The sequence below is a fragment of the Lonchura striata genome, chromosome 15 (genome assembly GCF_046129695.1).
Source record: "Lonchura striata isolate bLonStr1 chromosome 15, bLonStr1.mat, whole genome shotgun sequence".
In the NCBI taxonomy this organism is placed as follows: domain Eukaryota; kingdom Metazoa; phylum Chordata; class Aves; order Passeriformes; family Estrildidae; genus Lonchura; species Lonchura striata.
The window spans coordinates 19,265,452-19,408,414 of NC_134617.1; positions in this window are offsets into that span (position 1 = coordinate 19,265,452).

The window sequence follows — 142,963 nt, forward strand, 5'->3', positions numbered from 1 at the left end:
TGTTCTTGTTTTTGCCATATAGGTTTTAGGGCTTCGTTTTGTCTTCTGTAAATACATTTCAAATATTGTTGTTAGATATGTTCTTAGGTATATACATTCTATAAATTGTTGTTATTACAAATATTCTTACAAAAGTAAATGTGTTCTGTGTTTTCATTGCTGTTCTTATGTAAATAAACAACCTTGGGTTTTCACACCCCAGTTCTCTTTCCATTTGCTTCCAGCACAGGCAGTATTGGCCAAGTTGTGTTTTCCACTTGCTCCCGGTTCCCAGGGCTGGAGGTTCATGGGGGAGCTGGCACAGCCACCCCAGCAGTGGTTGTCCCACTCAGAGGGTCCCGCTGACAGAGGTCACTGTCTCCTTGCTGTCTCTCTGGACACACTGGGGAGCTGCAGGGGCGAATCCCAGCGTGCCCTGTCCCATGGGATCCCATGTTGGGACTCAATGTCCCAGCCCGGGTGAGCACTGGTTGTGGCCCTGGGCTCAGCATGGCAGGCCTGGTGCTCGCAGCAGTGCAGACTTCAAGCTGGCCATGCACAGCTCCGTGTTTCTCCCAAAACTATCACTGCTGCAGCACCTGGGGTTCCCCAGTGCTGGGCTTTTTATCCCCACTGCATGGAGGATCACATGGCAGGGCAAAGGATGGATCCCATGTGGCATCCAACCTGCCCTGATCCAGGCTGGGCACAGCCTGATGAAGGATGAGCACATCTCGCAGGGATATGGAAACCTCCCCTGACAACCCAGTTCAGGCAGAGCCTGAGCTCTTTTGTGGCTCTGGGCAGGAAGATGCTCAGGATCTCCCAGAGAGGCTCAGCGGGCAGTAGGATTGTGCCTGGATCTCGCTCTGGACATGCCAGTGGCTCAAGGGAGAGCTGTGGGAATGATTTATAATGCACCGAGAGGGGCCACAGTCCTGCAAGGCTCTTACATCAGGAGCAAAGAGCAGCCTGCAGGGTGGGGAAGGCTGGAGCTGTAGCACTGTGTGCTCATCCCTCACCTTAATGGGGAGCTGCCCCCAGAGTTGCTATGTATCACTTTGATGGTTCTCCTGTTGGGTGTATTTTGGAGCAGCTGTTATCTGTGGCTTTTTATGGTGATCCTGTGGAAAGCAGCCATTTACCTGCTGTGATGAACTCAAAACTAATACTAACTCTTCATTCCCTTTGGTTTTATTTGGGGTTTTTTTAGTCTCTTTGTTTGATTGGTTTGCATGGGTTTGTTTGTTTCTAGGTTTTGTCTGTTTTGGTTTGAGTCTTTTGTTTGCTTTTTCATAAGACTCAGGTGAAGTTGGCATAGCCAAAGTCAAGAGAATGTACACCAGGCTTGACTTTCCAGAAATTACTTTTGGCTGGGTTTAACTGCATTCTCCAGGCTCAGGATGACCAGTCCATTTGCAGGATTTGCTCTGCAACATCAGCTTGCCCAGACTCTGCTCGGTGATTCACAAATGGAGAAGACAATGGATATTGTGCCAAGCTTCCTTTCAAACAGCCAAAACTGCAACGGCATGAGAGAAAAAAAGAAAAAAACAGAGACTATATTCACCAATTAGAGCAGAAGCAGTGTCCCACCATCTTGCCCTCCACTCTTATTAATTTTGTACATTGAGAGGCAAACCTGGGCCTAAAGCTTCCGTCTCTCAGTTCCTGATGCCATTTGACTCCAGCCTGGACTCCCCGAGATCACACTGCCTGCTTTCCACGTGGGGCTGGGGATGCTCAGCCTGGAAAGAGGAGACCCTGGGGAGGCCTCACTGCAGCTCTGCAGGACTGCAAGGGTGCCACAAGTAAGATTGGGACAGGGTGTTCCACAGGGCCTGTGGCAACAGGACAAGGGGGGACGGCTTTCAGCTGCAGGAGGCTGATTGAAGTTGGATCTGAGGAAGCTGCTCTCTTCCACTGAGGGTGCTGAGGCACTGGCCCAGGCTGTGGATGCTCCATCCTTGGGAACAGGGCTCTGAGCACCATGGTCTGGGGGAACGTTGCTAAGCATGGAACCAAAGGCTCTCTAGCTCAGTGGTCATGTCACAATGCATGTCCCATCTGGAACTGCCAGCAGCCAGCAAGCAGCACAACACGACCGTTGGCCCTGGGCTCAGCACACGCTGCACGCTGCTCCTGCTGCTCCTGTCACCCTTCTTGTTCCTGTCCCCGAGACCTCATCTCATCGGTCTCAAAAGCTGCCTAAGGCCTGGATTGTGTCATCCATCCCTGCAGGATGCTCACATTTGTCCTGAGGAAGGTACGGTGCCATTCCATGGAGGTGGATCCCCCCAGCTGCTTGGGTGTTGACAGGAGTTCTGGGGGCATGGGGTGGGACAGGGACCCCACTCTGAGGTTTTGCTACCTCTGCAGGCTGTTGCAGGTAGAGAAGACAAGATGGAGGTGGACAGACAGACTGATAGAGAGGAGAAGATGGAAGTGGAGGGAGAAAAGAGAGGAGAGGAAGAGATGGAGGTGGACACAATAATGGATACGGAGGAGGAGATGGAGGTGGATGGAGAACAGACTGGAGAGGAAGAGATGGAGGTTGATGAGGATGAGGAGATGGACGTGGAAATGGAAGAGTACACCGAGGAGATGGACATTGATGAGGAAGATGAAGAGGAGGCCATGGTCCTGGGATGAAGAGCAATGCCAGCAGCAGGACAGGCATGTGGTCCCCACAGGCACAGTGGGTTCCCTGCAGCCAGGCTAGGGCGGGATTTGGCTGGTGGTCCCTGCTCAGGCACGTGGTACCCAGTGCCTTGGGTTCTTCTGGCCATGCCCAGCCTGTCCTGTTCTTGCTTTGGGCCACACAAGCCCCATGGCAGTGCCTGGGGCCCAGCCCCCAGACCCAGCCAGCCTCAGCTCTGGCAGCAGGGTCCCAGTGTGCCAGCCTGGGGACACACGGAAGAGCCCTCTGTGCCTGACTGGAGTGACCATGGCACCTGCTTTTCTTCCCGGACTTATGGAGATCCTGGTCTGAAATGGCACCCGTTTTGTACATAGTTTTTAGAGTTTGTTCTTGTTTTTGCCATATAGGTTTTAGGGCTTCGTTTTGTCTTCTGTAAATACATTTCAAATATTGTTGTTAGATATGTTCTTAGGTATATACATTCTATAAATTGTTGTTATTACAAATATTCTTACAAAAGTAAATGTGTTCTGTGTTTTCATTGCTGTTCTTATGTAAATAAACAACCTTGGGTTTTCACACCCCAGTTCTCTTTCCATTTGCTTCCAGCACAGGCAGTATTGGCCAAGTTGTGTTTTCCACTTGCTCCCGGTTCCCAGGGCTGGAGGTTCATGGGGGAGCTGGCACAGCCACCCCAGCAGTGGTTGTCCCACTCAGAGGGTCCCGCTGACAGAGGTCACTGTCTCCTTGCTGTCTCTCTGGACACACTGGGGAGCTGCAGGGGCGAATCCCAGCGTGCCCTGTCCCATGGGATCCCATGTTGGGACTCAATGTCCCAGCCCGGGTGAGCACTGGTTGTGGCCCTGGGCTCAGCATGGCAGGCCTGGTGCTCGCAGCAGTGCAGACTTCAAGCTGGCCATGCACAGCTCCGTGTTTCTCCCAAAACTATCACTGCTGCAGCACCTGGGGTTCCCCAGTGCTGGGCTTTTTATCCCCACTGCATGGAGGATCACATGGCAGGGCAAAGGATGGATCCCATGTGGCATCCAACCTGCCCTGATCCAGGCTGGGCACAGCCTGATGAAGGATGAGCACATCTCGCAGGGATATGGAAACCTCCCCTGACAACCCAGTTCAGGCAGAGCCTGAGCTCTTTTGTGGCTCTGGGCAGGAAGATGCTCAGGATCTCCCAGAGAGGCTCAGCGGGCAGTAGGATTGTGCCTGGATCTCGCTCTGGACATGCCAGTGGCTCAAGGGAGAGCTGTGGGAATGATTTATAATGCACCGAGAGGGGCCACAGTCCTGCAAGGCTCTTACATCAGGAGCAAAGAGCAGCCTGCAGGGTGGGGAAGGCTGGAGCTGTAGCACTCTGTGCTCATCCCTCACCTTAATGGGGAGCTGCCCCCAGAGTTGCTATGTATCACTTTGATGGTTCTCCTGTTGGGTGTATTTTGGAGCAGCTGTTATCTGTGGCTTTTTATGGTGATCCTGTGGAAAGCAGCCATTTACCTGCTGTGATGAACTCAAAACTAATACTAACTCTTCATTCCCTTTGGTTTTATTTGGGGTTTTTTTAGTCTCTTTGTTTGATTGGTTTGCATGGGTTTGTTTGTTTCTAGGTTTTGTCTGTTTTGGTTTGAGTCTTTTGTTTGCTTTTTCATAAGACTCAGGTGAAGTTGGCATAGCCAAAGTCAAGAGAATGTACACCAGGCTTGACTTTCCAGAAATTACTTTTGGCTGGGTTTAACTGCATTCTCCAGGCTCAGGATGACCAGTACATTTGCAGGATTTGCTCTGCAACATCAGCTTGCCCAGACTCTGCTCGGTGATTCACAAATGGAGAAGACAATGGATATTGTGCCAAGCTTCCTTTCAAACAGCCAAAACTGCAACGGCATGAGAGAAAAAAAGAAAAAAACAGAGACTATATTCACCAATTAGAGCAGAAGCAGTGTCCCACCATCTTGCCCTCCACTCTTATTAATTTTGTACATTGAGAGGCAAACCTGGGCCTAATGCTTCCGTCTCTCAGTTCCTGATGCCATTTGACTCCAGCCTGGACTCCCCCAGATCACACTGCCTGCTTTCCACGTGGGGCTGGGGATGCTCAGCCTGGAAAGAGGAGACCCTGGGGAGGCCTCACTGCAGCTCTGCAGGACTGCAAGGGTGCCACAAGTAAGATTGGGACAGGGTGTTCCACAGGGCCTGTGGCAACAGGACAAGGGGGGACGGCTTTCAGCTGCAGGAGGCTGATTGAAGTTGGATCTGAGGAAGCTGCTCTCTTCCACTGAGGGTGCTGAGGCACTGGCCCAGGCTGTGGATGCTCCATCCTTGGGAACAGGGCTCTGAGCACCATGGTCTGGGGGAACGTTGCTAAGCATGGAACCAAAGGCTCTCTAGCTCAGTGGTCATGTCACAATCCATGTCCCATCTGGAACTGCCAGCAGCCAGCAAGCAGCACAACACGACCGTTGGCCCTGGGCTCAGCACACGCTGCACGCTGCTCCTGCTGCTCCTGTCACCCTTCTTGTTCCTGTCCCCGAGACCTCATCTCATCGGTCTCAAAAGCTGCCTAAGGCCTGGATTGTGTCATCCATCCCTGCAGGATGCTCACATTTGTCCTGAGGAAGGTACGGTGCCATTCCATGGAGGTGGATCCCCCCAGCTGCTTGGGTGTGGACAGGAGTTCTGGGGGCATGGGGTGGGACAGGGACCCCACTCTGAGGTTTTGCTACCTCTGCAGGCTGTTGCAGGTAGAGAAGACAAGATGGAGGTGGACAGACAGACTGATAGAGAGGAGAAGATGGAAGTGGAGGGAGAAAAGAGAGGAGAGGAAGAGATGGAGGTGGACACAATAATGGATACGGAGGAGGAGATGGAGGTGGATGGAGAACAGACTGGAGAGGAAGAAATGGAGGTTGATGAGGATGAGGAGATGGACGTGGAAATGGAAGAGTACACCGAGGAGATGGACATTGATGAGGAAGATGAAGAGGAGGCCATGGTCCTGGGATGAAGAGCAATGCCAGCAGCAGGACAGGCATGTGGTCCCCACAGGCACAGTGGGTTCCCTTCAGCCAGGCTGGGGCGGGATTGGGCTGGGTGGTCCCTGCTCAGGCACGTGGTACCCAGTGCCTTGGGTTCTGCTGGCCATGCCCAGCCTGTCCTGTTCTTGCTTTGGGCCACACAAGCCCCATGGCAGTGCCTGGGGCCCAGGCCCCAGACCCAGCCAGCCTCAGCTCTGGCAGCAGAGTCCCAGTGTGCCAGCCTGGGGACACACGGTAGAGCCCTCTGTGCCTGACTGGAGTGACCATGGCACCTGCTTTTCTTCCCGAAATGATGGAGATCCTGGACTGAAATGGCACCCGTTTTGTACATAGTTTTTAGAGTTTGTTCTTGTTTTTGGCATATAGGTTTTAGGGCTTCGTTTTGTCTTCTGTAAATACATTTCAAATATTGTTGTTAGATATGTTCTTAGGTATATACATTCTATAAATTGTTGTTATTACAAATATTCTTACAAAAGTAAATGTGTTCTGTGTTTTCATTGCTGTTCTTATGTAAATAAACAACCTTGGGTTTTCACACCCCAGTTCTCTTTCCATTTGCTTCCAGCACAGGCAGTATTGGCCAAGTTGTGTTTTCCACTTGCTCCCGGTTCCCAGGGCTGGAGGTTCATGGGGGAGCTGGCACAGCCACCCCAGCAGTGGTTGTCCCACTCAGAGGGTCCTGCTGATAGAGGTCACTGTCTCCTTGCTGTCTCTCTGGACACACTGGGGAGCTGCAGGGGAGAATCCCAGCGTGCCCTGTCCCATGGGATCCCATGTTGGGACTCAATGTCCCAGCCCGGGTGAGCACTGGTTGTGGCCCTGGGCTCAGCATGGCAGGCCTGGTGCTCGCAGCAGTGCAGACTTCAAGCTGGCCATGCACAGCTCCGTGTTTCTCCCAAAACTATCACTGCTGCAGCACCTGGGGTTCCCCAGTGCTGGGCTTTTTATCCCCACTGCATGGAGGATCACATTGCAGGGCAAAGGATGGATCCCATGTGGCATCCAACCTGCCCTGATCCAGGCTGGGCACAGCCTGATGAAGGATGAGCACATCTCGCAGGGATATGGAAACCTCCCCTGACAACCCAGTTCAGGCAGAGCCTGAGCTCTTTTGTGGCTCTGGGCAGGAAGATGCTCAGGATCTCCCAGAGAGGCTCAGCGGGCAGTAGGATTGTGCCTGGATCTCGCTCTGGACATGCCAGTGGCTCAAGGGAGAGCTGTGGGAATGATTTATAATGCACCGAGAGGGGCCACAGTCCTGCAAGGCTCTTACATCAGGAGCAAAGAGCAGCCTGCAGGGTGGGGAAGGCTGGAGCTGTAGCACTCTGTGCTCATCCCTCACCTTAATGGGGAGCTGCCCCCAGAGTTGCTATGTATCACTTTGATGGTTCTCCTGTTGGGTGTATTTTGGAGCAGCTGTTATCTGTGGCTTTTTATGGTGATCCTGTGGAAAGCAGCCATTTACCTGCTGTGATGAACTCAAAACTAATACTAACTCTTCATTCCCTTTGGTTTTATTTGGGGTTTTTTTAGTCTCTTTGTTTGATTGGTTTGCATGGGTTTGTTTGTTTCTAGGTTTTGTCTGTTTTGGTTTGAGTCTTTTGTTTGCTTTTTCATAAGACTCAGGTGAAGTTGGCATAGCCAAAGTCAAGAGAATGTACACCAGGCTTGACTTTCCAGAAATTACTTTTGGCTGGGTTTAACTGCATTCTCCAGGCTCAGGATGACCAGTACATTTGCAGGATTTGCTCTGCAACATCAGCTTGCCCAGACTCTGCTCGGTGATTCACAAATGGAGAAGACAATGGATATTGTGCCAAGCTTCCTTTCAAACAGCCAAAACTGCAAGGGCATGAGAGAAAAAAAGAAAAAAACAGAGACTATATTCACCAATTAGAGCAGAAGCAGTGTCCCACCATCTTGCCCTCCACTCTTATTAATTTTGTACATTGAGAGGCAAACCTGGGCCTAAAGCTTCCGTCTCTCATTTCCTGATGCCATTTGACTCCAGCCTGGACTCCCCGAGATCACACTGCCTGCTTTCCACGTGGGGCTGGGGATGCTCAGCCTGGAAAGAGGAGACCCTGGGGAGGCCTCACTGCAGCTCTGCAGGACTGCAAGGGTGCCACAAGTAAGATTGGGACAGGGTGTTCCACAGGGCCTGTGGCAACAGGACAAGGGGGGACGGCTTTCAGCTGCAGGAGGCTGATTGAAGTTGGATCTGAGGAAGCTGCTCTCTTCCACTGAGGGTGCTGAGGCACTGGCCCAGGCTGTGGATGCTCCATCCTTGGGAACAGGGCTCTGAGCACCATGGTCTGGGGGAACGTTGCTAAGCATGGAACCAAAGGCTCTCTAGCTCAGTGGTCATGTCACAATGCATGTCCCATCTGGAACTGCCAGCAGCCAGCAAGCAGCACAACACGACCGTTGGCCCTGGGCTCAGCACACGCTGCACGCTGCTCCTGCTGCTCCTGTCACCCTTCTTGTTCCTGTCCCCGAGACCTCATCTCATCGGTCTCAAAAGCTGCCTAAGGCCTGGATTGTGTCATCCATCCCTGCAGGATGCTCACATTTGTCCTGAGGAAGGTACGGTGCCATTCCATGGAGGTGGATCCCGCCAGCTGCTTGGGTGTGGACAGGAGTTCTGGGGGCATGGGGTGGGACAGGGACCCCACTCTGAGGTTTTGCTACCTCTGCAGGCTGTTGCAGGTAGAGAAGACAAGATGGAGGTGGACAGACAGACTGATAGAGAGGAGAAGATGGAAGTGGAGGGAGAAAAGAGAGGAGAGGAAGAGATGGAGGTGGACACAATAATGGATACGGAGGAGGAGATGGAGGTGGATGGAGAACAGACTGGAGAGGAAGAAATGGAGGTTAATGAGGATGAGGAGATGGACGTGGAAATGGAAGAGTACACCGAGGAGATGGACATTGATGAGGAAGATGAAGAGGAGGCCATGGTCCTGGGATGAAGAGCAATGCCAGCAGCAGGACAGGCATGTGGTCCCCACAGGCACAGTGGGTTCCCTTCAGCCAGGCTGGGGCGGGATTGGGCTGGGTGGTCCCTGCTCAGGCACGTGGTACCCAGTGCCTTGGGTTCTGCTGGCCATGCCCAGCCTGTCCTGTTCTTGCTTTGGGCCACACAAGCCCCATGGCAGTGCCTGGGGCCCAGGCCCCAGAACCAGCCAGCCTCAGCTCTGGCAGCAGAGTCCCAGTGTGCCAGCCTGGGGACACACGGTAGAGCCCTCTGTGCGTGACTGGAGTGACCATGGCACCTGCTTTTCTTCCCGAAATGATGGAGATCCTGGACTGAAATGGCACCCGTTTTGTACATAGTTTTTAGAGTTTGTTCTTGTTTTTGGCATATAGGTTTTAGGGCTTCGTTTTGTCTTCTGTAAATACATTTCAAATATTGTTGTTAGATATGTTCTTAGGTATATACATTCTATAAATTGTTGTTATTACAAATATTCTTACAAAAGTAAATGTGTTCTGTGTTTTCATTGCTGTTCTTATGTAAATAAACAACCTTGGGTTTTCACACCCCAGTTCTCTTTCCATTTGCTTCCAGCACAGGCAGTATTGGCCAAGTTGTGTTTTCCACTTGCTCCCGGTTCCCAGGGCTGGAGGTTCATGGGGGAGCTGGCACAGCCACCCCAGCAGTGGTTGTCCCACTCAGAGGGTCCTGCTGACAGAGGTCACTGTCTCCTTGCTGTCTCTCTGGACACACTGGGGAGCTGCAGGGGAGAATCCCAGCGTGCCCTGTCCCATGGGATCCCACGTTGGGACTCAATGTCCCAGCCCGGGTGAGCACTGGTTGTGGCCCTGGGCTCAGCATGGCAGGCCTGGTGCTCGCAGCAGTGCAGACTTCAAGCTGGCCATGCACAGCTCCGTGTTTCTCCCAAAACTATCACTGCTGCAGCACCTGGGGTTCCCCAGTGCTGGGCTTTTTATCCCCACTGCATGGAGGATCACATTGCAGGGCAAAGGATGGATCCCATGTGGCATCCAACCTGCCCTGATCCAGGCTGGGCACAGCCTGATGAAGGATGAGCACATCTCGCAGGGATATGGAAACCTCCCCTGACAACCCAGTTCAGGCAGAGCCTGAGCTCTTTTGTGGCTCTGGGCAGGAAGATGCTCAGGATCTCCCAGAGAGGCTCAGCGGGCAGTAGGATTGTGCCTGGATCTCGCTCTGGACATGCCAGTGGCTCAAGGGAGAGCTGTGGGAATGATTTATAATGCACCGAGAGGGGCCACAGTCCTGCAAGGCTCTTACATCAGGAGCAAAGAGCAGCCTGCAGGGTGGGGAAGGCTGGAGCTGTAGCACTCTGTGCTCATCCCTCACCTTAATGGGGAGCTGCCCCCAGAGTTGCTATGTATCACTTTGATGGTTCTCCTGTTGGGTGTATTTTGGAGCAGCTGTTATCTGTGGCTTTTTATGGTGATCCTGTGGAAAGCAACCATTTACCTGCTGTGATGAACTCAAAACTAATACTAACTCTTCATTCCCTTTGGTTTTATTTGGGGTTTTTTAGTCTCTTTGTTTGATTGGTTTGCATGGGTTTGTTTGTTTCTAGGTTTTGTCTGTTTTGGTTTGAGTCTTTTGTTTGCTTTTTCATAAGACTCAGGTGAAGTTGGCATAGCCAAAGTCAAGAGAATGTACACCAGGCTTGACTTTCCAGAAATTACTTTTGGCTGGGTTTAACTGCATTCTCCAGCCTCAGGATGACCAGTACATTTGCAGGATTTGCTCTGCAACATCAGCTTGCCCAGACTCTGCTCGGTGATTCACAAATGGAGAAGACAATGGATATTGTGCCAAGCTTCCTTTCAAACAGCCAAAACTGCAACGGCATGAGAGAAAAAAAGAAAAAAACAGAGACTATATTCACCAATTAGAGCAGAAGCAGTGTCCCACCATCTTGCCCTCCACTCTTATTAATTTTGTACATTGAGAGGCAAACCTGGGCCTAAAGCTTCCGTCTCTCAGTTCCTGATGCCATTTGACTCCAGCCTGGACTCCCCGAGATCACACTGCCTGCTTTCCACGTGGGGCTGGGGATGCTCAGCCTGGAAAGAGGAGACCCTGGGGAGGCCTCACTGCAGCTCTGCAGGACTGCAAGGGTGCCACAAGAAAGATTGGGACAGGGTGTTCCACAGGGCCTGTGGCAACAGGACAAGGGGGGATGGCTTTCAGCTGCAGGAGGCTGATTGAAGTTGGATCTGAGGAAGCTGCTCTCTTCCACTGAGGGTGCTGAGGCACTGGCCCAGGCTGTGGATGCTCCATCCTTGGGAACAGGGCTCAGAGCACCATGGTCTGGGGGAACGTTGCTAAGCATGGAACCAAAGGCTCTCTAGCTCAGTGGTCATGTCACAATCCATGTCCCATCTGGAACTGCCAGCAGCCAGCAAGCAGCACAACACGACCGCTGGTCCTGGGCTCAGCACACGCTGCACGCTGCTCCTGCTGCTCCTGTCAGCCTTCTTGTTCCTGCCCCCGAGACCTCATCTCATCGGTCTCAAAAGCTGCCTAAGGCCTGGATTGTGTCATCCATCCCTGCAGGATGCTCACATTTGTCCTGAGGAAGGTACGGTGCCATTCCATGGAGGTGGATCCCGCCAGCTGCTTGGGTGTGGACAGGAGTTCTGGGGGCATGGGGTGGGACAGGGACCCCACTCTGAGGTTTTGCTACCTCTGCAGGCTGTTGCAGGTAGAGAAGACAAGATGGAGGTGGACAGACAGACTGATAGAGAGGAGAAGATGGAAGTGGAGGGAGAAAAGAGAGGAGAGGAAGAGATGGAGGTGGACACAATAATGGATACGGAGGAGGAGATGGAGGTGGATGGAGAACAGACTGGAGAGGAAGAAATGGAGGTTGATGAGGATGAGGAGATGGACGTGGAAATGGAAGAGTACACCGAGGAGATGGACATTGATGAGGAAGATGAAGAGGAGGCCATGGTCCTGGGATGAAGAGCAATGCCAGCAGCAGGACAGGCATGTGGTCCCCACAGGCACAGTGGGTTCCCTTCAGCCAGGCTGGGGCGGGATTGGGCTGGGTGGTCCCTGCTCAGGCACGTGGTACCCAGTGCCTTGGGTTCTGCTGGCCATGCCCAGCCTGTCCTGTTCTTGCTTTGGGCCACACAAGCCCCATGGCAGTGCCTGGGGCCCAGGCCCCAGAACCAGCCAGCCTCAGCTCTGGCAGCAGAGTCCCAGTGTGCCAGCCTGGGGACACACGGTAGAGCCCTCTGTGCCTGACTGGAGTGACCATGGCACCTGCTTTTCTTCCCGAAATGATGGAGATCCTGGACTGAAATGGCACCCGTTTTGTACATAGTTTTTAGAGTTTGTTCTTGTTTTTGGCATATAGGTTTTAGGGCTTCGTTTTGTCTTCTGTAAATACATTTCAAATATTGTTGTTAGATATGTTCTTAGGTATATACATTCTATAAATTGTTGTTATTACAAATATTCTTACAAAAGTAAATGTGTTCTGTGTTTTCATTGCTGTTCTTATGTAAATAAACAACCTTGGGTTTTCACACCCCAGTTCTCTTTCCATTTGCTTCCAGCACAGGCAGTATTGGCCAAGTTGTGTTTTCCACTTGCTCCCGGTTCCCAGGGCTGGAGGTTCATGGGGGAGCTGGCACAGCCACCCCAGCAGTGGTTGTCCCACTCAGAGGGTCCTGCTGACAGAGGTCACTGTCTCCTTGCTGTCTCTCTGGACACACTGGGGAGCTGCAGGGGAGAATCCCAGCGTGCCCTGTCCCATGGGATCCCATGTTGGGACTCAATGTCCCAGCCCGGGTGAGCACTGGTTGTGGCCCTGGGCTCAGCATGGCAGGCCTGGTGCTCGCAGCAGTGCAGACTTCAAGCTGGCCATGCACAGCTCCGTGTTTCTCCCAAAACTATCACTGCTGCAGCACCTGGGGTTCCCCAGTGCTGGGCTTTTTATCCCCACTGCATGGAGGATCACATTGCAGGGCAAAGGATGGATCCCATGTGGCATCCAACCTGCCCTGATCCAGGCTGGGCACAGCCTGATGAAGGATGAGCACATCTCGCAGGGATATGGAAACCTCCCCTGACAACCCAGTTCAGGCAGAGCCTGAGCTCTTTTGTGGCTCTGGGCAGGAAGATGCTCAGGATCTCCCAGAGAGGCTCAGCGGGCAGTAGGATTGTGCCTGGATCTCGCTCTGGACATGCCAGTGGCTCAAGGGAGAGCTGTGGGAATGATTTATAATGCACCGAGAGGGGCCACAGTCCTGCAAGGCTCTTACATCAGGAGCAAAGAGCAGCCTGCAGGGTGGGGAAGGCTGGAGCTGTAGCACTCTGTGCTCATCCCTCACCTTAATGGGGAGCTGCCCCCAGAGTTGCTATGTATCACTTTGATGGTTCTCCTGTTGGGTGTATCTTGGAGCAGCTGTTATCTGTGGCTTTTTATGGTGATCCTGTGGAAAGCAACCATTTACCTGCTGTGATGAACTCAAAACTAATACTAACTCTTCATTCCCTTTGGTTTTATTTGGGGTTTTTTAGTCTCTTTGTTTGATTGGTTTGCATGGGTTTGTTTGTTTCTAGGTTTTGTCTGTTTTGGTTTGAGTCTTTTGTTTGCTTTTTCATAAGACTCAGGTGAAGTTGGCATAGCCAAAGTCAAGAGAATGTACACCAGGCTTGACTTTCCAGAAATTACTTTTGGCTGGGTTTAACTGCATTCTCCAGGCTCAGGATGACCAGTACATTTGCAGGATTTGCTCTGCAACATCAGCTTGCCCAGACTCTGCTCGGTGATTCACAAATGGAGAAGACAATGGATATTGTACCAAGCTTCCTTTCAAACAGCCAAAACTGCAACGGCATGAGAGAAAAAAAGAAAAAAAACAGAGACTATATTCACCAATTAGAGCAGAAGCAGTGTCCCACCATCTTGCCCTCCACTCTTATTAATTTTGTACATTGAGAGGCAAACCTGGGCCTAAAGCTTCCGTCTCTCAGTTCCTGATGCCATTTGACTCCAGCCTGGACTCCCCGAGATCACACTGCCTGCTTTCCACGTGGGGCTGGGGATGCTCAGCCTGGAAAGAGGAGACCCTGGGGAGGCCTCACTGCAGCTCTGCAGGACTGCAAGGGTGCCACAAGAAAGATTGGGACAGGGTGTTCCACAGGGCCTGTGGCAACAGGACAAGGGGGGATGGCTTTCAGCTGCAGGAGGCTGATTGAAGTTGGATCTGAGGAAGCTGCTCTCTTCCACTGAGGGTGCTGAGGCACTGGCCCAGGCTGTGGATGCTCCATCCTTGGGAACAGGGCTCTGAGCACCATGGTCTGGGGGAACGTTGCTAAGCATGGAACCAAAGGCTCTCTAGCTCAGTGGTCATGTCACAATCCATGTCCCATCTGGAACTGCCAGCAGCCAGCAAGCAGCACAACACGACCGTTGGCCCTGGGCTCAGCACACGCTGCAAGCTGCTCCTGCTGCTCCTGTCACCCTTCTTGTTCCTGTCCCCGAGACCTCATCTCATCGGTCTCAAAAGCTGCCTAAGGCCTGGATTGTGTCATCCATCCCCGCAGGATGCTCACATTTGTCCTGAGGAAGGTACGGTGCCATTCCATGGAGGTGGATCCCCCCAGCTGCTTGGGTGTGGACAGGAGTTCTGGGGGCATGGGGTGGGACAGGGACCCCACTCTGAGGTTTTGCTACCTCTGCAGGCTGTTGCAGGTAGAGAAGACAAGATGGAGGTGGACAGACAGACTGATAGAGAGGAGAAGATGGAAGTGGAGGGAGAAAAGAGAGGAGAGGAAGAGATGGAGGTGGACACAATAATGGATACGGAGGAGGAGATGGAGGTGGATGGAGAACAGACTGGAGAGGAAGAAATGGAGGTTGATGAGGATGAGGAGATGGACGTGGAAATGGAAGAGTACACCGAGGAGATGGACATTGATGAGGAAGATGAAGAGGAGGCCATGGTCCTGGGATGAAGAGCAATGCCAGCAGCAGGACAGGCATGTGGTCCCCACAGGCACAGTGGGTTCCCTTCAGCCAGGCTGGGGCGGGATTGGGCTGGGTGGTCCCTGCTCAGGCACGTGGTACCCAGTGCCTTGGGTTCTGCTGGCCATGCCCAGCCTGTCCTGTTCTTGCTTTGGGCCACACAAGCCCCATGGCAGTGCCTGGGGCCCAGGCCCCAGAACCAGCCAGCCTCAGCTCTGGCAGCAGAGTCCCAGTGTGCCAGCCTGGGGACACACGGTAGAGCCCTCTGTGCCTGACTGGAGTGACCATGGCACCTGCTTTTCTTCCCGAAATGATGGAGATCCTGGACTGAAATGGCACCCGTTTTGTACATAGTTTTTAGAGTTTGTTCTTGTTTTTGGCATATAGGTTTTAGGGCTTCGTTTTGTCTTCTGTAAATACATTTCAAATATTGTTGTTAGATATGTTCTTAGGTATATACATTCTATAAATTGTTGTTATTACAAATATTCTTACAAAAGTAAATGTGTTCTGTGTTTTCATTGCTGTTCTTATGTAAATAAACAACCTTGGGTTTTCACACCCCAGTTCTCTTTCCATTTGCTTCCAGCACAGGCAGTATTGGCCAAGTTGTGTTTTCCACTTGCTCCCGGTTCCCAGGGCTGGAGGTTCATGGGGGAGCTGGCACAGCCACCCCAGCAGTGGTTGTCCCACTCAGAGGGTCCTGCTGACAGAGGTCACTGTCTCCTTGCTGTCTCTCTGGACACACTGGGGAGCTGCAGGGGCGAATCCCAGCGTGCCCTGTCCCATGGGATCCCATGTTGGGACTCAATGTCCCAGCCCGGGTGAGCACTGGTTGTGGCCCTGGGCTCAGCATGGCAGGCCTGGTGCTCGCAGCAGTGCACACTTCAAGCTGGCCATGCACAGCTCCGTGTTTCTCCCAAAACTATCACTGCTGCAGCACCTGGGGTTCCCCAGTGCTGGGCTTTTTATCCCCACTGCATGGAGGATCACATTGCAGGGCAAAGGATGGATCCCATGTGGCATCCAACCTGCCCTGATCCAGGCTGGGCACAGCCTGATGAAGGATGAGCACATCTCGCAGGGATATGGAAACCTCCCCTGACAACCCAGTTCAGGCAGAGCCTGAGCTCTTTTGTGGCTCTGGGCAGGAAGATGCTCAGGATCTCCCAGAGAGGCTCAGCGGGCAGTAGGATTGTGCCTGGATCTCGCTCTGGACATGCCAGTGGCTCAAGGGAGAGCTGTGGGAATGATTTATAATGCACCGAGAGGGGCCACAGTCCTGCAAGGCTCTTACATCAGGAGCAAAGAGCAGCCTGCAGGGTGGGGAAGGCTGGAGCTGTAGCACTCTGTGCTCATCCCTCACCTTAATGGGGAGCTGCCCCCAGAGTTGCTATGTATCACTTTGATGGTTCTCCTGTTGGGTGTATTTTGGAGCAGCTGTTATCTGTGGCTTTTTATGGTGATCCTGTGGAAAGCAACCATTTACCTGCTGTGATGAACTCAAAACTAATACTAACTCTTCATTCCCTTTGGTTTTATTTGGGGTTTTTTAGTCTCTTTGTTTGATTGGTTTGCATGGGTTTGTTTGTTTCTAGGTTTTGTCTGTTTTGGTTTGAGTCTTTTGTTTGCTTTTTCATAAGACTCAGGTGAAGTTGGCATAGCCAAAGTCAAGAGAATGTACACCAGGCTTGACTTTCCAGAAATTACTTTTGGCTGGGTTTAACTGCATTCTTCAGGCTCAGGATGACCAGTACATTTGCAGGATTTGCTCTGCAACATCAGCTTGCCCAGACTCTGCTCGGTGATTCACAAATGGAGAAGACAATGGATATTGTGCCAAGCTTCCTTTCAAACAGCCAAAACTGCAAGGGCATGAGAGAAAAAAAGAAAAAAACAGAGACTATATTCACCAATTAGAGCAGAAGCAGTGTCCCACCATCTTGCCCTCCACTCTTATTAATTTTGTACATTGAGAGGCAAACCTGGGCCTAAAGCTTCCGTCTCTCAGTTCCTGATGCCATTTGACTCCAGCCTGGACTCCCCGAGATCACACTGCCTGCTTTCCACGTGGGGCTGGGGATGCTCAGCCTGGAAAGAGGAGACCCTGGGGAGGCCTCACTGCAGCTCTGCAGGACTGCAAGGGTGCCACAAGAAAGATTGGGACAGGGTGTTCCACAGGGCCTGTGGCAACAGGACAAGGGGGGACGGCTTTCAGCTGCAGGAGGCTGATTGAAGTTGGATCTGAGGAAGCTGCTCTCTTCCACTGAGGGTGCTGAGGCACTGGCCCAGGCTGTGGATGCTCCATCCTTGGGAACAGGGCTCAGAGCACCATGGTCTGGGGGAACGTTGCTAAGCATGGAACCAAAGGCTCTCTAGCTCAGTGGTCATGTCACAATGCATGTCCCATCTGGAACTGCCAGCAGCCAGCAAGCAGCACAACACGACCGCTGGTCCTGGGCTCAGCACACGCTGCACGCTGCTCCTGCTGCTCCTGTCAGCCTTCTTGTTCCTGCCCCCGAGACCTCATCTCATCGGTCTCAAAAGCTGCCTAAGGCCTGGATTGTGTCATCCATCCCTGCAGGATGCTCACATTTGTCCTGAGGAAGGTACGGTGCCATTCCATGGAGGTGGATCCCCCCAGCTGCCCGGATGTGGGCTGGAGTTCTGGGTGGATGGGGTGGGACAGGGACCCCACTCTGAGGTTCTGCTACCTCTGCAGGCTGTTGCAGGTAGAGAAGACAAGATGGAGGTGGACAGACAGACTGATAGAGAGGAGAAGATAGAAGTGGAGGGAGAAAAGAGAGGAGAGGAAGAGATGGAGGTGGACACAATAATGGATACGGAGGAGGAGATGGAGGTGGATGGAGAACAGACTGGAGAGGAAGAGATGGAGGTTGATGAGGATGAGGAGATGGACGTGGAAATGGAAGAGTACACCCAGGAGATGGACATTGATGAGGAAGATGAAGAGGAGGCCATGGTCCTGGGATGAAGAGCGATGCCAGCAGCACGACAGGCATGTGGTCCCCACAGGCACAGTGGGTTCCCTGCAGCCAGGCTGGGGCGGGATTGGGCTGGGTGGTCCCTGCTCAGGCACGTGGTACTCAGTGCCTTGGGTTCTGCTGGCCATGTCCAGCCTGTTTGTGCTTGCTTTGGGCCACACAAGCCCCATGGCAGTGCCTGGGGCCCAGCCCCCAGACCCAGCCAGCCTCAGCTCTGGCAGCAGAGTCCCAGTGTGCCAGCCTGGGGACACACGGAAGAGCCCTCTGTGCCTGACTGGAGTGACCATGGCACCTGCTTTTCTTCCCGGACTGATGGAGATCCTGGACTGAAATGGCACCCTTTTGTACATAGTTTTTAGAGTTTGTTCTTGTTTTTGCCATATAGGTTTTAGGGCTTCGTTTCGTCTTCTGTAAATGCATTTCAAATATTGTTGTTAGATATGTTCTTAGGTATATACATTCTATAAATTGTTGTTATTACAAATATTCTTACAAAAGTAAATGTGTTCTGTGTTTTCATTGCTGTTCTTATGTAAATAAACAACCTTGGGTTTTCACACCCCAGTTCTATTTCCATTTGCTTCCGGCACAGGCAGTATTGGCCAAGTTGTGTTTTCCACTTGCTCCCGGTTCCCAGGGCTGGAGGTTCATGGGGGAGCTGGCACAGCCACCCCAGCAGTGGTTGTCCCACTCAGAGGGTCCTGCTGACAGAGGTCACTGTCTCCTTGCTGTCTCTCTGGACACACTGGGGAGCTGCAGGGGCGAATCCCAGCGTGCCCTGTCCCATGGGATCCCATGTTGGGACTCAATGTCCCAGCCCGGGTGAGCACTGGTTGTGGCCCTGGGCTCAGCATGGCAGGCCTGGTGCTCGCAGCAGTGCAGACTTCAAGCTGGCCATGCACAGCTCCGTGTTTCTCCCAAAACTATCACTGCTGCAGCACCTGGGGTTCCCCAGTGCTGGGCTTTTTATCCCCACTGCATGGAGGATCACATGGCAGGGCAAAGGATGGATCCCATGTGGCATCCAACCTGCCCTGATCCAGGCTGGGCACAGCCTGATGAAGGATGAGCACATCTCGCAGGGATATGGAAACCTCCCCTGACAACCCAGTTCAGGCAGAGCCTGAGCTCTTTTGTGGCTCTGGGCAGGAAGATGCTCAGGATCTCCCAGAGAGGCTCAGCGGGCAGTAGGATTGTGCCTGGATCTCGCTCTGGACATGCCAGTGGCTCAAGTGAGAGCTGTGGGAATGATTTATAATGCACCGAGAGGGGCCACAGTCCTGCAAGGCTCTTACATCAGGAGCAAAGAGCAGCCTGCAGGGTGGGGAAGGCTGGAGCTGTAGCACTGTGTGCTCATCCCTCACCTTAATGGGGAGCTGCCCCCAGAGTTGCTATGTATCACTTTGATGGTTCTCCTGTTGGGTGTATTTTGGAGCAGCTGTTATCTGTGGCTTTTTATGGTGATCCTGTGGAAAGCAGCCATTTACCTGCTGTGATGAACTCAAAACTAATACTAACTCTTCATTCCCTTTGGTTTTATTTGGGGTTTTTTTAGTCTCTTTGTTTGATTGGTTTGCATGGGTTTGTTTGTTTCTAGGTTTTGTCTGTTTTGGTTTGAGTCTTTTGTTTGCTTTTTCATAAGACTCAGGTGAAGTTGGCATAGCCAAAGTCAAGAGAATGTACACCAGGCTTGACTTTCCAGAAATTACTTTTGGCTGGGTTTAACTGCATTCTCCAGGCTCAGGATGACCAGTACATTTGCAGGATTTGCTCTGCAACATCAGCTTGCCCTGACTCTGCTCGGTGATTCACAAATGGAGAAGACAATGGATATTGTGCCAAGCTTCCTTTCAAACAGCCAAAACTGCAACGGCATGAGAGAAAAAAAGAAAAAAACAGAGACTATATTCACCAATTAGAGCAGAAGCAGTGTCCCACCATCTTGCCCTCCACTCTTATTAATTTTGTACATTGAGAGGCAAACCTGGGCCTAAAGCTTCCGTCTCTCAGTTCCTGATGCCATTTGACTCCAGCCTGGACTCCCCGAGATCACACTGCCTGCTTTCCACGTGGGGCTGGGGATGCTCAGCCTGGAAAGAGGAGACCCTGGGGAGGCCTCACTGCAGCTCTGCAGGAGTGCAAGGGTGCCACAAGTAAGATTGGGACAGGGTGTTCCACAGGGCCTGTGGCAACAGGACAAGGGGGGACGGCTTTCAGCTGCAGGAGGCTGATTGAAGTTGGATCTGAGGAAGCTGCTCTCTTCCACTGAGGGTGCTGAGGCACTGGCCCAGGCTGTGGATGCTCCATCCTTGGGAACAGGGCTCTGAGCACCATGGTCTGGGGGAACGTTGCTAAGCATGGAACCAAAGGCTCTCTAGCTCAGTGGTCATGTCACAATCCATGTCCCATCTGGAACTGCCAGCAGCCAGCAAGCAGCACAACACGACCGTTGGCCCTGGGCTCAGCACACGCTGCACGCTGCTCCTGCTGCTCCTGTCACCCTTCTTGTTCCTGTCCCCGAGACCTCATCTCATCGGTCTCAAAAGCTGCCTAAGGCCTGGATTGTGTCATCCATCCCTGCAGGATGCTCACATTTGTCCTGAGGAAGGTACGGTGCCATTCCATGGAGGTGGATCCCCCCAGCTGCTTGGGTGTGGACAGGAGTTCTGGGGGCATGGGGTGGGACAGGGACCCCACTCTGAGGTTTTGCTACCTCTGCAGGCTGTTGCAGGTAGAGAAGACAAGATGGAGGTGGACAGACAGACTGATAGAGAGGAGAAGATGGAAGTGGAGGGAGAAAAGAGAGGAGAGGAAGAGATGGAGGTGGACACAATAATGGATACGGAGGAGGAGATGGAGGTGGATGGAGAACAGACTGGAGAGGAAGAAATGGAGGTTGATGAGGATGAGGAGATGGACGTGGAAATGGAAGAGTACACCGAGGAGATGGACATTGATGAGGAAGATGAAGAGGAGGCCATGGTCCTGGGATGAAGAGCAATGCCAGCAGCACAACAGGCATGTGGTCCCCACAGGCACAGTGGGTTCCCTTCAGCCAGGCTGGGGCGGGATTGGGCTGGGTGGTCCCTGCTCAGGCACATGGTACCCAGTGCCTTGGGTTCTGCTGGCCATGCCCAGCCTGTCCTGTTCTTGCTTTGGGCCACACAAGCCCCATGGCAGTGCCTGGGGCCCAGGCCCCAGAACCAGCCAGCCTCAGCTCTGGCAGCAGAGTCCCAGTGTGCCAGCCTGGGGACACACGGTAGAGCCCTCTGTGCGTGACTGGAGTGACCATGGCACCTGCTTTTCTTCCCGGACTGATGGAGATCCTGGACTGAAATGGCACCCGTTTTGTACATAGTTTTTAGAGTTTGTTCTTGTTTTTGGCATATAGGTTTTAGGGCTTCGTTTTGTCTTCTGTAAATACATTTCAAATATTGTTGTTAGATATGTTCTTAGGTATATACATTCTATAAATTGTTGTTATTACAAATATTCTTACAAAAGTAAATGTGTTCTGTGTTTTCATTGCTGTTCTTATGTAAATAAACAACCTTGGGTTTTCACACCCCAGTTCTCTTTCCATTTGCTTCCAGCACAGGCAGTATTGGCCAAGTTGTGTTTTCCACTTGCTCCCGGTTCCCAGGGCTGGAGGTTCATGGGGGAGCTGGCACAGCCACCCCAGCAGTGGTTGTCCCACTCAGAGGGTCCTGCTGACAGAGGTCACTGTCTCCTTGCTGTCTCTCTGGACACACTGGGGAGCTGCAGGGGAGAATCCCAGCGTGCCCTGTCCCATGGAATCCCATGTTGGGACTCAATGTCCCAGCCCGGGTGAGCACTGGTTGTGGCCCTGGGCTCAGCATGGCAGGCCTGGTGCTCGCAGCAGTGCAGACTTCAAGCTGGCCATGCACAGCTCCGTGTTTCTCCCAAAACTATCACTGCTGCAGCACCTGGGGTTCCCCAGTGCTGGGCTTTTTATCCCCACTGCATGGAGGATCACATGGCAGGGCAAAGGATGGATCCCATGTGGCATCCAACCTGCCCTGATCCAGGCTGGGCACAGCCTGATGAAGGATGAGCACATCTCGCAGGGATATGGAAACCTCCCCTGACAACCCAGTTCAGGCAGAGCCTGAGCTCTTTTGTGGCTCTGGGCAGGAAGATGCTCAGGATCTCCCAGAGAGGCTCAGCGGGCAGTAGGATTGTGCCTGGATCTCGCTCTGGACATGCCAGTGGCTCAAGGGAGAGCTGTGGGAATGATTTATAATGCACCGAGAGGGGCCACAGTCCTGCAAGGCTCTTACATCAGGAGCAAAGAGCAGCCTGCAGGGTGGGGAAGGCTGGAGCTGTAGCACTGTGTGCTCATCCCTCACCTTAATGGGGAGCTGCCCCCAGAGTTGCTATGTATCACTTTGATGGTTCTCCTGTTGGGTGTATCTTGGAGCAGCTGTTATCTGTGGCTTTTTATGGTGATCCTATGGAAAGCAACCATTTACCTGCTGTGATGAACTCAAAACTAATACTAACTCTTCATTCCCTTTGGTTTTATTTGGGGTTTTTTAGTCTCTTTGTTTGATTGGTTTGCATGGGTTTGTTTGTTTCTAGGTTTTGTCTGTTTTTGTTTGAGTCTTTTGTTTGCTTTTTCATAAGACTCAGGTGAAGTTGGCATAGCCAAAGTCAAGAGAATGTACACCAGGCTTGACTTTCCAGAAATTACTTTTGGCTGGGTTTAACTGCATTCTCCAGGCTCAGGATGACCAGTACATTTGCAGGATTTGCTCTGCAACATCAGCTTGCCCAGACTCTGCTCAGTGATTCACAAATGGAGAAGACAATGGATATTGTGCCAAGCTTCCTTTCAAACAGCCAAAACTGCAAGGGCATGAGAGAAAAAAAGAAAAAAACAGAGACTATATTCACCAATTAGAGCAGAAGCAGTGTCCCACCATCTTGCCCTCCACTCTTATTAATTTTGTACATTGAGAGGCAAACCTGGGCCTAAAGCTTCCGTCTCTCAGTTCCTGATGCCATTTGACTCCAGCCTGGACTCCCCGAGATCACACTGCCTGCTTTCCACGTGGGGCTGGGGATGCTCAGCCTGGAAAGAGGAGACCCTGGGGAGGCCTCACTGCAGCTCTGCAGGACTGCAAGGGTGCCACAAGAAAGATTGGGACAGGGTGTTCCACAGGGCCTGTGGCAACAGGACAAGGGGGGACGGCTTTCAGCTGCAGGAGGCTGATTGAAATTGGATCTGAGGAAGCTGCTCTCTTCCACTGAGGGTGCTGAGGCACTGGCCCAGGCTGTGGATGCTCCATCCTTGGGAACAGGGCTCAGAGCACCATGGTCTGGGGGAACGTTGCTAAGCATGGAACCAAAGGCTCTCTAGCTCAGTGGTCATGTCACAATGCATGTCCCATCTGGAACTGCCAGCAGCCAGCAAGCAGCACAACACGACCGCTGGTCCTGGGCTCAGCACACGCTGCACGCTGCTCCTGCTGCTCCTGTCAGCCTTCTTGTTCCTGCCCCCGAGACCTCATCTCATCGGTCTCAAAAGCTGCCTAAGGCCTGGATTGTGTCATCCATCCCTGCAGGATGCTCACATTTGTCCTGAGGAAGGTACGGTGCCATTCCATGGAGGTGGATCCCCCCAGCTGCCCGGATGTGGGCTGGAGTTCTGGGTGGATGGGGTGGGACAGGGACCCCACTCTGAGGTTCTGCTACCTCTGCAGGCTGTTGCAGGTAGAGAAGACAAGATGGAGGTGGACAGACAGACTGATAGAGAGGAGAAGATAGAAGTGGAGGGAGAAAAGAGAGGAGAGGAAGAGATGGAGGTGGACACAATAATGGATACGGAGGAGGAGATGGAGGTGGATGGAGAACAGACTGGAGAGGAAGAGATGGAGGTTGATGAGGATGAGGAGATGGACGTGGAAATGGAAGAGTACACCCAGGAGATGGACATTGATGAGGAAGATGAAGAGGAGGCCATGGTCCTGGGATGAAGAGCGATGCCAGCAGCACGACAGGCATGTGGTCCCCACAGGCACAGTGGGTTCCCTGCAGCCAGGCTGGGGCGGGATTGGGCTGGGTGGTCCCTGCTCAGGCACGTGGTACTCAGTGCCTTGGGTTCTGCTGGCCATGTCCAGCCTGTTTGTGCTTGCTTTGGGCCACACAAGCCCCATGGCAGTGCCTGGGGCCCAGCCCCCAGACCCAGCCAGCCTCAGCTCTGGCAGCAGAGTCCCAGTGTGCCAGCCTGGGGACACACGGAAGAGCCCTCTGTGCCTGACTGGAGTGACCATGGCACCTGCTTTTCTTCCCGGACTGATGGAGATCCTGGACTGAAATGGCACCCTTTTGTACATAGTTTTTAGAGTTTGTTCTTGTTTTTGCCATATAGGTTTTAGGGCTTCGTTTCGTCTTCTGTAAATGCATTTCAAATATTGTTGTTAGATATGTTCTTAGGTATATACATTCTATAAATTGTTGTTATTACAAATATTCTTACAAAAGTAAATGTGTTCTGTGTTTTCATTGCTGTTCTTATGTAAATAAACAACCTTGGGTTGTCACACCCCAGTTCTATTTCCATTTGCTTCCGGCACAGGCAGTATTGGCCAAGTTGTGTTTTCCACTTGCTCCCGGTTCCCAGGGCTGGAGGTTCATGGGGGAGCTGGCACAGCCACCCCAGCAGTGGTTGTCCCACTCAGAGGGTCCTGCTGACAGAGGTCACTGTCTCCTTGCTGTCTCTCTGGACACACTGGGGAGCTGCAGGGGCGAATCCCAGCGTGCCCTGTCCCATGGGATCCCATGTTGGGACTCAATGTCCCAGCCCGGGTGAGCACTGGTTGTGGCCCTGGGCTCAGCATGGCAGGCCTGGTGCTCGCAGCAGTGCAGACTTCAAGCTGGCCATGCACAGCTCCGTGTTTCTCCCAAAACTATCACTGCTGCAGCACCTGGGGTTCCCCAGTGCTGGGCTTTTTATCCCCACTGCATGGAGGATCACATGGCAGGGCAAAGGATGGATCCCATGTGGCATCCAACCTGCCCTGATCCAGGCTGGGCACAGCCTGATGAAGGATGAGCACATCTCGCAGGGATATGGAAACCTCCCCTGACAACCCAGTTCAGGCAGAGCCTGAGCTCTTTTGTGGCTCTGGGCAGGAAGATGCTCAGGATCTCCCAGAGAGGCTCAGCGGGCAGTAGGATTGTGCCTGGATCTCGCTCTGGACATGCCAGTGGCTCAAGTGAGAGCTGTGGGAATGATTTATAATGCACCGAGAGGGGCCACAGTCCTGCAAGGCTCTTACATCAGGAGCAAAGAGCAGCCTGCAGGGTGGGGAAGGCTGGAGCTGTAGCACTCTGTGCTCATCCCTCACCTTAATGGGGAGCTGCCCCCAGAGTTGCTATGTATCACTTTGATGGTTCTCCTGTTGGGTGTATTTTGGAGCAGCTGTTATCTGTGGCTTTTTATGGTGATCCTGTGGAAAGCAGCCATTTACCTGCTGTGATGAACTCAAAACTAATACTAACTCTTCATTCCCTTTGGTTTTATTTGGGGTTTTTTTAGTCTCTTTGTTTGATTGGTTTGCATGGGTTTGTTTGTTTCTAGGTTTTGTCTGTTTTGGTTTGAGTCTTTTGTTTGCTTTTTCATAAGACTCAGGTGAAGTTGGCATAGCCAAAGTCAAGAGAATGTACACCAGGCTTGACTTTCCAGAAATTACTTTTGGCTGGGTTTAACTGCATTCTCCAGGCTCAGGATGACCAGTACATTTGCAGGATTTGCTCTGCAACATCAGCTTGCCCAGACTCTGCTCGGTGATTCACAAATGGAGAAGACAATGGATATTGTGCCAAGCTTCCTTTCAAACAGCCAAAACTGCAACGGCATGAGAGAAAAAAAGAAAAAAAACAGAGACTATATTCACCAATTAGAGCAGAAGCAGTGTCCCACCATCTTGCCCTCCACTCTTATTAATTTTGTACATTGAGAGGCAAACCTGGGCCTAAAGCTTCCGTCTCTCAGTTCCTGATGCCATTTGACTCCAGCCTGGACTCCCCGAGATCACACTGCCTGCTTTCCACGTGGGGCTGGGGATGCTCAGCCTGGAAAGAGGAGACCCTGGGGAGGCCTCACTGCAGCTCTGCAGGACTGCAAGGGTGCCACAAGAAAGATTGGGACAGGGTGTTCCACAGGGCCTGTGGCAACAGGACAAGGGGGGACGGCTTTCAGCTGCAGGAGGCTGATTGAAGTTGGATCTGAGGAAGCTGCTCTCTTCCACTGAGGGTGCTGAGGCACTGGCCCAGGCTGTGGATGCTCCATCCTTGGGAACAGGGCTCAGAGCACCATGGTCTGGGGGAACGTTGCTAAGCATGGAACCAAAGGCTCTCTAGCTCAGTGGTCATGTCACAATGCATGTCCCATCTGGAACTGCCAGCAGCCAGCAAGCAGCACAACACGACCGCTGGTCCTGGGCTCAGCACACGCTGCACGCTGCTCCTGCTGCTCCTGTCAGCCTTCTTGTTCCTGCCCCCGAGACCTCATCTCATCGGTCTCAAAAGCTGCCTAAGGCCTGGATTGTGTCATCCATCCCTGCAGGATGCTCACATTTGTCCTGAGGAAGGTACGGTGCCATTCCATGGAGGTGGATCCCCCCAGCTGCCCGGATGTGGGCTGGAGTTCTGGGTGGATGGGGTGGGACAGGGACCCCACTCTGAGGTTCTGCTACCTCTGCAGGCTGTTGCAGGTAGAGAAGACAAGATGGAGGTGGACAGACAGACTGATAGAGAGGAGAAGATAGAAGTGGAGGGAGAAAAGAGAGGAGAGGAAGAGATGGAGGTGGACACAATAATGGATACGGAGGAGGAGATGGAGGTGGATGGAGAACAGACTGGAGAGGAAGAGATGGAGGTTGATGAGGATGAGGAGATGGACGTGGAAATGGAAGAGTACACTGAGGAGATGGACATTGATGAGGAAGATGAAGAGGAGGCCATGGTCCTGGGATGAAGAGCGATGCCAGCAGCACGACAGGCATGTGGTCCCCACAGGCACAGTGGGTTCCCTGCAGCCAGGCTGGGGCGGGATTGGGCTGGGTGGTCCCTGCTCAGGCACGTGGTACTCAGTGCCTTGGGTTCTGCTGGCCATGTCCAGCCTGTTTGTGCTTGCTTTGGGCCACACAAGCCCCATGGCAGTGCCTGGGGCCCAGCCCCCAGACCCAGCCAGCCTCAGCTCTGGCAGCAGAGTCCCAGTGTGCCAGCCTGGGGACACACGGAAGAGCCCTCTGTGCCTGACTGGAGTGACCATGGCACCTGCTTTTCTTCCCGGACTGATGGAGATCCTGGACTGAAATGGCACCCTTTTGTACATAGTTTTTAGAGTTTGTTCTTGTTTTTGCCATATAGGTTTTAGGGCTTCGTTTTGTCTTCTGTAAATGCATTTCAAATATTGTTGTTAGATATGTTCTTAGGTATATACATTCTATAAATTGTTGTTATTACAAATATTCTTACAAAAGTAAATGTGTTCTGTGTTTTCATTGCTGTTCTTATGTAAATAAACAACCTTGGGTTGTCACACCCCAGTTCTATTTCCATTTGCTTCCGGCACAGGCAGTATTGGCCAAGTTGTGTTTTCCACTTGCTCCCGGTTCCCAGGGCTGGAGGTTCATGGGGGAGCTGGCACAGCCACCCCAGCAGTGGTTGTCCCACTCAGAGGGTCCTGCTGACAGAGGTCACTGTCTCCTTGCTGTCTCTCTGGACACACTGGGGAGCTGCAGGGGAGAATCCCAGCGTGCCCTGTCCCATGGAATCCCATGTTGGGACTCAATGTCCCAGCCCGGGTGAGCACTGGTTGTGGCCCTGGGCTCAGCATGGCAGGCCTGGTGCTCGCAGCAGTGCAGACTTCAAGCTGGCCATGCACAGCTCCGTGTTTCTCCCAAAACTATCACTGCTGCAGCACCTGGGGTTCCCCAGTGCTGGGCTTTTTATCCCCACTGCATGGAGGATCACATGGCAGGGCAAAGGATGGATCCCATGTGGCATCCAACCTGCCCTGATCCAGGCTGGGCACAGCCTGATGAAGGATGAGCACATCTCGCAGGGATATGGAAACCTCCCCTGAAAACCCAGTTCAGGCAGAGCCTGAGCTCTTTTGTGGCTCTGGGCAGGAAGATGCTCAGGATCTCCCAGAGAGGCTCAGCGGGCAGTAGGATTGTGCCTGGATCTCGCTCTGGACATGCCAGTGGCTCAAGGGAGAGCTGTGGGAATGATTTATAATGCACCGAGAGGGGCCACAGTCCTGCAAGGCTCTTACATCAGGAGCAAAGAGCAGCCTGCAGGGTGGGGAAGGCTGGAGCTGTAGCACTGTGTGCTCATCCCTCACCTTAATGGGGAGCTGCCCCCAGAGTTGCTATGTATCACTTTGATGGTTCTCCTGTTGGGTGTATCTTGGAGCAGCTGTTATCTGTGGCTTTTTATGGTGATCCTATGGAAAGCAACCATTTACCTGCTGTGATGAACTCAAAACTAATACTAACTCTTCATTCCCTTTGGTTTTATTTGGGGTTTTTTAGTCTCTTTGTTTGATTGGTTTGCATGGGTTTGTTTGTTTCTAGGTTTTGTCTGTTTTTGTTTGAGTCTTTTGTTTGCTTTTTCATAAGACTCAGGTGAAGTTGGCATAGCCAAAGTCAAGAGAATGTACACCAGGCTTGACTTTCCAGAAATTACTTTTGGCTGGGTTTAACTGCATTCTCCAGGCTCAGGATGACCAGTACATTTGCAGGATTTGCTCTGCAACATCAGCTTGCCCAGACTCTGCTCAGTGATTCACAAATGGAGAAGACAATGGATATTGTGCCAAGCTTCCTTTCAAACAGCCAAAACTGCAAGGGCATGAGAGAAAAAAAGAAAAAAACAGAGACTATATTCACCAATTAGAGCAGAAGCAGTGTCCCACCATCTTGCCCTCCACTCTTATTAATTTTGTACATTGAGAGGCAAACCTGGGCCTAAAGCTTCCGTCTCTCAGTTCCTGATGCCATTTGACTCCAGCCTGGACTCCCCGAGATCACACTGCCTGCTTTCCACGTGGGGCTGGGGATGCTCAGCCTGGAAAGAGGAGACCCTGGGGAGGCCTCACTGCAGCTCTGCAGGACTGCAAGGGTGCCACAAGAAAGATTGGGACAGGGTGTTCCACAGGGCCTGTGGCAACAGGACAAGGGGGGACGGCTTTCAGCTGCAGGAGGCTGATTGAAGTTGGATCTGAGGAAGCTGCTCTCTTCCACTGAGGGTGCTGAGGCACTGGCCCAGGCTGTGGATGCTCCATCCTTGGGAACAGGGCTCAGAGCACCATGGTCTGGGGGAACGTTGCTAAGCATGGAACCAAAGGCTCTCTAGCTCAGTGGTCATGTCACAATGCATGTCCCATCTGGAACTGCCAGCAGCCAGCAAGCAGCACAACACGACCGCTGGTCCTGGGCTCAGCACACGCTGCACGCTGCTCCTGCTGCTCCTGTCAGCCTTCTTGTTCCTGCCCCCGAGACCTCATCTCATCGGTCTCAAAAGCTGCCTAAGGCCTGGATTGTGTCATCCATCCCTGCAGGATGCTCACATTTGTCCTGAGGAAGGTACGGTGCCATTCCATGGAGGTGGATCCCCCCAGCTGCCCGGATGTGGGCTGGAGTTCTGGGTGGATGGGGTGGGACAGGGACCCCACTCTGAGGTTCTGCTACCTCTGCAGGCTGTTGCAGGTAGAGAAGACAAGATGGAGGTGGACAGACAGACTGATAGAGAGGAGAAGATAGAAGTGGAGGGAGAAAAGAGAGGAGAGGAAGAGATGGAGGTGGACACAATAATGGATACGGAGGAGGAGATGGAGGTGGATGGAGAACAGACTGGAGAGGAAGAGATGGAGGTTGATGAGGATGAGGAGATGGACGTGGAAATGGAAGAGTACACTGAGGAGATGGACATTGATGAGGAAGATGAAGAGGAGGCCATGGTCCTGGGATGAAGAGCGATGCCAGCAGCACGACAGGCATGTGGTCCCCACAGGCACAGTGGGTTCCCTGCAGCCAGGCTGGGGCGGGATTGGGCTGGGTGGTCCCTGCTCAGGCACGTGGTACTCAGTGCCTTGGGTTCTGCTGGCCATGTCCAGCCTGTTTGTGCTTGCTTTGGGCCACACAAGCCCCATGGCAGTGCCTGGGGCCCAGCCCCCAGACCCAGCCAGCCTCAGCTCTGGCAGCAGAGTCCCAGTGTGCCAGCCTGGGGACACACGGAAGAGCCCTCTGTGCCTGACTGGAGTGACCATGGCACCTGCTTTTCTTCCCGGACTGATGGAGATCCTGGACTGAAATGGCACCCTTTTGTACATAGTTTTTAGAGTTTGTTCTTGTTTTTGCCATATAGGTTTTAGGGCTTCGTTTTGTCTTCTGTAAATGCATTTCAAATATTGTTGTTAGATATGTTCTTAGGTATATACATTCTATAAATTGTTGTTATTACAAATATTCTTACAAAAGTAAATGTGTTCTGTGTTTTCATTGCTGTTCTTATGTAAATAAACAACCTTGGGTTGTCACACCCCAGTTCTATTTCCATTTGCTTCCGGCACAGGCAGTATTGGCCAAGTTGTGTTTTCCACTTGCTCCCGGTTCCCAGGGCTGGAGGTTCATGGGGGAGCTGGCACAGCCACCCCAGCAGTGGTTGTCCCACTCAGAGGGTCCTGCTGACAGAGGTCACTGTCTCCTTGCTGTCTCTCTGGACACACTGGGGAGCTGCAGGGGCGAATCCCAGCGTGCCCTGTCCCATGGGATCCCATGTTGGGACTCAATGTCCCAGCCCGGGTGAGCACTGGTTGTGGCCCTGGGCTCAGCATGGCAGGCCTGGTGCTCGCAGCAGTGCAGACTTCAAGCTGGCCATGCACAGCTCCGTGTTTCTCCCAAAACTATCACTGCTGCAGCACCTGGGGTTCCCCAGTGCTGGACTTTTTATCCCCACTGCATGGAGGATCACATGGCAGGGCAAAGGATGGATCCCATGTGGCATCCAACCTGCCCTGATCCAGGCTGGGCACAGCCTGATGAAGGATGAGCACATCTCGCAGGGATATGGAAACCTCCCCTGACAACCCAGTTCAGGCAGAGCCTGAGCTCTTTTGTGGCTCTGGGCAGGAAGATGCTCAGGATCTCCCAGAGAGGCTCAGCGGGCAGTAGGATTGTGCCTGGATCTCGCTCTGGACATGCCAGTGGCTCAAGTGAGAGCTGTGGGAATGATTTATAATGCACCGAGAGGGGCCACAGTCCTGCAAGGCTCTTACATCAGGAGCAAAGAGCAGCCTGCAGGGTGGGGAAGGCTGGAGCTGTAGCACTCTGTGCTCATCCCTCACCTTAATGGGGAGCTGCCCCCAGAGTTGCTATGTATCACTTTGATGGTTCTCCTGTTGGGTGTATTTTGGAGCAGCTGTTATCTGTGGCTTTTTATGGTGATCCTGTGGAAAGCAGCCATTTACCTGCTGTGATGAACTCAAAACTAATACTAACTCTTCATTCCCTTTGGTTTTATTTGGGGTTTTTTTAGTCTCTTTGTTTGATTGGTTTGCATGGGTTTGTTTGTTTCTAGGTTTTGTCTGTTTTGGTTTGAGTCTTTTGTTTGCTTTTTCATAAGACTCAGGTGAAGTTGGCATAGCCAAAGTCAAGAGAATGTACACCAGGCTTGACTTTCCAGAAATTACTTTTGGCTGGGTTTAACTGCATTCTCCAGGCTCAGGATGACCAGTACATTTGCAGGATTTGCTCTGCAACATCAGCTTGCCCAGACTCTGCTCGGTGATTCACAAATGGAGAAGACAATGGATATTGTGCCAAGCTTCCTTTCAAACAGCCAAAACTGCAACGGCATGAGAGAAAAAAAGAAAAAAAACAGAGACTATATTCACCAATTAGAGCAGAAGCAGTGTCCCACCATCTTGCCCTCCACTCTTATTAATTTTGTACATTGAGAGGCAAACCTGGGCCTAAAGCTTCCGTCTCTCAGTTCCTGATGCCATTTGACTCCAGCCTGGACTCCCCGAGATCACACTGCCTGCTTTCCACGTGGGGCTGGGGATGCTCAGCCTGGAAAGAGGAGACCCTGGGGAGGCCTCACTGCAGCTCTGCAGGACTGCAAGGGTGCCACAAGAAAGATTGGGACAGGGTGTTCCACAGGGCCTGTGGCAACAGGACAAGGGGGGACGGCTTTCAGCTGCAGGAGGCTGATTGAAGTTGGATCTGAGGAAGCTGCTCTCTTCCACTGAGGGTGCTGAGGCACTGGCCCAGGCTGTGGATGCTCCATCCTTGGGAACAGGGCTCAGAGCACCATGGTCTGGGGGAACGTTGCTAAGCATGGAACCAAAGGCTCTCTAGCTCAGTGGTCATGTCACAATGCATGTCCCATCTGGAACTGCCAGCAGCCAGCAAGCAGCACAACACGACCGCTGGTCCTGGGCTCAGCACACGCTGCACGCTGCTCCTGCTGCTCCTGTCAGCCTTCTTGTTCCTGCCCCCGAGACCTCATCTCATCGGTCTCAAAAGCTGCCTAAGGCCTGGATTGTGTCATCCATCCCTGCAGGATGCTCACATTTGTCCTGAGGAAGGTACGGTGCCATTCCATGGAGGTGGATCCCCCCAGCTGCCCGGATGTGGGCTGGAGTTCTGGGTGGATGGGGTGGGACAGGGACCCCACTCTGAGGTTCTGCTACCTCTGCAGGCTGTTGCAGGTAGAGAAGACAAGATGGAGGTGGACAGACAGACTGATAGAGAGGAGAAGATAGAAGTGGAGGGAGAAAAGAGAGGAGAGGAAGAGATGGAGGTGGACACAATAATGGATACGGAGGAGGAGATGGAGGTGGATGGAGAACAGACTGGAGAGGAAGAGATGGAGGTTGATGAGGATGAGGAGATGGACGTGGAAATGGAAGAGTACACTGAGGAGATGGACATTGATGAGGAAGATGAAGAGGAGGCCATGGTCCTGGGATGAAGAGCGATGCCAGCAGCACGACAGGCATGTGGTCCCCACAGGCACAGTGGGTTCCCTGCAGCCAGGCTGGGGCGGGATTGGGCTGGGTGGTCCCTGCTCAGGCACGTGGTACTCAGTGCCTTGGGTTCTGCTGGCCATGTCCAGCCTGTTTGTGCTTGCTTTGGGCCACACAAGCCCCATGGCAGTGCCTGGGGCCCAGCCCCCAGACCCAGCCAGCCTCAGCTCTGGCAGCAGAGTCCCAGTGTGCCAGCCTGGGGACACACGGAAGAGCCCTCTGTGCCTGACTGGAGTGACCATGGCACCTGCTTTTCTTCCCGGACTGATGGAGATCCTGGACTGAAATGGCACCCTTTTGTACATAGTTTTTAGAGTTTGTTCTTGTTTTTGCCATATAGGTTTTAGGGCTTCGTTTCGTCTTCTGTAAATGCATTTCAAATATTGTTGTTAGATATGTTCTTAGGTATATACATTCTATAAATTGTTGTTATTACAAATATTCTTACAAAAGTAAATGTGTTCTGTGTTTTCATTGCTGTTCTTATGTAAATAAACAACCTTGGGTTGTCACACCCCAGTTCTATTTCCATTTGCTTCCGGCACAGGCAGTATTGGCCAAGTTGTGTTTTCCACTTGCTCCCGGTTCCCAGGGCTGGAGGTTCATGGGGGAGCTGGCACAGCCACCCCAGCAGTGGTTGTCCCACTCAGAGGGTCCTGCTGACAGAGGTCACTGTCTCCTTGCTGTCTCTCTGGACACACTGGGGAGCTGCAGGGGCGAATCCCAGCGTGCCCTGTCCCATGGGATCCCATGTTGGGACTCAATGTCCCAGCCCGGGTGAGCACTGGTTGTGGCCCTGGGCTCAGCATGGCAGGCCTGGTGCTCGCAGCAGTGCAGACTTCAAGCTGGCCATGCACAGCTCCGTGTTTCTCCCAAAACTATCACTGCTGCAGCACCTGGGGTTCCCCAGTGCTGGGCTTTTTATCCCCACTGCATGGAGGATCACATGGCAGGGCAAAGGATGGATCCCATGTGGCATCCAACCTGCCCTGATCCAGGCTGGGCACAGCCTGATGAAGGATGAGCACATCTCGCAGGGATATGGAAACCTCCCCTGACAACCCAGTTCAGGCAGAGCCTGAGCTCTTTTGTGGCTCTGGGCAGGAAGATGCTCAGGATCTCCCAGAGAGGCTCAGCGGGCAGTAGGATTGTGCCTGGATCTCGCTCTGGACATGCCAGTGGCTCAAGTGAGAGCTGTGGGAATGATTTATAATGCACCGAGAGGGGCCACAGTCCTGCAAGGCTCTTACATCAGGAGCAAAGAGCAGCCTGCAGGGTGGGGAAGGCTGGAGCTGTAGCACTGTGTGCTCATCCCTCACCTTAATGGGGAGCTGCCCCCAGAGTTGCTATGTATCACTTTGATGGTTCTCCTGTTGGGTGTATTTTGGAGCAGCTGTTATCTGTGGCTTTTTATGGTGATCCTGTGGAAAGCAGCCATTTACCTGCTGTGATGAACTCAAAACTAATACTAACTCTTCATTCCCTTTGGTTTTATTTGGGGTTTTTTTAGTCTCTTTGTTTGATTGGTTTGCATGGGTTTGTTTGTTTCTAGGTTTTGTCTGTTTTGGTTTGAGTCTTTTGTTTGCTTTTTCATAAGACTCAGGTGAAGTTGGCATAGCCAAAGTCAAGAGAATGTACACCAGGCTTGACTTTCCAGAAATTACTTTTGGCTGGGTTTAACTGCATTCTCCAGGCTCAGGATGACCAGTACATTTGCAGGATTTGCTCTGCAACATCAGCTTGCCCAGACTCTGCTCGGTGATTCACAAATGGAGAAGACAATGGATATTGTGCCAAGCTTCCTTTCAAACAGCCAAAACTGCAACGGCATGAGAGAAAAAAAGAAAAAAAACAGAGACTATATTCACCAATTAGAGCAGAAGCAGTGTCCCACCATCTTGCCCTCCACTCTTATTAATTTTGTACATTGAGAGGCAAACCTGGGCCTAAAGCTTCCGTCTCTCATTTCCTGATGCCATTTGACTCCAGCCTGGACTCCCCCAGATCACACTGCCTGCTTTCCACGTGGGGCTGGGGATGCTCAGCCTGGAAAGAGGAGACCCTGGGGAGGCCTCACTGCAGCTCTGCAGGACTGCAAGGGTGCCACAAGAAAGATTGGGACAGGGTGTTCCACAGGGCCTGTGGCAACAGGACAAGGGGGGACGGCTTTCAGCTGCAGGAGGCTGATTGAAGTTGGATCTGAGGAAGCTGCTCTCTTCCACTGAGGGTGCTGAGGCACTGGCCCAGGCTGTGGATGCTCCATCCTTGGGAACAGGGCTCTGAGCACCATGGTCTGGGGGAACGTTGCTAAGCATGGAACCAAAGGCTCTCTAGCTCAGTGGTCATGTCACAATCCATGTCCCATCTGGAACTGCCAGCAGCCAGCAAGCAGCACAACACGACCGTTGGCCCTGGGCTCAGCACACGCTGCACGCTGCTCCTGCTGCTCCTGTCACCCTTCTTGTTCCTGTCCCCGAGACCTCATCTCATCGGTCTCAAAAGCTGCCTAAGGCCTGGATTGTGTCATCCATCCCTGCAGGATGCTCACATTTGTCCGGAGGAAGGTACGGTGCCATTCCATGGAGGTGGATCCCCCAGCTGCCCGGGTGTGGGCTGGAGTTCTGGGGGGATGGGGTGGGACAGGGACCCCACTCTGAGGTTTTGCTACCTCTGCAGGCTGTTGCAGGTAGAGAAGACAAGATGGAGGTGGACAGACAGACTGATAGAGAGGAGAAGATGGAAGTGGAGGGAGAAAAGAGAGGAGAGGAAGAGATGGAGGTGGACACAATCATGGATACGGAGGAGGAGATGGAGGTGGATGGAGAACAGACTGGAGAGGAAGAGATGGAGGTTGATGAGGATGAGGAGATGGACGTGGAAATGGAAGAGTACACCCAGGAGATGGACATTGATGAGGAAGATGAAGAGGAGGCCATGGTCCTGGGATGAAGAGCGATGCCAGCAGCACGACAGGCATGTGGTCCCCACAGGCACAGTGGGTTCCCTGCAGCCAGGCTGGGGCGGGATTGGGCTGGGTGGTCCCTGCTCAGGCACGTGGTACCCAGTGCCTTGGGTTCTGCTGGCCATGCCCAGCCTGTCCTGTTCTTGCTTTGGGCCACACAAGCCCCATGGCAGTGCCTGGGGCCCAGGCCCCAGAACCAGCCAGCCTCAGCTCTGGCAGCAGAGTCCCAGTGTGCCAGCCTGGGGACACACGGAAGAGCCCTCTGTGCCTGACTGGAGTGACCATGGCACCTGCTTTTCTTCCCGGACTGATGGAGATCCTGGACTGAAATGGCACCCTTTTGTACATAGTTTTTAGAGTTTGTTCTTGTTTTTGCCATATAGGTTTTAGGGCTTCGTTTTGTCTTCTGTAAATACATTTCAAATATTGTTGTTAGATATGTTCTTAGGTATATACATTCTATAAATTGTTGTTATTACAAATATTCTTACAAAAGTAAATGTGTTCTGTGTTTTCATTGCTGTTCTTATGTAAATAAACAACCTTGGGTTTTCACACCCCAGTTCTCTTTCCATTTGCTTCCAGCACAGGCAGTATTGGCCAAGTTGTGTTTTCCACTTGCTCCCGGTTCCCAGGGCTGGAGGTTCATGGGGGAGCTGGCACAGCCACCCCAGCAGTGGTTGTCCCACTCAGAGGGTCCTGCTGACAGAGGTCACTGTCTCCTTGCTGTCTCTCTGGACACACTGGGGAGCTGCAGGGGCGAATCCCAGCGTGCCCTGTCCCATGGGATCCCATGTTGGGACTCAATGTCCCAGCCCGGGTGAGCACTGGTTGTGGCCCTGGGCTCAGCATGGCAGGCCTGGTGCTCGCAGCAGTGCAGACTTCAAGCTGGCCATGCACAGCTCCGTGTTTCTCCCAAAACTATCACTGCTGCAGCACCTGGGGTTCCCCAGTGCTGGGCTTTTTATCCCCACTGCATGGAGGATCATATGGCAGGGCAAAGGATGGATCCCATGTGGCATCCAACCTGCCCTGATCCAGGTTGGGCACAGCCTGATGAAGGATGAGCACATCTCGCAGGGATATGGAAACCTCCCCTGAAAACCCAGTTCAGGCAGAGCCTGAGCTCTTTTGTGGCTCTGGGCAGGAAGATGCTCAGGATCTCCCAGAGAGGCTCAGCGGGCAGTAGGATTGTGCCTGGATCTCGCTCTGGACATGCCAGTGGCTCAAGTGAGAGCTGTGGGAATGATTTATAATGCACCGAGAGGGGCCACAGTCCTGCAAGGCTCTTACATCAGGAGCAAAGAGCAGCCTGCAGGGTGGGGAAGGCTGGAGCTGTAGCACTGTGTGCTCATCCCTCACCTTAATGGGGAGCTGCCCCCAGAGTTGCTATGTATCACTTTGATGGTTCTCCTGTTGGGTGTATTTTGGAGCAGCTGTTATCTGTGGCTTTTTATGGTGATCCTGTGGAAAGCAGCCATTTACCTGCTGTGATGAACTCAAAACTAATACTAACTCTTCATTCCCTTTGGTTTTATTTGGGGTTTTTTTAGTCTCTTTGTTTGATTGGTTTGCATGGGTTTGTTTGTTTCTAGGTTTTGTCTGTTTTGGTTTGAGTCTTTTGTTTGCTTTTTCATAAGACTCAGGTGAAGTTGGCATAGCCAAAGTCAAGAGAATGTACACCAGGCTTGACTTTCCAGAAATTACTTTTGGCTGGGTTTAACTGCATTCTCCAGCCTCAGGATGACCAGTACATTTGCAGGATTTGCTCTGCAACATCAGCTTGCCCAGACTCTGCTCGGTGATTCACTAATGGAGAAGACAATGGATATTGTGCCAAGCTTCCTTTCAAACAGCCAAAACTGCAACGGCATGAGAGAAAAAAAGAAAAAAACAGAGACTATATTCACCAATTAGAGCAGAAGCAGTGTCCCACCATCTTGCCCTCCACTCTTATTAATTTTGTACATTGAGAGGCAAACCTGGGCCTAAAGCTTCCGTCTCTCAGTTCCTGATGCCATTTGACTCCAGCCTGGACTCCCCGAGATCACACTGCCTGCTTTCCACGTGGGGCTGGGGATGCTCAGCCTGGAAAGAGGAGACCCTGGGGAGGCCTCACTGCAGCTCTGCAGGACTGCAAGGGTGCCACAAGTAAGATTGGGACAGGGTGTTCCACAGGGCCTGTGGCAACAGTGCAAGGGGGGGGACGGCTTTCAGCTGCAGGAGGCTGATTGAAGTTGGATCTGAGGAAGCTGCTCTCTTCCACTGAGGGTGCTGAGGCACTGGCCCAGGCTGTGGATGCTCCATCCTTGGGAACAGGGCTCTGAGCACCATGGTCTGGGGGAACGTTGCTAAGCATGGAACCAAAGGCTCTCTAGCTCAGTGGTCATGTCACAATCCATGTCCCATCTGGAACTGCCAGCAGCCAGCAAGCAGCACAACACGACCGTTGGCCCTGGGCTCAGCACACGCTGCACGCTGCTCCTGCTGCTCCTGTCACCCTTCTTGTTCCTGTCCCCGAGACCTCATCTCATCGGTCTCAAAAGCTGCCTAAGGCCTGGATTGTGTCATCCATCCCTGCAGGATGCTCACATTTGTCCTGAGGAAGGTACGGTGCCATTCCATGGAGGTGGATCCCCCCAGCTGCTTGGGTGTGGACAGGAGTTCTGGGGGCATGGGGTGGGACAGGGACCCCACTCTGAGGTTTTGCTACCTCTGCAGGCTGTTGCAGGTAGAGAAGACAAGATGGAGGTGGACAGACAGACTGATAGAGAGGAGAAGATGGAAGTGGAGGGAGAAAAGAGAGGAGAGGAAGAGATGGAGGTGGACACAATAATGGATACGGAGGAGGAGATGGAGGTGGATGGAGAACAGACTGGAGAGGAAGAAATGGAGGTTGATGAGGATGAGGAGATGGACGTGGAAATGGAAGAGTACACCGAGGAGATGGACATTGATGAGGAAGATGAAGAGGAGGCCATGGTCCTGGGATGAAGAGCAATGCCAGCAGCAGGACAGGCATGTGGTCCCCACAGGCACAGTGGGTTCCCTGCAGCCAGGCTGGGGCGGGATTGGGCTGGGTGGTCCCTGCTCAGGCACGTGGTACCCAGTGCCTTGGGTTCTGCTGGCCATGCCCAGCCTGTCCTGTTCTTGCTTTGGGCCACACAAGCCCCATGGCAGTGCCTGGGGCCCAGGCCCCAGAACCAGCCAGCCTCAGCTCTGGCAGCAGAGTCCCAGTGTGCCAGCCTGGGGACACACGGTAGAGCCCTCTGTGCGTGACTGGAGTGACCATGGCACCTGCTTTTCTTCCCGAAATGATGGAGATCCTGGACTGAAATGGCACCCGTTTTGTACATAGTTTTTAGAGTTTGTTCTTGTTTTTGCCATATAGGTTTTAGGGCTTCGTTTTGTCTTCTGTAAATACATTTCAAATATTGTTGTTAGATATGTTCTTAGGTATATACATTCTATAAATTGTTGTTATTACAAATATTCTTACAAAAGTAAATGTGTTCTGTGTTTTCATTGCTGTTCTTATGTAAATAAACAACCTTGGGTTTTCACACCCCAGTTCTCTTTCCATTTGCTTCCAGCACAGGCAGTATTGGCCAAGTTGTGTTTTCCACTTGCTCCCGGTTCCCAGGGCTGGAGGTTCATGGGGGAGCTGGCACAGCCACCCCAGCAGTGGTTGTCCCACTCAGAGGGTCCTGCTGACAGAGGTCACTGTCTCCTTGCTGTCTCTCTGGACACACTGGGGAGCTGCAGGGGAGAATCCCAGCGTGCCCTGTCCCATGGGATCCCATGTTGGGACTCAATGTCCCAGCCCGGGTGAGCACTGGTTGTGGCCCTGGGCTCAGCATGGCAGGCCTGGTGCTCGCAGCAGTGCAGACTTCAAGCTGGCCATGCACAGCTCCGTGTTTCTCCCAAAACTATCACTGCTGCAGCACCTGGGGTTCCCCAGTGCTGGGCTTTTTATCCCCACTGCATGGAGGATCACATTGCAGGGCAAAGGATGGATCCCATGTGGCATCCAACCTGCCCTGATCCAGGCTGGGCACAGCCTGATGAAGGATGAGCACATCTCGCAGGGATATGGAAACCTCCCCTGACAACCCAGTTCAGGCAGAGCCTGAGCTCTTTTGTGGCTCTGGGCAGGAAGATGCTCAGGATCTCCCAGAGAGGCTCAGCGGGCAGTAGGATTGTGCCTGGATCTCGCTCTGGACATGCCAGTGGCTCAAGGGAGAGCTGTGGGAATGATTTATAATGCACCGAGAGGGGCCACAGTCCTGCAAGGCTCTTACATCAGGAGCAAAGAGCAGCCTGCAGGGTGGGGAAGGCTGGAGCTGTAGCACTGTGTGCTCATCCCTCACCTTAATGGGGAGCTGCCCCCAGAGTTGCTATGTATCACTTTGATGGTTCTCCTGTTGGGTGTATCTTGGAGCAGCTGTTATCTGTGGCTTTTTATGGTGATCCTGTGGAAAGCAACCATTTACCTGCTGTGATGAACTCAAAACTAATACTAACTCTTCATTCCCTTTGGTTTTATTTGGGGTTTTTTAGTCTCTTTGTTTGATTGGTTTGCATGGGTTTGTTTGTTTCTAGGTTTTGTCTGTTTTGGTTTGAGTCTTTTGTTTGCTTTTTCATAAGACTCAGGTGAAGTTGGCATAGCCAAAGTCAAGAGAATGTACACCAGGCTTGACTTTCCAGAAATTACTTTTGGCTGGGTTTAACTGCATTCTCCAGCCTCAGGATGACCAGTACATTTGCAGGATTTGCTCTGCAACATCAGCTTGCCCAGACTCTGCTCGGTGATTCACAAATGGAGAAGACAATGGATATTGTGCCAAGCTTCCTTTCAAACAGCCAAAACTGCAAGGGCATGAGAGAAAAAAAGAAAAAAACAGAGACTATATTCACCAATTAGAGCAGAAGCAGTGTCCCACCATCTTGCCCTCCACTCTTATTAATTTTGTACATTGAGAGGCAAACCTGGGCCTAAAGCTTCCGTCTCTCAGTTCCTGATGCCATTTGACTCCAGCCTGGACTCCCCGAGATCACACTGCCTGCTTTCCACGTGGGGCTGGGGATGCTCAGCCTGGAAAGAGGAGACCCTGGGGAGGCCTCACTGCAGCTCTGCAGGACTGCAAGGGTGCCACAAGAAAGATTGGGACAGGGTGTTCCACAGGGCCTGTGGCAACAGGACAAGGGGGGACGGCTTTCAGCTGCAGGAGGCTGATTGAAGTTGGATCTGAGGAAGCTGCTCTCTTCCACTGAGGGTGCTGAGGCACTGGCCCAGGCTGTGGATGCTCCATCCTTGGGAACAGGGCTCAGAGCACCATGGTCTGGGGGAACGTTGCTAAGCATGGAACCAAAGGCTCTCTAGCTCAGTGGTCATGTCACAATCCATGTCCCATCTGGAACTGCCAGCAGCCAGCAAGCAGCACAACACGACCGTTGGCCCTGGGCTCAGCACACGCTGCACGCTGCTCCTGCTGCTCCTGTCAGCCTTCTTGTTCCTGCCCCCGAGACCTCATCTCATCGGTCTCAAAAGCTGCCTAAGGCCTGGATTGTGTCATCCATCCCTGCAGGATGCTCACATTTGTCCTGAGGAAGGTACGGTGCCATTCCATGGAGGTGGATCCCCCCAGCTGCCCGGATGTGGGCTGGAGTTCTGGGTGGATGGGGTGGGACAGGGACCCCACTCTGAGGTTCTGCTACCTCTGCAGGCTGTTGCAGGTAGAGAAGACAAGATGGAGGTGGACAGACAGACTGATAGAGAGGAGAAGATAGAAGTGGAGGGAGAAAAGAGAGGAGAGGAAGAGATGGAGGTGGACACAATAATGGATACGGAGGAGGAGATGGAGGTGGATGGAGAACAGACTGGAGAGGAAGAGATGGAGGTTGATGAGAATGAGGAGATGGACGTGGAAATGGAAGAGTACACTGAGGAGATGGACATTGATGAGGAAGATGAAGAGGAGGCCATGGTCCTGGGATGAAGAGCGATGCCAGCAGCACGACAGGCATGTGGTCCCCACAGGCACAGTGGGTTCCCTGCAGCCAGGCTGGGGCGGGATTGGGCTGGGTGGTCCCTGCTCAGGCACGTGGTACTCAGTGCCTTGGGTTCTGCTGGCCATGTCCAGCCTGTTTGTGCTTGCTTTGGGCCACACAAGCCCCATGGCAGTGCCTGGGGCCCAGCCCCCAGACCCAGCCAGCCTCAGCTCTGGCAGCAGAGTCCCAGTGTGCCAGCCTGGGGACACACGGAAGAGCCCTCTGTGCCTGACTGGAGTGACCATGGCACCTGCTTTTCTTCCCGGACTGATGGAGATCCTGGACTGAAATGGCACCCTTTTGTACATAGTTTTTAGAGTTTGTTCTTGTTTTTGCCATATAGGTTTTAGGGCTTCGTTTTGTCTTCTGTAAATGCATTTCAAATATTGTTGTTAGATATGTTCTTAGGTATATACATTCTATAAATTGTTGTTATTACAAATATTCTTACAAAAGTAAATGTGTTCTGTGTTTTCATTGCTGTTCTTATGTAAATAAACAACCTTGGGTTGTCACACCCCAGTTCTCTTTCCATTTGCTTCCGGCACAGGCAGTATTGGCCAAGTTGTGTTTTCCACTTGCTCCCGGTTCCCAGGGCTGGAGGTTCATGGGGGAGCTGGCACAGCCACCCCAGCAGTGGTTGTCCCACTCAGAGGGTCCCGCTGACAGAGGTCACTGTCTCCTTGCTGTCTCTCTGGACACACTGGGGAGCTGCAGGGGCGAATCCCAGCGTGCCCTGTCCCATGGGATCCCATGTTGGGACTCAATGTCCCAGCCCGGGTGAGCACTGGTTGTGGCCCTGGGCTCAGCATGGCAGGCCTGGTGCTCGCAGCAGTGCAGACTTCAAGCTGGCCATGCACAGCTCCGTGTTTCTCCCAAAACTATCACTGCTGCAGCACCTGGGGTTCCCCAGTGCTGGGCTTTTTATCCCCACTGCATGGAGGATCACATGGCAGGGCAAAGGATGGATCCCATGTGGCATCCAACCTGCCCTGATCCAGGCTGGGCACAGCCTGATGAAGGATGAGCACATCTCGCAGGGATATGGAAACCTCCCCTGACAACCCAGTTCAGGCAGAGCCTGAGCTCTTTTGTGGCTCTGGGCAGGAAGATGCTCAGGATCTCCCAGAGAGGCTCAGCGGGCAGTAGGATTGTGCCTGGATCTCGCTCTGGACATGCCAGTGGCTCAAGTGAGAGCTGTGGGAATGATTTATAATGCACCGAGAGGGGCCACAGTCCTGCAAGGCTCTTACATCAGGAGCAAAGAGCAGCCTGCAGGGTGGGGAAGGCTGGAGCTGTAGCACTGTGTGCTCATCCCTCACCTTAATGGGGAGCTGCCCCCAGAGTTGCTATGTATCACTTTGATGGTTCTCCTGTTGGGTGTATTTTGGAGCAGCTGTTATCTGTGGCTTTTTATGGTGATCCTGTGGAAAGCAGCCATTTACCTGCTGTGATGAACTCAAAACTAATACTAACTCTTCATTCCCTTTGGTTTTATTTGGGGTTTTTTTAGTCTCTTTGTTTGATTGGTTTGCATGGGTTTGTTTGTTTCTAGGTTTTGTCTGTTTTGGTTTGAGTCTTTTGTTTGCTTTTTCATAAGACTCAGGTGAAGTTGGCATAGCCAAAGTCAAGAGAATGTACACCAGGCTTGACTTTCCAGAAATTACTTTTGGCTGGGTTTAACTGCATTCTCCAGGCTCAGGATGACCAGTACATTTGCAGGATTTGCTCTGCAACATCAGCTTGCCCAGACTCTGCTCGGTGATTCACAAATGGAGAAGACAATGGATATTGTGCCAAGCTTCCTTTCAAACAGCCAAAACTGCAAGGGCATGAGAGAAAAAAAGAAAAAAACAGAGACTATATTCACCAATTAGAGCAGAAGCAGTGTCCCACCATCTTGCCCTCCACTCTTATTAATTTTGTACATTGAGAGGCAAACCTGGGCCTAAAGCTTCCGTCTCTCAGTTCCTGATGCCATTTGACTCCAGCCTGGACTCCCCGAGATCACACTGCCTGCTTTCCACGTGGGGCTGGGGATGCTCAGCCTGGAAAGAGGAGACCCTGGGGAGGCCTCACTGCAGCTCTGCAGGACTGCAAGGGTGCCACAAGAAAGATTGGGACAGGGTGTTCCACAGGGCCTGTGGCAACAGGACAAGGGGGGATGGCTTTCAGCTGCAGGAGGCTGATTGAAGTTGGATCTGAGGAAGCTGCTCTCTTCCACTGAGGGTGCTGAGGCACTGGCCCAGGCTGTGGATGCTCCATCCTTGGGAACAGGGCTCAGAGCACCATGGTCTGGGGGAACGTTGCTAAGCATGGAACCAAAGGCTCTCTAGCTCAGTGGTCATGTCACAATGCATGTCCCATCTGGAACTGCCAGCAGCCAGCAAGCAGCACAACACGACCGCTGGTCCTGGGCTCAGCACACGCTGCACGCTGCTCCTGCTGCTCCTGTCAGCCTTCTTGTTCCTGCCCCCGAGACCTCATCTCATCGGTCTCAAAAGCTGCCTAAGGCCTGGATTGTGTCATCCATCCCTGCAGGATGCTCACATTTGTCCTGAGGAAGGTACGGTGCCATTCCATGGAGGTGGATCCCCCCAGCTGCCCGGATGTGGGCTGGAGTTCTGGGTGGATGGGGTGGGACAGGGACCCCACTCTGAGGTTCTGCTACCTCTGCACGCTGTTGCAGGTAGAGAAGACAAGATGGAGGTGGACAGACAGACTGATAGAGAGGAGAAGATAGAAGTGGAGGGAGAAAAGAGAGGAGAGGAAGAGATGGAGGTGGACACAATCATGGATACGGAGGAGGAGATGGAGGTGGATGGAGAACAGACTGGAGAGGAAGAGATGGAGGTTGATGAGGATGAGGAGATGGACGTGGAAATGGAAGAGTACACTGAGGAGATGGACATTGATGAGGAAGATGAAGAGGAGGCCATGGTCCTGGGATGAAGAGCGATGCCAGCAGCACGACAGGCATGTGGTCCCCACAGGCACAGTGGGTTCCCTGCAGCCAGGCTGGGGCGGGATTGGGCTGGCTGGTCCCTGCTCAGGCACGTGGTACCCAGTGCCTTGGGTTCTGCTGGCCATGTCCAGCCTGTTTGTGCTTGCTTTGGGCCACACAAGCCCCATGGCAGTGCCTGGGGCCCAGCCCCCAGACCCAGCCAGCCTCAGCTCTGGCAGCAGAGTCCCAGTGTGCCAGCCTGGGGACACACGGAAGAGCCCTCTGTGCCTGACTGGAGTGACCATGGCACCTGCTTTTCTTCCCGGACTGATGGAGATCCTGGACTGAAATGGCACCCTTTTGTACATAGTTTTTAGAGTTTGTTCTTGTTTTTGCCATATAGGTTTTAGGGCTTCGTTTTGTCTTCTGTAAATGCATTTCAAATATTGTTGTTAGATATGTTCTTAGGTATATACATTCTATAAATTGTTGTTATTACAAATATTCTTACAAAAGTAAATGTGTTCTGTGTTTTCATTGCTGTTCTTATGTAAATAAACAACCTTGGGTTGTCACACCCCAGTTCTATTTCCATTTGCTTCCGGCACAGGCAGTATTGGCCAAGTTGTGTTTTCCACTTGCTCCCGGTTCCCAGGGCTGGAGGTTCATGGGGGAGCTGGCACAGCCACCCCAGCAGTGGTTGTCCCACTCCGAGGGCCCCGCTGACAGAGGTCACTGTCTCCTTGCTGTCTCTCTGGACACACTGGGGAGCTGCAGGGGCGAATCCCAGCGTGCCCTGTCCCATGGGATCCCATGTTGGGACTCAATGTCCCAGCCCGGGTGAGCACTGGTTGTGGCCCTGGGCTCAGCATGGCAGGCCTGGTGCTCGCAGCAGTGCAGACTTCAAGCTGGCCATGCACAGCTCCGTGTTTCTCCCAAAACTATCACTGCTGCAGCACCTGGGGTTCCCCAGTGCTGGGCTTTTTATCCCCACTGCATGGAGGATCACATGGCAGGGCAAAGGATGGATCCCATGTGGCATCCAACCTGCCCTGATCCAGGCTGGGCACAGCCTGATGAAGGATGAGCACATCTCGCAGGGATATGGAAACCTCCCCTGACAACCCAGTTCAGGCAGAGCCTGAGCTCTTTTGTGGCTCTGGGCAGGAAGATGCTCAGGATCTCCCAGAGAGGCTCAGCGGGCAGTAGGATTGTGCCTGGATCTCGCTCTGGACATGCCAGTGGCTCAAGTGAGAGCTGTGGGAATGATTTATAATGCACCGAGAGGGGCCACAGTCCTGCAAGGCTCTTACATCAGGAGCAAAGAGCAGCCTGCAGGGTGGGGAAGGCTGGAGCTGTAGCACTGTGTGCTCATCCCTCACCTTAATGGGGAGCTGCCCCCAGAGTTGCTATGTATCACTTTGATGGTTCTCCTGTTGGGTGTATTTTGGAGCAGCTGTTATCTGTGGCTTTTTATGGTGATCCTGTGGAAAGCAGCCATTTACCTGCTGTGATGAACTCAAAACTAATACTAACTCTTCATTCCCTTTGGTTTTATTTGGGGTTTTTTTAGTCTCTTTGTTTGATTGGTTTGCATGGGTTTGTTTGTTTCTAGGTTTTGTCTGTTTTGGTTTGAGTCTTTTGTTTGCTTTTTCATAAGACTCAGGTGAAGTTGGCATAGCCAAAGTCAAGAGAATGTACACCAGGCTTGACTTTCCAGAAATTACTTTTGGCTGGGTTTAACTGCATTCTCCAGGCTCAGGATGACCAGTACATTTGCAGGATTTGCTCTGCAACATCAGCTTGCCCAGACTCTGCTCGGTGATTCACAAATGGAGAAGACAATGGATATTGTGCCAAGCTTCCTTTCAAACAGCCAAAACTGCAACGGCATGAGAGAAAAAAAGAAAAAAACAGAGACTATATTCACCAATTAGAGCAGAAGCAGTGTCCCACCATCTTGCCCTCCACTCTTATTAATTTTGTACATTGAGAGGCAAACCTGGGCCTAAAGCTTCCGTCTCTCATTTCCTGATGCCATTTGACTCCAGCCTGGACTCCCCCAGATCACACTGCCTGCTTTCCACGTGGGGCTGGGGATGCTCAGCCTGGAAAGAGGAGACTCTGGGGAGGCCTCACTGCAGCTCTGCAGGACTGCAAGGGTGCCACAAGAAAGATTGGGACAGGGTGTTCCACAGGGCCTGTGGCAACAGGACAAGGGGGGACGGCTTTCAGCTGCAGGAGGCTGATTGAAGTTGGATCTGAGGAAGCTGCTCTCTTCCACTGAGGGTGCTGAGGCACTGGCCCAGGCTGTGGATGCTCCATCCTTGGGAACAGGGCTCTGAGCACCATGGTCTGGGGGAACGTTGCTAAGCATGGAACCAAAGGCTCTCTAGCTCAGTGGTCATGTCACAATCCATGTCCCATCTGGAACTGCCAGCAGCCAGCAAGCAGCACAACACGACCGTTGGCCCTGGGCTCAGCACACGCTGCACGCTGCTCCTGCTGCTCCTGTCACCCTTCTTGTTCCTGTCCCCGAGACCTCATCTCATCGGTCTCAAAAGCTGCCTAAGGCCTGGATTGTGTCATCCATCCCTGCAGGATGCTCACATTTGTCCGGAGGAAGGTACGGTGCCATTCCATGGAGGTGGATCCCCCAGCTGCCCGGGTGTGGGCTGGAGTTCTGGGGGGATGGGGTGGGACAGGGACCCCACTCTGAGGTTTTGCTACCTCTGCAGGCTGTTGCAGGTAGAGAAGACAAGATGGAGGTGGACAGACAGACTGATAGAGAGGAGAAGATGGAAGTGGAGGGAGAAAAGAGAGGAGAGGAAGAGATGGAGGTGGACACAATCATGGATACGGAGGAGGAGATGGAGGTGGATGGAGAACAGACTGGAGAGGAAGAGATGGAGGTTGATGAGGATGAGGAGATGGACGTGGAAATGGAAGAGTACACCGAGGAGATGGACATTGATGAGGAAGATGAAGAGGAGGCCATGGTCCTGGGATGAAGAGCGATGCCAGCAGCACGACAGGCATGTGGTCCCCACAGGCACAGTGGGTTCCCTGCAGCCAGGCTGGGGCGGGATTGGGCTGGGTGGTCCCTGCTCAGGCACGTGGTGCCCAGTGCCTTGGGTTCTGCTGGCCATGCCCAGCCTGTCCTGTTCTTGCTTTGGGCCACACAAGCCCCATGGCAGTGCCTGGGGCCCAGCCCCCAGACCCAGCCAGCCTCAGCTCTGGCAGCAGAGTCCCAGTGTGCCAGCCTGGGGACACACGGAAGAGCCCTCTGTGCCTGACTGGAGTGACCATGGCACCTGCTTTTCTTCCCGGACTGATGGAGATCCTGGACTCAAATGGCACCCTTTTGTACATAGTTTTTAGAGTTTGTTCTTGTTTTTGCCATATAGGTTTTAGGGCTTCGTTTTGTCTTCTGTAAATACATTTCAAATATTGTTGTTAGATATGTTCTTAGGTATATACATTCTATAAATTGTTGTTATTACAAATATTCTTACAAAAGTAAATGTGTTCTGTGTTTTCATTGCTGTTCTTATGTAAATAAACAACCTTGGGTTTTCACACCCCAGTTCTCTTTCCATTTGCTTCCAGCACAGGCAGTATTGGCCAAGTTGTGTTTTCCACTTGCTCCCGGTTCCCAGGGCTGGAGGTTCATGGGGGAGCTGGCACAGCCACCCCAGCAGTGGTTGTCCCACTCAGAGGGTCCTGCTGACAGAGGTCACTGTCTCCTTGCTGTCTCTCTGGACACACTGGGGAGCTGCAGGGGCGAATCCCAGCGTGCCCTGTCCCATGGGATCCCATGTTGGGACTCAATGTCCCAGCCCGGGTGAGCACTGGTTGTGGCCCTGGGCTCAGCATGGCAGGCCTGGTGCTCGCAGCAGTGCACACTTCAAGCTGGCCATGCACAGCTCCGTGTTTCTCCCAAAACTATCACTGCTGCAGCACCTGGGGTTCCCCAGTGCTGGGCTTTTTATCCCCACTGCATGGAGGATCATATGGCAGGGCAAAGGATGGATCCCATGTGGCATCCAACCTGCCCTGATCCAGGCTGGGCACAGCCTGATGAAGGATGAGCACATCTCGCAGGGATATGGAAACCTCCCCTGAAAACCCAGTTCAGGCAGAGCCTGAGCTCTTTTGTGGCTCTGGGCAGGAAGATGCTCAGGATCTCCCAGAGAGGCTCAGCGGGCAGTAGGATTGTGCCTGCATCTCGCTCTGGACATGCCAGTGGCTCAAGTGACAGCTGTGGGAATGATTTATAATGCACCGAGAGGGGCCACAGTCCTGCAAGGCTCTTACATCAGGAGCAAAGAGCAGCCTGCAGGGTGGGGAAGGCTGGAGCTGTAGCACTGTGTGCTCATCCCTCACCTTCATGGGGAGCTGCCCCCAGACTTGCTATGTATTCCTTTGATGGTTCTCCTGTTGGGTGTATTTTGGAGCAGCTGTTATCTGTGGCTTTTTATGGTGATCCTGTGGAAAGCAGCCATTTACCTGCTGTGATGAACTCAAAACTAATACTAACTCTTCATTCCCTTTGGTTTTATTTGGGTTTTTTTAGTCTCTTTGTTTGATTGGTTTGCATGGTGTCCTGGGTTGTAAGATAAGCTTGTATTCCATTTGCCATCTGTCGAAGGCGAACCGGTTGGACAGGTTTTTTGTTATCTCTCTCAGAGGCAATGGTTTGTGTATACACCTTTGACTGATTCAATGAAGGGCTGAAAAATGTAACACCGTGAGGGGTCCCACCCAGAGGGGGGAAGCAGCTCTCTCTCTCTCTCTTCGCGGGATTCCGAGAGAAGCAGCTCTCCCTCTTCTTCGCGGGACTCCGAGAGAAGCAGCCCTCCCTTTTCTTCGCGGGACTCCGAGAGAAGCAGCTCTCTCTCTCTCTTCGCGGGATTCCGAGAGAAGCAGCTCTCCCTCTTCTTCGCGGGACTCCGAGAGAAGCAGCTCTCTCTCTCTCTTCGCGGGATTCCCAGAAAAGCAGCTCTCGCTCTCTCTCTCTTCGGCGGCACTCGCAGCGAAGCAGCCGGCGCGCAGAGGCGACGGCAGCGGAGCTCAGAGGCAACCCCGGCGCAGAGGAAGACCGGCCCCCACTGCCACCAGATCTTCAGAGGAAAATTATACCCTTCTAAAGATCACCACTTCAGCTGCAACTCATCAACTATTGCAAGGGAAAGCAATTGTCCCAGCAAACCTGATACTGGCATTCCTCAGGTTCTAGACTTTTTCTTTCACTAGTTTTGTTTGTACTGATTGCATTTGCCTTTTTAAATTGTTGTCTAGTTTTCTCCTAGTAAAGAATTGTTACTCCCACTCCCATATCTTTGCCTGAGAGCCTTTTAATTTAAAGATCCTCGTAATTCAGAGGGAGGGGGGTTTGCCATTCTCCATTGCACAGGAGGCTTTGCCCTCTTTCACAGACTCCTGTCTTGTCTAACCAAGACAGAATTTGGCGCATCAACGTGAGGCCCGAGGGCATTGAGAGGGAAAAAGGATTAACAGTTCTTAAGTAATTTGGTTTTGTTGTGTGTAAAAACATCTTCAGCATCACCATGTGGTCTAGTTTACCTTGGTTTGGGTGGCATGTGATCGTAGCTATACTTTTCCCATTTGCAGACCCTTATCTAAAAATGGGTCCTATAACTAAGGCTACGGTGTCTGTTATCAAGTTTGGCTTCTGGGTTAATTGGGTGAGGAATTCATGGATCTTTAATTTCCTCTAGAAGGCAGGTACATGGATTCATAGCTATCACACGTTAACTGTATGTTTTTGGGGTTACTTTAATAACGGTACCTACTGCGAGGAAATAGCACCTGGGCAAACTTTCTCTCAACCTTTTAACCATCTTTTTGGGTCTGTTCCACCAGTTCTCAAAGGGTTAAGATCCTTTATAAGTGCTAATGATACCATACAATGGGTGGTGTTGCTGATAGTCCTGTTATATTTAGCATTCAGAGATAAGGGAAGATTAACCTGGATAACTACCCTCACACCTACACCACAGACTCGAGATGCTGCTGCTCCAGAGCCTGACCCTGCCCCACAGCCCACCTCAGAAATGAACCGCCCAGATTGGGTGAGGGTTCTGGTTAAGGAGATACGAGAGATGCTGAAGGAGTGCATTTCCCCAGCTGGTGAGAAACCGGCCCTTTGCCTTGAGGAGGGACAGTCTAATAGTACAGCTGTGGAACCCACAGATGTTACAACTGTCCAGGTTCCAGCTGAACCACAAGGGCAGTCACGGTCAGCAGCAGTGGCCCCGGTAGAAACAAGGAAGTCTAAGGTGAAAGCAGAGCACCCTGCAGATAGGGACAGGAATGGAGGAACCTCACAACCCACAGGGGAGCCAGAGATTGCTATCATCACCGAGTCCCTGACGTACGAAAGTCTTCGCAATCTGCATAAAGACATTGTGCGACGAGGGCGTGAGGCTTATGCTACCTGGCTACTCCGGGTTTGGGATCTTATGGGTACAGGCGTGCAGCTGGACGGTGGTGAGGCAAGGAACTTGGGACCCTTGACCCAGGACTCGGGTATAAATCAGGTTTTTGTAAGGGAACCAGGGTCCCTTTCTCTCTGGGAGCGGCTCTTAATGAGTGTCAGGGAGAGGTTTATCCACAGAGAGAGAATGCAAGAGCACCATCATAGAATGCGCTGGAAGACCCTCGAGGAAGGGATCCAACAGCTGAGAGAAGTGGCAGTATTGGAGGTACTCTTTGGGAGGGATGGACGACACAATAATGACCCTGACAAGGTCAGGTGTACGGGACAAATGCTGTGGAGTCTGGCAAATCTTGGGCCATCTCAATACGCCACCTTCATTGCAACGATCAATGCTGACACCCACCGGGAGACAATAGGTTCTGTTGCCAACAAACTTAGGAATTATGAGAGTATGATTAATGGCCCAATGCAGGCTCATATCTCAGCTGTGATTAAGGAGTTTAAAGAGGAGATGAGGGAGGAGATAAGGAAGGTTAATACAGCACCCGTGAGAGTCACAGGCCCCAGAATCAGCACCCAACAATCCCCAGCTAGAGAGAGAGGGTACACCCCAAGGGCTAATCTGTGGTTCTTCCTGCGTGACCATGGGGAAGACATGGGGAGGTGGGATGGGAAACCCACCTCTGTCCTGGCAGCACGGGTCCGTCAACTCAAGGAGGGAAACTCTAACCGGGGGAGTTCCACCAAAGTGAAGGTAGCCTCAACCTCCCGTGACCAAGCTTGTGGGTACGATCTGTCAGACCCCCTTGAAGGGACCTCTAGTATGTATGCCCAGGGAAGGAATGATAACCAGTGTTAGAGGGGCCCTGTCTCTAGCCAGGGAGAGGCACGGGAAAACCGGATCTTCTGGACAGTGTGGATCCGATGGCCTGGCACATCAGAGCCACAAAAATATGATGCTTTAGTTGATACTGGTGCACAGTGTACTCTGATACCATCGGGACATGTGGGGGCAGAGCCTGTTTCCATTGCTGGTGTGACAGGGGGATCACAACAATTGACTCTGGTGGAAGCTGAGGTGAGCCTGACTGGGAAGGAGTGGAAGAAACACCCTATAGTGACTGGCCCAGATGCTCCGTGTATCCTAGGCATAGACTTCCTCCGGAACGGATATTACAAAGACCCAAAGGGACTCAGGTGGGCTTTTGGAATAGCCGCTGTAGAGGCAGAAGACATTAAGCAATTGAACACCTTGCCTGGACTGTCAGAAAACCCCTCTGCAGTAGGACTCCTAAGGGTGGAAGAACAACGCGTGCCAATTGCGACCTCGACGGTGCACCGCCGGCAGTATCGGACGGATCGAGATGCCGTGATCCCCATCCACAAAATGATTCGGGAGCTGGAGAGCCAAGGGGTGGTCAGCAAAACCCACTCACCCTTCAACAGCCCCATCTGGCCTGTGCGCAAATCTGACAAAGAATGGAGATTGACTGTGGACTATCGTGGCTTAAATGAAGTGACTCCACCGCTGAGCGCTGCTGTGCCGGACATGCTGGAACTCCAGTACGAGCTGGAGTCCAAGGCAGCAAAGTGGTATGCCACCATTGATATTGCTAATGCGTTTTTCTCCATTCCTCTGGCAGCAGAATGCAGGCCTCAGTTTGCTTTCACCTGGAGGGGCGTGCAGTACACCTGGAACCGACTGCCCCAGGGGTGGAAACACAGCCCCACCATCTGCCATGGACTGATCCAGGCTGCACTAGAAAAGGGTGAGGCTCCAGAACACCTGCAATACATTGATGACATCATTGTGTGGGGGAGCACAGCGGCAGAAGTGTTTGAGAAAGGTGAGAGGATCATCCAGATACTACTAGAAGCTGGCTTCGCCATCAAGAAGAGCAAAGTCAAGGGACCTGCCCGAGAGATCCAGTTCCTGGGAGTGAAATGGCAAGATGGACGGCGCCAGATTCCCACTGAGGTCATCAACAAGATCACAGCTATGTCCCCACCAACCAGCAAAAAGGAAACACAAGCTTTCCTGGGTGCCATAGGTTTCTGGAGAATGCACATTCCTGAGTATAGCCAGATTGTGAGCCCTCTTTATCTGGTTACCCGAAAGAAGAATGATTTCCACTGGGGCCCTGAGCAGCAACAAGCCTTCACCCAGATCAAGCAGGAGATCGCTCATGCTGTAGCCCTTGGCCCAGTCAGAACGGGACCAGAGGTCAAGAATGTGCTCTACTCTGCAGCCGGGAACCATGGGTTGTCTTGGAGCCTTTGGCAGAAAGTGCCTGGGGAGACTCGAGGCCGACCACTGGGATTCTGGAGCCGAAGTTACAGAGGGTCTGAAGCCAACTACACTCCCACAGAGAAGGAAATCTTGGCTGCCTTTGAAGGAGTTCAAGCAGCCTCGGAAGTAATTGGCACAGAAACACAACTCCTCCTGGCACCCCGACTACCGGTGCTGGGGTGGATGTTTAAAGGAAAGGTTCCTACTACCCACCATGCCACTGACGCCACATGGAGCAAATGGATTGCCCTCATCACTCAACGCGCCCGTATTGGAAACCTGAATCGCCCTGGGATTTTGGAGATAATTACGAACTGGCCAGAAGGTGAAAACTTTGGTCTCACTGATGATGAGGAGCAGGTACAAGTGGCAAGAGCTGAAGAAGCTCCACCATACAACCAACTACCAGCAGAGGAGACCTGCTACGCTCTTTTCACTGACGGTTCCTGTCGCATCGTAGGGATGAACCGGAAGTGGAAAGCAGCCGTATGGAGCCCCACACGCCAAGTTGCACAAGCTACCGAAGGAGAAGGTGGATCGAGCCAACTCGCTGAACTCAAGGCCGTTCAGCTGGCTCTGGACATTGCTGAAAGGGAAAAGTGGCCAAAGCTCTACCTTTATACTGATTCGTGGATGGTAGCCAATGCTCTGTGGGGCTGGCTGGGAAGGTGGAGGAAGGCCAACTGGCAACGTAGAGGAAAGCCAATCTGGGCTGCTGATATATGGAAAGACATTGCCTCTCGGGTGGAAAAGCTGACGGTGAAAGTCCGTCATGTAGATGCCCATGTCCCCAAAAGTCGGGCTAATGAGGAGCACCGGAACAACGAGCAGGTAGATCAGGCAGCAAAAATAGAGGTGTCAAAGATAGACTTAGATTGGCACCATAAGGGGGAGTTGTTCCTGGCTCGATGGGCTCATGATGCCTCAGGTCATCAGGGCAGAGATGCCACCTACAAGTGGGCACGAGACCGAGGGGTGGATCTAACCATGGACAGTGTTTCCCAGGTTATCCATGACTGTGAGACGTGTGCTGCCATCAAACAGGCCAAGAGAGTGAAGCCCCTATGGTATGGTGGGCGGTGGTCCAAGTACAAGTATGGGGAGGCCTGGCAGATTGACTACATCACACTGCCCCAGACACGCCAAGGCAAGCGCTACGTGCTGACCATGGTAGAAGCCACCACTGGATGGCTGGAGACTTTCCCTGTACCTCATGCCACTGCCCGGAACACCATCTTAGGCTTGGAAAAACAAGTCCTGTGGAGACACGGCACCCCTGAGAGAATTGAGTCTGACAACGGCACCCATTTCAAGAACAGCCTTATCAACACCTGGGCCAGAGAACATGGTATCGAATGGATATATCATATTCCCTATCATGCTCCAGCTGCCGGCAAAGTTGAACGGTGCAACGGACTCCTTAAGACTACCCTGAAGGCACTCGGTGGGGGAACATTTAGAAACTGGGAAATTAACCTGGCAAAAGCAACCTGGATGGTCAACACCCGGGGGTCTGTCAATCGAGCTGGCCCTGCTCAGTCAGAACCCTTACACGCAGTAGATGGAGATAAGGTCCCTGTAGTACATATGAAAGGTATTTTAGGGAAAACTGTTTGGATTAATCCCACCTCAGGCAAAGACCAACCCATTCGTGGGATTGTCTTTGCTCAAGGACCTGGTTACACTTGGTGGGTAATGCAGGAAGATGGGGACACCCGCTGTGTACCACAGGGAAACTTGGTCTTAAGAGAGAACTGGGTGTAAGATTTCATGGTGTGCAGATGGAAATAGAATAAGGGGTGGATAATGTCCTGGGTTGTAAGATAAGCTTGTATTCCATTTGCCATCTGTCGAAGGCGAACCGGTTGGACAGGTTTTTTGTTATCTCTCTCAGAGACAATGGTTTGTGTATACACCTTTGACTGATTCAATGAAGGGCTGAAAAATGTAACACCGTGAGGGGTCCCACCCAGAGGGGGGAAGCAGCTCTCTCTCTCTCTCTTCGCGGGATTCCGAGAGAAGCAGCTCTCCCTCTTCTTCGCGGGACTCCGAGAGAAGCAGCCCTCCCTTTTCTTCGCGGGACTCCGAGAGAAGCAGCTCTCTCTCTCTCTTCGCGGGATTCCGAGAGAAGCAGCTCTCCCTCTTCTTCGCGGGACTCCGAGAGAAGCAGCTCTCTCTCTCTCTTCGCGGGATTCCCAGAAAAGCAGCTCTCGCTCTCTCTCTCTTCGGCGGCACTCGCAGCGAAGCAGCCGGCGCGCAGAGGCGACGGCAGCGGAGCTCAGAGGCAACCCCGGCGCAGAGGAAGACCGGCCCCCACTGCCACCAGATCTTCAGAGGAAAATTATACCCTTCTAAAGATCACCACTTCAGCTGCAACTCATCAACTATTGCAAGGGAAAGCAATTGTCCCAGCAAACCTGATACTGGCATTCCTCAGGTTCTAGACTTTTTCTTTCACTAGTTTTGTTTGTACTGATTGCATTTGCCTTTTTAAATTGTTGTCTAGTTTTCTCCTAGTAAAGAATTGCTACTCCCACTCCCATATCTTTGCCTGAGAGCCTTTTAATTTAAAGATCCTCGTAATTCAGAGGGAGGGGGGTTTGCCGTTCTCCATTGCACAGGAGGCTTTGCCCTCATTCACAGACTCCTGTCTTGTCTAACCAAGACACATGGGTTTGTTTGTTTCTAGGTTTTGTCTGTTTTGGTTTGAGTCTTTTGTTTGCTTTTTCATAAGACTCAGGTGAAGTTGGCATAGCCAAAGTCAAGAGAATGTACACCAGGCTTGACTTTCCAGAAATTACTTTTGGCTGGGTTTAACTGCATTCTCCAGCCTCAGGATGACCAGTACATTTGCAGGATTTGCTCTGCAACATCAGCTTGCCCAGACTCTGCTCGGTGATTCACAAATGGAGAAGACAATGGATATTGTGCCAAGCTTCCTTTCAAACAGCCAAAAGTGCAACGGCATGAGAGAAAAAAAGAAAAAAAACAGAGACTATATTCACCAATTAGAGCAGAAGCAGTGTCCCACCATCTTGCCCTCCACTCTTATTAATTTTGTACATTGAGAGGCAAACCTGGGCCTAAAGCTTCCGTCTCTCAGTTCCTGATGCCATTTGACTCCAGCCTGGACTCCCCCAGATCACACTGCCTGCTTTCCACGTGGGGCTGGGGATGCTCAGCCTGGAAAGAGGAGACCCTGGGGAGGCCTCACTGCAGCTCTGCAGGACTGCAAGGGTGCCACAAGAAAGATTGGGACAGGGTGTTCCACAGGGCCTGTGGCAACAGGACAAGGGGGGATGGCTTTCAGTTGCAGGAGGCTGATTGAAGTTGGATCTGAGGAAGCTGCTCTCTTCCACTGAGGGTGCTGAGGCACTGGCCCAGGCTGTGGATGCTCCATCCTTGGGAACAGGGCTCTGAGCACCATGGTCTGGGGGAACGTTGCTAAGCATGGAACCAAAGGCTCTCTAGCTCAGTGGTCATGTCACAATCCATGTCCCATCTGGAACTGCCAGCAGCCAGCAAGCAGCACAACATGACCGCTGGCCCTGGGCTCAGCACACGCTGCACGCTGCTCCTGCTGCTCCTGTCACCCTTCTTGTTCCTGTCCCCGAGACCTCATCTCATCAGTCTGAAAAGCTGCCTAAGGCCTGGATTGTGTCATCCATCCCTGCAGGATGCTCACATTTGTCCTGAGGAAGGTACGGTGCCATTCCATGGAGGTGGATCCCCCCAGCTGCCCGGGTGTGTGCTGGAGTTCTGGGGGGATGGGGTGGGACAGGGACCCCACTCTGAGGTTTTGCTACCTCTGCAGGCTGTTGCAGGTAGAGAAGACAAGATGGAGGTGGACAGACAGACTGATAGAGAGGAGAAGATGGAAGTGGAGGGAGAAAAGAGAGGAGAGGAAGAGATGGAGGTGGACACAATAATGGATACGGAGGAGGAGATGGAGGTGGATGGAGAACTGACTGGAGAGGAAGAGATGGAGGTTGATGAGGATGAGGAGATGGACGTGGAAATGGAAGAGTACACCGAGGAGATGGACATTGATGAGGAAGATGAAGAGGAGGCCATGGTCCTGGGATGAAGAGCGATGCCAGCAGCAGGACAGGCATGTGGTCCCCACAGGCACAGTGGGTTCCCTGCAGCCAGGCTGGGGCGGGATTGGGCTGGGTGGTCCCTGCTCAGGCACGTGGTACTCAGTGCCTTGGGTTCTGCTGGCCATGTCCAGCCTGTCTTGTGCTTGCTTTGGGCCACACAAGCCCCATGGCAGTGCCTGGGGCCCAGCCCCCAGACCCAGCCAGCCTCAGCTCTGGCAGCAGAGTCCCAGTGTGCCAGCCTGGGGACACACGGAAGAGCCCTCTGTGCCTGACTGGAGTGACCATGGCACCTGCTTTTCTTCCCGGACTGATGGAGATCCTTTACTGAAATGGTACCCTTTTGTAGATAGTTGGTTTTACAGTTTGTTCTTGTTTTTGCCATATAGGTTTTAGGGCTTCGTTTTGTCTTCTGTAAATGCATTTCAAATATTGTTGTTAGATATGTTCTTAGGTATATACATTCTATAAATTGTTGTTATTACAAATATTCTTACAAAAGTAAATGTGTTCTGTGTTTTCATTGCTGTTCTTATGTAAATAAACAACCCTGGGTTTTCACACCCCAGTTCTCTTTCCATTTGCTTCCGGCACAGGCAGTATTGGCCAAGTTGTGTTTTCCACTTGCTCCCGGTTCCCAGGGCTGGAGGTTCATGGGGGAGCTGGCACAGCCACCCCAGCAGTGGTTGTCCCACTCCGAGGGCCCCGCTGACAGAGGTCACTGTCTCCTTGCTGTCTCTCTGGACACACTGGGGAGCTGCAGGGGCGAATCCCAGCGTGCCCTGTCCCATGGGATCCCATGTTGGGACTCAATGTCCCAGCCCGGGTGAGCACTGGTTGTGGCCCTGGGCTCAGCATGGCAGGCCTGGTGCTCGCAGCAGTGCAGACTTCAAGCTGGCCATGCACAGCTCCGTGTTTCTCCCAAAACTATCACTGCTGCAGCACCTGGGGTTCCCCAGTGCTGGGCTTTTTATCCCCACTGCATGGAGGATCACATGGCAGGGCAAAGGATGGATCCCATGTGGCATCCAACCTGCCCTGATCCAGGCTGGGCACAGCCTGATGAAGGATGAGCACATCTCGCAGGGATATGGAAACCTCCCCTGACAACCCAGTTCAGGCAGAGCCTGAGCTCTTTTGTGGCTCTGGGCAGGAAGATGCTCAGGATCTCCCAGAGAGGCTCAGCGGGCAGTAGGATTGTGCCTGGATCTCGCTCTGGACATGCCAGTGGCTCAAGTGAGAGCTGTGGGAATGATTTATAATGCACCGAGAGGGGCCACAGTCCTGCAAGGCTCTTACATCAGGAGCAAAGAGCAGCCTGCAGGGTGGGGAAGGCTGGAGCTGTAGCACTGTGTGCTCATCCCTCACCTTAATGGGGAGCTGCCCCCAGAGTTGCTATGTATCACTTTGATGGTTCTCCTGTTGGGTGTATTTTGGAGCAGCTGTTATCTGTGGCTTTTTATGGTGATCCTGTGGAAAGCAGCCATTTACCTGCTGTGATGAACTCAAAACTAATACTAACTCTTCATTCCCTTTGGTTTTATTTGGGGTTTTTTTAGTCTCTTTGTTTGATTGGTTTGCATGGGTTTGTTTGTTTCTAGGTTTTGTCTGTTTTGGTTTGAGTCTTTTGTTTGCTTTTTCATAAGACTCAGGTGAAGTTGGCATAGCCAAAGTCAAGAGAATGTACACCAGGCTTGACTTTCCAGAAATTACTTTTGGCTGGGTTTAACTGCATTCTCCAGGCTCAGGATGACCAGTACATTTGCAGGATTTGCTCTGCAACATCAGCTTGCCCAGACTCTGCTCGGTGATTCACTAATGGAGAAGACAATGGATATTGTGCCAAGCTTCCTTTCAAACAGCCAAAACTGCAACGGCATGAGAGAAAAAAAGAAAAAAACAGAGACTATATTCACCAATTAGAGCAGAAGCAGTGTCCCACCATCTTGCCCTCCACTCTTATTAATTTTGTACATTGAGAGGCAAACCTGGGCCTAAAGCTTCCGTCTCTCAGTTCCTGATGCCATTTGACTCCAGCCTGGACTCCCCCAGATCACACTGCCTGCTTTCCACGTGGGGCTGGGGATGCTCAACCTGGAAAGAGGAGACCCTGGGGAGGCCTCACTGCAGCTCTGCAGGACTGCAAGGGTGCCACAAGAAAGATTGGGACAGGGTGTTCCACAGGGCCTGTAGCAACAGGACAAGGGGGGACGGCTTTCAGCTGCAGGAGGCTGATTGAAGTTGGATCTGAGGAAGCTGCTCTCTTCCACTGAGGGTGCTGAGGCACTGGCCCAGGCTGTGGATGCTCCATCCTTGGGAACAGGGCTCTGAGCACCATGGTCTGGGGGAACGTTGCTAAGCATGGAACCAAAGGCTCTCTAGCTCAGTGGTCATGTCACAATCCATGTCCCATCTGGAACTGCCAGCAGCCAGCAAGCAGCACAACACGACCGCTGGCCCTGGGCTCAGCACACGCTGCACGCTGCTGCTGCTGCTCCTGTCACCCTTCTTGTTCCTGTCCCCGAGACCTCATCTCATCGGTCTGAAAAGCTGCCTAAGGCCTGGATTGTGTCATCCATCCCTGCAGGATGCTCACATTTGTCCTGAGGAAGGTACGGTGCCATTCCATGGAGGTGGATCCCCCCAGCTGCCCGGGTGTGGGCTGGAGTTCTGGGGGCATGGGGTGGGACAGGGACCCCACTCTGAGGTTTTGCTACCTCTGCAGGATGTTGCAGGTAGAGAAGACAAGATGGAGGTGGACAGACAGACTGATAGAGAGGAGAAGATGGAAGTGGAGGGAGAAAAGAGAGGAGAGGAAGAGATGGAGGTGGACACAATAATGGATACGGAGGAGGAGATGGAGGTGGATGGAGAACAGACTGGAGAGGAAGAGATGGAGGTTGATGAGGATGAGGAGATGGACGTGGAAATGGAAGAGTACACCCAGGAGATGGACATTGATGAGGAAGATGAAGAGGAGGCCATGGTCCTGGGATGAAGAGCGATGCCAGCAGCACGACAGGCATGTGGTCCCCACAGGCACAGTGGGTTCCCTGCAGCCAGGCTGGGGCGGGATTGGGCTGGGTGGTCCCTGCTCAGGCACGTGGTACCCAGTGCCTTGGGTTCTGCTGGCCATGCCCAGCCTGTCCTGTTCTTGCTTTGGGCCACACAAGCCCCATGGCAGTGCCTGGGGCCCAGCCCCCAGACCCAGCCAGCCTCAGCTCTGGCAGCAGAGTCCCAGTGTGCCAGCCTGGGGACACACGGAAGAGCCCTCTGTGCCTGACTGGAGTGACCATGGCACCTGCTTTTCTTCCCGGACTGATGGAGATCCTGGACTGAAATGGCACCCTTTTGTACATAGTTTTTAGAGTTTGTTCTTGTTTTTGCCATATAGGTTTTAGGGCTTCGTTTTGTCTTCTGTAAATACATTTCAAATATTGTTGTTAGATATGTTCTTAGGTATATACATTCTATAAATTGTTGTTATTACAAATATTCTTACAAAAGTAAATGTGTTCTGTGTTTTCATTGCTGTTCTTATGTAAATAAACAACCTTGGGTTTTCACACCCCAGTTCTCTTTCCATTTGCTTCTGGCACAGGCAGTATTGGCCAAGTTGTGTTTTCCACTTGCTCCCGGTTCCCAGGGCTGGAGGTTCATGGGGGAGCTGGCACAGCCACCCCAGCAGTGGTTGTCCCACTCAGAGGGTCCTGCTGACAGAGGTCACTGTCTCCTTGCTGTCTCTCTGGACACACTGGGGAGCTGCAGGGGCGAATCGCAGCATGCCCTGTCCCATGGGATCCCATGTTGGGACTCAATGTCCCAGCCCGGGTGAGCACTGGTTGTGGCCCTGGGCTCAGCATGGCAGGCCTGGTGCTCAGAGCAGTGCAGACTTCAAGCTGGCCATGCACAGCTCCGTGTTTCTCCCAAAACTATCACTGCTGCAGCACCTGGGGTTCCCCAGTGCTGGGCTTTTTATCCCCACTGCATGGAGGATCACATGGCAGGGCAAAGGATGGATCCCATGTGGCATCCAACCTGCCCTGATCCAGGCTGGGCACAGCCTGATGAAGGATGAGCACATCTCGCAGGGATATGGAAACCTCCCCTGAAAACCCAGTTCAGGCAGAGCCTGAGCTCTTTTGTGGCTCTGGGCAGGAAGATGCTCAGGATCTCCCAGAGAGGCTCAGCGGGCAGTAGGATTGTGCCTGGATCTCGCTCTGGACATGCCAGTGGCTCAAGTGAGAGCTGTGGGAATGATTTATAATGCACCGAGAGGGGCCACAGTCCTGCAAGGCTCTTACATCAGGAGCAAAGAGCAGCCTGCAGGGTGGGGAAGGCTGGAGCTGTAGCACTGTGTGCTCATCCCTCACCTTAATGGGGAGCTGCCCCCAGAGTTGCTATGTATTCCTTTGATGGTTCTCCTGTTGGGTGTATTTTGGAGCAGCTCTTATCTGTGGCTTTTTATGGTGATCCTGTGGAAAGCAGCCATTTACCTGCTGTGATGAACTCAAAACTAATACTAACTCTTCATTCCCTTTGGTTTTATTTGGTGTTTTTTTAGTTTCTTTGTTTGATTGGTTTGCATGGGTTTGTTTGTTTCTAGGTTTTGTCTGTTTTGGTTTGAGTCTTTTGTTTGCTTTTTCATAAGACTCAGGTGAAGTTGGCATAGCCAAAGTCAAGAGAATGTACACCAGGCTTGACTTTCCAGAAATTACTTTTGGCTGGGTTTAACTGCATTCTCCAGGCTCAGGATGACCAGTACATTTGCAGGATTTGCTCTGCAACATCAGCTTGCCCAGACTCTGCTCGGTGATTCACAAATGGAGAAGACAATGGATATTGTGCCAAGCTTCCTTTCAAACAGCCAAAACTGCAATGGCATGAGAGAAAAAAAGAAAAAAAACAGAGACTATATTCACCAATTAGAGCAGAAGCAGTGTCCCACCATCTTGCCCTCCACTCTTATTAATTTTGTACATTGAGAGGCAAACCTGGGCCTAAAGCTTCCGTCTCTCAGTTCCTGATGCCATTTGACTCCAGCCTGGACTCCCCCAGATCACCCTGCCTGCTTTCCACGTGGAGCTGGGGATGCTCAGCCTGGAAAGAGGAGACCCTGGGGAGGCCTCACTGCAGCTCTGCAGGACTGCAAGGGTGCCACAAGAAAGATTGGGACAGGGTGTTCCACAGGGCCTGTGGCAACAGGACAAGGGGGGACGGCTTTCAGCTGCAGGAGGCTGATTGAAGTTGGATCTGAGGAAGCTGCTCTCTTCCACTGAGGGTGCTGAGGCACTGGCCCAGGCTGTGGATGCTCCATCCTTGGGAACAGGGCTCTGAGCACCATGGTCTGGGGGAACGTTGCTAAGCATGGAACCAAAGGCTCTCTAGCTCAGTGGTCATGTCACAATCCATGTCCCATCTGGAACTGCCAGCAGCCAGCAAGCAGCACAACACGACCGCTGGCCCTGGGCTCAGCACACGCTGCACGCTGCTCCTGCTGCTCCTGTCACCCTTCTTGTTCCTGTCCCCGAGACCTCATCTCATCGGTCTGAAAAGCTGCCTAAGGCCTGGATTGTGTCATCCATCCCTGCAGGATGCTCACATTTGTCCTGAGGAAGGTACGGTGCCATTCCATGGAGGTGGATCCCCCCAGCTGCCCGGGTGTGGGCTGGAGTTCTGGGGGGATGGGGTGGGACAGGGACCCCACTCTGAGGTTTTGCTACCTCTGCAGGATGTTGCAGGTAGAGAAGACAAGATGGAGGTGGACAGACAGACTGATAGAGAGGAGAAGATGGAAGTGGAGGGAGAAAAGAGAGGAGAGGAAGAGATGGAGGTGGACACAATAATGGATACGGAGGAGGAGATGGAGGTGGATGGAGAACAGACTGGAGAGGAAGAGATGGAGGTTGATGAGGATGAGGAGATGGACGTGGAAATGGAAGAGTACACCCAGGAGATGGACATTGATGAGGAAGATGAAGAGGAGGCCATGGTCCTGGGATGAAGAGCGATGCCAGCAGCACGACAGGCATGTGGTCCCCACAGGCACAGTGGGTTCCCTGCAGCCAGGCTGGGGCGGGATTGGGCTGGGTGGTCCCTGCTCAGGCACGTGGTACCCAGTGCCTTGGGTTCTGCTGGCCATGCCCAGCCTGTCCTGTTCTTGCTTTGGGCCACACAAGCCCCATGGCAGTGCCTGGGGCCCAGCCCCCAGACCCAGCCAGCCTCAGCTCTGGCAGCAGAGTCCCAGTGTGCCAGCCTGGGGACACACGGAAGAGCCCTCTGTGCCTGACTGGAGTGACCATGGCACCTGCTTTTCTTCCCGGACTGATGGAGATCCTGGACTGAAATGGCACCCTTTTGTACATAGTTTTTAGAGTTTGTTCTTGTTTTTGCCATATAGGTTTTAGGGCTTCGTTTTGTCTTCTGTAAATACATTTCAAATATTGTTGTTAGATATGTTCTTAGGTATATACATTCTATAAATTGTTGTTATTACAAATATTCTTACAAAAGTAAATGTGTTCTGTGTTTTCATTGCTGTTCTTATGTAAATAAACAACCTTGGGTTTTCACACCCCAGTTCTCTTTCCATTTGCTTCCGGCACAGGCAGTATTGGCCAAGTTGTGTTTTCCACTTCCTCCCGGTTCCCAGGGCTGGAGGTTCATGGGGGAGCTGGCACAGCCACCCCAGCAGTGGTTGTCCCACTCAGAGGGTTCCGCTGACAGAGGTCACTGTCTCCTTGCTGTCTCTCTGGACACACTGGGGAGCTGCAGGGGCGAATCCCAGCGTGCCCTGTCCCATGGGATCCCATGTTGGGACTCAATGTCCCAGCCCGGGTGAGCACTGGTTGTGGCCCTGGGCTCAGCATGGCAGGCCTGGTGCTCAGAGCAGTGCAGACTTCAAGCTGGCCATGCACAGCTCCGTGTTTCTCCCAAAACTATCACTGCTGCAGCACCTGGGGTTCCCCAGTGCTGGGCTTTTTATCCCCACTGCATGGAGGATCACATGGCAGGGCAAAGGATGGATCCCATGTGGCATCCAACCTGCCCTGATCCAGGCTGGGCACAGCCTGATGAAGGATGAGCACATCTCGCAGGGATATGGAAACCTCCCCTGAAAACCCAGTTCAGGCAGAGCCTGAGCTCTTTTGTGGCTCTGGGCAGGAAGATGCTCAGGATCTCCCAGAGAGGCTCAGCGGGCAGTAGGATTGTGCCTGGATCTCGCTCTGGACATGCCAGTGGCTCAAGTGAGAGCTGTGGGAATGATTTATAATGCACCGAGAGGGGCCACAGTCCTGCAAGGCTCTTACATCAGGAGCAAAGAGCAGCCTGCAGGGTGGGGAAGGCTGGAGCTGTAGCACTGTGTGCTCATCCCTCACCTTAATGGGGAGCTGCCCCCAGAGTTGCTATGTATCCCTTTGATGGTTCTCCTGTTGGGTGTATTTTGGAGCAGCTGTTATCTGTGGCTTTTTATGGTGATCCTGTGGAAAGCAGCCATTTACCTGCTGTGATGAACTCAAAACTAATACTAACTCTTCATTCCCTTTGGTTTTATTTGGGGTTTTTTTAGTTTCTTTGTTTGATTGGTTTGCATGGGTTTGTTTGTTTCTAGGTTTTGTCTGTTTTGGTTTGAGTCTTTTGTTTGCTTTTTCATAAGACTCAGGTGAAGTTGGCATAGCCAAAGTCAAGAGAATGTACACCAGGCTTGACTTTCCAGAAATTACTTTTGGCTGGGTTTAACTGCATTCTCCAGGCTCAGGATGACCAGTACATTTGCAGGATTTGCTCTGCAACATCAGCTTGCCCTGACTCTGCTCGGTGATTCACAAATGGAGAAGACAATGGATATTGTGCCAAGCTTCCTTTCAAACAGCCAAAACTGCAATGGCATGAGAGAAAAAAAGAAAAAAAACAGAGACTATATTCACCAATTAGAGCAGAAGCAGTGTCCCACCATCTTGCCCTCCACTCTTATTAATTTTGTACATTGAGAGGCAAACCTGGGCCTAAAGCTTCCGTCTCTCAGTTCCTGATGCCATTTGACTCCAGCCTGGACTCCCCCAGATCACACTGCCTGCTTTCCACGTGGGGCTGGGGATGCTCAGCCTGGAAAGAGGAGACCCTGGGGAGGCCTCACTGCAGCTCTGCAGGACTGCAAGGGTGCCACAAGAAAGATTGGGACAGGGTGTTCCACAGGGCCTGTGGCAACAGGACAAGGGGGGACGGCTTTCAGCTGCAGGAGGCTGATTGAAGTTGGATCTGAGGAAGCTGCTCTCTTCCACTGAGGGTGCTGAGGCACTGGCCCAGGCTGTGGATGCTCCATCCTTGGGAACAGGGCTCTGAGCACCATGGTCTGGGGGAACGTTGCTAAGCATGGAACCAAAGGCTCTCTAGCTCAGTGGTCATGTCACAATCCATGTCCCATCTGGAACTGCCAGCAGCCAGCAAGCAGCACAACACGACCGTTGGCCCTGGGCTCAGCACACGCTGCACGCTGCTCCTGCTGCTCCTGTCACCCTTCTTGTTCCTGTCCCCGAGACCTCATCTCATCAGTCTGAAAAGCTGCCTAAGGCCTGGATTGTGTCATCCATCCCTGCAGGATGCTCACATTTGTCCTGAGGAAGGTACGGTGCCATTCCATGGAGGTGGATCCCCCCAGCTGCCCGGGTGTGGGCTGGAGTTCTGGGGGGATGGGGTGGGACAGGGACCCCACTCTGAGGTTTTGCTACCTCTGCAGGATGTTGCAGGTAGAGAAGACAAGATGGAGGTGGACAGACAGACTGATAGAGAGGAGAAGATGGAAGTGGAGGGAGAAAAGAGAGGAGAGGAAGAGATGGAGGTGGACACAATAATGGATACGGAGGAGGAGATGGAGGTGGATGGAGAACAGACTGGAGAGGAAGAGATGGAGGTTGATGAGGATGAGGAGATGGACGTGGAAATGGAAGAGTACACCGAGGAGATGGACATTGATGAGGAAGATGAAGAGGAGGCCATGGTCCTGGGATGAAGAGCGATGCCAGCAGCACGACAGGCATGTGGTCCCCACAGGCACAGTGGGTTCCCTGCAGCCAGGCTGGGGCGGGATTGGGCTGGGTGGTCCCTGCTCAGGAACGTGGTACCCAGTGCCTTGGGTTCTGCTGGCCATGCCCAGCCTGTCCTGTTCTTGCTTTGGGCCACACAAGCCCCATGGCAGTGCCTGGGGCCCAGCCCCCAGACCCAGCCAGCCTCAGCTCTGGCAGCAGAGTCCCAGTGTGCCAGCCTGGGGACACACGGAAGAGCCCTCTGTGCCTGACTGGAGTGACCATGGCACCTGCTTTTCTTCCCGGACTGATGGAGATCCTGGACTCAAATGGCACCCTTTTGTACATAGTTTTTAGAGTTTGTTCTTGTTTTTGCCATATAGGTTTTAGGGCTTCGTTTTGTCTTCTGTAAATACATTTCAAATATTGTTGTTAGATATCTTCTTAGGTATATACATTCTATAAATTGTTGTTATTACAAATATTCTTACAAAAGTAAATGTGTTCTGTGTTTTCATTGCTGTTCTTATGTAAATAAACAACCTTGGGTTTTCACACCCCAGTTCTCTTTCCATTTGCTTCCGGCACAGGCAGTATTGGCCAAGTTGTGTTTTCCACTTGCTCCCGGTTCCCAGGGCTGGAGGTTCATGGGGGAGCTGGCACAGCCACCCCAGCAGTGGTTGTCCCACTCAGAAGGTCCCGCTGACAGAGGTCACTGTCTCCTTGCTGTCTCTCTGGACACACTGGGGAGCTGCAGGGGCGAATCCCAGCGTGCCCTGTCCCATGGGATCCCATGTTGGGACTCAATGTCCCAGCCAGGGTGAGCACTGGTTGTGGCCCTGGGCTCAGCATGGCAGGCCTGGTGCTCAGAGCAGTGCAGACTTCAAGCTGGCCATGCACAGCTCCGTGTTTCTCCCAAAACTATCACTGCTGCAGCACCTGGGGTTCCCCAGTGCTGGGCTTTTTATCCCCACTGCATGGAGGATCACATGGCAGGGCAAAGGATGGATCCCATGTGGCATCCAACCTGCCCTGATCCAGGCTGGGCACAGCCTGATGAAGGATGAGCACATCTCGCAGGGATATGGAAACCTCCCCTGAAAACCCAGTTCAGGCAGAGCCTGAGCTCTTTTGTGGCTCTGGGCAGGAAGATGCTCAGGATCTCCCAGAGAGGCTCAGCAGGCAGTAGGATTGTGCCTGGATCTCGCTCTGGACATGCCAGTGGCTCAAGTGAGAGCTGTGGGAATGATTTATAATGCACCGAGAGGGGCCACAGTCCTGCAAGGCTCTTGCATCAGGAGCAAAGAGCAGCCTGCAGGGTGGGGAAGGCTGGAGCTGTAGCACTGTGTGCTCATCCCTCACCTTAATGGGGAGCTGCCCCCAGAGTTGCTATGTATCACTTTGATGGTTCTCCGGTTGGGTGTATTTTGGAGCAGCTGTTATCTGTGGCTTTTTATGGTGATCTTGTGGAAAGCAGCCATTTACCTGCTGTGATGAACTCAAAACTAATACTAACTCTCCATTGCCTTTGGTTTTATTTGGGGTTTTTTTAGTCTCTTTGTTTGATTGGTTTGCATTTGTTTGTTTGTTTCTAGGTTTTGTCTGTTTTGGTTTGAGTCTTTTGTTTGCTTTTTCATAAGACTCAGGTGAAGTTGGCATAGCCAAAGTCAAGAGAATGTACACCAGGCTTGACTTTCCAGAAATTACTTTTGGCTGGGTTTAACTGCATTCTCCAGGCTCAGGATGACCAGTACATTTGCAGGATTTGCTCTGCAACATCAGCTTGCCCTGACTCTGCTCGGTGATTCACAAATGGAGAAGACAATGGATATTGTGCCAAGCTTCCTTTCAAACAGCCAAAACTGCAACGGCATGAGAGAAAAAAAGAAAAAAAACAGAGACTATATTCACCAATTAGAGCAGAAGCAGTGTCCCACCATCTTGCCCTCCACTCTTATTAATTTTGTACACTGAGAGGCAAACCTGGGCCTAAAGCTTCCGTCTCTCAGTTCCTGATGCCATTTGACTCCAGCCTGGACTCCCCCAGATCACACTGCCTGCTTTCCACGTGGGGCTGGGGATGCTCAGCCTGGAAAGAGGAGACCCTGGGGAGGCCTCACTGCAGCTCTGCAGGACTGCAAGGGTGCCACAAGAAAGATTGGGACAGAGTGTTCCACAGGGCCTGTGGCAACAGGACAAGGGGGGACGGCTTTCAGCTGCAGGAGGCTGATTGAAGTTGGATCTGAGGAAGCTGCTCTCTTCCACTGAGGGTGCTGAGGCACTGGCCCAGGCTGTGGATGCTCCATCCTTGGGAACAGGGCTCTGAGCACCATGGTCTGGGGGAATGTTGCTAAGCATGGAACCAAAGGCTCTCTAGCTCAGTGGTCATGTCACAATCCATGTCCCATCTGGAACTGCCAGCAGCCAGCAAGCAGCACAACACAGCCGTTGGCCCTGGGCTCAGCACACCCTGCACGCTGCTCCTGCTGCTCCTGTCACCCTTCTTGTTCCTGCCACCGAGACCTCATCTCATCAGTCTCAAAAGCTGCCTAAGGCCTGGATTGTGTCATCCATCCCTGCAGGATGCTCACATTTGTCCTGAGGAAGGTACAGTGCCATTCCATGGAGATGGATCCCCCCAGCTTCCCGGGTGTGGGCTGGAGTTCTGGGGGGATGGGGTGGGACAGGGACCCCACTCTGAGGTTTTGCTACCTGTGCAGGCTGTTGCAGGTAGAGAAGACAAGATGGAGGTGGACAGACAGACTGATAGAGAGGAGAAGATGGAAGTGGAGGGAGAAAAGAGAGGAGAGGAAGAGATGGAGGTGGACACAATAATGTATACGGAGGAGGAGATGGAGGTGGATGGAGAACAGACTGGAGAGGAAGAGATGGAGGTTGATGAGAATGAGGAGATGGACGTGGAAATGGAAGAGTACACCGAGGAGATGGACATTGATGAGGAAGATGAAGAGGAGGCCATGGTCCTGGGATGAAGAGCAATGCCAGCAGCAGGACAGGCATGTGGTCCCCACAGGCACAGTGGGTTCCCTGCAGCCAGGCTGGGGCGGGATTGGGCTGGGTGGTCCCTGCTCAGGCACGTGGTACCCAGTGCCTTGGGTTCTGCTGGCCATGCCCAGCCTGTCCTGTTCTTGCTTTGGGCCACACAAGCCCCATGGCAGCGCCTGGGGCCCAGCCCCCAGACCCAGCCAGCCTCAGCTCTGGCAGCAGAGTCCCAGTGTGCCAGCCTGGGGACACACGGTAGAGCCCTCTGTGCCTGACTGGAGTGACCATGGCACCTGCTTTTCTTCCCGGACTGATGGAGATCCTGGACTGAAATGGCACCCTTTTGTACATAGTTTTTAGAGTTTGTTCTTGTTTTTGCCATATAGGTTTTAGGGCTTCGTTTTGTCTTCTGTAAATACATTTCAAATATTGTTGTTAGATATGTTCTTAGGTATATACATTCTATAAATTGTTGTTATTACAAATATTCTTACAAAAGTAAATGTGTTCTGTGTTTTCATTGCTGTTCTTATGTAAATAAACAACCTTGGGTTTTCACACCCCAGTTCTCTTTCCATTTGCTTCCGGCACAGGCAGTATTGGCCAAGTTGTGTTTTCCACTTGCTCCCGGTTCCCAGGGCTGGAGGTTCATGGGGGAGCTGGCACAGCCACCCCAGCAGTGGTTGTCCCACTCAGAGGGTCCCGCTGACAGAGGTCACTGTCTCCTTGCTGTCTCTCTGGACACACTGGGGAGCTGCAGGGGCGAATCCCAGCGTGCCCTGTCCCATGGGATCCCATGTTGGGACTCAATGTCCCAGCCAGGGTGAGCACTGGTTGTGGCCCTGGGCTCAGCATGGCAGGCCTGGTGCTCACAGCAGTGCAGACTTCAAGCTGGCCATGCACAGCTCCGTGTTTCTCCCAAAACTATCACTGCTGCAGCACCTGGGGTTCCCCAGTGCTGGGCTTTTTATCCCCACTGCATGGAGGATCACATGGCAGGGCAAAGGATGGATCCCATGTGGCATCCAACCTGCCCTGATCCAGGCTGGGCACAGCCTGATGAAGGATGAGCACATCTCGCAGGGATATGGAAACCTCCCCTGAAAACCCAGTTCAGGCAGAGCCTGAGCTCTTTTGTGGCTCTGGGCAGGAAGATGCTCAGGATCTCCCAGAGAGGCTCAGCAGGCAGTAGGATTGTGCCTGGATCTCGCTCTGGACATGCCAGTGGCTCAAGTGAGAGCTGTGGGAATGATTTATAATGCACCGAGAGGGGCCACAGTCCTGCAAGGCTCTTGCATCAGGAGCAAAGAGCAGCCTGCAGGGTGGGGAAGGCTGGAGCTGTAGCACTGTGTGCTCATCCCTCACCTTAATGGGGAGCTGCCCCCAGAGTTGCTATGTATCACTTTGATGGTTCTCCGGTTGGGTGTATTTTGGAGCAGCTGTTATCTGTGGCTTTTTATGGTGATCTTGTGGAAAGCAGCCATTTACCTGCTGTGATGAACTCAAAACTAATACTAACTCTTCATTGCCTTTGGTTTTATTTGGGGTTTTTTTAGTCTCTTTGTTTGATTGGTTTGCATGGGTTTGTTTGTTTCTAGGTTTTGTCTGTTTTGGTTTGAGACTTTGTTTGCTTTTTCATAAGACTCAGGTGAAGTTGGCATAGCCAAAGTCAAGAGAATGTACACCAGGCTTGACTTTCCAGAAATTACTTTTGGCTGGGTTTAACTGCATTCTCCAGGCTCAGGATGACCAGTACATTTGCAGGATTTGCTCTGCAACATCAGCTTGCCCTGACTCTGCTCGGTGATTCACAAATGGAGAAGACAATGGATATTGTGCCAAGCTTCCTTTCAAACAGCCAAAACTTCAACGGCATGAGAGAAAAAAAGAAAAAAAACAGAGACTATATTCACCAATTAGAGCAGAAGCAGTGTCCCACCATCTTGCCCTCCACTCTTATTAATTTTGTACACTGAGAGGCAAACCTGGGCCTAAAGCTTCCGTCTCTCAGTTCCTGATGCCATTTGACTCCAGCCTGGACTCCCCCAGATCACACTGCCTGCTTTCCACGTGGGGCTGGGGATGCTCAGCCTGGAAAGAGGAGACCCTGGGGAGGCCTCACTGCAGCTCTGCAGGACTGCAAGGGTGCCACAAGAAAGATTGGGACAGGGTGTTCCACAGGGCCTGTGGCAACAGGACAAGGGGGGACGGCTTTCAGCTGCAGGAGGCTGATTGAAGTTGGATCTGAGGAAGCTGCTCTCTTCCACTGAGGGTGCTGAGGCACTGGCCCAGGCTGTGGATGCTCCATCCTTGGGAACAGGGCTCTGAGCACCATGGTCTGGGGGAACGTTGCTAAGCATGGAACCAAAGGCTCTCTAGCTCAGTGGTCATGTCACAATCCATGTCCCATCTGGAACTGCCAGCAGCCAGCAAGCAGCACAACACAGCCGTTGGCCCTGGGCTCAGCACACGCTGCACGCTGCTCCTGCTGCTCCTGTCACCCTTCTTGTTCCTGCCACCGAGACCTCATCTCATCAGTCTCAAAAGCTGCCTAAGGCCTGGATTGTGTCATCCATCCCTGCAGGATGCTCACATTTGTCCTGAGGAAGGTACAGTGCCATTCCATGGAGATGGATCCCCCCAGCTTCCCGGGTGTGGGCTGGAGTTCTGGGGGGATGGGGTGGGACAGGGACCCCACTCTGAGGTTTTGCTACCTGTGCAGGCTGTTGCAGGTAGAGAAGACAAGATGGAGGTGGACAGACAGACTGATAGAGAGGAGAAGATGGAAGTGGAGGGAGAAAAGAGAGGAGAGGAAGAGATGGAGGTGGACACAATAATGTATACGGAGGAGGAGATGGAGGTGGATGGAGAACAGACTGGAGAGGAAGAGATGGAGGTTGATGAGAATGAGGAGATGGACGTGGAAATGGAAGAGTACACCGAGGAGATGGACATTGATGAGGAAGATGAAGAGGAGGCCATGGTCCTGGGATGAAGAGCAATGCCAGCAGCACGACAGGCATGTGGTCCCCACAGGCACAGTGGGTTCCCTGCAGCCAGGCTGGGGCGGGATTGGGCTGGGTGGTCCCTGCTCAGGCACGTGGTACCCAGTGCCTTGGGTTCTGCTGGCCATGCCCAGCCTGTCCTGTTCTTGCTTTGGGCCACACAAGCCCCATGGCAGTGCCTGGGGCCCAGCCCCCAGACCCAGCCAGCCTCAGCTCTGGCAGCAGAGTCCCAGTGTGCCAGCCTGGGGACACACGGTAGAGCCCTCTGTGCCTGACTGGAGTGACCATGGCACCTGCTTTTCTTCCCGGACTGATGGAGATCCTGGACTGAAATGACACCCTTTTGTACATAGTTTTTAGAGTTTGTTCTTGTTTTTGCCATATAGGTTTTAGGGCTTCGTTTTGTCTTCTGTAAATACATTTCAAATATTTTTGTTAGATATCTTCTTAGGTATATACATTCTATAAATTGTTGTTATTACAAATATTCTTACAAAAGTAAATGTGTTCTGTATTTTCATTGCTGTTCTTATGTAAATAAACAACCTTGGGTTTTCACACCCCAGTTCTCTTTCCATTTGCTTCCGGCACAGGCAGTATTGGCCAAGTTGTGTTTTCCACTTGCTCCCGGTTCCCAAGGCTGGAGGTTCATGGGGGAGCTGGCACAGCCACCCCAGCAGTGGTTGTCCCACTCAGAAGGTCCCGCTGACAGAGGTCACTGTCTCCTTGCTGTCTCTCTGGACACACTGGGGAGCTGCAGGGGCGAATCCCAGCGTGCCCTGTCCCATGGGATCCCATGTTGGGACTCAATGTCCCAGCCAGGGTGAGCACTGGTTGTGGCCCTGGGCTCAGCATGGCAGGCCTGGTGCTCAGAGCAGTGCAGACTTCAAGCTGGCCATGCACAGCTCCGTGTTTCTCCCAAAACTATCACTGCTGCAGCACCTGGGGTTCCCCAGTGCTGGGCTTTTTATCCCCACTGCATGGAGGATCACATGGCAGGGCAAAGGATGGATCCCATGTGGCATCCAACCTGCCCTGATCCAGGCTGGGCACAGCCTGATGAAGGATGAGCACATCTCGCAGGGATATGGAAACCTCCCCTGAAAACCCAGTTCAGGCAGAGCCTGAGCTCTTTTGTGGCTCTGGGCAGGAAGATGCTCAGGATCTCCCAGAGAGGCTCAGCAGGCAGTAGGATTGTGCCTGGATCTCGCTCTGGACATGCCAGTGGCTCAAGTGAGAGCTGTGGGAATGATTTATAATGCACCGAGAGGGGCCACAGTCCTGCAAGGCTCTTGCATCAGGAGCAAAGAGCAGCCTGCAGGGTGGGGAGGGCTGGAGCTGTAGCACTGTGTGCTCATCCCTCACCTTAATGGGGAGCTGCCCCCAGAGTTGCTATGTATCACTTTGATTGTTCTCCGGTTGGGTGTATTTTGGAGCAGCTGTTATCTGTGGCTTTTTATGGTGATCTTGTGGAAAGCAGCCATTTACCTGCTGTGATGAACTCAAAACTAATACTAACTCTTCATTGCCTTTGGTTTTATTTGGGGTTTTTTTAGTCTCTTTGTTTGATTGGTTTGCATTTGTTTGTTTGTTTCTAGGTTTTGTCTGTTTTGGTTTGAGACTTTGTTTGCTTTTTCATAAGACTCAGGTGAAGTTGGCATAGCCAAAGTCAAGAGAATGTACACCAGGCTTGACTTTCCAGAAATTACTTTTGGCTGGGTTTAACTGCATTCTCCAGGCTCAGGATGACCAGTACATTTGCAGGATTTGCTCTGCAACATCAGCTTGCCCAGACTCTGCTCGGTGATTCACAAATGGAGAAGACAATGGATATTGTGCCAAGCTTCCTTTCAAACAGCCAAAACTTCAACGGCATGAGAGAAAAAAAGAAAAAAAACAGAGACTATATTCACCAATTAGAGCAGAAGCAGTGTCCCACCATCTTGCCCTCCACTCTTATTAATTTTGTACACTGAGAGGCAAACCTGGGCCTAAAGCTTCCGTCTCTCAGTTCCTGATGCCATTTGACTCCAGCCTGGACTCCCCCAGATCACACTGCCTGCTTTCCACGTGGGGCTGGGGATGCTCAGCCTGGAAAGAGGAGACCCTGGGGAGGCCTCACTGCAGCTCTGCAGGACTGCAAGGGTGCCACAAGAAAGAATGGGACAGGGTGTTCCACAGGGCCTGTGGCAACAGGACAAGGGGGGACGGCTTTCAGCTGCAGGAGGCTGATTGAAGTTGGATCTGAGGAAGCTGCTCTCTTCCACTGAGGGTGCTGAGGCACTGGCCCAGGCTGTGGATGCTCCATCCTTGGGAACAGGGCTCTGAGCACCATGGTCTGGGGGAACGTTGCTAAGCATGGAACCAAAGGCTCTCTAGCTCAGTGGTCATGTCACAATCCATGTCCCATCTGGAACTGCCAGCAGCCAGCAAGCAGCACAACACAGCCGTTGGCCCTGGGCTCAGCACACGCTGCACGCTGCTCCTGCTGCTCCTGTCACCCTTCTTGTTCCTGCCACCGAGACCTCATCTCATCAGTCTCAAAAGCTGCCTAAGGCCTGGATTGTGTCATCCATCCCTGCAGGATGCTCACATTTGTCCTGAGGAAGGTACAGTGCCATTCCATGGAGATGGATCCCCCCAGTTTCCCGGGTGTGGGCTGGAGTTCTGGGGGGATGGGGTGGGACAGGGACCCCACTCTGAGGTTTTGCTACCTGTGCAGGCTGTTGCAGGTAGAGAAGACAAGATGGAGGTGGACAGACAGACTGATAGAGAGGAGAAGATGGAAGTGGAGGGAGAAAAGAGAGGAGAGGAAGAGATGGAGGTGGACACAATAATGGATACGGAGGAGGAGATGGAGGTGGATGGAGAACAGACTGGAGAGGAAGAGATGGAGGTTGATGAGAATGAGGAGATGGACGTGGAAATGGAAGAGTACACCCAGGAGATGGACATTGATGAGGAAGATGAAGAGGAGGCCATGGTCCTGGGATGAAGAGCAATGCCAGCAGCACGACAGGCATGTGGTCCCCACAGGCACAGTGGGTTCCCTGCAGCCAGGCTGGGGCGGGATTGGGCTGGGTGGTCCCTGCTCAGGCACGTGGTACCCAGTGCCTTGGGTTCTGCTGGCCATGCCCAGCCTGTCCTGTTCTTGCTTTGGGCCACACAAGCCCCATGGCAGTGCCTGGGGCCCAGCCCCCAGACCCAGCCAGCCTCAGCTCTGGCAGCAGAGTCCCAGTGTGCCAGCCTGGGGACACACGGAAGAGCTCTCTGTGCCTGACTGGAGTGACCATGGCACCTGCTTTTCTTCCCGGACTGATGGAGATCCTGGACTGAAATGGCACCCTTTTGTACATAGTTTTTAGAGTTTGTTCTTGTTTTTGCCATATAGGTTTTAGGGCTTTGTTTTGTCTTCTGTAAATACATTTCAAATATTGTTGTTAGATATGTTCTTAGGTATATACATTCTATAAATTGTTGTTATTACATATATTCTTACAAAAGTAAATGTGTTCTGTGTTTTCATTGCTGTTCTTATGTAAATAAAAAACCTTGGGTTTTCACACCCCAGTTCTCTTTCCATTTGCTTCCGGCACAGGCAGTATTGGCCAAGTTGTGTTTTCCACTTGCTCCCGGTTCCCAAGGCTGGAGGTTCATGGGGGAGCTGGCACAGCCACCCCAGCAGTGGTTGTCCCACTCAGAAGGTCCCGCTGACAGAGGTCACTGTCTCCTTGCTGTCTCTCTGGACACACTGGGGAGCTGCAGGGGCGAATCCCAGCGTGCCCTGTCCCATGGGATCCCATGTTGGGACTCAATGTCCCAGCCAGGGTGAGCACTGGTTGTGGCCCTGGGCTCAGCATGGCAGGCCTGGTGCTCACAGCAGTGCAGACTTCAAGCTGGCCATGCACAGCTCCGTGTTTCTCCCAAAACTATCACTGCTGCAGCACCTGGGGTTCCCCAGTGCTGGGCTTTTTATCCCCACTGCATGGAGGATCACATGGCAGGGCAAAGGATGGATCCCATGTGGCATCCAACCTGCCCTGATCCAGGCTGGGCACAGCCTGATGAAGGATGAGCACATCTCGCAGGGATATGGAAACCTCCCCTGAAAACCCAGTTCAGGCAGAGCCTGAGCTCTTTTGTGGCTCTGGGCAGGAAGATGCTCAGGATCTCCCAGAGAGGCTCAGCAGGCAGTAGGATTGTGCCTGGATCTCGCTCTGGACATGCCAGTGGCTCAAGTGAGAGCTGTGGGAATGATTTATAATGCACCGAGAGGGGCCACAGTCCTGCAAGGCTCTTGCATCAGGAGCAAAGAGCAGCCTGCAGGGTGGGGAGGGCTGGAGCTGTAGCACTGTGTGCTCATCCCTCACCTTAATGGGGAGCTGCCCCCAGAGTTGCTATGTATCACTTTGATTGTTCTCCGGTTGGGTGTATTTTGGAGCAGCTGTTATCTGTGGCTTTTTATGGTGATCTTGTGGAAAGCAGCCATTTACCTGCTGTGATGAACTCAAAACTAATACTAACTCTTCATTGCCTTTGGTTTTATTTGGGGTTTTTTTAGTCTCTTTGTTTGATTGGTTTGCATGGGTTTGTTTGTTTCTAGGTTTTGTCTGTTTTGGTTTGAGACTTTGTTTGCTTTTTCATAAGACTCAGGTGAAGTTGGCATAGCCAAAGTCAAGAGAATGTACACCAGGCTTGACTTTCCAGAAATTACTTTTGGCTGGGTTTAACTGCATTCTCCAGGCTCAGGATGACCAGTACATTTGCAGGATTTGCTCTGCAACATCAGCTTGCCCTGACTCTGCTCGGTGATTCACAAATGGAGAAGACAATGGATATTGTGCCAAGCTTCCTTTCAAACAGCCAAAACTTCAACGGCATGAGAGAAAAAAAGAAAAAAAACAGAGACTATATTCACCAATTAGAGCAGAAGCAGTGTCCCACCATCTTGCCCTCCACTCTTATTAATTTTGTACACTGAGAGGCAAACCTGGGCCTAAAGCTTCCGTCTCTCAGTTCCTGATGCCATTTGACTCCAGCCTGGACTCCCCCTGATCACACTGCCTGCTTTCCACGTGGGGCTGGGGATGCTCAGCCTGGAAAGAGGAGACCCTGGGGAGGCCTCACTGCAGCTCTGCAGGACTGCAAGGGTGCCACAAGAAAGATTGGGACAGGGTGTTCCACAGGGCCTGTGGCAACAGGACAAGGGGGGACGGCTTTCAGCTGCAGGAGGCTGATTGAAGTTGGATCTGAGGAAGCTGCTCTCTTCCACTGAGGGTGCTGAGGCACTGGCCCAGGCTGTGGATGCTCCATCCTTGGGAACAGGGCTCTGAGCACCATGGTCTGGGGGAACGTTGCTAAGCATGGAACCAAAGGCTCTCTAGCTCAGTGGTCATGTCACAATCCATGTCCCATCTGGAACTGCCAGCAGCCAGCAAGCAGCACAACACAGCCGTTGGCCCTGGGCTCAGCACACGCTGCACGCTGCTCCTGCTGCTCCTGTCACCCTTCTTGTTCCTGCCACCGAGACCTCATCTCATCAGTCTCAAAAGCTGCCTAAGGCCTGGATTGTGTCATCCATCCCTGCAGGATGCTCACATTTGTCCTGAGGAAGGTACAGTGCCATTCCATGGAGATGGATCCCCCCAGTTTCCCGGGTGTGGGCTGGAGTTCTGGGGGGATGGGGTGGGACAGGGACCCCACTCTGAGGTTTTGCTACCTGTGCAGGCTGTTGCAGGTAGAGAAGACAAGATGGAGGTGGACAGACAGACTGATAGAGAGGAGAAGATGGAAGTGGAGGGAGAAAAGAGAGGAGAGGAAGAGATGGAGGTGGACACAATAATGGATACGGAGGAGGAGATGGAGGTGGATGGAGAACAGACTGGAGAGGAAGAGATGGAGGTTGATGAGAATGAGGAGATGGACGTGGAAATGGAAGAGTACACCGAGGAGATGGACATTGATGAGGAAGATGAAGAGGAGGCCATGGTCCTGGGATGAAGAGCAATGCCAGCAGCAGGACAGGCATGTGGTCCCCACAGGCACAGTGGGTTCCCTGCAGCCAGGCTGGGGCGGGATTGGGCTGGGTGGTCCCTGCTCAGGCACGTGGTACCCAGTGCCTTGGGTTCTGCTGGCCATGCCCAGCCTGTCCTGTTCTTGCTTTGGGCCACACAAGCCCCATGGCAGTGCCTGGGGCCCAGCCCCCAGACCCAGCCAGCCTCAGCTCTGGCAGCAGAGTCCCAGTGTGCCAGCCTGGGGACACACGGTAGAGCCCTCTGTGCCTGACTGGAGTGACCATGGCACCTGCTTTTCTTCCCGGACTGATGGAGATCCTGGACTGAAATGGCACCCTTTTGTACATAGTTTTTAGAGTTTGTTCTTGTTTTTGCCATATAGGTTTTAGGGCTTCGTTTTGTCTTCTGTAAATACATTTCAAATATTGTTGTTAGATATGTTCTTAGGTATATACATTCTATAAATTGTTGTTATTACAAATATTCTTACAAAAGTAAATGTGTTCTGTGTTTTCATTGCTGTTCTTATGTAAATAAACAACCTTGGGTTTTCACACCCCAGTTCTCTTTCCATTTGCTTCCGGCACAGGCAGTATTGGCCAAGTTGTGTTTTCCACTTCCTCCCGGTTCCCAGGGCTGGAGGTTCATGGGGGAGCTGGCACAGCCACCCCAGCAGTGGTTGTCCCACTCAGAGGGTCCCGCTGACAGAGGTCACTGTCTCCTTGCTGTCTCTCTGGACACACTGGGGAGCTGCAGGGGCGAATCCCAGCGTGCCCTGTCCCATGGGATCCCATGTTGGGACTCAATGTCCCAGCCAGGGTGAGCACTGGTTGTGGCCCTGGGCTCAGCATGGCAGGCCTGGTGCTCACAGCAGTGCAGACTTCAAGCTGGCCATGCACAGCTCCGTGTTTCTCCCAAAACTATCACTGCTGCAGCACCTGGGGTTCCCCAGTGCTGGGCTTTTTATCCCCACTGCATGGAGGATCACATGGCAGGGCAAAGGATGGATCCCATGTGGCATCCAACCTGCCCTGATCCAGGCTGGGCACAGCCTGATGAAGGATGAGCACATCTCGCAGGGATATGGAAACCTCCCCTGAAAACCCAGTTCAGGCAGAGCCTGAGCTCTTTTGTGGCTCTGGGCAGGAAGATGCTCAGGATCTCCCAGAGAGGCTCAGCAGGCAGTAGGATTGTGCCTGGATCTCGCTCTGGACATGCCAGTGGCTCAAGTGAGAGCTGTGGGAATGATTTATAATGCACCGAGAGGGGCCACAGTCCTGCAAGGCTCTTGCATCAGGAGCAAAGAGCAGCCTGCAGGGTGGGGAGGGCTGGAGCTGTAGCACTGTGTGCTCATCCCTCACCTTAATGGGGAGCTGCCCCCAGAGTTGCTATGTATCACTTTGATTGTTCTCCGGTTGGGTGTATTTTGGAGCAGCTGTTATCTGTGGCTTTTTATGGTGATCTTGTGGAAAGCAGCCATTTACCTGCTGTGATGAACTCAAAACTAATACTAACTCTTCATTGCCTTTGGTTTTATTTGGGGTTTTTTTAGTCTCTTTGTTTGATTGGTTTGCATGGGTTTGTTTGTTTCTAGGTTTTGTCTGTTTTGGTTTGAGACTTTGTTTGCTTTTTCATAAGACTCAGGTGAAGTTGGCATAGCCAAAGTCAAGAGAATGTACACCAGGCTTGACTTTCCAGAAATTACTTTTGGCTGGGTTTAACTGCATTCTCCAGGCTCAGGATGACCAGTACATTTGCAGGATTTGCTCTGCAACATCAGCTTGCCCTGACTCTGCTCGGTGATTCACAAATGGAGAAGACAATGGATATTGTGCCAAGCTTCCTTTCAAACAGCCAAAACTTCAACGGCATGAGAGAAAAAAAGAAAAAAAACAGAGACTATATTCACCAATTAGAGCAGAAGCAGTGTCCCACCATCTTGCCCTCCACTCTTATTAATTTTGTACACTGAGAGGCAAACCTGGGCCTAAAGCTTCCGTCTCTCAGTTCCTGATGCCATTTGACTCCAGCCTGGACTCCCCCAGATCACACTGCCTGCTTTCCACGTGGGGCTGGGGATGCTCAGCCTGGAAAGAGGAGACCCTGGGGAGGCCTCACTGCAGCTCTGCAGGACTGCAAGGGTGCCACAAGAAAGAATGGGACAGGGTGTTCCACAGGGCCTGTGGCAACAGGACAAGGGGGGACGGCTTTCAGCTGCAGGAGGCTGATTGAAGTTGGATCTGAGGAAGCTGCTCTCTTCCACTGAGGGTGCTGAGGCACTGGCCCAGGCTGTGGATGCTCCATCCTTGGGAACAGGGCTCTGAGCACCATGGTCTGGGGGAACGTTGCTAAGCATGGAACCAAAGGCTCTCTAGCTCAGTGGTCATGTCACAATCCATGTCCCATCTGGAACTGCCAGCAGCCAGCAAGCAGCACAACACAGCCGTTGGCCCTGGGCTCAGCACACGCTGCACGCTGCTCCTGCTGCTCCTGTCACCCTTCTTGTTCCTGCCACCGAGACCTCATCTCATCAGTCTCAAAAGCTGCCTAAGGCCTGGATTGTGTCATCCATCCCTGCAGGATGCTCACATTTGTCCTGAGGAAGGTACAGTGCCATTCCATGGAGATGGATCCCCCCAGCTGCCCGGGTGTGGGCTGGAGTTCTGGGGGGATGGGGTGGGACAGGGACCCCACTCTGAGGTTTTGCTACCTGTGCAGGCTGTTGCAGGTAGAGAAGACAAGATGGAGGTGGACAGACAGACTGATAGAGAGGAGAAGATGGAAGTGGAGGGAGAAAAGAGAGGAGAGGAAGAGATGGAGGTGGACACAATAATGTATACGGAGGAGGAGATGGAGGTGGATGGAGAACAGACTGGAGAGGAAGAGATGGAGGTTGATGAGAATGAGGAGATGGACGTGGAAATGGAAGAGTACACCGAGGAGATGGACATTGATGAGGAAGATGAAGAGGAGGCCATGGTCCTGGGATGAAGAGCAATGCCAGCAGCACGACAGGCATGTGGTCCCCACAGGCACAGTGGGTTCCCTGCAGCCAGGCTGGGGTGGGATTGGGCTGGGTGGTCCCTGCTCAGGCACGTGGTACCCAGTGCCTTGGGTTCTGGTGGCCATGCCCAGCCTGTCCTGTGCTTGCTTTGGGCCACACAAGCCCCATGGCAGTGCCTGGGGCCCAGCCCCCAGACCCAGCCAGCCTCAGCTCTGGCAGCAGAGTCCCAGTGTGCCAGCCTGGGGACACACGGAAGAGCCCTCTGTGCCTGACTGGAGTGACCATGGCACCTGCTTTTCTTCCCGGACTGATGGAGATCCTGGACTGAAATGGCACCCTTTTGTACATAGTTTTTAGAGTTTGTTCTTGTTTTTGCCATATAGGTTTTAGGGCTTCGTTTTGTCTTCTGTAAATACATTTCAAATATTGTTGTTAGATATGTTCTTAGGTATATACATTCTATAAATTGTTGTTATTACAAATATTCTTACAAAAGTAAATGTGTTCTGTGTTTTCATTGCTGTTCTTATGTAAATAAACAACCTTGGGTTTTCACACCCCAGTTCTCTTTCCATTTGCTTCCGGCACAGGCAGTATTGGCCAAGTTGTGTTTTCCACTTCCTCCCGGATCCCAGGGCTGGAGGTTCATGGGGGAGCTGGCACAGCCACCCCAGCAGTGGTTGTCCCACTCAGAAGGTCCCGCTGACAGAGATCACTGTCTCCTTGCTGTCTCTCTGGACACACTGGGGAGCTGCAGGGGCGAATCCCAGCGTGCCCTGTCCCATGGGATCCCATGTTGGGACTCAATGTCCCAGCCAGGGTGAGCACTGGTTGTGGCCCTGGGCTCAGCATGGCAGGCCTGGTGCTCGCAGCAGTGCAGACTTCAAGCTGGCCATGCACAGCTCCGTGTTTCTCCCAAAACTATCACTGCTGCAGCACCTGGGGTTCCCCAGTGCTGGGCTTTTTATCCCCACTGCATGGAGGATCACATGGCAGGGCAAAGGATGGATCCCATGTGGCATCCAACCTGCCCTGATCCAGGCTGGGCACAGCCTGATGAAGGATGAGCACATCTCGCAGGGATATGGAAACCTCCCCTGAAAACCCAGTTCAGGCAGAGCCTGAGCTCTTTTGTGGCTCTGGGCAGGAAGATGCTCAGGATCTCCCAGAGAGGCTCAGCGGGCAGTAGGATTGTGCCTGGATCTCGCTCTGGACATGCCAGTGGCTCAAGTGAGAGCTGTGGGAATGATTTATAATGCACCGAGAGGGGCCACAGTCCTGCAAGGCTCTTACATCAGGAGCAAAGAGCAGCCTGCAGGGTGGGGAAGGCTGGAGCTGTAGCACTGTGTGCTCATCCCTCACCTTAATGGGGAGCTGCCCCCAGACTTGCTATGTATCACTTTGATGGTTCTCCTGTTGGGTGTATTTTGGAGCAGCTGTTATCTGTGGCTTTTTATGGTGATCTTGTGGAAAGCAGCCATTTACCTGCTGTGATGAACTCAAAACTAATACTAACTCTTCATTGCCTTTGGTTTTATTTGGGGTTTTTTTAGTCTCTTTGTTTGATTGGTTTGCATTTGTTTGTTTGTTTCTAGGTTTTGTCTGTTTTGGTTTGAGTCTTTTGTTTGCTTTTTCATAAGACTCAGGTGAAGTTGGCATAGCCAAAGTCAAGAGAATGTACACCAGGCTTGACTTTCCAGAAATTACTTTTGGCTGGGTTTAACTGCATTCTCCAGGCTCAGGATGACCAGTACATTTGCAGGATTTGCTCTGCAACATCAGCTTGCCCTGACTCTGCTCGGTGATTCACAAATGGAGAAGACAATGGATATTGTGCCAAGCTTCCTTTCAAACAGCCAAAACTGCAACGGCATGAGAGAAAAAAAGAAAAAAAACAGAGACTATATTCACCAATTAGAGCAGAAGCAGTGTCCCACCATCTTGCCCTCCACTCTTATTAATTTTGTACACTGAGAGGCAAACCTGGGCCTAAAGCTTCCGTCTCTCAGTTCCTGATGCCATTTGACTCCAGCCTGGACTCCCCCAGATCACACTGCCTGCTTTCCACGTGGGGCTGGGGATGCTCAGCCTGGAAAGAGGAGACCCTGGGGAGGCCTCACTGCAGCTCTGCAGGACTGCAAGGGTGCCACAAGAAAGATTGGGACAGGGTGTTCCACAGGGCCTGTGGCAACAGGACAAGGGGGGACGGCTTTCAGCTGCAGGAGGCTGATTGAAGTTGGATCTGAGGAAGCTGCTCTCTTCCACTGAGGGTGCTGAGGCACTGGCCCAGGCTGTGGATGCTCCATCCTTGGGAACAGGGCTCTGAGCGCCATGGTCTGGGGGAAAGTTGCTAAGCATGGAACCAAAGGCTCTCTAGCTCAGTGGTCATGTCACAATCCATGTCCCATCTGGAACTGCCAGCAGCCAGCAAGCAGCACAACACGACCGTTGGCCCTGGGCTCAGCACACGCTGCACGCTGCTGCTGCTGCTCCTGTCACCCTTCTTGTTCCTGTCCCCGAGACCTCATCTCATCAGTCTCAAAAGCTGCCTAAGGCCTGGATTGTGTCATCCATCCCTGCAGGATGCTCACATTTGTCCTGAGGAAGGTACGGTGCCATTCCATGGAGGTGGATCCCCCCAGCTGCCCGGGTGTGGGCTGGAGTTCTGGGGGCATGGGGTGGGACAGGGACCCCACTCTGAGGTTTTGCTACCTCTGCAGGATGTTGCAGGTAGAGAAGACAAGATGGAGGTGGACAGACAGACTGATAGAGAGGAGAAGATGGAAGTGGAGGGAGAAAAGAGAGGAGAGGAAGAGATGGAGGTGGACACAATAATGGATACGGAGGAGGAGATGGAGGTGGATGGAGAACAGACTGGAGAGGAAGAGATGGAGGTTGATGAGGATGAGGAGATGGACGTGGAAATGGAAGAGTACACCGAGGAGATGGACATTGATGAGGAAGATGAAGAGGAGGCCATGGTCCTGGGATGAAGAGCGATGCCAGCAGCAGGACAGGCATGTGGTCCCCACAGGCACAGTGGGTTCCCTGCAGCCAGGCTGGGGTGGGATTGGGCTGGGTGGTCCCTGCTCAGGCACGTGGTACCCAGTGCCTTGGGTTCTGGTGGCCATGCCCAGCCTGTCCTGTGCTTGCTTTGGGCCACACAAGCCCCATGGCAGTGCCTGGGGCCCAGCCCCCAGACCCAGCCAGCCTCAGCTCTGGCAGCAGAGTCCCAGTGTGCCAGCCTGGGGACACACGGAAGAGCCCTCTGTGCCTGACTGGAGTGACCATGGCACCTGCTTTTCTTCCCGGACTGATGGAGATCCTGGACTGAAATGGCACCCTTTTGTACATAGTTTTTAGAGTTTGTTCTTGTTTTTGCCATATAGGTTTTAGGGCTTCGTTTTGTCTTCTGTAAATACATTTCAAATATTGTTGTTAGATATGTTCTTAGGTATATACATTCTATAAATTGTTGTTATTACAAATATTCTTACAAAAGTAAATGTGTTCTGTGTTTTCATTGCTGTTCTTATGTAAATAAACAACCTTGGGTTTTCACACCCCAGTTCTCTTTCCATTTGCTTCCGGCACAGGCAGTATTGGCCAAGTTGTGTTTTCCACTTCCTCCCGGATCCCAGGGCTGGAGGTTCATGGGGGAGCTGGCACAGCCACCCCAGCAGTGGTTGTCCCACTCAGAAGGTCCCGCTGACAGAGATCACTGTCTCCTTGCTGTCTCTCTGGACACACTGGGGAGCTGCAGGGGCGAATCCCAGCGTGCCCTGTCCCATGGGATCCCATGTTGGGACTCAATGTCCCAGCCAGGGTGAGCACTGGTTGTGGCCCTGGGCTCAGCATGGCAGGCCTGGTGCTCACAGCAGTGCAGACTTCAAGCTGGCCATGCACAGCTCCGTGTTTCTCCCAAAACTATCACTGCTGCAGCACCTGGGGTTCCCCAGTGCTGGGCTTTTTATCCCCACTGCATGGAGGATCACATGGCAGGGCAAAGGATGGATCCCATGTGGCATCCAACCTGCCCTGATCCAGGCTGGGCACAGCCTGATGAAGGATGAGCACATCTCGCAGGGATATGGAAACCTCCCCTGAAAACCCAGTTCAGGCAGAGCCTGAGCTCTTTTGTGGCTCTGGGCAGGAAGATGCTCAGGATCTCCCAGAGAGGCTCAGCGGGCAGTAGGATTGTGCCTGGATCTCGCTCTGGACATGCCAGTGGCTCAAGTGAGAGCTGTGGGAATGATTTATAATGCACCGAGAGGGGCCACAGTCCTGCAAGGCTCTTACATCAGGAGCAAAGAGCAGCCTGCAGGGTGGGGAAGGCTGGAGCTGTAGCACTGTGTGCTCATCCCTCACCTTAATGGGGAGCTGCCCCCAGACTTGCTATGTATCACTTTGATGGTTCTCCTGTTGGGTGTATTTTGGAGCAGCTGTTATCTGTGGCTTTTTATGGTGATCTTGTGGAAAGCAGCCATTTACCTGCTGTGATGAACTCAAAACTAATACTAACTCTTCATTGCCTTTGGTTTTATTTGGGGTTTTTTTAGTCTCTTTGTTTGATTGGTTTGCATTTGTTTGTTTGTTTCTAGGTTTTGTCTGTTTTGGTTTGAGTCTTTTGTTTGCTTTTTCATAAGACTCAGGTGAAGTTGGCATAGCCAAAGTCAAGAGAATGTACACCAGGCTTGACTTTCCAGAAATTACTTTTGGCTGGGTTTAACTGCATTCTCCAGGCTCAGGATGACCAGTACATTTGCAGGATTTGCTCTGCAACATCAGCTTGCCCTGACTCTGCTCGGTGATTCACAAATGGAGAAGACAATGGATATTGTGCCAAGCTTCCTTTCAAACAGCCAAAACTGCAACGGCATGAGAGAAAAAAAGAAAAAAAACAGAGACTATATTCACCAATTAGAGCAGAAGCAGTGTCCCACCATCTTGCCCACCACTCTTATTAATTTTGTACACTGAGAGGCAAACCTGGGCCTAAAGCTTCCGTCTCTCAGTTCCTGATGCCATTTGACTCCAGCCTGGACTCCCCCAGATCACACTGCCTGCTTTCCACGTGGGGCTGGGGATGCTCAGCCTGGAAAGAGGAGACCCTGGGGAGGCCTCACTGCAGCTCTGCAGGACTGCAAGGGTGCCACAAGAAAGATTGGGACAGGGTGTTCCACAGGGCCTGTGGCAACAGGACAAGGGGGGACGGCTTTCAGCTGCAGGAGGCTGATTGAAGTTGGATCTGAGGAAGCTGCTCTCTTCCACTGAGGGTGCTGAGGCACTGGCCCAGGCTGTGGATGCTCCATCCTTGGGAACAGGGCTCTGAGCGCCATGGTCTGGGGGAAAGTTGCTAAGCATGGAACCAAAGGCTCTCTAGCTCAGTGGTCATGTCACAATCCATGTCCCATCTGGAACTGCCAGCAGCCAGCAAGCAGCACAACACGACCGTTGGCCCTGGGCTCAGCACACGCTGCACGCTGCTCCTGCTGCTCCTGTCACCCTTCTTGTTCCTGCTCCCGAGACCTCATCTCATCAGTCTCAAAAGCTGCCTAAGGCCTGGATTGTGTCATCCATCCCTGCAGGATGCTCACATTTGTCCTGAGGAAGGTACGGTGCCATTCCATGGAGGTGGATCCCCCCAGCTGCCTGGGTGTGGGCTGGAGTTCTGGGGGGATGGGGTGGGACAGGGACCCCACTCTGAGGTTTTCCTACCTCTGCACGCTGTTGCAGGTAGAGAAGACAAGATGGAGGTGGACAGACAGACTGATAGAGAGGAGAAGATGGAAGTGGAGGGAGAAAAGAGAGGAGAGGAAGAGATGGAGGTGGACACAATAATGGATACGGAGGAGGAGATGGAGGTGGATGGAGAACAGACTGGAGAGGAAGAGATGGAGGTTGATGAGGATGAGGAGATGGACGTGGAAATGGAAGAGTACACCGAGGAGATGGACATTGATGAGGAAGATGAAGAGGAGGCCATGGTCCTGGGATGAAGAGCGATGCCAGCAGCAGGACAGGCATGTGGTCCCCACAGGCACAGTGGGTTCCCTGCAGCCAGGCTGGGGTGGGATTGGGCTGGGTGGTCCCTGCTCAGGCACGTGGTACCCAGTGCCTTGGGTTCTGGTGGCCATGCCCAGCCTGTCCTGTGCTTGCTTTGGGCCACACAAGCCCCATGGCAGTGCCTGGGGCCCAGCCCCCAGACCCAGCCAGCCTCAGCTCTGGCAGCAGAGTCCCAGTGTGCCAGCCTGGGGACACACGGAAGAGCCCTCTGTGCCTGACTGGAGTGACCATGGCACCTGCTTTTCTTCCTGGACTGATGGAGATCCTGGACTGAAATGGCACCCTTTTGTACATAGTTTTTAGAGTTTGTTCTTGTTTTTGCCATATAGGTTTTAGGGCTTCGTTTTGTCTTCTGTAAATACATTTCAAATATTGTTGTTAGATATGTTCTTAGGTATATACATTCTATAAATTGTTGTTATTACAAATATTCTTACAAAAGTAAATGTGTTCTGTGTTTTCATTGCTGTTCTTATGTAAATAAACAACCTTGGGTTTTCACACCCCAGTTCTCTTTCCATTTGCTTCCGGCACAGGCAGTATTGGCCAAGTTGTGTTTTCCACTTCCTCCCGGATCCCAGGGCTGGAGGTTCATGGGGGAGCTGGCACAGCCACCCCAGCAGTGGTTGTCCCACTCAGAGGGTTCCGCTGACAGAGGTCACTGTCTCCTTGCTGTCTCTCTGGACACACTGGGGAGCTGCAGGGGCGAATCCCAGCGTGCCCTGTCCCATGGGATCCCATGTTGGGACTCAATGTCCCAGCCCGGGTGAGCACTGGTTGTGGCCCTGGGCTCAGCATGGCAGGCCTGGTGCTCAGAGCAGTGCAGACTTCAAGCTGGCCATGCACAGCTCCGTGTTTCTCCCAAAACTATCACTGCTGCAGCACCTGGGGTTCCCCAGTGCTGGGCTTTTTATCCCCACTGCATGGAGGATCACATGGCAGGGCAAAGGATGGATCCCATGTGGCATCCAACCTGCCCTGATCCAGGCTGGGCACAGCCTGATGAAGGATGAGCACATCTCGCAGGGATATGGAAACCTCCCCTGAAAACCCAGTTCAGGCAGAGCCTGAGCTCTTTTGTGGCTCTGGGCAGGAAGATGCTCAGGATCTCCCAGAGAGGCTCAGCGGGCAGTAGGATTGTGCCTGGATCTCGCTCTGGACATGCCAGTGGCTCAAGTGAGAGCTGTGGGAATGATTTATAATGCACCGAGAGGGGCCACAGTCCTGCAAGGCTCTTACATCAGGAGCAAAGAGCAGCCTGCAGGGTGGGGAAGGCTGGAGCTGTAGCACTGTGTGCTCATCCCTCACCTTAATGGGGAGCTGCCCCCAGAGTTGCTATGTATCACTTTGATGGTTCTCCTGTTGGGTGCATTTTGGAGCAGCTCTTATCTGTGGCTTTTTATGGTGATCCTGTGGAAAGCAGCCATTTACCTGCTGTGATGAACTCAAAACTAATACTAACTCTTCATTGCCTTTGGTTTTATTTGGGGTTTTTTTAGTCTCTTTGTTTGATTGGTTTGCATTTGTTTGTTTGTTTCTAGGTTTTGTCTGTTTTGGTTTGAGTCTTTTGTTTGCTTTTTCATAAGACTCAGGTGAAGTTGGCATAGCCAAAGTCAAGAGAATGTACACCAGGCTTGACTTTCCAGAAATTACTTTTGGCTGGGTTTAACTGCATTCTCCAGGCTCAGGATGACCAGTACATTTGCAGGATTTGCTCTGCAACATCAGCTTGCCCAGACTCTGCTCGGTGATTCACAAATGGAGAAGACAATGGATATTGTGCCAAGCTTCCTTTCAAACAGCCAAAACTGCAACGGCATGAGAGAATAAAAGAAAAAAACAGAGACTATATTCACCAATTAGAGCAGAAGCTGCGTCCCACCATCTTGCCCTCCACTCTTATTAATTTTGTACATTGAGAGACAAACCTGGGCCTAAAGCTTCCGTCTCTCAGTTCCTGATGCCATTTGACTCCAGCCTGGACTCCCCCAGATCACACTGCCTGCTTTCCACGTGGGGCTGGGGATGCTCAGCCTGGAAAGAGGAGACCCTGGGGAGGCCTCACTGCAGCTCTGCAGGACTGCAAGGGTGCCACAAGAAAGATTGGGACAGGGTGTTCCACAGGGCCTGTGGCAACAGGACAAGGGGGGACGGCTTTCAGCTGCAGGAGGCTGATTGAAGTTGGATCTGAGGAAGCTGCTCTCTTCCACTGAGGGTGCTGAGGCACTGGCCCAGGCTGTGGATGCTCCATTCTTGGGAACAGGGCTCTGAGCGCCATGGTCTGGGGGAAAGTTGCTAAGCATGGAACCAAAGGCTCTCTAGCTCAGTGGTCATGTCACAATCCATGTCCCATCTGGAACTGCCAGCAGCCAGCAAGCAGCACAACACGACCGTTGGCCCTGGGCTCAGCACACGCTGCACGCTGCTCCTGCTGCTCCTGTCACCCTTCTTGTTCCTGCTCCCGAGACCTCATCTCATCAGTCTCAAAAGCTGCCTAAGGCCTGGATTGTGTCATCCATCCCTGCAGGATGCTCACATTTGTCCTGAGGAAGGTACGGTGCCATTCCATGGAGGTGGATCCCCCCAGCTGCCTGGGTGTGGGCTGGAGTTCTGGGGGGATGGGGTGGGACAGGGACCCCACTCTGAGGTTTTGCTACCTCTGCAGGCTGTTGCAGGTAGAGAAGACAAGATGGAGGTGGACAGACAGACTGATAGAGAGGAGAAGATGGAAGTGGAGGGAGAAAAGAGAGGAGAGGAAGAGATGGAGGTGGACACAATAATGGATACGGAGGAGGAGATGGAGGTGGATGGAGAACAGACTGGAGAGGAAGAGATGGAGGTTGATGAGGATGAGGAGATGGACGTGGAAATGGAAGAGTACACCGAGGAGATGGACATTGATGAGGAAGATGAAGAGGAGGCCATGGTCCTGGGATGAAGAGCGATGCCAGCAGCAGGACAGGCATGTGGTCCCCACAGGCACAGTGGGTTCCCTGCAGCCAGGCTGGGGTGGGATTGGGCTGGGTGGTCCCTGCTCAGGCACGTGGTACCCAGTGCCTTGGGTTCTGGTGGCCATGCCCAGCCTGTCCTGTGCTTGCTTTGGGCCACACAAGCCCCATGGCAGTGCCTGGGGCCCAGCCCCCAGACCCAGCCAGCCTCAGCTCTGGCAGCAGAGTCCCAGTGTGCCAGCCTGGGGACACACGGAAGAGCCCTCTGTGCCTGACTGGAGTGACCATGGCACCTGCTTTTCTTCCCGGACTGATGGAGATCCTGGACTGAAATGGCACCCTTTTGTACATAGTTTTTAGAGTTTGTTCTTGTTTTTGCCATATAGGTTTTAGGGCTTCGTTTTGTCTTCTGTAAATACATTTCAAATATTGTTGTTAGATATCTTCTTAGGTATATACATTCTATAAATTGTTGTTATTACAAATATTCTTACAAAAGTAAATGTGTTCTGTGTTTTCATTGCTGTTCTTATGTAAATAAACAACCTTGGGTTTTCACACCCCAGTTCTCTTTCCATTTGCTTCCGGCACAGGCAGTATTGGCCAAGTTGTGTTTTCCACTTGCTCCCGGATCCCAGGGCTGGAGGTTCATGGGGGAGCTGGCACAGCCACCCCAGCAGTGGTTGTCCCACTCAGAAGGTCCCGCTGACAGAGATCACTGTCTCCTTGCTGTCTCTCTGGACACACTGGGGAGCTGCAGGGGCGAATCCCAGCGTGCCCTGTCCCATGGGATCCCATGTTGGGACTCAATGTCCCAGCCAGGGTGAGCACTGGTTGTGGCCCTGGGCTCAGCATGGCAGGCCTGGTGCTCACAGCAGTGCAGACTTCAAGCTGGCCATGCACAGCTCCGTGTTTCTCCCAAAACTATCACTGCTGCAGCACCTGGGGTTCCCCAGTGCTGGGCTTTTTATCCCCACTGCATGGAGGATCACATGGCAGGGCAAAGGATGGATCCCATGTGGCATCCAACCTGCCCTGATCCAGGCTGGGCACAGCCTGATGAAGGATGAGCACATCTCGCAGGGATATGGAAACCTCCCCTGAAAACCCAGTTCAGGCAGAGCCTGAGCTCTTTTGTGGCTCTGGGCAGGAAGATGCTCAGGATCTCCCAGAGAGGCTCAGCGGGCAGTAGGATTGTGCCTGGATCTCGCTCTGGACATGCCAGTGGCTCAAGTGAGAGCTGTGGGAATGATTTATAATGCACCGAGAGGGGCCACAGTCCTGCAAGGCTCTTACATCAGGAGCAAAGAGCAGCCTGCAGGGTGGGGAAGGCTGGAGCTGTAGCACTGTGTGCTCATCCCTCACCTTAATGGGGAGCTGCCCCCAGACTTGCTATGTATCACTTTGATGGTTCTCCTGTTGGGTGTATTTTGGAGCAGCTGTTATCTGTGGCTTTTTATGGTGATCTTGTGGAAAGCAGCCATTTACCTGCTGTGATGAACTCAAAACTAATACTAACTCTTCATTGCCTTTGGTTTTATTTGGGGTTTTTTTAGTCTCTTTGTTTGATTGGTTTGCATTTGTTTGTTTGTTTCTAGGTTTTGTCTGTTTTGGTTTGAGTCTTTTGTTTGCTTTTTCATAAGACTCAGGTGAAGTTGGCATAGCCAAAGTCAAGAGAATGTACACCAGGCTTGACTTTCCAGAAATTACTTTTGGCTGGGTTTAACTGCATTCTCCAGGCTCAGGATGACCAGTACATTTGCAGGATTTGCTCTGCAACATCAGCTTGCCCTGACTCTGCTCGGTGATTCACAAATGGAGAAGACAATGGATATTGTGCCAAGCTTCCTTTCAAACAGCCAAAACTGCAACGGCATGAGAGAAAAAAAGAAAAAAAACAGAGACTATATTCACCAATTAGAGCAGAAGCAGTGTCCCACCATCTTGCCCACCACTCTTATTAATTTTGTACACTGAGAGGCAAACCTGGGCCTAAAGCTTCCGTCTCTCAGTTCCTGATGCCATTTGACTCCAGCCTGGACTCCCCCAGATCACACTGCCTGCTTTCCACGTGGGGCTGGGGATGCTCAGCCTGGAAAGAGGAGACCCTGGGGAGGCCTCACTGCAGCTCTGCAGGACTGCAAGGGTGCCACAAGAAAGATTGGGACAGGGTGTTCCACAGGGCCTGTGGCAACAGGACAAGGGGGGACGGCTTTCAGCTGCAGGAGGCTGATTGAAGTTGGATCTGAGGAAGCTGCTCTCTTCCACTGAGGGTGCTGAGGCACTGGCCCAGGCTGTGGATGCTCCATCCTTGGGAACAGGGCTCTGAGCGCCATGGTCTGGGGGAAAGTTGCTAAGCATGGAACCAAAGGCTCTCTAGCTCAGTGGTCATGTCACAATCCATGTCCCATCTGGAACTGCCAGCAGCCAGCAAGCAGCACAACACGACCGTTGGCCCTGGGCTCAGCACACGCTGCACGCTGCTCCTGCTGCTCCTGTCACCCTTCTTGTTCCTGCTCCCGAGACCTCATCTCATCAGTCTCAAAAGCTGCCTAAGGCCTGGATTGTGTCATCCATCCCTGCAGGATGCTCACATTTGTCCTGAGGAAGGTACGGTGCCATTCCATGGAGGTGGATCCCCCCAGCTGCCTGGGTGTGGGCTGGAGTTCTGGGGGGATGGGGTGGGACAGGGACCCCACTCTGAGGTTTTGCTACCTGTGCAGGCTGTTGCAGGTAGAGAAGACAAGATGGAGGTGGACAGACAGACTGATAGAGAGGAGAAGATGGAAGTGGAGGGAGAAAAGAGAGGAGAGGAAGAGATTGCGGTGGACACAATAATGGATACGGAGGAGGAGATGGAGGTGGATGGAGAACAGACTGGAGAGGAAGAGATGGAGGTTGATGAGGATGAGGAGATGGACGTGGAAATGGAAGAGTACACCGAGGAGATGGACATTGATGAGGAAGATGAAGAGGAGGCCATGGTCCTGGGATGAAGAGCGATGCCAGCAGCAGGACAGGCATGTGGTCCCCACAGGCACAGTGGGTTCCCTGCAGCCAGGCTGGGGTGGGATTGGGCTGGGTGGTCCCTGCTCAGGCACGTGGTACCCAGTGCCTTGGGTTCTGGTGGCCATGCCCAGCCTGTCCTGTGCTTGCTTTGGGCCACACAAGCCCCATGGCAGTGCCTGGGGCCCAGCCCCCAGACCCAGCCAGCCTCAGCTCTGGCAGCAGAGTCCCAGTGTGCCAGCCTGGGGACACACGGAAGAGCCCTCTGTGCCTGACTGGAGTGACCATGGCACCTGCTTTTCTTCCCGGACTGATGGAGATCCTGGACTGAAATGGCACCCTTTTGTACATATTTTTTAGAGTTTGTTCTTGTTTTTGCCATATAGGTTTTAGGGCTTCGTTTTGTCTTCTGTAAATACATTTCAAATATTGTTGTTAGATATGTTCTTAGGTATATACATTCTATAAATTGTTGTTATTACAAATATTCTTACAAAAGTAAATGTGTTCTGTGTTTTCATTGCTGTTCTTATGTAAATAAACAACCTTGGGTTTTCACACCCCAGTTCTCTTTCCATTTGCTTCCGGCACAGGCAGTATTGGCCAAGTTGTGTTTTCCACTTCCTCCCGGATCCCAGGGCTGGAGGTTCATGGGGGAGCTGGCACAGCCACCCCAGCAGTGGTTGTCCCACTCAGAGGGTTCCGCTGACAGAGGTCACTGTCTCCTTGCTGTCTCTCTGGACACACTGGGGAGCTGCAGGGGCGAATCCCAGCGTGCCCTGTCCCATGGGATCCCATGTTGGGACTCAATGTCCCAGCCCGGGTGAGCACTGGTTGTGGCCCTGGGCTCAGCATGGCAGGCCTGGTGCTCACAGCAGTGCAGACTTCAAGCTGGCCATGCACAGCTCCGTGTTTCTCCCAAAACTATCACTGCTGCAGCACCTGGGGTTCCCCAGTGCTGGGCTTTTTATCCCCACTGCATGGAGGATCACATGGCAGGGCAAAGGATGGATCCCATGTGGCATCCAACCTGCCCTGATCCAGGCTGGGCACAGCCTGATGAAGGATGAGCACATCTCGCAGGGATATGGAAACCTCCCCTGAAAACCCAGTTCAGGCAGAGCCTGAGCTCTTTTGTGGCTCTGGGCAGGAAGATGCTCAGGATCTCCCAGAGAGGCTCAGCGGGCAGTAGGATTGTGCCTGGATCTCGCTCTGGACATGCCAGTGGCTCAAGTGAGAGCTGTGGGAATGATTTATAATGCACCGAGAGGGGCCACAGTCCTGCAAGGCTCTTACATCAGGAGCAAAGAGCAGCCTGCAGGGTGGGGAAGGCTGGAGCTGTAGCACTGTGTGCTCATCCCTCACCTTAATGGGGAGCTGCCCCCAGAGTTGCTATGTATCACTTTGATGGTTCTCCTGTTGGGTGTATTTTGGAGCAGCTCTTATCTGTGGCTTTTTATGGTGATCCTGTGGAAAGCAGCCATTTACCTGCTGTGATGAACTCAAAACTAATACTAACTCTTCATTCCCTTTGGTTTTATTTGGGGTTTTTTTAGTCTCTTTGTTTGATTGGTTTGCATGGGTTCCTTTGTTTCTAGGTTTTGTCTGTTTTGGTTTGAGTCTTTTGTTTGCTTTTTCATAAGACTCAGGTGAAGTTGGCATAGCCAAAGTCAAGAGAATGTACACCAGGCTTGACTTTCCAGAAATTACTTTTGGCTGGGTTTAACTGCATTCTCCAGGCTCAGGATGACCAGTACATTTGCAGGATTTGCTCTGCAACATCAGCTTGCCCAGACTCTGCTCGGTGATTCACAAATGGAGAAGACAATGGATATTGTGCCAAGCTTCCTTTCAAACAGCCAAAACTGCAACGGCATGAGAGAAAAAAAGAAAAAAACAGAGACTATATTCACCAATTAGAGCAGAAGCTGCGTCCCACCATCTTGCCCTCCACTCTTATTAATTTTGTACATTGAGAGACAAACCTGGGCCTAAAGCTTCCGTCTCTCAGTTCCTGATGCCATTTGACTCCAGCCTGGACTCCCCCAGATCACACTGCCTGCTTTCCACGTGGGGCTGGGGATGCTCAGCCTGGAAAGAGGAGACCCTGGGGAGGCCTCACTGCAGCTCTGCAGGACTGCAAGGGTGCCACAAGAAAGATTGGGACAGGGTGTTCCACAGGGCCTGTGGCAACAGGACAAGGGGGGACAGCTTTCAGCTGCAGGAGGCTGATTGAAGTTGGGTCTGAGGAAGCTGCTCTCTTCCACTGAGGGTGCTGAGGCACTGGCCCAGGCTGTGGATGCTCCATCCTTGGGAACAGAGCTCTGAGCACCATGGTCTGGGGGAACGTTGCTAAGCATGGAACCAAAGGCTCTCTAGCTCAGTGGTCATGTCACAATCCATGTCCCATCTGGAACTGCCAGCAGCCAGCAAGCAGCACAACACGACCGTTGGCCCTGGGCTCAGCACACGCTGCACGCTGCTCCTGCTGCTCCTGTCACCCTTCTTGTTCCTGCTCCCGAGACCTCATCTCATCAGTCTCAAAAGCTGCCTAAGGCCTGGATTGTGTCATCCATCCCTGCAGGATGCTCACATTTGTCCTGAGGAAGGTACGGTGCCATTCCATGGAGGTGGATCCCCCCAGCTGCCTGGGTATGGGCTGGAGTTCTGGGGGGATGGGGTGGGACAGGGACCCCACTCTGAGGTTTTGCTACCTCTGCAGGCTGTTGCAGGTAGAGAAGACAAGATGGAGGTGGACAGACAGACTGATAGAGAGGAGAAGATGGAAGTGGAGGGAGAAAAGAGAGGAGAGGAAGAGATGGAGGTGGACACAATAATGGATACGGAGGAGGAGATGGAGGTGGATGGAGAACAGACTGGAGAGGAAGAGATGGAGGTTGATGAGGATGAGGAGATGGACGTGGAAATGGAAGAGTACACCGAGGAGATGGACATTGATGAGGAAGATGAAGAGGAGGCCATGGTCCTGGGATGAAGAGCAATGCCAGCAGCACGACAGGCATGTGGTCCCCACAGGCACAGTGGGTTCCCTGCAGCCAGGCTGGGGTGGGATTGGGCTGGGTGGTCCCTGCTCAGGCACGTGGTACCCAGTGCCTTGGGTTCTGCTGGCCATGGCCAGCCTGTCCTGTGCTTGCTTTGGGCCACACAAGCCCCATGGCAGTGCCTGGGGCCCAGCCCCAGACCCAGCCAGCCTCAGCTCTGGCAGCAGAGTCCCAGTGTGCCAGCCTGGGGACACACGGTAGAGCCCTCTGTGCCTGACTGGAGTGACCATGGCACCTGCTTTTCTTCCCGGACTGATGGAGATCCTGGACTGAAATGGCACCCTTTTGTACATAGTTTTTAGAGTTTGTTCTTGTTTTTGCCATATAGGTTTTAGGGCTTCGTTTTGTCTTCTGTAAATACATTTCAAATATTGTTGTTAGGTATGTTCTTAGGTATATACATTCTATATACTGTTGTTATTACAAATATTCTTACAAAAGTAAATGTGTTCTGTGTTTTCATTGCTGTTCTTATGTAAATAAACAACCTTGGGTTTTCACACCCCAGTTCTCTTTCCATTTGCTTCCGGCACAGGCAGTATTGGCCAAGTTGTGTTTTCCACTTGCTCCCGGTTCCCAGGGCTGGAGGTTCATGGGGGAGCTGGCACAGCCACCCCAGCAGTGGTTGTCCCACTCAGAGGGTCCCGCTGACAGAGGTCACTGTCTCCTTGCTGTCTCTCTGGACACACTGGGGAGCTGCAGGGGCGAATCCCAGCGTGCCCTGGCCCATGGGATCCCATGTTGGGACTCAATGTCCCAGCCCGGGTGAGCACTGGTTGTGGCCCTGGGCTCAGCATGGCAGGCCTGGTGCTCACAGCAGTGCAGACTTCAAGCTGGCCATGCACAGCTCCGTGTTTCTCCCAAAAATATCACTGCTGCAGCACCTGGGGTTCCCCAGTGCTGGGCTTTTTATCCCCACTGCATGGAGGATCACATGGCAGGGCAAAGGATGGATCCCATGTGGCATCCAACCTGCCCTGATCCAGGCTGGGCACAGCCTGATGAAGGATGAGCACATCTCACAGGGATAGGCAAACCTCCCCTGAAAACCCAGTTCAGGCAGAGCCTGAGCTCTTTTGTGGCTCTGGGCAGGAAGATGCTCAGGATCTCCCAGAGAGGCTCAGCGGGCAGTAGGATTGTGCCTGGATCTCGCTCTGGACATGCCAGTGGCTCAAGTGAGAGCTGTGGGAATGATTTATAATGCACCGAGAGGGGCCACAGTCCTGCAAGGCTCTTACATCAGGAGCAAAGAGCAGCCTGCAGGGTGGGGAAGGCTGGAGCTGTAGCACTGTGTGCTCATCCCTCACCTTAATGGGGAGCTGCCCCCAGACTTGCTATGTATCACTTTGATGGTTCTCCTGTTGGGTGCATTTTGGAGCAGCTGTTACCTGTGGCTTTTTATGGTGATCCTGTGGAAAGCAGCCATTTACCTGCTGTGATGAACTCAAAACTAATACTAACTCTTCATTCCCTTTGGTTTTATTTGGGGTTTTTTTAGTCTCTTTGTTTGATTGGTTGGCATGGGTTTGTTTGTTTCTAGGTTTTGTCTGTTTTGGTTTGAGTCTTTTGTTTGCTTTTTCATAAGACTCAGGTGAAGTTGGCATAGCCAAAGTCAAGAGAATGTACACCAGGCTTGACTTTCCAGAAATTACTTTTGGCTGGGTTTAACTGCATTCTCCAGGCTCAGGATGACCAGTACATTTGCAGGATTTGCTCTGCAACATCAGCTTGCCCTGACTCTGCTCGGTGATTCACAAATGGAGAAGACAATGGATATTGTGCCAAGCTTCCTTTCAAACAGCCAAAACTGCAACGGCATGAGAGAAAAAAAGAAAAAAACAGAGACTATATTCACCAATTAGAGCAGAAGCAGTGTCCCACCATCTTGCCCTCCACTCTTATTAATTTTGTACACTGAGAGGCAAACCTGGGCCTAAAGCTTCCGTCTCTCAGTTCCTGATGCCATTTGACTCCAGCCTGGACTCCCCCAGATCACACTGCCTGCTTTCCACGTGGGGCTGGGGATGCTCAGCCTGGAAAGAGGAGACCCTGGGGAGGCCTCACTGCAGCTCTGCAGGACTGCAAGGGTGCCACAAGAAAGATTGGGACAGGGTGTTCCACAGGGCCTGTGGCAACAGGACAAGGGGGGACAGCTTTCAGCTGCAGGAGGCTGATTGAAGTTGGGTCTGAGGAAGCTGCTCTCTTCCACTGAGGGTGCTGAGGCACTGGCCCAGGCTGTGGATGCTCCATCCTTGGGAACAGAGCTCTGAGCACCATGGTCTGGGGGAACGTTGCTAAGCATGGAACCAAAGGCTCTCTAGCTCAGTGGTCATGTCACAATCCATGTCCCATCTGGAACTGCCAGCAGCCAGCAAGCAGCACAACACGACCGTTGGCCCTGGGCTCAGCACACGCTGCACGCTGCTCCTGCTGCTCCTGTCACCCTTCTTGTTCCTGCCCCCGAGACCTCATCTCATCAGTCTCAAAAGCTGCCTAAGGCCTGGATTGTGTCATCCATCCCTGCAGGATGCTCACATTTGTCCTGAGGAAGGTACGGTGCCATTCCATGGAGGTGGATCCCCCCAGCTGCCTGGGTGTGGGCTGGAGTTCTGGGGGGATGGGGTGGGACAGGGACCCCACTCTGAGGTTTTGCTACCTCTGCAGGCTGTTGCAGGTAGAGAAGACAAGATGGAGGTGGACAGACAGACTGATAGAGAGGAGAAGATGGAAGTGGAGGGAGAAAAGAGAGGAGAGGAAGAGATGGAGGTGGACACAATAATGGATACGGAGGAGGAGATGGAGGTGGATGGAGAACAGACTGGAGAGGAAGAGATGGAGGTTGATGAGGATGAGGAGATGGACGTGGAAATGGAAGAGTACACCGAGGAGATGGACATTGATGAGGAAGATGAAGAGGAGGCCATGGTCCTGGGATGAAGAGCAATGCCAGCAGCACGACAGGCATGTGGTCCCCACAGGCACAGTGGGTTCCCTGCAGCCAGGCTGGGGCGGGATTGGGCTGGGTGGTCCCTGCTCAGGCACGTGGTACCCAGTGCCTTGGGTTCTGCTGGCCATGGCCAGCCTGTCCTGTGCTTGCTTTGGGCCACACAAGCCCCATGGCAGTGCCTGGGGCCCAGCCCCAGACCCAGCCAGCCTCAGCTCTGGCAGCAGAGTCCCAGTGTGCCAGCCTGGGGACACACGGTAGAGCCCTCTGTGCCTGACTGGAGTGACCATGGCACCTGCTTTTCTTCCCGGACTGATGGAGATCCTGGACTGAAATGGCACCCTTTTGTACATAGTTTTTAGAGTTTGTTCTTGTTTTTGCCATATAGGTTTTAGGGCTTCGTTTTGTCTTCTGTAAATACATTTCAAATATTGTTGTTAGATATGTTCTTAGGTATATACATTCTATATACTGTTGTTATTACAAATATTCTTACAAAAGTAAATGTGTTCTGTGTTTTCATTGCTGTTCTTATGTAAATAAACAACCTTGGGTTTTCACACCCCAGTTCTCTTTCCATTTGCTTCCGGCACAGGCAGTATTGGCCAAGTTGTGTTTTCCACTTGCTCCCGGTTCCCAGGGCTGGAGGTTCATGGGGGAGCTGGCACAGCCACCCCAGCAGTGGTTGTCCCACTCAGAGGGTCCCGCTGACAGAGGTCACTGTCTCCTTGCTGTCTCTCTGGACACACTGGGGAGCTGCAGGGGCGAATCCCAGCGTGCCCTGTCCCATGGGATCCCATGTTGGGACTCAATGTCCCAGCCCGGGTGAGCACTGGTTGTGGCCCTGGGCTCAGCATGGCAGGCCTGGTGCTCACAGCAGTGCAGACTTCAAGCTGGCCATGCACAGCTCCGTGTTTCTCCCAAAAATATCACTGCTGCAGCACCTGGGGTTCCCCAGTGCTGGGCTTTTTATCCCCACTGCATGGAGGATCACATGGCAGGGCAAAGGATGGATCCCATGTGGCATCCAACCTGCCCTGATCCAGGCTGGGCACAGCCTGATGAAGGATGAGCACATCTCGCAGGGATATGGAAACCTCCCCTGAAAACCCAGTTCAGGCAGAGCCTGAGCTCTTTTGTGGCTCTGGGCAGGAAGATGCTCAGGATCTCCCAGAGAGGCTCAGCGGGCAGTAGGATTGTGCCTGGATCTCGCTCTGGACATGCCAGTGGCTCAAGTGAGAGCTGTGGGAATGATTTATAATGCACCGAGAGGGGCCACAGTCCTGCAAGGCTCTTACATCAGGAGCAAAGAGCAGCCTGCAGGGTGGGGAAGGCTGGAGCTGTAGCACTGTGTGCTCATCCCTCACCTTCATGGGGAGCTGCCCCCAGACTTGCTATGTATCACTTTGATGGTTCTCCTGTTGGGTGCATTTTGGAGCAGCTGTTATCTGTGGCTTTTTATGGTGATCCTGTGGAAAGCAGCCATTTACCTGCTGTGATGTACTCAAAACTAATACTAACTCTTCATTCCCTTTGGTTTTATTTGGGGTTTTTTTAGTCTCTTTGTTTGATTGGTTGGCATGGGTTTGTTTGTTTCTAGGTTTTGTCTGTTTTGGTTTGAGTCTTTTGTTTGCTTTTTCATAAGACTCAGGTGAAGTTGGCATAGCCAAAGTCAAGAGAATGTACACCAGGCTTGACTTTCCAGAAATTACTTTTGGCTGGGTTTAACTGCATTCTCCAGGCTCAGGATGACCAGTACATTTGCAGGATTTGCTCTGCAACATCAGCTTGCCCTGACTCTGCTCGGTGATTCACAAATGGAGAAGACAATGGATATTGTGCCAAGCTTCCTTTCAAACAGCCAAAACTGCAACGGCATGAGAGAAAAAAAGAAAAAAAACAGAGACTATATTCACCAATTAGAGCAGAAGCAGTGTCCCACCATCTTGCCCTCCACTCTTATTAATTTTGTACACTGAGAGGCAAACCTGGGCCTAAAGCTTCCGTCTCTCAGTTCCTGATGCCATTTGACTCCAGCCTGGACTCCCCCAGATCACACTGCCTGCTTTCCACGTGGGGCTGGGGATGCTCAGCCTGGAAAGAGGAGACCCTGGGGAGGCCTCACTGCAGCTCTGCAGGACTGCAAGGGTGCCACAAGAAAGATTGGGACAGGGTGTTCCACAGGGCCTGTGGCAACAGGACAAGGGGGGACGGCTTTCAGCTGCAGGAGGCTGATTGAAGTTGGATCTGAGGAAGCTGCTCTCTTCCACTGAGGGTGCTGAGGCACTGGCCCAGGCTGTGGATGCTCCATCCTTGGGAACAGGGCTCTGAGCACCATGGTCTGGGGGAACGTTGCTAAGCATGGAACCAAAGGCTCTCTAGCTCAGTGGTCATGTCACAATCCATGTCCCATCTGGAACTGCCAGCAGCCAGCAAGCAGCACAACACGACCGTTGGCCCTGGGCTCAGCACACGCTGCACGCTGCTCCTGCTGCTCCTGTCACCCTTCTTGTTCCTGTCCCCGAGACCTCATCTCATCAGTCTCAAAAGCTGCCTAAGGCCTGGATTGTGTCATCCATCCCTGCAGGATGCTCACATTTGTCCTGAGGAAGGTACAGTGCCATTCCATGGAGGTAGATCCCCCCAGCTGCCCGGGTGTGGGCTGGAGTTCTGGGGGGATGGGGTGGGACAGGGACCCCACTCTGAGGTTTTGCTACCTCTGCAGGCTGTTGCAGGTAGAGAAGACAAGATGGAGGTGGACAGACAGACTGATAGAGAGGAGAAGATGGAAGTGGAGGGAGAAAAGAGAGGAGAGGAAGAGATGGAGGTGGACACAATAATGGATACGGAGGAGGAGATGGAGGTGGATGGAGAACAGACTGGAGAGGAAGAGATGGAGGTTGATGAGGATGAGGAGATGGACGTGGAAATGGAAGAGTACACCCAGGAGATGGACATTGATGAGGAAGATGAAGAGGAGGCCATGGTCCTGGGATGAAGAGCAATGCCAGCAGCACGACAGGCATGTGGTCCCCACAGGCACAGTGGGTTCCCTGCAGCCAGGCTGGGGCGGGATTGGGCTGGGTGGTCCCTGCTCAGGCACGTGGTACCCAGTGCCTTGGGTTCTGGTGGCCATGCCCAGCCTGTCCTGTGCTTGCTTTGGGCCACACAAGCCCCATGGCAGTGCCTGGGGCCCAGCCCCCAGACCCAGCCAGCCTCAGCTCTGGCAGTAGAGTCCCAGTGTGCCAGCCTGGGGACACACGGAAGAGCCCTCTGTGCCTGACTGGAGTGACCATGGCACCTGCTTTTCTTCCTGGACTGATGGAGATCCTGGACTGAAATGGCACCCTTTTGTACATAGTTTTTAGAGTTTGTTCTTGTTTTTGCCATATAGGTTTTAGGGCTTCGTTTTGTCTTCTGTAAATACATTTCAAATATTGTTGTTAGATATCTTCTTAGGTATATACATTCTATAAATTGTTGTTATTACAAATATTCTTACAAAAGTAAATGTGTTCTGTGTTTTCATTGCTGTTCTTATGTAAATAAACAACCTTGGGTTTTCACACCCCAGTTCTCTTTCCATTTGCTTCCGGCACAGGCAGTATTGGCCAAGTTGTGTTTTCCACTTGCTCCCGGATCCCAGGGCTGGAGGTTCATGGGGGAGCTGGCACAGCCACCCCAGCAGTGGTTGTCCCACTCAGAGGGTCCCGCTGACAGAGGTCACTGTCTCCTTGCTGTCTCTCTGGACACACTGGGGAGCTGCAGGGGCGAATCCCAGCGTGCCCTGTCCCATGGGATCCCATGTTGGGACTCAATGTCCCAGCCCGGGTGAGCACTGGTTGTGGCCCTGGGCTCAGCATGGCAGGCCTGGTGCTCAGAGCAGTGCAGACTTCAAGCTGGCCATGCACAGCTCCGTGTTTCTCCCAAAACTATCACTGCTGCAGCACCTGGGGTTCCCCAGTGCTGGGCTTTTTATCCCCACTGCATGGAGGATCACATGGCAGGGCAAAGGATGGATCCCATGTGGCATCCAACCTGCCCTGATCCAGGCTGGGCACAGCCTGATGAAGGATGAGCACATCTCGCAGGGATATGGAAACCTCCCCTGAAAACCCAGTTCAGGCAGAGCCTGAGCTCTTTTGTGGCTCTGGGCAGGAAGATGCTCAGGATCTCCCAGAGAGGCTCAGCGGGCAGTAGGATTGTGCCTGGATCTCGCTCTGGACATGCCAGTGGCTCAAGTGAGAGCTGTGGGAATGATTTATAATGCACCGAGAGGGGCCACAGTCCTGCAAGGCTCTTACATCAGGAGCAAAGAGCAGCCTGCAGGGTGGGGAAGGCTGGAGCTGTAGCACTGTGTGCTCATCCCTCACCTTAATGGGGAGCTGCCCCCAGAGTTGCTATGTATCACTTTGATGGTTCTCCTGTTGGGTGTATTTTGGAGCAGCTGTTATCTGTGGCTTTTTATGGTGATCCTGTGGAAAGCAGCCATTTACCTGCTGTGATGAACTCAAAACTAATACTAACACTTCATTCCCTTTGGTTTTATTTGGGTTTTTTTAGTCTCTTTGTTTGATTGGTTTGCATGGGTTCGTTTGTTTCTAGGTTTTGTCTGTTTTGGTTTGAGTCTTTTGTTTGCTTTTTCATAAGACTCAGGTGAAGTTGGCATAGCCAAAGTCAAGAGAATGTACACCAGGCTTGACTTTCCAGAAATTACTTTTGGCTGGGTTTAACTGCATTCTCCAGGCTCAGGATGACCAGTACATTTGCAGGATTTGCTCTGCAACATCAGCTTGCCCAGACTCTGCTCGGTGATTTACAAATGGAGAAGACAATGGATATTGTGCCAAGCTTCCTTTCAAACAGCCAAAACTGCAACGGCATGAGAGAAAAAAAGAAAAAAAACAGAGACTATATTCACCAATTAGAGCAGAAGCAGTGTCCCACCATCTTGCCCTCCACTCTTATTAATTTTGTACATTGAGAGGCAAACCTGGGCCTAAAGCTTCCGTCTCTCAGTTCCTGATGCCATTTGACTCCAGCCTGGACTCCCCCAGATCACACTGCCTGCTTTCCACGTGGGGCTGGGGATGCTCAGCCTGGAAAGAGGAGACCCTGGGGAGGCCTCACTGCAGCTCTGCAGGACTGCAAGGGTGCCACAAGAAAGATTGGGACAGGGTGTTCCACAGGGCCTGTGGCAACAGGACAAGGGGGGACGGCTTTCAGCTGCAGGAGGCTGATTGAAGTTGGATCTGAGGAAGCTGCTCTCTTCCACTGAGGGTGCTGAGGCACTGGCCCAGGCTGTGGATGCTCCATCCTTGGGAACAGGGCTCTGAGCACCATGGTCTGGGGGAACGTTGCTAAGCATGGAACCAAAGGCTCTCTAGCTCAATGGTCATGTCATAATCCATGTCCCATCTGGAACTGCCAGCAGCCAGCAAGCAGCACAACACAACCGCTGGCCCTGGGCTCAGCACACGCTGCACGCTGCTCCTGCTGCTCCTGTCACCCTTCTTGTTCCTGCTCCCGAGACCTCATCTCATCAGTCTCAAAAGCTGCCTAAGGCCTGGATTGTGTCATCCATCCCTGCAGGATGCTCACATTTGTCCTGAGGAAGGTACGGTGCCATTCCATGGAGGTGGATCCCCCCAGCTGCCTGGGTGTGGGCTGGAGTTCTGGGGGGATGGGGTGGGACAGGGACCCCACTCTGAGGTTTTGCTACCTCTGCAGGCTGTTGCAGGTAGAGAAGACAAGATGGAGGTGGACAGACAGACTGATAGAGAGGAGAAGATGGAAGTGGAGGGAGAAAAGAGAGGAGAGGAAGAGATTGCGGTGGACACAATAATGGATACGGAGGAGGAGATGGAGGTGGATGGAGAACAGACTGGAGAGGAAGAGATGGAGGTTGATGAGGATGAGGAGATGGACGTGGAAATGGAAGAGTACACCGAGGAGATGGACATTGATGAGGAAGATGAAGAGGAGGCCATGGTCCTGGGATGAAGAGCAATGCCAGCAGCACAACAGGCATGTGGTCCCCACAGGCACAGTGGGTTCCCTGCAGCCAGGCTGGGGCGGGATTGGGCTGGGTGGTCCCTGCTCAGGCACGTGGTACCCAGTGCCTTGGGTTCTGCTGGCCATGGCCAGCCTGTCCTGTGCTTGCTTTGGGCCACACAAGCCCCATGGCAGTGCCTGGGGCCCAGCCCCAGACCCAGCCAGCCTCAGCTCTGGCAGCAGAGTCCCAGTGTGCCAGCCTGGGTACACACGGTAGAGCCCTCTGTGCCTGACTGGAGTGACCATGGCACCTGCTTTTCTTCCCGGACTGATGGAGATCCTGGACTGAAATGGCACCCTTTTGTACATAGTTTTTAGAGTTTGTTCTTGTTTTTGCCATATAGGTTTTAGGGCTTCGTTTTGTCTTCTGTAAATACATTTCAAATATTGTTGTTAGATATGTTCTTAGGTATATACATTCTATATACTGTTGTTATTACAAATATTCTTACAAAAGTAAATATGTTCTGTGTTTTCATTGCTGTTCTTATGTAAATAAACAACCTTGGGTTTTCACACCCCAGTTCTCTTTCCATTTGCTTCTGGCACAGGCGGTATTGGCCAAGTTGTGTTTTCCACTTGCTCCCGGTTCCCAGGGCTGGAGGTTCATGGGGGAGCTGGCACAGCCACCCCAGCAGTGGTTGTCCCACTCAGAGGGTCCCGCTGACAGAGGTCACTGTCTCCTTGCTGTCTCTCTGGACACACTGGGGAGCTGCAGGGGCGAATCCCAGCGTGCCCTGTCCCATGGGATCCCATGTTGGGACTCAATGTCCCAGCCCGGGTGAGCACTGGTTGTGGCCCTGGGCTCAGCATGGCAGGCCTGGTGCTCACAGCAGTGCAGACTTCAAGCTGGCCATGCACAGCTCCGTGTTTCTCCCAAAAATATCACTGCTGCAGCACCTGGGGTTCCCCAGTGCTGGGCTTTTTATCCCCACTGCATGGAGGATCACATGGCAGGGCAAAGGATGGATCCCATGTGGCATCCAACCTGCCCTGATCCAGGCTGGGCACAGCCTGATGAAGGATGAGCACATCTCGCAGGGATATGGAAACCTCCCCTGAAAACCCAGTTCAGGCAGAGCCTGAGCTCTTTTGTGGCTCTGGGCAGGAAGATGCTCAGGATCTCCCAGAGAGGCTCAGCGGGCAGTAGGATTGTGCCTGGATCTCGCTCTGGACATGCCAGTGGCTCAAGTGAGAGCTGTGGGAATGATTTATAATGCACCGAGAGGGGCCACAGTCCTGCAAGGCTCTTACATCAGGAGCAAAGAGCAGCCTGCAGGGTGGGGAAGGCTGGAGCTGTAGCACTGTGTGCTCATCCCTCACCTTCATGGGGAGCTGCCCCCAGACTTGCTATGTATCACTTTGATGGTTCTCCTGTTGGGTGCATTTTGGAGCAGCTGTTATCTGTGGCTTTTTATGGTGATCCTGTGGAAAGCAGCCATTTACCTGCTGTGATGAACTCAAAACTAATACTAACTCTTCATTCCCTTTGGTTTTATTTGGGGTTTTTTTAGTCTCTTTGTTTGATTGGTTGGCATGGGTTTGTTTGTTTCTAGGTTTTGTCTGTTTTGGTTTGAGTCTTTTGTTTGCTTTTTCATAAGACTCAGGTGAAGTTGGCATAGCCAAAGTCAAGAGAATGTACACCAGGCTTGACTTTCCAGAAATTACTTTTGGCTGGGTTTAACTGCATTCTCCAGGCTCAGGATGACCAGTACATTTGCAGGATTTGCTCTGCAACATCAGCTTGCCCTGACTCTGCTCGGTGATTCACAAATGGAGAAGACAATGGATATTGTGCCAAGCTTCCTTTCAAACAGCCAAAACTGCAACGGCATGAGAGAAAAAAAGAAAAAAAACAGAGACTATATTCACCAATTAGAGCAGAAGCAGTGTCCCACCATCTTGCCCTCCACTCTTATTAATTTTGTACACTGAGAGGCAAACCTGGGCCTAAAGCTTCCGTCTCTCAGTTCCTGATGCCATTTGACTCCAGCCTGGACTCCCCCAGATCACACTGCCTGCTTTCCACGTGGGGCTGGGGATGCTCAGCCTGGAAAGAGGAGACCCTGGGGAGGCCTCACTGCAGCTCTGCAGGACTGCAAGGGTGCCACAAGAAAGATTGGGACAGGGTGTTCCACAGGGCCTGTGGCAACAGGACAAGGGGGGACGGCTTTCAGCTGCAGGAGGCTGATTGAAGTTGGATCTGAGGAAGCTGCTCTCTTCCACTGAGGGTGCTGAGGCACTGGCCCAGGCTGTGGATGCTCCATCCTTGGGAACAGGGCTCTGAGCACCATGGTCTGGGGGAACGTTGCTAAGCATGGAACCAAAGGCTCTCTAGCTCAGTGGTCATGTCACAATCCATGTCCCATCTGGAACTGCCAGCAGCCAGCAAGCAGCACAACACGACCGTTGGCCCTGGGCTCAGCACACGCTGCACGCTGCTCCTGCTGCTCCTGTCACCCTTCTTGTTCCTGTCCCCGAGACCTCATCTCATCAGTCTCAAAAGCTGCCTAAGGCCTGGATTGTGTCATCCATCCCTGCAGGATGCTCACATTTGTCCTGAGGAAGGTACAGTGCCATTCCATGGAGGTAGATCCCCCCAGCTGCCCGGGTGTGGGCTGGAGTTCTGGGGGGATGGGGTGGGACAGGGACCCCACTCTGAGGTTTTGCTACCTCTGCAGGCTGTTGCAGGTAGAGAAGACAAGATGGAGGTGGACAGACAGACTGATAGAGAGGAGAAGATGGAAGTGGAGGGAGAAAAGAGAGGAGAGGAAGAGATGGAGGTGGGCACCATAATGGATACGGAGGAGGAGATGGAGGTGGATGGAGAACAGACTGGAGAGGAAGAGATGGAGGTTGATGAGGATGAGGAGATGGACGTGGAAATGGAAGAGTACACCCAGGAGATGGACATTGATGAGGAAGATGAAGAGGAGGCCATGGTCCTGGGATGAAGAGCAATGCCAGCAGCACGACAGGCATGTGGTCCCCACAGGCACAGTGGGTTCCCTGCAGCCAGGCTGGGGCGGGATTGGGCTGGGTGGTCCCTGCTCAGGCACGTGGTACCCAGTGCCTTGGGTTCTGGTGGCCATGCCCAGCCTGTCCTGTGCTTGCTTTGGGCCACACAAGCCCCATGGCAGTGCCTGGGGCCCAGCCCCCAGAGCCAGCCAGCCTCAGCTCTGGCAGTAGAGTCCCAGTGTGCCAGCCTGGGGACACACGGAAGAGCCCTCTGTGCCTGACTGGAGTGACCATGGCACCTGCTTTTCTTCCTGGACTGATGGAGATCCTGGACTGAAATGGCACCCTTTTGTACATAGTTTTTAGAGTTTGTTCTTGTTTTTGCCATATAGGTTTTAGGGCTTCGTTTTGTCTTCTGTAAATACATTTCAAATATTGTTGTTAGATATCTTCTTAGGTATATACATTCTATAAATTGTTGTTATTACAAATATTCTTACAAAAGTAAATGTGTTCTGTGTTTTCATTGCTGTTCTTATGTAAATAAACAACCTTGGGTTTTCACACCCCAGTTCTCTTTCCATTTGCTTCCGGCACAGGCAGTATTGGCCAAGTTGTGTTTTCCACTTCCTCCCGGATCCCAGGGCTGGAGGTTCATGGGGGAGCTGGCACAGCCACCCCAGCAGTGGTTGTCCCACTCAGAGGGTCCCGCTGACAGAGGTCACTGTCTCCTTGCTGTCTCTCTGGACACACTGGGGAGCTGCAGGGGCGAATCCCAGCGTGCCCTGGCCCATGGGATCCCATGTTGGGACTCAATGTCCCAGCCCGGGTGAGCACTGGTTGTGGCCCTGGGCTCAGCATGGCAGGCCTGGTGCTCACAGCAGTGCAGACTTCAAGCTGGCCATGCACAGCTCCGTGTTTCTCCCAAAACTATCACTGCTGCAGCACCTGGGGTTCCCCAGTGCTGGGCTTTTTATCCCCACTGCATGGAGGATCACATGGCAGGGCAAAGGATGGATCCCATGTGGCATCCAACCTGCCCTGATCCAGGCTGGGCACAGCCTGATGAAGGATGAGCACATCTCGCAGGGATATGGAAACCTCCCCTGAAAACCCAGTTCAGGCAGAGCCTGAGCTCTTTTGTGGCTCTGGGCAGGAAGATGCTCAGGATCTCCCAGAGAGGCTCAGCGGGCAGTAGGATTGTGCCTGGATCTCGCTCTGGACATGCCAGTGGCTCAAGTGAGAGCTGTGGGAATTATTTATAATGCACCGAGAGGGGCCACAGTCCTGCAAGGCTCTTACATCAGGAGCAAAGAGCAGCCTGCAGGGTGGGGAAGGCTGGAGCTGTAGCACTGTGTGCTCATCCCTCACCTTAATGGGGAGCTGCCCCCAGAGTTGCTATGTATCACTTTGATGGTTCTCCTGTTGGGTGTATTTTGGAGCAGCTCTTATCTGTGGCTTTTTATGGTGATCCTGTGGAAAGCAGCCATTTACCTGCTGTGATGAACTCAAAACTAATACTAACTCTTCATTCCCTTTGGTTTTATTTGGGGTTTTTTAGTCTCTTTGTTTGATTGGTTTGCATGGGTTCGTTTGTTTCTAGGTTTTGTCTGTTTTGGTTTGAGTCTTTTGTTTGCTTTTTCATAAGACTCAGGTGAAGTTGGCATAGCCAAAGTCAAGAGAATGTACACCAGGCTTGACTTTCCAGAAATTACTTTTGGCTGGGTTTAACTGCATTCTCCAGGCTCAGGATGACCAGTACATTTGCAGGATTTGCTCTGCAACATCAGCTTGCCCAGACTCTGCTCGGTGATTCACAAATGGAGAAGACAATGGATATTGTGCCAAGCTTCCTTTCAAACAGCCAAAACTGCAACGGCATGAGAGAAAAAAAGAAAAAAAACAGAGACTATATTCACCAATTAGAGCAGAAGCAGTGTCCCACCATCTTGCCCTCCACTCTTATTAATTTTGTACATTGAGAGGCAAACCTGGGCCTAAAGCTTCCGTCTCTCAGTTCCTGATGCCATTTGACTCCAGCCTGGACTCCCCCAGATCACACTGCCTGCTTTCCACGTGGGGCTGGGGATGCTCAGCCTGGAAAGAGGAGACCCTGGGGAGGCCTCACTGCAGCTCTGCAGGACTGCAAGGGTGCCACAAGAAAGATTGGGACAGGGTGTTCCACAGGGCCTGTGGCAACAGGACAAGGGGGGACGGCTTTCAGCTGCAGGAGGCTGATTGAAGTTGGATCTGAGGAAGCTGCTCTCTTCCACTGAGGGTGCTGAGGCACTGGCCCAGGCTGTGGATGCTCCATCCTTGGGAACAGGGCTCTGAGCACCATGGTCTGGGGGAACGTTGCTAAGCATGGAACCAAAGGCTCTCTAGCTCAATGGTCATGTCATAATCCATGTCCCATCTGGAACTGCCAGCAGCCAGCAAGCAGCACAACACAACCGCTGGCCCTGGGCTCAGCACACGCTGCACGCTGCTCCTGCTGCTCCTGTCACCCTTCTTGTTCCTGCCCCCGAGACCTCATCTCATCAGTCTCAAAAGCTGCCTAAGGCCTGGATTGTGTCATCCATCCCTGCAGGATGCTCACATTTGTCCTGAGGAAGGTACAGTGCCATTCCATGGAGGTGGATCCCCCCAGCTGCCCGGGTGTGGGCTGGAGTTCTGGGGGGATGGGGTGGGACAGGGACCCCACTCTGAGGTTTTCCTACCTCTGCACGCTGTTGCAGGTAGAGAAGACAAGATGGAGGTGGACAGACAGACTGATAGAGAGGAGAAGATGGAAGTGGAGGGAGAAAAGAGAGGAGAGGAAGAGATTGCGGTGGACACAATAATGGATACGGAGGAGGAGATGGAGGTGGATGGAGAACAGACTGGAGAGGAAGAGATGGAGATTGATGAGGATGAGGAGATGGACGTGGAAATGGAAGAGTACACCGAGGAGATGGACATTGATGAGGAAGATGAAGAGGAGGCCATGGTCCTGGGATGAAGAGCAATGCCAGCAGCAGGACAGGCATGTGGTCCCCACAGGCACAGTGGGTTCCCTGCAGCCAGGCTGGGGTGGGATTGGGCTGGGTGGTCCCTGCTCAGGCACGTGGTACCCAGTGCCTTGGGTTCTGGTGGCCATGCCCAGCCTGTCCTGTGCTTGCTTTGGGCCACACAAGCCCCATGGCAGTGCCTGGGGCCCAGCCCCCAGACCCAGCCAGCCTCAGCTCTGGCAGCAGAGTCCCAGTGTGCCAGCCTGGGGACACACGGAAGAGCCCTCTGTGCCTGACTGGAGTGACCATGGCACCTGCTTTTCTTCCCGGACTGATGGAGATCCTGGACTGAAATGGCACCCTTTTGTACATAGTTTTTAGAGTTTGTTCTTGTTTTTGCCATATAGGTTTTAGGGCTTCGTTTTGTCTTCTGTAAATACATTTCAAATATTGTTGTTAGATATGTTCTTAGGTATATACATTCTATAAATTGTTGTTATTACAAATATTCTTACAAAAGTAAATGTGTTCTGTGTTTTCATTGCTGTTCTTATGTAAATAAACAACCTTGGGTTTTCACACCCCAGTTCTCTTTCCATTTGCTTCCGGCACCGGCAGTATTGGCCAAGTTGTGTTTTCCACTTGCTCCCGGATCCCAGGGCTGGAGGTTCATGGGGGATCTGGCACAGCCACCCCAGCAGTGGTTGTCCCACTCAGAGGGTTCCGATGACAGAGGTCACTGTCTCCTTGCTGTCTCTCTGGACACACTGGGGAGCTGCAGGGGCGAATCCCAGCGTGCCCTGGCCCATGGGATCCCATGTTGGGACTCAATGTCCCAGCCCGGGTGAGCACTGGTTGTGGCCCTGGGCTCAGCATGGCAGGCCTGGTGCTCACAGCAGTGCAGACTTCAAGCTGGCCATGCACAGCTCCGTGTTTCTCCCAAAAATATCACTGCTGCAGCACCTGGGGTTCCCCAGTGCTGGGCTTTTTATCCCCACTGCATGGAGGATCACATGGCAGGGCAAAGGATGGATCCCATGTGGCATCCAACCTGCCCTGATCCAGGCTGGGCACAGCCTGATGAAGGATGAGCACATCTCGCAGGGATATGGAAACCTCCCCTGAAAACCCAGTTCAGGCAGAGCCTGAGCTCTTTTGTGGCTCTGGGCAGGAAGATGCTCAGGATCTCCCAGAGAGGCTCAGCGGGCAGTAGGATTGTGCCTGGATCTCGCTCTGGACATGCCAGTGGCTCAAGTGAGAGCTGTGGGAATGATTTATAATGCACCGAGAGGGGCCACAGTCCTGCAAGGCTCTTACATCAGGAGCAAAGAGCAGCCTGCAGGGTGGGGAAGGCTGGAGCTGTAGCACTGTGTGCTCATCCCTCACCTTCATGGGGAGCTGCCCCCAGAGTTGCTATGTATCACTTTGATGGTTCTCCTGTTGGGTGTATTTTGGAGCAGCTCTTATCTGTGGCTTTTTATGGTGATCCTGTGGAAAGCAGCCATTTACCTGCTGTGATGAACTCAAAACTAATACTAACTCTTCATTCCCTTTGGTTTTATTTGGGTTTTTTTAGTCTCTTTGTTTGATTGGTTTGCATGGGTTCGTTTGTTTCTAGGTTTTGTCTGTTTTGGTTTGAGTCTTTTGTTTGCTTTTTCATAAGACTCAGGTGAAGTTGGCATAGCCAAAGTCAAGAGAATGTACACCAGGCTTGACTTTCCAGAAATTACTTTTGGCTGGGTTTAACTGCATTCTCCAGGCTCAGGATGACCAGTACATTTGCAGGATTTGCTCTGCCACATCAGCTTGCCCTGACTCTGCTCGGTGATTCACAAATGGAGAAGACAATGGATATTGTGCCAAGCTTCCTTTCAAACAGCCAAAACTGCAACGGCATGAGAGAAAAAAAGAAAAAAAACAGAGACTATATTCACCAATTAGAGCAGAAGCAGTGTCCCACCATCTTGCCCTCCACTCTTATTAATTTTGTACATTGAGAGGCAAACCTGGGCCTAAAGCTTCCGTCTCTCAGTTCCTGATGCCATTTGACTCCAGCCTGGACTCCCCCAGATCACACTGCCTGCTTTCCACGTGGGGCTGGGGATGCTCAGCCTGGAAAGAGGAGACCCTGGGGAGGCCTCACTGCAGCTCTGCAGGACTGCAAGGGTGCCACAAGAAAGATTGGGACAGGGTGTTCCACAGGGCCTGTGGCAACAGGACAAGGGGGGACGGCTTTCAGCTGCAGGAGGCTGATTGAAGTTGGATCTGAGGAAGCTGCTCTCTTCCACTGAGGGTGCTGAGGCACTGGCCCAGGCTGTGGATGCTCCATCCTTGGGAACAGGGCTCTGAGCACCATGGTCTGGGGGAACGTTGCTAAGCATGGAACCAAAGGCTCTCTAGCTCAATGGTCATGTCATAATCCATGTCCCATCTGGAACTGCCAGCAGCCAGCAAGCAGCACAACACAACCGCTGGCCCTGGGCTCAGCACACGCTGCACGCTGCTCCTGCTGCTCCTGTCACCCTTCTTGTTCCTGCCCCCGAGACCTCATCTCATCAGTCTCAAAAGCTGCCTAAGGCCTGGATTGTGTCATCCATCCCTGCAGGATGCTCACATTTGTCCTGAGGAAGGTACAGTGCCATTCCATGGAGGTGGATCCCCCCAGCTGCCCGGGTGTGGGCTGGAGTTCTGGGGGGATGGGGTGGGACAGGGACCCCACTCTGAGGTTTTCCTACCTCTGCACGCTGTTGCAGGTAGAGAAGACAAGATGGAGGTGGACAGACAGACTGATAGAGAGGAGAAGATGGAAGTGGAGGGAGAAAAGAGAGGAGAGGAAGAGATGGAGGTGGACACAATAATGGATACGGAGGAGGAGATGGAGGTGGATGGAGAACAGACTGGAGAGGAAGAGATGGAGATTGATGAGGATGAGGAGATGGACGTGGAAATGGAAGAGTACACCGAGGAGATGGACATTGATGAGGAAGATGAAGAGGAGCCCATGGTCCTGGGATGAAGAGCAATGCCAGCAGCAGGACAGGCATGTGGTCCCCACAGGCACAGTGGGTTCCCTGCAGCCAGGCTGGGGTGGGATTGGGCTGGGTGGTCCCTGCTCAGGCACGTGGTACCCAGTGCCTTGGGTTCTGGTGGCCATGCCCAGCCTGTCCTGTGCTTGCTTTGGGCCACACAAGCCCCATGGCAGTGCCTGGGGCCCAGCCCCCAGACCCAGCCAGCCTCAGCTCTGGCAGCAGAGTCCCAGTGTGCCAGCCTGGGGACACACGGAAGAGCCCTCTGTGCCTGACTGGAGTGACCATGGCACCTGCTTTTCTTCCCGGACTGATGGAGATCCTGGACTGAAATGGCACCCTTTTGTACATAGTTTTTAGAGTTTGTTCTTGTTTTTGCCATATAGGTTTTAGGGCTTCGTTTTGTCTTCTGTAAATACATTTCAAATATTGTTGTTAGATATGTTCTTAGGTATATACATTCTATAAATTGTTGTTATTACAAATATTCTTACAAAAGTAAATGTGTTCTGTGTTTTCATTGCTGTTCTTATGTAAATAAACAACCTTGGGTTTTCACACCCCAGTTCTCTTTCCATTTGCTTCCGGCACCGGCAGTATTGGCCAAGTTGTGTTTTCCACTTGCTCCCGGATCCCAGGGCTGGAGGTTCATGGGGGATCTGGCACAGCCACCCCAGCAGTGGTTGTCCCACTCAGAGGGTTCCGATGACAGAGGTCACTGTCTCCTTGCTGTCTCTCTGGACACACTGGGGAGCTGCAGGGGCGAATCCCAGCGTGCCCTGTCCCATGGGATCCCATGTTGGGACTCAATGTCCCAACCCGGGTGAGCACTGGTTGTGGCCCTGGGCTCAGCATGGCAGGCCTGGTGCTCGCAGCAGTGCACACTTCAAGCTGGCCATGCACAGCTCCGTGTTTCTCCCAAAAATATCACTCCTGCAGCACCTGGGGTTCCCCAGTGCTGGGCTTTTTATCCCCACTGCATGGAGGATCACATGGCAGGGCAAAGGATGGATCCCATGTGGCATCCAACCTGCCCTGATCCAGGCTGGGCACAGCCTGATGAAGGATGAGCACATCTCGCAGGGATAGGCAAACCTCCCCTGAAAACCCAGTTCAGGCAGAGCCTGAGCTCTTTTGTGGCTCTGGGCAGGAAGATGCTCAGGATCTCCCAGAGAGGCTCAGCGGGCAGTAGGATTGTGCCTGGATCTCGCTCTGGACATGCCAGTGGCTCAAGTGAGAGCTGTGGGAATGATTTATAATGCACCGAGAGGGGCCACAGTCCTGCAAGGCTCTTACATCAGGAGCAAAGAGCAGCCTGCAGGGTGGGGAAGGCTGGAGCTGTAGCACTGTGTGCTCATCCCTCACCTTAATGGGGAGCTGCCCCCAGAGTTGCTATGTATCACTTTGATGGTTCTCCTGTTGGGTGTATTTTGGAGCAGCTGTTATCTGTGGCTTTTTATGGTGATCCTGTGGAAAGCAGCCATTTACCTGCTGTGATGAACTCAAAACTAATACTAACTCTTCATTGCCTTTGGTTTTATTTGGGGTTTTTTTAGTCTCTTTGTTTGATTGGTTTGCATGGGTTTGTTTGTTTCTAGGTTTTGTCTGTTTTGGTTTGAGTCTTTTGTTTGCTTTTTCATAAGACTCAGGTGAAGTTGGCATAGCCAAAGTCAAGAGAATGTACACCAGGCTTGACTTTCCAGAAATTACTTTTGGCTGGGTTTAACTGCATTCTCCAGGCTCAGGATGACCACTACATTTGCAGGATTTGCTCTGCAACATCAGCTTGCCCAGACTCTGCTCGGTGATTCACAAATGGAGAAGACAATGGATATTGTGCCAAGCTTCCTTTCAAACAGCCAAAACTGCAACGGCATGAGAGAAAAAAAGAAAAAAACAGAGACTATATTCACCAATTAGAGCAGAAGCTGCGTCCCACCATCTTGCCCTCCACTCTTATTAATTTTGTACATTGAGAGGCAAACCTGGGCCTCAAGCTTCCGTCTCTCATTTCCTGATGCCATTTGACTCCAGCCTGGACTCCCCCTGATCACACTGCCTGCTTTCCACGTGGGGCTGGGGATGCTCAGCCTGGAAAGAGGAGACCCTGGGGAGGCCTCACTGCAGCTCTGCAGGACTGCAAGGGTGCCACAAGAAAGATTGGGACAGGGTGTTCCACAGGGCCTGTGGCAACAGGACAAGGCGGGACGGCTTTCAGCTGCAGGAGGCTGATTGAAGTTGGATCTGAGGAAGCTGCTCTCTTCCACTGAGGGTGCTGAGGCACTGGCCCAGGCTGTGGATGCTCCATCCTTGGGAACAGGGCTCTGAGCACCATTGTCTGGGGGAACGTTGCTAAGCATGGAACCAAAGGCTCTCTAGCTCAGCGATCATGTCACAATCCATGTCCCATCTGGAACTGCCAGCAGCCAGCAAGCAGCACAACACAACCGCTGGCCCTGGGCTCAGCACACGCTGCACGCTGCTCCTGCTGCTCCTGTCACCCTTCTTGTTCCTGCCCCCGAGACCTCATCTCATCAGTCTCAAAAGCTACCTAAGGCCTGGATTGTGTCATCCATCCCTGCAGGATGCTCACATTTGTCCTGAGGAAGGTACAGTGCCATTCCATGGAGGTGGATCCCCCCAGCTGCCCGGGTGTGGGCTGGAGTTCTGGGGGGATGGGGTGGGACAGGGACCCCACTCTGAGGTTTTGCTACCTCTGCAGGCTGTTGCAGGTAGAGAAGACAAGATGGAGGTGGACAGACAGACTGATAGAGAGGAGAAGATGGAAGTGGAGGGAGAAAAGAGAGGAGAGGAAGAGATGGAGGTGGACACAATAATGGATACGGAGGAGGAGATGGAGGTGGATGGAGAACAGACTGGAGAGGAAGAGATGGAGGTTGATGAGGATGAGGAGATGGACGTGGAAATGGAAGAGTACACCGAGGAGATGGACATTGATGAGGAAGATGAAGAGGAGGCCATGGTCCTGGGATGAAGAGCGATGCCAGCAGCAGGACAGGCATGTGGTCCCCACAGGCACAGTGGGTTCCCTGCAGCCAGGCTGGGGTGGGATTGGGCTGGGTGGTCCCTGCTCAGGCACATGGTACCCAGTGCCTTGGGTTCTGGTGGCCATGCCCAGCCTGTCCTGTGCTTGCTTTGGGCCACACAAGCCCCATGGCAGTGCCTGGGGCCCAGCCCCCAGACCCAGCCAGCCTCAGCTCTGGCAGCAGAGTCCCAGTGTGCCAGCCTGGGGACACATGGAAGAGCCCTCTGTGCCTGACTGGAGTGACCATGGCACCTGCTTTTCTTCCCGGACTGATGGAGATCCTGGACTGAAATGGCACCCTTTTGTACATAGTTTTTAGAGTTTGTTCTTGTTTTTGCCATATAGGTTTTAGGGCTTCGTTTTGTCTTCTGTAAATACATTTCAAATATTGTTGTTAGATATGTTCTTAGGTATATACATTCTATAAATTGTTGTTATTACAAATATTCTTACAAAAGTAAATGTGTTCTGTGTTTTCATTGCTGTTCTTATGTAAATAAACAACCTTGGGTTTTCACACCCCAGTTCTCTTTCCATTTGCTTCCGGCACAGGCAGTATTGGCCAAGTTGTGTTTTCCACTTGCTCCCGGATCCCAGGGCTGGAGGTTCATGGGGGAGCTGGCACAGCCACCCCAGCAGTGGTTGTCCCACTCAGAGGGTCCCGCTGACAGAGGTCACTGTCTCCTTGCTGTCTCTCTGGACACACTGGGGAGCTGCAGGGGCGAATCCCAGCGTGCCCTGTCCCATGGGATCCCATGTTGGGACTCAATGTCCCAGCCCGGGTGAGCACTGGTTGTGGCCCTGGGCTCAGCATGGCAGGCCTGGTGCTCGCAGCAGTGCACACTTCAAGCTGGCCATGCACAGCTCCGTGTTTCTCCCAAAAATATCACTCCTGCAGCACCTGGGGTTCCCCAGTGCTGGGCTTTTTATCCCCACTGCATGGAGGATCACATGGCAGGGCAAAGGATGGATCCCATGTGGCATCCAACCTGCCCTGATCCAGGCTGGGCACAGCCTGATGAAGGATGAGCACATCTCGCAGGGATAGGCAAACCTCCCCTGAAAACCCAGTTCAGGCAGAGCCTGAGCTCTTTTGTGGCTCTGGGCAGGAAGATGCTCAGGATCTCCCAGAGAGGCTCAGCGGGCAGTAGGATTGTGCCTGGATCTCGCTCTGGACATGCCAGTGGCTCAAGTGAGAGCTGTGGGAATGATTTATAATGCACCGAGAGGGGCCACAGTCCTGCAAGGCTCTTACATCAGGAGCAAAGAGCAGCCTGCAGGGTGGGGAAGGCTGGAGCTGTAGCACTGTGTGCTCATCCCTCATCTTCATGGGGAGCTGCCCCCAGAGTTGCTATGTATTACTTTGATGGTTCTCCTGTTGGGTGTATTTTGGAGCAGCTGTTATCTGTGGCTTTTTATGGTGATCCTGTGGAAAGCAGCCATTTACCTGCTGTGATGAACTCAAAACTAATACTAACTCTTCATTCCCTTTGGTTTTATTTGGGGTTTTTTTAGTCTCTTTGTTTGATTGGTTTGCATGGGTTTGTTTGTTTCTAGGTTTTGTCTGTTTTGGTTTGAGTCTTTTGTTTGCTTTTTCATAAGACTCAGGTGAAGTTGGCATAGCCAAAGTCAAGAGAATGTACACCAGGCTTGACTTTCCAGAAATTACTTTTGGCTGGGTTTAACTGCATTCTCCAGGCTCAGGATGACCAGTACATTTGCAGGATTTGCTCCGCAACATCAGCTTGCCCAGACTCTGCTCGGTGATTCACAAATGGAGAAGACAATGGATATTGTGCCAAGCTTCCTTTCAAACAGCCAAAACTGCAACGGCATGAGAGAAAAAAAGAAAAAAAACAGAGACTATATTCACCAATTAGAGCAGAAGCAGTGTCCCACCATCTTGCCTTTCACTCTTATTAATTTTGTACATTGAGAGGCAAACCTGGGCCTCAAGCTTCCGTCTCTCATTTCCTGATACCATTTGACTCCAGCCTGGACTCCCCCTGATCACACTGCCTGCTTTCCACGTGGGGCTGGGGATGCTCAGCCTGGAAAGAGGAGACCCTGGGGAGGCCTCACTGCAGCTCTGCAGGACTGCAAGGGTGCCACAAGAAAGATTGGGACAGGGTGTTCCACAGGGCCCGCGGCAACAGGACAAGGGGGGACGGCTTTCAGCTGCAGGAGGCTGATTGAAGTTGGATCTGAGGAAGCTGCTCTCTTCCACTGAGGGTGCTGAGGCACTGGCCCAGGCCGTGGATGCTCCATCCTTGGGAACAGGGCTCTGAGCACCATGGTCTGGGGGAACGTTGCTAAGCATGGAACCAAAGGCTCTCTAGCTCAGTGGTCATGTCACAATCCATGTCCCATCTGGAACTGCCAGCAGCCAGCAAGCAGCACAACACAACCGCTGGCCCTGGGCTCAGCACATGCTGCACGCTGCTCCTGCTGCTCCTGTCACCCTTCTTGTTCCTGCCCCCGAGACCTCATCTCATCAGTCTCAAAAGCTGCCTAAGGCCTGGATTGTGTCATCCATCCCTGCAGGATGCTCACATTTGTCCTGAGGAAGGTACAGTGCCATTCCATGGAGGTGGATCCCCCCAGCTGCCCGGGTGTGGGCTGGAGTTCTGGGGGGATGGGGTGGGACAGGGACCCCACTCTGAGGTTTTCCTACCTCTGCACGCTGTTGCAGGTAGAGAAGTCAAGATGGAGGTGGACAGACAGACTGATAGAGAGGAGAAGATGGAAGTGGAGGGAGAAAAGAGAGGAGAGGAAGAGATGGAGGTGGACACAATAATGGATACGGAGGAGGAGATGGAGGTGGATGGAGAACAGACTGGAGAGGAAGAGATGGAGGTTGATGAGGATGAGGAGATGGACGTGGAAATGGAAGAGTACACCCAGGAGATGGACATTGATGAGGAAGATGAAGAGGAGGCCATGGTCCTGGGATGAAGAGCAATGCCAGCAGCACGACAGGCATGTGGTCCCCACAGGCACAGTGGGTTCCCTGCAGCCAGGCTGGGGCGGGATTGGGCTGGGTGGTCCCTGCTCAGGCACGTGGTACCCAGTGCCTTGGGTTCTGGTGGCCATGCCCAGCCTGTCCTGTGCTTGCTTTGGGCCACACAAGCCCCATGGCAGTGCCTGGGGCCCAGCCCCCAGACCCAGCCAGCCTCAGCTCTGGCAGCAGAGTCCCAGTGTGCCAGCCTGGGGACACACGGAAGAGCCCTCTGTGCCTGACTGGAGTGACCATGGCACCTGCTTTTCTTCCCGGACTGATGGAGATCCTGGACTGAAAAGGCATCCTTTGTACATAGTTTTTAGAGTTTGTTCTTGTTTTTGCCATATAGGTTTTAGGGCTTCGTTTTGTCTTGTGTAAATACATTTCAAATATTGTTGTTAGATATCTTTTTAGGTATATACATTCTATAAATTGTTGTTATTACAAATATTCTTACAAAAGTAAATGTGTTCTGTGTTTTCATTGCTGTTCTTATGTAAATAAACAACCTTGGGTTTTCACACCCCAGTTCTCTTTCCATTTGCTTCCGGCACAGGCAGTATTGGCCAAGTTGTGTTTTCCACTTGCTCCCGGTTCCCAGGGCTGGAGGTTCATGGGGGAGCTGGCACAGCCACCCCAGCAGTGGTTGTCCCACTCAGAGGGTTCCGCTGACAGAGGTCACTGTCTCCTTGCTGTCCCTCTGGACACACTGGGGAGCTGCAGGGGCGAATCCCAGCGTGCCCTGTCCCATGGGATCCCATGTTGGGACTCAATGTCCCAGCCCAGGTGAGCAATGGTTGTGGCCCTGGGCTCAGCATGGCAGGCCTGGTGCTCGCAGCAGTGCAGACTTCAAGCTGGCCATGCACAGCTCCGTGTTTCTCCCAAAACTATCACTGCTGCAGCACCTGGGGTTCCCCAGTGCTGGGCTTTTTATCCCCACTGCATGGAGGATCACATGGCAGGGCAAAGGATGGATCCCATGTGGCATCCAACCTGCCCTGATCCAGGCTGGGCACAGCCTGATGAAGGATGAGCACATCTCGCAGGGATAGGCAAACCTCCCCTGAAAACCCAGTTCAGGCAGAGCCTGAGCTCTTTTGTGGCTCTGGGCAGGAAGATGCTCAGGATCTCCCAGAGAGGCTCAGCGGGCAGTAGGATTGTGCCTGGATCTCGCTCTGGACATGCCAGTGGCTCAAGTGAGAGCTGTGGGAATGATTTATAATGCACCGAGAGGGGCCACAGTCCTGCAAGGCTCTTACATCAGGAGCAAAGAGCAGCCTGCAGGGTGGGGAAGGCTGGAGCTGTAGCACTGTGTGCTCATCCCTCACCTTAATGGGGAGCTGCCCCCAGAGTTGCTATGTATCACTTTGATGGTTCTCCGGTTGGGTGCATTTTGGAGCAGCTGTTATCTGTGGCTTTTTATGGTGATCCTGTGGAAAGCAGCCATTTACCTGCTGTGATGAACTCAAAACTAATACTAACTCTTCATTCCCTTTGGTTTTATTTGGGTTTTTTTTAGTCTCTTTGTTTGATTGGTTTGCATGGGTTCCTTTGTTTCTAGGTTTTGTCTGTTTTGGTTTGAGTCTTTTGTTTGCTTTTTCATAAGACTCAGGTGAAGTTGGCATAGCCAAAGTCAAGAGAATGTACACCAGGCTTGACTTTCCAGAAATTACTTTTGGCTGGGTTTAACTGCATTCTCCAGGCTCAGGATGACCAGTACATTTGCAGGATTTGCTCTGCAACATCAGCTTGCCCAGACTCTGCTCGGTGATTCACAAATGGAGAAGACAATGGATATTGTGCCAAGCTTCCTTTCAAACAGCCAAAACTGCAACGGCATGAGAGAAAAAAAGAAAAAAACAGAGACTATATTCACCAATTAGAGCAGAAGCAGTGTCCCACCATCTTGCCCTCCACTCTTATTAATTTTGTACATTGAGAGGCAAACCTGGGCCTAAAGCTTCCGTCTCTCAGTTCCTGATGCCATTTGACTCCAGCCTGGACTCCCCCAGATCACACTGCCTGCTTTCCACGTGGGGCTGGGGATGCTCAGCCTGGAAAGAGGAGACCCTGGGGAGGCCTCACTGCAGCTCTGCAGGACTGCAAGGGTGCCACAAGAAAGATTGGGACAGGGTGTTCCACAGGGCCTGTGGCAACAGGACAAGGGGGGACGGCTTTCAGCTGCAGGAGGCTGATTGAAGTTGGATCTGAGGAAGCTGCTCTCTTCCACTGAGGGTGCTGAGGCACTGGCCCAGGCTGTGGATGCTCCATCCTTGGGAACAGGGCTCTGAGCACCATGGTCTGGGGGAACGTTGCTAAGCATGGAACCAAAGGCTCTCTAGCTCAATGGTCATGTCATAATCCATGTCCCATCTGGAACTGCCAGCAGCCAGCAAGCAGCACAACACAACCGCTGGCCCTGGGCTCAGCACATGCTGCACGCTGCTCCTGCTGCTCCTGTCACCCTTCTTGTTCCTGCCCCCGAGACCTCATCTCATCAGTCTCAAAAGCTGCCTAAGGCCTGGATTGTGTCATCCATCCCTGCAGGATGCTCACATTTGTCCTGAGGAAGGTACAGTGCCATTCCATGGAGGTGGATCCCCCCAGCTGCCCGGGTGTGGGCTGGAGTTCTGGGGGGATGGGGTGGGACAGGGACCCCACTCTGAGGTTTTCCTACCTCTGCACGCTGTTGCAGGTAGAGAAGACAAGATGGAGGTGGACAGACAGACTGATAGAGAGGAGAAGATGGAAGTGGAGGGAGAAAAGAGAGGAGAGGAAGAGATGGAGGTGGACACAATAATGGATACGGAGGAGGAGATGGAGGTGGATGGAGAACAGACTGGAGAGGAAGAGATGGAGGTTGATGAGGATGAGGAGATGGACGTGGAAATGGAAGAGTACACCGAGGAGATGGACATTGATGAGGAAGATGAAGAGGAGGCCATGGTCCTGGGATGAAGAGCGATGCCAGCAGCACGACAGGCATGTGGTCCCCACAGGCACAGTGGGTTCCCTGCAGCCAGGCTGGGGTGGGATTGGGCTGGGTGGTCCCTGCTCAGGCACATGGTACCCAGTGCCTTGGGTTCTGGTGGCCATGCCCAGCCTGTCCTGTGCTTGCTTTGGGCCACACAAGCCCCATGGCAGTGCCTGGGGCCCAGCCCCCAGACCCAGCCAGCCTCAGCTCTGGCAGCAGAGTCCCAGTGTGCCAGCCTGGGGACACACGGAAGAGCCCTCTGTGCCTGACTGGAGTGACCATGGCACCTGCTTTTCTTCCCGGACTGATGGAGATCCTGGACTGAAATGGCACCCTTTTGTACATAGTTTTTAGAGTTTGTTCTTGTTTTTGCCATATAGGTTTTAGGGCTTCGTTTTGTCTTCTGTAAATACATTTCAAATATTGTTGTTAGATATCTTCTTAGGTATATACATTCTATAAATTGTTGTTATTACAAATATTCTTACAAAAGTAAATGTGTTCTGTGTTTTCATTGCTGTTCTTATGTAAATAAACAACCTTGGGTTTTCACACCCCAGTTCTCTTTCCATTTGCTTCCGGCACAGGCAGTATTGGCCAAGTTGTGTTTTCCACTTGCTCCCGGATCCCAGGGCTGGAGGTTCATGGGGGAGCTGGCACAGCCACCCCAGCAGTGGTTGTCCCACTCAGAGGGTCCCGCTGACAGAGGTCACTGTCTCCTTGCTGTCTCTCTGGACACACTGGGGAGCTGCAGGGGCTAATCCCAGCGTGCCCTGTCCCATGGGATCCCATGTTGGGACTCAATGTCCCAGCCCGGGTGAGCACTGGTTGTGGCCCTGGGCTCAGCATGGCAGGCCTGGTGCTCGCAGCAGTGCACACTTCAAGCTGGCCATGCACAGCTCCGTGTTTCTCCCAAAAATATCACTCCTGCAGCACCTGGGGTTCCCCAGTGCTGGGCTTTTTATCCCCACTGCATGGAGGATCACATGGCAGGGCAAAGGATGGATCCCATGTGGCATCCAACCTGCCCTGATCCAGGCTGGGCACAGCCTGATGAAGGATGAGCACATCTCGCAGGGATAGGCAAACCTCCCCTGAAAACCCAGTTCAGGCAGAGCCTGAGCTCTTTTGTGGCTCTGGGCAGGAAGATGCTCAGGATCTCCCAGAGAGGCTCAGCGGGCAGTAGGATTGTGCCTGGATCTCGCTCTGGACATGCCAGTGGCTCAAGTGAGACCTGTGGGAATGATTTATAATGCACCGAGAGGGGCCACAGTCCTGCAAGGCTCTTACATCAGGAGCAAAGAGCAGCCTGCAGGGTGGGGAAGGCTGGAGCTGTAGCACTGTGTGCTCATCCCTCATCTTCATGGGGAGCTGCCCCCAGAGTTGCTATGTATTACTTTGATGGTTCTCCTGTTGGGTGTATTTTGGAGCAGCTGTTATCTGTGGCTTTTTATGGTGATCCTGTGGAAAGCAGCCATTTACCTGCTGTGATGAACTCAAAACTAATACTAACTCTTCATTGCCTTTGGTTTTATTTGGGGTTTTTTTAGTCTCTTTGTTTGATTGGTTTGCATGGGTTTGTTTGTTTCTAGGTTTTGTCTGTTTTGGTTTGAGTCTTTTGTTTGCTTTTTCATAAGACTCAGGTGAAGTTGGCATAGCCAAAGTCAAGAGAATGTACACCAGGCTTGACTTTCCAGAAATTACTTTTGGCTGGGTTTAACTGCATTCTCCAGGCTCAGGATGACCAGTACATTTGCAGGATTTGCTCTGCAACATCAGCTTGCCCAGACTCTGCTCGGTGATTCACAAATGGAGAAGACAATGGATATTGTGCCAAGCTTCCTTTCAAACAGCCAAAACTGCAACGGCATGAGAGAAAAAAAGAAAAAAAACAGAGACTATATTCACCAATTAGAGCAGAAGCAGTGTCCCACGATCTTGCCTTTCACTCTTATTAATTTTGTACATTGAGAGGCAAACCTGGGCCTCAAGCTTCCGTCTCTCATTTCCTGATGCCATTTGACTCCAGCCTGGACTCCCCCTGATCACACTGCCTGCTTTCCACGTGGGGCTGGGGATGCTCAGCCTGGAAAGAGGAGACCCTGGGGAGGCCTCACTGCAGCTCTGCAGGACTGCAAGGGTGCCACAAGAAAGATTGGGACAGGGTGTTCCACAGGGCCCGCGGCAACAGGACAAGGGGGGACGGCTTTCAGCTGCAGGAGGCTGATTGAAGTTGGATCTGAGGAAGCTGCTCTCTTCCACTGAGGGTGCTGAGGCACTGGCCCAGGCCGTGGATGCTCCATCCTTGGGAACAGGGCTCTGAGCACCATGGTCTGGGGGAACGTTGCTAAGCATGGAACCAAAGGCTCTCTAGCTCAGTGGTCATGTCACAATCCATGTCCCATCTGGAACTGCCAGCAGCCAGCAAGCAGCACAACACAACCGCTGGCCCTGGGCTCAGCACACGCTGCACGCTGCTCCTGCTGCTCCTGTCACCCTTCTTGTTCCTGCCCCCGAGACCTCATCTCATCAGTCTCAAAAGCTGCCTAAGGCCTGGATTGTGTCATCCATCCCTGCAGGATGCTCACATTTGTCCTGAGGAAGGTACAGTGCCATTCCATGGAGGTGGATCCCCCCAGCTGCCCGGGTGTGGGCTGGAGTTCTGGGGGGATGGGGTGGGACAGGGACCCCACTCTGAGGTTTTGCTACCTCTGCAGGCTGTTGCAGGTAGAGAAGACAAGATGGAGGTGGACAGACAGACTGATAGAGAGGAGAAGATGGAAGTGGAGGGAGAAAAGAGAGGAGAGGAAGAGATGGAGGTGGACACAATAATGGATACGGAGGAGGAGATGGAGGTGGATGGAGAACAGACTGGAGAGGAAGAGATGGAGGTTGATGAGGATGAGGAGATGGACGTGGAAATGGAAGAGTACACCCAGGAGATGGACATTGATGAGGAAGATGAAGAGGAGCCCATGGTCCTGGGATGAAGAGCAATGCCAGCAGCACGACAGGCATGTGGTCCCCACAGGCACAGTGGGTTCCCTGCAGCCAGGCTGGGGCGGGATTGGGCTGGGTGGTCCCTGCTCAGGCACGTGGTACCCAGTGCCTTGGGTTCTGGTGGCCATGCCCAGCTTGTCCTGTGCTTGCTTTGGGCCACACAAGCCCCATGGCAGTGCCTGGGGCCCAGCCCCCAGACCCAGCCAGCCTCAGCTCTGGCAGCAGAGTCCCAGTGTGCCAGCCTGGGGACACACGGAAGAGCCCTCTGTGCCTGACTGGAGTGACCATGGCACCTGCTTTTCTTCCCGGACTGATGGAGATCCTGGACTGAAAAGGCATCCTTTGTACATAGTTTTTAGAGTTTGTTCTTGTTTTTGGCATATAGGTTTTAGGGCTTCGTTTTGTCTTCTGTAAATACATGTCAAATATTGTTGTTAGATATGTTCTTAGGTATATACATTCTATAAATTGTTGTTATTACAAATATTCTTACAAAAGTAAATGTGTTCTGTGTTTTCATTGCTGTTCTTATGTAAATAAACAACCTTGGGTTTTCACACCCCAGTTCTCTTTCCATTTGCTTCCGGCACAGGCAGTATTGGCCAAGTTGTGTTTTCCACTTGCTCCCGGTTCCCAGGGCTGGAGGTTCATGGGGGAGCTGGCACAGCCACCCCAGCAGTGGTTGTCCCACTCAGAGGGTTCCGCTGACAGAGGTCACTGTCTCCTTGCTGTCCCTCTGGACACACTGGGGAGCTGCAGGGGCGAATCCCAGCGTGCCCTGTCCCATGGGATCCCATGTTGGGACTCAATGTCCCAGCCCAGGTGAGCAATGGTTGTGGCCCTGGGCTCAGCATGGCAGGCCTGGTGCTCGCAGCAGTGCAGACTTCAAGCTGGCCATGCACAGCTCCGTGTTTCTCCCAAAACTATCACTGCTGCAGCACCTGGGGTTCCCCAGTGCTGGGCTTTTTATCCCCACTGCATGGAGGATCACATGGCAGGGCAAAGGATGGATCCCATGTGGCATCCAACCTGCCCTGATCCAGGCTGGGCACAGCCTGATGAAGGATGAGCACATCTCGCAGGGATAGGCAAACCTCCCCTGAAAACCCAGTTCAGGCAGAGCCTGAGCTCTTTTGTGGCTCTGGGCAGGAAGATGCTCAGGATCTCCCAGAGAGGCTCAGCGGGCAGTAGGATTGTGCCTGGATCTCGCTCTGGACATGCCAGTGGCTCAAGTGAGACCTGTGGGAATGATTTATAATGCACCGAGAGGGGCCACAGTCCTGCAAGGCTCTTACATCAGGAGCAAAGAGCAGCCTGCAGGGTGGGGAAGGCTGGAGCTGTAGCACTGTGTGCTCATCCCTCACCTTAATGGGGAGCTGCCCCCAGAGTTGCTATGTATTACTTTGATGGTTCTCCTGTTGGGTGCATTTTGGAGCAGCTGTTATCTGTGGCTTTTTATGGTGATCCTGTGGAAAGCAGCCATTTACCTGCTGTGATGAACTCAAAACTAATACTAACTCTTCATTCCCTTTGGTTTTATTTGGGTTTTTTTAGTCTCTTTGTTTGATTGGTTTTCATGGGTTTGTTTGTTTCTAGGTTTTGTCTGTTTTGGTTTGAGTCTTTTGTTTGCTTTTTCATAAGACTCAGGTGAAGTTGGCATAGCCAAAGTCAAGAGAATGTACACCAGGCTTGACTTTCCAGAAATTACTTTTGGCTGGGTTTAACTGCATTCTCCAGGCTCAGGATGACCAGTACATTTGCAGGATTTGCTCTGCAACATCAGCTTGCCCAGACTCTGCTCGGTGATTCACAAATGGAGAAGACAATGGATATTGTGCCAAGCTTCCTTTCAAACAGCCAAAACTGCAACGGCATGAGAGAAAAAAAGAAAAAAAACAGAGACTATATTCACCAATTAGAGCAGAAGCAGTGTCCCACCATCTTGCCTTCCACTCTTATTAATTTTGTACATTGAGAGGCAAACCTGGGCCTAAAGCTTCCGTCTCTCAGTTCCTGATGCCATTTGACTCCAGCCTGGACTCCCCCAGATCACACTGCCTGCTTTCCACGTGGGGCTGGGGATGCTCAGCCTGGAAAGAGGAGACCCTGGGGAGGCCTCACTGCAGCTCTGCAGCACTGCAAGGGTGCCACAAGAAAGATTGGGACAGGGTGTTCCACAGGGCCTGTGGCAACAGGACAAGGGGGGAGGGCTTTCAGCTGCAGGAGGCTGATTGAAGTTGGATCTGAGGAAGCTGCTCTCTTCCACTGAGGGTGCTGAGGCACTGGCCCAGGCTGTGGATGCTCCATCCTTGGGAACAGGGCTCTGAGCACCATGGTCTGGGGGAACGTTGCTAAGCATGGAACCAAAGGCTCTCTAGCTCAGTGGTCATGTCACAATCCATGTCCCATCTGGAACTGCCAGCAGCCAGCAAGCAGCACAACACAACCGCTGGCCCTGGGCTCAGCACACGCTGCACGCTGCTCCTGCTGCTCCTGTCACCCTTCTTGTTCCTGCCCCCGAGACCTCATCTCATCAGTCTCAAAAGCTGCCTAAGGCCTGGATTGTGTCATCCATCCCTGCAGGATGCTCACATTTGTCCTGAGGAAGGTACAGTGCCATTCCATGGAGGTGGATCCCCCCAGCTGCCCGGGTGTGGGCTGGAGTTCTGGGGGGATGGGGTGGGACAGGGACCCCACTCTGAGGTTTTGCTACCTCTGCAGGCTGTTGCAGGTAGAGAAGACAAGATGGAGGTGGACAGACAGACTGATAGAGAGGAGAAGATGGAAGTGGAGGGAGAAAAGAGAGGAGAGGAAGAGATGGAGGTGGACACAATAATGGATACGGAGGAGGAGATGGAGGTGGATGGAGAACAGACTGGAGAGGAAGAGATGGAGGTTGATGAGGATGAGGAGATGGACGTGGAAATGGAAGAGTACACCGAGGAGATGGACATTGATGAGGAAGATGAAGAGGAGGCCATGGTCCTGGGATGAAGAGCAATGCCAGCAGCACGACAGGCATGTGGTCCCCACAGGCACAGTGGGTTCCCTGCAGCCAGGCTGGGGCGGGATTGGGCTGGGTGGTCCCTGCTCAGGCACGTGGTACCCAGTGCCTTGGGTTCTGCTGGCCATGCCCAGCCTGTCCTGTTCTTGCTTTGGGCCACACAAGCCCCATGGCAGTGCCTGGGGCCCAGCCCCCAGACCCAGCCAGCCTCAGCTCTGGCAGCAGAGTCCCAGTGTGCCAGCCTGGGGACACACGGAAGAGCCCTCTGTGCCTGACTGGAGTGACCATGGCACCTGCTTTTCTTCCCGGACTTATGGAGATCCTGGACTGAAATGGCACCTTTTTGTACATAGTTTTTAGAGTTTGTTCTTGTTTTTGGCATATAGGTTTTAGGGCTTCGTTTTGTCTTCTGTAAATACATTTCAAATATTTTTGTTAGATATGTTCTTAGGTATATACCTTCTATAAATTGTTGTTATTACAAATATTCTTACAAAAGTAAATGTGTTCTGTGTTTTCATTGCTGTTCTTATGTAAATAAACAACCTTGGGTTTTCACACCCCAGTTCTCTTTCCATTTGCTTCCGGCACAGGCAGTATTGGCCAAGTTGTGTTTTCCACTTGCTCCCGGTTCCCAGGGTTGGAGGTTCATGGGGGAGCTGGCACAGCCACCCCAGCAGTGGTCGCCCCACTCAGAGGGTTCCGCTGACAGAGGTCACTGTCTCCTTGCTGTCTCTCTGGACACACTGGGGAGCTGCAGGGGCGAATCCCAGCGTGCCCTGTCCCATGGGATCCCATGTTGGGACTCAATGTCCCAGCCCGGGTGAGCACTGGTTGTGGCCCTGGGCTCAGCATGGCAGGCCTGGTGCTCACAGCAGTGCAGACTTCAAGCTGGCCATGCACAGCTCCGTGTTTCTCCCAAAAATATCACTGCTGCAGCACCTGGAGTTCCCCAGTGCTGGGCTTTTTATCCCCACTGCATGGAGGATCACATGGCAGGGCAAAGGATGGGTCCCATGTGGCATCCAACCTGCCCTGATCCAGGCTGGGCACAGCCTGATGAAGGATGAGCACATCTTGCAGGGATATGGAAACCTCCCCTGAAAACCCAGTTCAGTCAGAGCCTGAGCTCTTTTGTGGCTCTGGGCAGGAAGATGCTCAGGATCTCCCAGAGAGGCTCAGCGGGCAGTAGGATTGTGCCTGGATCTCGCTCTGGACATGCCAGTGGCTCAAGTGAGAGCTGTGGGAATGATTTATAATGCACCGAGAGGGGCCACAGTCCTGCAAGGCTCTTACATCAGGAGCAAAGAGCAGCCTGCAGGGTGGGGAAGGCTGGAGCTGTAGCACTGTGTGCTCATCCCTCACCTTCATGGGGAGCTGCCCCCAGACTTGCTATGTATCACTTTGATGGTTCTCCTGTTGGGTGTATTTTGGAGCAGCTGTTATCTGTGGCTTTTTATGGTGATCCTGTGGAAAGCAGCCATTTACCTGCTGTGATGAACTCAAAACTAATACTAACTCTTCATTCCCTTTGGTTTTATTTGGGGTTTTTTTAGTCTCTTTGTTTGATTGGTTTGCATGGGTTCGTTTGTTTCTAGGTTTTGTCTGTTTTGGTTTGAGTCTTTTGTTTGCTTTTTCATAAGACTCAGGTGAAGTTGGCATAGCCAAAGTCAAGAGAATGTACACCAGGCTTGACTTTCCAGAAATTACTTTTGGCTGGGTTTAACTGCATTCTCCAGGCTCAGGATGACCAGTCCATTTGCAGGATTTGCTCTGCAACATCAGCTTGCCCAGACTCTGCTCGGTGATTCACAAATGGAGAAGACAATGGATATTGTGCCAAGCTTCCTTTCAAACAGCCAAAAGTGCAACGGCATGAGAGAAAAAAAGAAAAAAACAGAGACTATATTCACCAATTAGAGCAGAAGCAGTGTCCCACCATCTTGCCCTCCACTCTTATTAATTTTGTACATTGAGAGGCAATCCTGGGCCTAAAGCTTCCGTCTCTCAGTTCCTGATGCCATTTGACTCCAGCCTGGACTCCCCCTGATCACACTGCCTGCTTTCCACGTGGGGCTGGGGATGCTCAGCCTGGAAAGAGGAGACCCTGGGGAGGCCTCACTGCAGCTCTGCAGGACTGCAAGGGTGCCACAAGAAAGATTGGGACAGGGTGTTCCACAGGGCCTGTGGCAACAGGACAAGGGGGGGACGGCTTTCAGCTGCAGGAGGCTGATTGAAGTTGGATCTGAGGAAGCTGCTCTCTTCCACTGAGGGTGCTGAGGCACTGGCCCAGGCTGTGGATGCTCCATCCTTGGGAACAGGGCTCTGAGCACCATGGTCTGGGGGAACGTTGCTAAGCATGGAACCAAAGGCTCTCTAGCTCAATGGTCATGTCTCAATCCATGTCCCATCTGGAACTGCCAGCAGCCAGCAAGCAGCACAACACAACCGCTGGCCCTGGGCTCAGCACATGCTGCACGCTGCTCCTGCTGCTCCTGTCACCCTTCTTGTTCCTGCCCCCGAGACCTCATCTCATCAGTCTCAAAAGCTGCCTAAGGCCTGGATTGTGTCATCCATCCCTGCAGGATGCTCACATTTGTCCTGAGGAAGGTACGGTGCCATTCCATGGAGGTGGATCCCCCCAGCTGCCCGGGTGTGGGCTGGAGTTCTGGGGGGATGGGGTGGGACAGGGACCCCACTCTGAGGTTTTGCTACCTCTGCAGGCTGTTGCAGGTAGAGAAGACAAGATGGAGGTGGACAGACAGACTGATAGAGAGGAGAAGATGGAAGTGGAGGGAGAAAAGAGAGGAGAGGAAGAGATAGAGGTGGACACCATAATGGATACGGAGGAGGAGATGGAGGTGGATGGAGAACAGACTGGAGAGGAAGAGATGGAGGTTGATGAGGATGAGGAGATGGACGTGGAAATGGAAGAGTACACCGAGGAGATGGACATTGATGAGGAAGATGAAGAGGAGGCCATGGTCCTGGGATGAAGAGCGATACCAGCAGCACGACAGGCATGTGGTCCCCACAGGCACAGTGGGTTCCCTGCAGCCAGGCTGGGGCGGGATTGGGCTGGGTGGTCCCTGCTCAGGAACGTGGTACCCAGTGCCTTGGGTTCTGCTGGCCATGCCCAGCCTGTCCTGTTCTTGCTTTGGGCCACACAAGCCCCATGGCAGTGCCTGGGGCCCAGCCCCCAGACCCAGCCAGCCTCAGCTCTGGCAGCAGAGTCCCAGTGTGCCAGCCTGGGGACACACGGAAGAGCCCTCTGTGCCTGACTGGAGTGACCATGGCACCTGCTTTTCTTCCCGGACTGATGGAGATCCTGGACTGAAATGGCACCTTTTTGTACATAGTTTTTAGAGTTTGTTCTTGTTTTTGGCATATAGGTTTTAGGGCTTCGTTTTGTCTTCTGTAAATACATTTCAAATATTGTTGTTAGATATGTTCTTAGGTATATACCTTCTATAAATTGTTGTTATTACAAATATTCTTACAAAAGTAAATGTGTTCTGTGTTTTCATTGCTGTTCTTATGTAAATAAACAACCTTGGGTTTTCACACCCCAGTTCTCTTTCCATTTGCTTCCGGCACAGGCAGTATTGGCCAAGTTGTGTTTTCCACTTCCTCCCGGTTCCCAGGGCTGGAGGTTCATGGGGGAGCTGGCACAGCCACCCCAGCAGTGGTTGTCCCACTCAGAGGGTTCCGCTGACAGAGGTCACTGTCTCCTTGCTGTCTCTCTGGACACACTGGAGAGCTGCAGGGGCGAATCCCAGCGTGCCCTGTCCCAAGGGATCCCATGTTGGGACTCAATGTCCCAGCCCGGGTGAGCACTGGTTGTGGCCCTGGGCTCAGCATGGCAGGCCTGGTGCTCACAGCAGTGCAGACTTCAAGCTGGCCATGCACAGCTCCGTGTTTCTCCCAAAAATATCACTGCTGCAGCACCTGGAGTTCCCCAGTGCTGGGCTTTTTATCCCCACTGCATGGAGGATCACATGGCAGGGCAAAGGATGGGTCCCATGTGGCATCCAACCTGCCCTGATCCAGGCTGGGCACAGCCTGATGAAGGATGAGCACATCTTGCAGGGATATGGAAACCTCCCCTGAAAACCCAGTTCAGTCAGGGCCTGAGCTCTTTTGTGGCTCTGGGCAGGAAGATGCTCAGGATCTCCCAGAGAGGCTCAGCGGGCAGTAGGATTGTGCCTGCATCTCGCTCTGGACATGCCAGTGGCTCAAGTGAGAGCTGTGGGAATGATTTATAATGCACCGAGAGGGGCCACAGTCCTGCAAGGCTCTTACATCAGGAGCAAAGAGCAGCCTGCAGGGTGGGGAAGGCTGGAGCTGTAGCACTGTGTGCTCATCCCTCACCTTCATGGGGAGCTGCCCCCAGACTTGCTATGTATCACTTTGATGGTTCTCCTGTTGGGTGTATTTTGGAGCAGCTGTTATCTGTGGCTTTTTATGGTGATCCTGTGGAAAGCAGCCATTCACCTGCTGTGATGAACTCAAAACTAATACTAACTCTTCATTCCCTTTGGTTTTATTTGGGGTTTTTTTAGTCTCTTTGTTTGATTGGTTTGCATGGGTTCGTTTGTTTCTAGGTTTTGTCTGTTTTGGTTTGAGTCTTTTGTTTGCTTTTTCATAAGACTCAGGTGAAGTTGGCATAGCCAAAGTCAAGAGAATGTACACCAGGCTTGACTTTCCAGAAATTACTTTTGGCTGGGTTTAACTGCATTCTCCAGGCTCAGGATGACCAGTCCATTTGCAGGATTTGCTCTGCAACATCAGCTTGCCCAGACTCTGCTCGGTGATTCACAAATGGAGAAGACAATGGATATTGTGCCAAGCTTCCTTTCAAACAGCCAAAAGTGCAACGGCATGAGAGAAAAAAAGAAAAAAACAGAGACTATATTCACCAATTAGAGCAGAAGCAGTGTCCCACCATCTTGCCCTCCACTCTTATTAATTTTGTACATTGAGAGGCAATCCTGGGCCTAAAGCTTCCGTCTCTCAGTTCCTGATGCCATTTGACTCCAGCCTGGACTCCCCCTGATCACACTGCCTGCTTTCCACGTGGGGCTGGGGATGCTCAGCCTGGAAAGAGGAGACCCTGGGGAGGCCTCACTGCAGCTCTGCAGGACTGCAAGGGTGCCACAAGAAAGATTGGGACAGGGTGTTCCACAGGGCCTGTGGCAACAGGACAAGGGGGGGACGGCTTTCAGCTGCAGGAGGCTGATTGAAGTTGGATCTGAGGAAGCTGCTCTCTTCCACTGAGGGTGCTGAGGCACTGGCCCAGGCTGTGGATGCTCCATCCTTGGGAACAGGGCTCTGAGCACCATGGTCTGGGGGAACGTTGCTAAGCATGGAACCAAAGGCTCTCTAGCTCAATGGTCATGTCTCAATCCATGTCCCATCTGGAACTGCCAGCAGCCAGCAAGCAGCACAACACAACCGCTGGCCCTGGGCTCAGCACATGCTGCACGCTGCTCCTGCTGCTCCTGTCACCCTTCTTGTTCCTGCCCCCGAGACCTCATCTCATCAGTCTCAAAAGCTGCCTAAGGCCTGGATTGTGTCATCCATCCCTGCAGGATGCTCACATTTGTCCTGAGGAAGGTACGGTGCCATTCCATGGAGGTGGATCCCCCCAGCTGCCCGGGTGTGGGCTGGAGTTCTGGGGGGATGGGGTGGGACAGGGACCCCACTCTGAGGTTTTGCTACCTCTGCAGGCTGTTGCAGGTAGAGAAGACAAGATGGAGGTGGACAGACAGACTGATAGAGAGGAGAAGATGGAAGTGGAGGGAGAAAAGAGAGGAGAGGAAGAGATAGAGGTGGACACCATAATGGATACGGAGGAGGAGATGGAGGTGGATGGAGAACAGACTGGAGAGGAAGAGATGGAGGTTGATGAGGATGAGGAGATGGACGTGGAAATGGAAGAGTACACCGAGGAGATGGACATTGATGAGGAAGATGAAGAGGAGGCCATGGTCCTGGGATGAAGAGCGATACCAGCAGCACGACAGGCATGTGGTCCCCACAGGCACAGTGGGTTCCCTGCAGCCAGGCTGGGGCGGGATTGGGCTGGGTGGTCCCTGCTCAGGAACGTGGTACCCAGTGCCTTGGGTTCTGCTGGCCATGCCCAGCCTGTCCTGTTCTTGCTTTGGGCCACACAAGCCCCATGGCAGTGCCTGGGGCCCAGCCCCCAGACCCAGCCAGCCTCAGCTCTGGCAGCAGAGTCCCAGTGTGCCAGCCTGGGGACACACGGAAGAGCCCTCTGTGCCTGACTGGAGTGACCATGGCACCTGCTTTTCTTCCCGGACTGATGGAGATCCTGGACTGAAATGGCACCTTTTTGTACATAGTTTTTAGAGTTTGTTCTTGTTTTTGGCATATAGGTTTTAGGGCTTCGTTTTGTCTTCTGTAAATACATTTCAAATATTGTTGTTAGATATGTTCTTAGGTATATACCTTCTATAAATTGTTGTTATTACAAATATTCTTACAAAAGTAAATGTGTTCTGTGTTTTCATTGCTGTTCTTATGTAAATAAACAACCTTGGGTTTTCACACCCCAGTTCTCTTTCCATTTGCTTCCGGCACAGGCAGTATTGGCCAAGTTGTGTTTTCCACTTCCTCCCGGTTCCCAGGGCTGGAGGTTCATGGGGGAGCTGGCACAGCCACCCCAGCAGTGGTTGTCCCACTCAGAGGGTTCCGCTGACAGAGGTCACTGTCTCCTTGCTGTCTCTCTGGACACACTGGAGAGCTGCAGGGGCGAATCCCAGCGTGCCCTGTCCCAAGGGATCCCATGTTGGGACTCAATGTCCCAGCCCGGGTGAGCACTGGTTGTGGCCCTGGGCTCAGCATGGCAGGCCTGGTGCTCACAGCAGTGCAGACTTCAAGCTGGCCATGCACAGCTCCGTGTTTCTCCCAAAAATATCACTGCTGCAGCACCTGGAGTTCCCCAGTGCTGGGCTTTTTATCCCCACTGCATGGAGGATCACATGGCAGGGCAAAGGATGGGTCCCATGTGGCATCCAACCTGCCCTGATCCAGGCTGGGCACAGCCTGATGAAGGATGAGCACATCTTGCAGGGATATGGAAACCTCCCCTGAAAACCCAGTTCAGTCAGAGCCTGAGCTCTTTTGTGGCTCTGGGCAGGAAGATGCTCAGGATCTCCCAGAGAGGCTCAGCGGGCAGTAGGATTGTGCCTGCATCTCGCTCTGGACATGCCAGTGGCTCAAGTGAGAGCTGTGGGAATGATTTATAATGCACCGAGAGGGGCCACAGTCCTGCAAGGCTCTTACATCAGGAGCAAAGAGCAGCCTGCAGGGTGGGGAAGGCTGGAGCTGTAGCACTGTGTGCTCATCCCTCACCTTCATGGGGAGCTGCCCCCAGACTTGCTATGTATCACTTTGATGGTTCTCCTGTTGGGTGTATTTTGGAGCAGCTGTTATCTGTGGCTTTTTATGGTGATCCTGTGGAAAGCAGCCATTTACCTGCTGTGATGAACTCAAAACTAATACTAACTCTTCATTCCCTTTGGTTTTATTTGGGGTTTTTTTAGTCTCTTTGTTTGATTGGTTTGCATGGGTTCGTTTGTTTCTAGGTTTTGTCTGTTTTGGTTTGAGTCTTTTGTTTGCTTTTTCATAAGACTCAGGTGAAGTTGGCATAGCCAAAGTCAAGAGAATGTACACCAGGCTTGACTTTCCAGAAATTACTTTTGGCTGGGTTTAACTGCATTCTCCAGGCTCAGGATGACCAGTCCATTTGCAGGATTTGCTCTGCAACATCAGCTTGCCCAGACTCTGCTCGGTGATTCACAAATGGAGAAGACAATGGATATTGTGCCAAGCTTCCTTTCAAACAGCCAAAAGTGCAACGGCATGAGAGAAAAAAAGAAAAAAACAGAGACTATATTCACCAATTAGAGCAGAAGCAGTGTCCCACCATCTTGCCCTCCACTCTTATTAATTTTGTACATTGAGAGGCAATCCTGGGCCTAAAGCTTCCGTCTCTCAGTTCCTGATGCCATTTGACTCCAGCCTGGACTCCCCCTGATCACACTGCCTGCTTTCCACGTGGGGCTGGGGATGCTCAGCCTGGAAAGAGGAGACCCTGGGGAGGCCTCACTGCAGCTCTGCAGGACTGCAAGGGTGCCACAAGAAAGATTGGGACAGGGTGTTCCACAGGGCCTGTGGCAACAGGACAAGGGGGGGACAGCTTTCAGCTGCAGGAGGCTGATTGAAGTTGGATCTGAGGAAGCTGCTCTCTTCCACTGAGGGTGCTGAGGCACTGGCCCAGGCTGTGGATGCTCCATCCTTGGGAACAGGGCTCTGAGCACCATGGTCTGGGGGAACGTTGCTAAGCATGGAACCAAAGGCTCTCTAGCTCAATGGTCATGTCACAATCCATGTCCCATCTGGAACTGCCAGCAGCCAGCAAGCAGCACAACACAATCGTTGGCCCTGGGCTCAGCACACGCTGCACGCTGCTCCTGCTGCTCCTGTCACCCTTCTTGTTCCTGCCCCCGAGACCTCATCTCATCAGTCTCAAAAGCTGCCTAAGGCCTGGATTGTGTCATCCATCCCTGCAGGATGCTCACATTTGTCCTGAGGAAGGTACGGTGCCATTCCATGGAGGTGGATCCCCCCAGCTGCCCGGGTGTGGGCTGGAGTTCTGGGGGGATGGGGTGGGACAGGGACCCCACTCTGAGGTTTTGCTACCTCTGCAGGCTGTTGCAGGTAGAGAAGACAAGATGGAGGTGGACAGACAGACTGATAGAGAGGAGAAGATGGAAGTGGAGGGAGAAAAGAGAGGAGAGGAAGAGATAGAGGTGGACACCATAATGGATACGGAGGAGGAGATGGAGGTGGATGGAGAACAGACTGGAGAGGAAGAGATGGAGGTTGATGAGGATGAGGAGATGGACGTGGAAATGGAAGAGTACACCGAGGAGATGGACATTGATGAGGAAGATGAAGAGGAGGCCATGGTCCTGGGATGAAGAGCGATACCAGCAGCACGACAGGCATGTGGTCCCCACAGGCACAGTGGGTTCCCTGCAGCCAGGCTGGGGCGGGATTGGGCTGGGTGGTCCCTGCTCAGGAACGTGGTACCCAGTGCCTTGGGTTCTGCTGGCCATGCCCAGCCTGTCCTGTTCTTGCTGCGGGCCACACAAGCCCCATGGCAGTGCCTGGGGCCCAGCCCCCAGACCCAGCCAGCCTCAGCTCTGGCAGCAGAGTCCCAGTGTGCCAGCCTGGGGACACACGGAAGAGCCCTCTGTGCCTGACTGGAGTGACCATGGCACCTGCTTTTCTTCCCGGACTGATGGAGATCCTGGACTGAAATGGCACCTTTTTGTACATAGTTTTTAGAGTTTGTTCTTGTTTTTGGCATATAGGTTTTAGGGCTTCGTTTTGTCTTCTGTAAATACATTTCAAATATTGTTGTTAGATATGTTCTTAGGTATATACCTTCTATAAATTGTTGTTATTACAAATATTCTTACAAAAGTAAATGTGTTCTGTGTTTTCATTGCTGTTCTTATGTAAATAAACAACCTTGGGTTTTCACACCCCAGTTCTCTTTCCATTTGCTTCCGGCACAGGCAGTATTGGCCAAGTTGTGTTTTCCACTTCCTCCCGGTTCCCAGGGCTGGAGGTTCATGGGGGAGCTGGCACAGCCACCCCAGCAGTGGTTGTCCCACTCAGAGGGTTCCGCTGACAGAGGTCACTGTCTCCTTGCTGTCTCTCTGGACACACTGGAGAGCTGCAGGGGCGAATCCCAGCGTGCCCTGTCCCAAGGGATCCCATGTTGGGACTCAATGTCCCAGCCCGGGTGAGCACTGGTTGTGGCCCTGGGCTCAGCATGGCAGGCCTGGTGCTCACAGCAGTGCAGACTTCAAGCTGGCCATGCACAGCTCCGTGTTTCTCCCAAAAATATCACTGCTGCAGCACCTGGAGTTCCCCAGTGCTGGGCTTTTTATCCCCACTGCATGGAGGATCACATGGCAGGGCAAAGGATGGGTCCCATGTGGCATCCAACCTGCCCTGATCCAGGCTGGGCACAGCCTGATGAAGGATGAGCACATCTTGCAGGGATATGGAAACCTCCCCTGAAAACCCAGTTCAGTCAGAGCCTGAGCTCTTTTGTGGCTCTGGGCAGGAAGATGCTCAGGATCTCCCAGAGAGGCTCAGCGGGCAGTAGGATTGTGCCTGGATCTCGCTCTGGACATGCCAGTGGCTCAAGTGAGAGCTGTGGGAATGATTTATAATGCACCGAGAGGGGCCACAGTCCTGCAAGGCTCTTACATCAGGAGCAAAGAGCAGCCTGCAGGGTGGGGAAGGCTGGAGCTGTAGCACTGTGTGCTCATCCCTCACCTTCATGGGGAGCTGCCCCCAGACTTGCTATGTATCACTTTGATGGTTCTCCTGTTGGGTGTATTTTGGAGCAGCTGTTATCTGTGGCTTTTTATGGTGATCCTGTGGAAAGCAGCCATTTACCTGCTGTGATGAACTCAAAACTAATACTAACTCTTCATTCCCTTTGGTTTTATTTGGGGTTTTTTTAGTCTCTTTGTTTGATTGGTTTGCATGGGTTCGTTTGTTTCTAGGTTTTGTCTGTTTTGGTTTGAGTCTTTTGTTTGCTTTTTCATAAGACTCAGGTGAAGTTGGCATAGCCAAAGTCAAGAGAATGTACACCAGGCTTGACTTTCCAGAAATTACTTTTGGCTGGGTTTAACTGCATTCTCCAGGCTCAGGATGACCAGTCCATTTGCAGGATTTGCTCTGCAACATCAGCTTGCCCAGACTCTGCTCGGTGATTCACAAATGGAGAAGACAATGGATATTGTGCCAAGCTTCCTTTCAAACAGCCAAAAGTGCAACGGCATGAGAGAAAAAAAGAAAAAAACAGAGACTATATTCACCAATTAGAGCAGAAGCAGTGTCCCACCATCTTGCCCTCCACTCTTATTAATTTTGTACATTGAGAGGCAATCCTGGGCCTAAAGCTTCCGTCTCTCAGTTCCTGATGCCATTTGACTCCAGCCTGGACTCCCCCTGATCACACTGCCTGCTTTCCACGTGGGGCTGGGGATGCTCAGCCTGGAAAGAGGAGACCCTGGGGAGGCCTCACTGCAGCTCTGCAGGACTGCAAGGGTGCCACAAGAAAGATTGGGACAGGGTGTTCCACAGGGCCTGTGGCAACAGGACAAGGGGGGGACGGCTTTCAGCTGCAGGAGGCTGATTGAAGTTGGATCTGAGGAAGCTGCTCTCTTCCACTGAGGGTGCTGAGGCACTGGCCCAGGCTGTGGATGCTCCATCCTTGGGAACAGGGCTCTGAGCACCATGGTCTGGGGGAACGTTGCTAAGCATGGAACCAAAGGCTCTCTAGCTCAATGGTCATGTCTCAATCCATGTCCCATCTGGAACTGCCAGCAGCCAGCAAGCAGCACAACACAATCGTTGGCCCTGGGCTCAGCACACGCTGCACGCTGCTCCTGCTGCTCCTGTCACCCTTCTTGTTCCTGCCCCCGAGACCTCATCTCATCAGTCTCAAAAGCTGCCTAAGGCCTGGATTGTGTCATCCATCCCTGCAGGATGCTCACATTTGTCCTGAGGAAGGTACAGTGCCATTCCATGGAGGTGGATCCCCCCAGCTGCCCGGGTGTGGGCTGGAGTTCTGGGGGGATGGGGTGGGACAGGGACCCCACTCTGAGGTTTTGCTACCTCTGCAGGCTGTTGCAGGTAGAGAAGACAAGATGGAGGTGGACAGACAGACTGATAGAGAGGAGAAGATGGAAGTGGAGGGAGAAAAGAGAGGAGAGGAAGAGATAGAGGTGGACACCATAATGGATACGGAGGAGGAGATGGAGGTGGATGGAGAACAGACTGGAGAGGAAGAGATGGAGGTTGATGAGGATGAGGAGATGGACGTGGAAATGGAAGAGTACACCGAGGAGATGGACATTGATGAGGAAGATGAAGAGGAGGCCATGGTCCTGGGATGAAGAGCGATACCAGCAGCACGACAGGCATGTGGTCCCCACAGGCACAGTGGGTTCCCTGCAGCCAGGCTGGGGCGGGATTGGGCTGGGTGGTCCCTGCTCAGGAACGTGGTACCCAGTGCCTTGGGTTCTGCTGGCCATGCCCAGCCTGTCCTGTTCTTGCTTTGGGCCACACAAGCCCCATGGCAGTGCCTGGGGCACAGCCCCCAGACCCAGCCAGCCTCAGCTCTGGCAGCAGAGTCCCAGTGTGCCAGCCTGGGGACACACGGAAGAGCCCTCTGTGCCTGACTGGAGTGACCATGGCACCTGCTTTTCTTCCCGGACTGATGGAGATCCTGGACTGAAATGGCACCTTTTTGTACATAGTTTTTAGAGTTTGTTCTTGTTTTTGGCATATAGGTTTTAGGGCTTCGTTTTGTCTTCTGTAAATACATTTCAAATATTGTTGTTAGATATGTTCTTAGGTATATACCTTCTATAAATTGTTGTTATTACAAATATTCTTACAAAAGTAAATGTGTTCTGTGTTTTCATTGCTGTTCTTATGTAAATAAACAACCTTGGGTTTTCACACCCCAGTTCTCTTTCCATTTGCTTCCGGCACAGGCAGTATTGGCCAAGTTGTGTTTTCCACTTCCTCCCGGTTCCCAGGGCTGGAGGTTCATGGGGGAGCTGGCACAGCCACCCCAGCAGTGGTTGTCCCACTCAGAGGGTTCCGCTGACAGAGGTCACTGTCTCCTTGCTGTCTCTCTGGACACACTGGAGAGCTGCAGGGGCGAATCCCAGCGTGCCCTGTCCCAAGGGATCCCATGTTGGGACTCAATGTCCCAGCCCGGGTGAGCACTGGTTGTGGCCCTGGGCTCAGCATGGCAGGCCTGGTGCTCACAGCAGTGCAGACTTCAAGCTGGCCATGCACAGCTCCGTGTTTCTCCCAAAAATATCACTGCTGCAGCACCTGGAGTTCCCCAGTGCTGGGCTTTTTATCCCCACTGCATGGAGGATCACATGGCAGGGCAAAGGATGGGTCCCATGTGGCATCCAACCTGCCCTGATCCAGGCTGGGCACAGCCTGATGAAGGATGAGCACATCTTGCAGGGATATGGAAACCTCCCCTGAAAACCCAGTTCAGTCAGAGCCTGAGCTCTTTTGTGGCTCTGGGCAGGAAGATGCTCAGGATCTCCCAGAGAGGCTCAGCGGGCAGTAGGATTGTGCCTGCATCTCGCTCTGGACATACCAGTGGCTCAAGTGACAGCTGTGGGAATGATTTATAATGCACCGAGA